Here is a 132446-nt window from a genome sequence, read left to right as displayed (position 1 = left end):
TAGGGAGCCTTAGCGCACATGAAGGCACTCTGAGGGTTCACGTAGTTTCCCCTTGGGTCCTCTCTTCAGAGACCAGCCGCTTCCTCCGCGATTGACGACTTTTAAAAGGATTAGCCTCGTCGAAGGTCGCGGCGAGTGATCGACACAAAGGACGGTTCGCCGCGGGGGGCTGACGGTGAGTGTAGCAGCGGAGGGGGACAGGTTTCGTTGACTTCCGCGTATCCCTCAGACACGGTGTCATTTTAGTTGCCGTAACCCCGACAGGCGGCTGCAAATCCGCAAATAATTCTTTTTTTTTTTTTTTTTTTTGCTTTCAGATTACGCAGCAGAATAGCAGTTTTTCGGGAAAAGGTGGCGCTTTTTTGGTCGCTTGGGCTTGTCTAAACAATATTTAAGAAAAAAATGCAAACTGCCAATTCTTTCAACATTAAAATCATTGCAATTTGCACTGCCCCTTTAAAAGCATGCTCCAAAGGCTCCGATAGTGCGGTACGCTGAACGTCACTCAAAAAGCGGTATTTCCAACGGATCGTCCTATTTTTTTGTAAAAGACGAACGCGCTCGCACAAGTCCGAAAGGACCCGTGACCAGTGGCGTCACGAGGGTCAGCGGCACCCGGGGCGGTAGCCTGCCGCGACAACCCCCCTCCGCTCTCGCGTAACCCGCCGCGACCCCCCCCCCTCCCCCCCCCCCCCCCCCCCCCCCCCCCCCCGCCCTCCGCTCTCGTGGCCACCCTTGTGACACCACTGCGCGTCACCTCGCGATTCTCATTTCCTTCTCTTTTAGCTTTGACTCCGCGAGGGTGCAGAGAGGAAAGTGAGTGAGGCCGTTTCTCCTCCTTCTCACCTCTTCTGCGATAAGATGACGTCAACATTCTCCCTCATTCGCTCCTTTATTTTCCAGAAATACGGCCATCCGCTCGAGATATGGCTATAGGAAGTATTCACTGGACGCCATATTTGTGGGTGCTGTTTAGAGCGCATGCTCAGAACGAGCTCACATCAATAGGCTGCTAAGACCGGCACTCTTGATGGTGCGGAATGCACGTTGCAAAAGAACTCTGGAAGCTCGCCATCGGCACGCGCTCAGCATTCGTGCACACAGCTATTGCCGCCAGTGAATACTCCCTTTCGAGCCCCACCCCTGCCCGTTTCGATCTGGATGAGCATCGTACCGGCGTGCGGTCGTGTATCACTACTGCGTGGTGCACGTTAAAGACCCCAGACTAGCGGTTGTACCGCGCTGGCTAAATTGCTCATCTACAGCTGGGAGACTCGTCGCCCCTGTGAGGCAGTCCAAGTTCTAGGCTGTATAAACACACACACAACCCAATTTTTTTTTTTTTTTTTTTTTTTAATACTCCCTATATGAGTGATGTTTCGTCGTTTATGGCGCCCTGTTGAACACTTCATGAAGCTTATTTTGTGCAATCGGAATTTCGGTTCAGCATCCCTTTAAAAACCTCTAAAAAAACTCTTTTTTTTTTGTTTGGTTGGAACACGCAATGTAAATAATAAATTTTACGCGAAGAAAAATTTGTTGACAACAATATTGACGGTAAGGAATTTATTTGAAATTCCGCGCGGAAAAAGTCCATGACGTCACGGAATTCGCTCTTTCCACCAACGTGAAGGCGAAGTTGATCCACCCCTCCTCCCCTCCTTCAAAACAAGAGTGTGAACGGGCCTTTAGATCGTTTCTGCTGTCCCGCAACACTCTCCGTAACCCGCTACGATACCCTGAACTCTACAGTCAAGGCCATATCAGCTCGCAGGCGCAATAGCGGCTTATCCGTTGCGGTGGGCTTAGCGGAGGGGAAAACGCGGTGGATGGATGGATGGATGAATACGGCTGAGCCCTTTGGATCGGGCGGTAGCTTACGCCACCTAGCCATTTTGTTTTACCATTTAAGCTTAGAATATTTAAATGGGAAATCTATATTCACTCCGCAGTGCAAAGAAAGTGAGGCTATGAAACCCCCTTGCCATCAGTGAATAAGAAAATACCTAGTTTTCTCTCGATTTCTGCCACCATTCACTTAATCTTTGCTTGGTAATCTCTACAGTCTTGAAATCCACTCTCCCTTCGCTGTCTCTAAAACCCAATGACTTTATTAAATCTATGTTGTCTTCGGTAGGCATAGGGTGAAGCCCTTTACAGTAGAGTATCAAGTGCTCAGCCGTCTCGTCCTCCTCTCCACAAGCAGTGCACACTGTATCCATTTTCTGGTACTTCACTCTGTATGTTCTGGAGCGCAGAACACCCGTTCTTGCCTCAAACAGCAATGAGCTTCCCCTAGAATTGTCATAAATGCTTTCTTTGGCAATAACTCTTTTGTTTAATCTATAGCTTTCCAGAGGCGTCTTTGTCTGCATTCCCTCTAGCCACCGATCTCTTTCTGTGGCCTTAACTTTCTTCTTAACTGAGACTTGCTCTTCCGTATCTTCGCTATAGCCCAAAAACTTTCCTCTTAATTTCCTAGTGCGCTGTCTCCACTTTGTGTCTACACTCCTCATGTATAAATAGCTGAAAACCTTTCGTGCCCATTGCTCCCCGTCCATTTGCCTCAACCTATCCTCAAATTCTACCTTGCTCACCGCTTCCCTGCTCTCAAATGATGCCCATCCCATGTCTCCTTGTACTCCCTGGTTTGGCGTTTTGCAATGTGCCCCCAAAGCCAGTCTACCTACTCCGCGCTGTTTTATTTCTAGTCTCGCATGTACTTCGGATTTCATGCATAGCACTGCGTTTCCAAAAGTCAAGCCAGGCACCATGACCCCTTTCCAAATCTCTCTCACCACCTCATACCTGTGGTAATTCCAAAGTGCTCTATTTTTCATTACAGCTACATTTCTGTTGCCCTTACCTACTATATACTTTTCATGGTCTCTGAGATATTCTGCACCATCACATATCCATACTCCTAGATACTTGTATTTACTAGCTCTCTCAACTGTAATATTCTGTATCTTCAGCCTCTCAACTTCATCCTCGTTAAAAATCATGACTGCCGATTTTTCGCTACTGAATTCTAAACCTAATTCCTCTCCTTCCCTACCACAGATGCTCATTAATTCCTGCAACTCTGTCCTGTTGTTAGCCATTAGTACAATATCATCCGCATACATCAATCCCGGTAAGGATTGCTGAATTTTTTGGCCTAGCTTACTGTAAGAAAGGTTGAACCCAAGCCCACTCTTCTCTAGTCTATCCTCCAATCCTCTCAGATACAACATAAACAGCAAAGGCGATAACGGGCACCCCTGCCTAAGGCCTCGTCTTATCTCTATTTTCCCTGTCGCCTTTCCTTCCCATGTTATAATCACCTTGTTATCTTTGTAAATGTTCCTTAATAGTGCTGTTAGTCCTTCATCTAGGTTTAAGTTCTCCATTATGTCCCACAGGTTTCTTTGGTTCACATTGTCATAGGCACCCTTGATATCCAGAAATGCCAGCCAGAGCTGTCTGTTTTCTTTTTGCGCTATTTCTATACACTGTGTTAGAGAAAATAAATTGTCCTCCAACCTTCTTTGTTTTCGAAACCCGTTCTGTAACTCGCCCAGTATGCCCTCGCAATCTACCCATTCCTCCAGTCTGTTCTTTATAATCTGCATTACCAACCTGTAAATAACCGGTGTCACGGTTATAGGACGATAATTCCTAATATCAGACTTATCTCCCTTTCCCTTATATATCATACTCATCCTACTAAGCCTCCATTCATCTGGAATATTTCCTTTTGTTATCATGGTACTCACTACCTCCCTTAGTTTTGCCTTAGATTTAGGACCCAAATTCTTCACCAGCTTGATAGGGATACCATCTGTGCCTGTCGATGTGCCACTAGGGACTCTTCGTTCCGCCTTTTCCCATTCTCTTTGTCCAAAATCCGCGATGTCACAAACTGGACTGCTACTTCCTTCGGTTCTCCTATCTTCCACATGTAACCGTTCCCGAAATTTCTCCTCCATCACTGCTCCTATATATTGTATCGCATCATCTCCCTCTAATTGATCTCCTTGATGCGAGAGTATGAACCTCTGTCTAGCTTGCGTTGTTTCACCGAGTGAGTTCAGGTGCTCCCAAAACTTCTTGGCAGCGTTTCTATCTTTCTTACTTACATTACTCATCCATTCCTCACCCTTTCTCTGAATTTTCGCATTGATCAAACTGGATGCCTCTCGGCGACATGTTATAAAATTGTCCCATTTTCTTTTTACTTCCGTTTCGGACTCCCCACTACGCTTGGAATACCTGTGTTCTCTAGAGGCTTCCTGACGTTTTTGTATCACTTGCTTCACTTCTTTGTCCCACCAACTTTTTATTCTATGTCCTTGCTTCCCCTTTCGTTTACTCTTAACTTTGTCTAGTTCTAGAGCAAAAAGCCTAGTTAGGCTCTCATAGGTCCAATCTGTATGCCGTTGCCCTGAAACTGCTGCCTCTATTCTTTCAACAACTATTTCCAACTCTTTGTCGCTGCAGAAAGTTTGCTTTGAATTATGTTGTCTAGTTTCAGCATTTACTTCTCTGGCAAAATTGAGCTTAATACGTTTGTGATCACTACCAAGACTTTTGGAACCTTCTTCATCTATTTTCATTACTTGTAACTTACCATATATTTTGTGTGACATGAGTACGTAATCTATAGTTGAATGCAGATTGCCAGTTTAACAAGTTATGTGCCCGTCACACTTCTGACTGGTATTACATAAAACTAAGTCATGTTTTTCCACTAGTTCTAGTAATATGCTTCCAGTTGAGTCCGTATGCCCATCCAGACCCTCAATATGGGCATTCATGTCTCCCATAATAATTATTTCGGAGCCTTCCCCTAGTTCACTAATGTCTCTTGATATGCAATCAATCATTTTTCTGTTTTCCTCTTTAGCACCTGTCCCTGTCCATAAGTAAACCACTCCAAGGACTGTCGATTCCCCAGCGACTTTACCTTTCAGCCACAAATGTTCGGCGCACTCCTTTCTGATCCTTTGAAAGTTCATATTCTTCTTAATAAATGCTCCAATTCCACCTCCCTTCCTCGTTCCCTCCATTCTGTTGCATTCTTCCCACACATAGTCAGGGTTGCAAGGTGGCTGCTCCATGTCTCTGAGATGTGTTTCCACAAACCCATACACCATTAAATCCTCCTTTCTTAGTTGCTCCTCTACCTCTTCCCATTTTAACCTATTTCTACCACCCTGCATGTTAATATATCCAATGTCTGATTGTGCTGTTTTTTTATACCTGTTCTTACGTTTTCTCCTCTTTTTAACCCTGGGTGCCTCTCCTGACTTCGTTGGGTTTTCAGTTACTTCAGTGCCCCCAGGGTCCTCGGTCCCCCCAAAAAAGCAGTCACCGTGCGGCCCATCCTATCCCCCACCCTGTAACCCGTGGCCTCACTGTAGTGAATGCCATCTGCAAAAGGGCGGGAGCCAGCCTCGTACACTTCTCTGTTTACTTCCATTACGTCGTACCGAAGCTGTCGACTCATACCCTTAATTACTCCGTTGGCTTCGACAACCCTCCTCTCCGTTAACCCGGACTGCCCCCGAACTTCTGGAATGGTGCACACAACCACATGCACATTCTCAGACACGTCCCTCAGCTTACGTATTCCCACGTTTAGCTGCTTTCCGAGGTTCTGGCTCCTACCCTTCAGCACATCATTAAGCCCCGCATGAACTATTACTAGGTTCCTTCCCTCCCGGTTATCCCACACCCCCTCACGTGCTGCGGTCATAGCATCCACCATACACTTCCCTGGCTGGACCTCTACGGTTACCCCGTAGAGGTCCAGCCAGACCCATGCTGCGGTCTACGAAAACCGGAGCGCCCCTAGCGGACGCCACCGGCGCCGCGCATGCGCGGTGGATGGTGGGCAAGAAGCCCACCCAGCCCACCATCCACCGCGCATGGGCGACGGTGGGCAAGAAGCCCGCCGTCGCACATAAACAAACCATTGAATTGCGTTGTTGTCGGCGTCGGTGGGAGTCCCCGTGCTCTTTTTCACGTTGGAATTGTTGATGCTACACTTGAGCGGCTTCAGCAAAACTAACGAGGCAAAACTTTCCGTGAATAATGTGACGTGCGGCGATTCATTTCACGTGGACGCCGCAGAATGGGCGCTAAAGCCTAACTCCCACGATGAGATTCTGCTCGCTGTTTTCAGACGCGACGTTGCTCGGACTGCAAAAGCGTGGACCGTAGCTGAGATGGTGGACGTCGATACTGAAAACCGCAAGTAGAATCGGGCATTACAAGTGGGTGATGGCCACTGGTAACAATAATGATAAACATCTTGTATCTGTTCACATTTAGCCTACTTACCCCAACCAACCTTCAAAAGTGCTTTGAGGCCTGCACTTAGTTCTTATCGCAATTACCGGGTCAACCTTTGGTTTACGGGCCGCTGTCGTTTGAACGAGCTGACGACAAAAAGCAACCAAGTTTGAAAGAGCAGACGACAGTTCGAACGCATGCGTAATGGGGTACGGGTAAGAAGCACCGCGTCCCGCGTCAACAAACCACTCGAATGGCACGTTGTCGGCGTCTGTGTGAGTCTGCATCAGGGTGTAAGATAGACAGCTGGGGAAACGGCCCATAAAAGCCTACCGCAACGCTGTGACCGGATTTTGTACTCGTCTGCTTCCGGGTACCCCCGACTTGCGACAGATGGCGCTGCGGTGAGAGGAAAAAAATTTGGAATCGAATTTGCATGGAACTCTATGGGAGAGCGCGCAAAATAAACCGAGAGCACGACATTCCTCCATTGAAAATCCACGAGAAACCATCTCTGTTAGTTTAGCCGGTCGCCACCGATCGCCCATCCGGAGTGAGAGTTCGCGGTGCTCCACATAGATGGCGCCACAGAAAAAGAGAAAACCGAGGGGGACACAATCCGGTTACTCGTTTGGCTCTCGTTTCCCCACCTGTCTAGCTTACACCCTGGTCTGCATACTCTTTGTTCTACGTCATCATCGCAATGTCCTACCACTTTAATCGCCTAAGCGAAATTATGAAGGCTCGTTACGCCGCTAAACTTTCCGTAAATAATTTGACGTGCGGCGATTCATTCGCATGAACGCCGCAGAATGGACGCCAAAACCATGATGAGATTCTTCCGGCTATTTTCGGTAGCGACGTCGCTCGTGTTGCAAAAGTGTAGAAGGTAGCGGCGATGATCGACGTCGATACGGAAAATCGGAAGCCGGAACAGACCAAGCGTAACAAGTCGGTGATGGCCACCGTTATCAATGATCAACATCTTGCATCTACTGTTTACACCAAGCCTACTTAAGTCTCTTGAGGCCTGCAATTACTTATTGCAATCACCGGGTCAAAGTTTGGTCTACGGGCCGCTTTCGTTTGAAAGAGCAGACGAAAGTTCGAACGATCAGGTGGCCCTGTGAATTTGAAGACGTACTGAACCCGTGGGTGGTTCGGACAACTTGGCGGTTTTCTCTCGTTTATGTTGGAACAAAGCAAATACATCTGGCGACCACAAAGTGTTGCCCGCGCACGCAATCGTAGTTCGACAGCGTCTGGTTTGCCCTTTTCACGGCTACTGTCCACGTTCTCGGACGAACGGAGGGGGCAAAAACACATGAAAACTGATCTTCAAACCTTTCCAGACTCTCTTGGTACAACCCCCGTCGCACGTTTGTATTTTGACCCTGATGGCTGTATTTTTCGTTGTAAACGACCCACTCTGGCAAGCGCTCGGAGAGTAGTCAGCGGAAAGCACGTGACATCCCCGCAATCGTGACGTAGTTCGTCTCGGGACGAGCAAAGCTGCGGCGAGGCTGACGTCGAGGGGATGTCCTAGTCGCTCCAGCCACCGAAGCGGTTGCTTTTGTATTAATTTTGAGTGACGGTGTAATCTTCTATAATCTTGTAGAGGGACAATAGCGGGGTGTCGAACCGGAACCGAACCGAAAACCGGAACAGAACCGTTATTTTAGCCGAACCGGAACTGAACCGAACCGAAATCTTCGCCGCCATCTTGGAACTAAATTGGAACCGAACCGAAAAAAATATAACGGTAACCGGTTCAAAACGGTCAAAGGTAATATTTATTTTTAATTGTTTTGTTAGTATCACAAAAGCAACATCTGGGAATAAAAAAATTGGCGGCTGTATTTCTATCTATTCATCAAATCCTCATATTCAGAATTGCAATGTATGATAAATTGCGGGTTTTCGTGGCACCTTTGTATAGGCACTATGATTAACCAAGTGTCACGTTGTCACGTGACGTCATGGTGTCAATACCTGTTGTCAAGTAATGTCACGTGGCCTTGTGATGTGACGTGACTCACTGCGTCAACTCGATTGAATTTGAGGAAGTCAATAGATGAATTAATCTTGTTGACAGCATGACGTAACATGGCATCACGATTTCGCCTTGAGAGTCACGTGACATCATGACGTAAGCGATTTTCATAACCCCTAGTAAGTGCTCGGGTTTATGACAATCAGCATCGCCAGACATTCGGGTAACGGCTCATATACGTCAATTAAATATGATAAGTAATAGCCCAACTCTAACAATATCTGAAGCTCAGCCCAAGCCTTTGCTTTCCAAACCCTAGCCGCCTAGGGCATGACTGTGATGAACACTGGCGGTATATAATTAGCGTCAGATCGTTTGGCCGCTTGTTCAAATTGCAAGTTGAGGAGATATGGACAGCTGTCTCTGTCCTTTATTTTTTCTGCATCTGTTATTAGGGGAAAACTAATGGATGTTTCCGCAAGCTATCAACGTGAGGGGTTATTTTTAAACGCTATTTATTGAAAGTACAAAAAAGATGTTGCACGACAAATTTTACATTATTGGGGCACCGAAAAATGTTTTCGTTGTTGCTGAACTGCGTCCAAAAGATGCCCTCAGAATAGAAGTCCTGAAATGACTAAATGCGACTTATTAATGTGACGTTACATAGAACTACACGTGTGTGGGGAAGGAATAACTAAAAAAAAAAAAAAGAAGATATTTGAGTGATCTCAGAGGAACAGCCGAACATTGGCAGTCGCTGTAAGTCTCACACGAGCGTCGTTCTCAAGTTATTGCCCAAGATTCGACCCCCTCTGTACTTTGCTTCTGTACTTTGCTTAAAGGGGCCCTGCAATGACTTTTTGACTGGTTTTTAATTTGCACTGAACCTGGGCGTACTGAACGTAGTAACTTAATCCAACTTTTCTTTTCTCAAATTTCGCTTTATTTTAAAAGTTATAGGCAAATTAGAATTACAAAAACAAGCAAAAAATAACCTCCTTCATGACGTCGTAGGTCCTGGCTTGAGTGGCCTTGAACTAGAGGAGGAGTAGCGAGCTCATTGAGCGCACACGGCTGCCGCACTCCGTGTCGACGGCTCGAGAGGGCGCCACTAAAGCACGTGTTGGATAGGCTGTATGAAGCGGGCGGCCAGGGCAGCTCGCATTGCATTTGCAGCGCGACTAAACACTAATTCGGCATAACATTTCATTGGCCACAAACGACAGCTAACACAGGGTAAAGATCAGTTCAGAACAGGAGCCACTTCGCGCTGACGCACCGCCAAATGGCCAAATCGCCAGCAGGGCCCGCGCCGAAGGCCTTCGGAACGCTCGCAACCAGTCGGATTCTTGAGCCGGTATACGACCACAGCGCCGCCGCGTACATCCGGGACCTTTCTACGCTCCTCGTTTGTCGTAGCCTCATCCTACTAGCCTTTTCTAGTATGCGCCGTTTTTTTCCGCCGCTTGGTGGCGGGTATGTCGACGGGTCATTTCTCGTTTCCGTACCTTCTAAACTGCATTTGTTTCTTTTCTGATCTAAAATACTGAACAAAAACTACTTTCATACATAATTGAAACGGTTCGCGACACTTATATTTTGTATCTCGACTAAAAAAAAGCTCTTAGCGGCTTTGACCAGTGGCAAGCCCAGGACCAAAGACGTCACATTTTGCACGCTTTCGGTACCGCGGGTCGCCCTCGTCGGTGGAGGAGGTCTCCGCGTCGTCCGGTTAAAATATGACGCACTGATATTTAGCTACTCTCTCCGTGCCCGCTGGCTTGCCCCAACCCGAAGAGACGTGGAAACCGCAAAAAAGGTAGATGCTTAAATATGATTGCAGGGCCCATTTCTATACATTACTAAATACTACTCAGGATCACTCCCTAACGTTAATAACTGATTGAACTTGGCTTTGCTTTTTTTTTTCTTTCTAGGAGGCAATGGCAGTCGCCAAAAAAATTAGAGAAATATGAGCATCGTTCATTCCCTCAACTCGGAGCCAGGAAAAAATCATTTGTATGAGAAATTTCTCGTGTCCAATAAACACATATGAATCATACAAGATATATAAGAACATATAAGAAGAATATAAGAACTATATAAGAATTATATCAGATATATGAGAACCATATAGGAAACGTATAAGAAACTTCTCTCAAGTTTCTTATATGGCGCTTGGATGTTCTTATATATCTTATATAGTTCTGATATAGTTCTTATATGGTTCTTATATGTTCTTATATATCTTGTATGATTCATATGTGTTTATTGGACACAGAAATTTCTCATACAATTGAGAATTTTCAATAAGGTGCGTCTGTATGTGTGTGTGTGTGTTGGGGGGGGGGGGGGAGGGGGAGTTTTAAACACATACCGTGTTGTAAAGGTTCCTCTACCCTGCATCTTTGGCGCAGACCAAAAAGCGTTACCTTGGAAACTACTTTGTTTGCAAAAACACTCTTCCCAAAAAGCACGTTTTTGTCGTGCCATACGCACCGTTCCTCACGACGATGCAATAAGAATAATAATACGTGCCTTTCAAATACGTGGCTTTCACTGAGCTTGGACCTCCAGCAGCGTGCTTTTTGCACCGTCGAATTCGATTTTCGTAGCAAGAAGAAATAAGAATGACCACCAGCCTATGGTGTGATGACGTCACGTGCATACCATGCTAAATAGTTCAGCTTTCTGGTGAAATGAGATGTTCGCAACACTAGCAATAGGTGTCCTAATATTAGAGTTGTGCAGTATTAGAGAGTTTTAGTATATCGTTCCGATACCTCCGATAGCCCCGATAACGATACTATGCATGCTCAAGGGAGGCGGTGGCGGAGTATCGGGTATCGTTATCGGAGTCATGGGAACGATCTACTAAAACTCTTTATTTATAGCAGTCTCCCGATAAGATATGGCTACCTAGAGAAATGTTAGAGCGCATGACTATTCTAGCATAGTGTTGAAAAGTGAGGGCCCAAAACAAGTGCGGGTAAAACCAAATAAAACATTAGTTTCCCGAGGCAATATTTTGCGAAGTTTCGAGCTCATGCAAGCTGATGAAATGCAATTTATACTAAGATTTTAAGAATCTGTGTCAGTCCTTCGCGCTATTAATGAAAAATTATGAATTTCATTGCGTGCATCTTTACGCATCTCTTTTTGCAGTGAGGCATTCTGCAAGGGATTATTTAGAAAGATAACATTAATTATCTCTCTCTTTTTGAACATTTCGTGTATTGGACTTGCAATCCATCATGTGAGCACAGAGTCCTTTTAAGCGTACCCTGCAACCCGATGTTTCACACTGCCAATCAACGAACAAAAAAAAACACTTTTACGCAGACTCCACAGCTCGCGTAGTTTCGAGTATCGTCCTTCCGCGTCGGTCTCAAGCGGTTATGTGAACTTTATAATGTGAAATTTATTGATCAATATAACATATATTTAATTACTAACTGAATATTGGACAACATAAATAAAGGGCCGACCACCCTAAAGCAATGCCCCCCAAGTTATTTGAAAGGTGTTCTGCCAATTTTTTCCGGCGTTTTTATCCTCGAAAGGCACGTACGTTGTAAGTGATATGGGGCGGCTTTACATACATTTCTGATTTTGAAGGTAATTTAAACAACTATGTGTTGTGTTTCTCACACATACAACTTCTCAAACATATAGAAGTCTGTTATTGCCTCTTTTATGTGGTGAACATTACTTTTATGTGTCTGAGGACTGGACAAAAACAAAATGAACAGGGACGTGCAGCGGAACTATGACGATTATGGACGCAAATCGTCAGAAGGTGTCCTATTAAGTAGCTGTAATGTCGAGTAGAACGTGAAATACTACTTCGTTTTACTTAACAAAAAAGAATCTTGAAGGACGCTTAAGCTTCGCCTTTAAAAGTGAAACGCGATAGCGTCAACGGGCCTCGTTTGCATCGCAATCTCATTTGCCGCGCGAGCGTGCCTCGCGTGGCCTAGTGAAAAGCGTCTGACTCGCAACTAAAGGGTCGTGGGTTCGAATCCCGCATAACTTTTTTGATTTTTTTTCTTTAAGACAAAGGAATTACTTTCAAAGGTGAAATCCTATGAAACAAACGGCGACCTTTAATTTTCATTAAATGTCATGTTTTAATCACTCTCATTTCACGCGTGATGTCACCTTTCACGTAAGCATTGTGGGTTGTTTAAAACTCTTGCGCGAGGGTATGTAGCTCTGACGTCATGAACCTATCGACCAATCAGGATTTTTCAGTCACGCCACCGACATCGGCTTTTCTGAGACATGAGCTCCTTAAAGGGACACTGACAGGGTATTTATGCTCGCCGAGGTTTTTCAGTTGTACGTGACATATGAGAGCTCAACTACCCAGAACAGAATTTGCGGCTCGAAATTCGGTTTCTTTCCACCCGAAAACCGCCGATCAAGAACTGGCCGGTTCGAGTCTCGCTCACTCTCTTTTTCGCGGTCACGGGCCGTTTTCTAAGGTATCGATGCGACCACCAAATTTAATCAAAGTCGTGGGTCACTGAAGGCACACACTCAATATTAAAAATAGAAAAGAATATGAACCCCATTTTTTGTGGCTTCTTAAAAGCTGCAAATACGTTGATTGAAAAAGGAAAAAGTTCCACAGACAACCGGAAGCATTCTGTGCGTTCGTCGTTTCGCGTATCGTGGGACTCGCGGAGACGGCGATGGCAGCGGACGACGGGCGTGGGACCTCTATTTCAGAACTGTCGTTCGCGGTACCGGCGAATTCTGTCGACCGTTAAAAGAGAAATTTGGGACTGATCAAAAGAATTGGCATTCATCCCGTACGACACGGCCGGCCACCAAGCCGATTTGCACGAAGACGACGCCGAGCCGTCGCTCCCTTCTCGTGGCTGAAGACATCGCTCGCGCAAACGTCAAGCACGACGTGTCTACTTCGAGTTGAATATGCACGCGTACGATTTCTTCACTAGGTGCGAATGTCCCCAATGCGTGGTGCTTCCCGACTTCAACCCGGGAGTGCTTTTTCTAGAGAAAAATCGACAGCAAGCTTTCCAACTTAGTTACCGGCTGAATTATTACTAAGGAAAGAGATCCACCAGTGAAGAAATGCTGCAGTAGCTCAGTGGGAAAGACGTCCGGTTCACACGCGGTAGGACCGGGTTCGATCCCCCGTGGAACTTTTTTTCTTTTTTTCAAACATTTTCTGATGTTTACATATCTTTTTCTTTTTTACAATCATCACTGAAGAAACAAACAAAAAAAGTAACAAACAAATGTTGTGGGCGATACTTCGCTGAAATAAATGGTATGGGATTTCCGTTTTGACACCTCCGAACTCCATGTAATCACTTTCCACAAAATGCAAGGAGCATATAAATCGGGTAGCGTCCGCTTTCCGAGGTGCCCGTAACTGTTTTGCAGGAATTGCAGCCAGCCATTGGTCCCGATCCCGTTGATCTTTCGGAAACTCTGTCGCACAATGCCACTTTTTTTCGGATGCAGGACATATGAGCCAGCTCTTCACGCAACATCTTGGGCGTATTCTTTTCGGAGCCGATCATGGAAATTCACCAAGGGCACTCACTACTCATCTCCAACTCCTCAATGTACAAAACAACTCATCTTGGAGTACAGAACAACGTGCGGAACAAACATAACTGCAAGTAATCGCACGGCGAGCAGTTCCCGCACGCCGCATCGCACGCCGCATGTCGTGTCGTCTGCTACGGAAAAGAGAAATAAAAAAAACGCACGGTCGGGTGTAGCCACGTGACTTCCGCCACTCGCTCTCTTCTCTCCACTTCTCCGACCTCTGTCGGGTTTCGGTTTCGGTTTCGAGCAATTGCGTCCTTTGGCTTTATTAAAAAAATACGCTACTCTGTTGCAAAATATTAATTGGGCAGTCCTCCGACACCATAATAAAGCGCCTGGCAAAAAATAAAAATTTTTTTTTGGGGGGTGTCAGTGTCCCTTTAACGCTATCGTGTTAAAATCGTCAATTAGCAAGGGTTATGCTCATTTTCAAATTAAATTGTCCGCCATCTTGTCAAGAACAAACCTCAACAGCCAGGCAATGCCAGCTTATTCTGTATAAGAAAATGTTCGCTTGGGCAAGCGCTATTTGGGTCAGATTCGGTCTGAGTGCGAAAGTGCATATAGATCAGAGTGAACAATTCCGATTACTTCTTACTGCATGATTAGTCGCATGCATGCAGTGGTGAGTGCAAAAAATGTTTGGTTAGAACAACAGGCATTTGGACTGCCGCTCGGTGTTTCTATAAAAAATAGACTGAAAGGAATTATCCTAAAACTTTTGTTACATTTTGAAAATGTCATTGCTCAGTTGGGTCATCATCCTATGCATATATATTGTGAAGTGAATTTCGTAAACATTATTTTATGATATATATGGGGGACCACGAGGTGCTCATTTCATAATTTTATGTGATGTAATTAATTCCTTAGTTCAAGGACACGATTTAACTTTTAATACTGCGACACAATGTTGTACCAATCACGGGTATTTTAGACGACCTACCACACTTCGCGACATTTTATACCGTGTAAATAGATCAGGTTGAACTTCAACATTTTACTTAAACACGAAGAAAGGACAAGAAAATACAGTATAGCTCTAAATTAGAAGCTCATCTATTTACAGGTATATACCGACAAGCTCAACTCTTTACTCTCGTACTTAAACATTTTAATTCAGGTAAAATAAGTGTGACTGGTAAACAAAGGTATCTTCAGTCGTATGAACACGACGTTATGTATGTCAATGTAGATTTTCTCCTGCTCTCGCGTCGAAATTAAATAACTGAATTTAATATTTTTGGTACCTAAAAACAAAAGTAAATTGCACAGACGATAAAAGAAACTGTATAGTTAATCGTTTCACGGCGTAAATAGTGCATATTGCCAGAACAACGCGGAAAATATATTGTTAATTTAGCGGTTCAAACCGGTTCGAACCGGTTTGAACCGTTATTTTTTGCTCCCCGGATCTGAACCGGAACCGAACCGAAAGCCGTGAACCCGAACCGAAACCGAACCGATAAAAATTTCGGTTCGACACCCTGGACAATGGCGACTTCTGGGACAAGAGGGGTGTTCCTCCTTCCTCTCTTCTCTCGTGGTGGCCGGAGGCGAGACAGTTATCGTCCGTACCTGTTAAGATTCCTAGACGGGCATTACAAATGAGGCGTTAGCGACAACCACCAGATGCTCTTTGCTAATCGTTTAATTCGTTTTAAACTTTCTTTTCGTATCTTTTTTTCAACAAGAGATTGGTGTGTCTGATACTGCTCACCTGAACATGAATAGAACGAGAAATAAGCGCAAAAAATTCGTTGTAGTATCCTTTAAGCGCGCGCATGCTTCAAAGGCTCTCGAAAGGCGCGAATACTGAGCTCGTGCTGATGTTGAGCTTACACCGTTATTTTACAACGTGCTCTCTACACCATCAAGATTGCCGGTCTTAGAACCCTATTAATGTGAGCTCGTTTTGAGCGTGCGCTCTAAACCACTCTCTCAAATATGGCGTCCAGTGAATACCTCCTATTAGTATCCAGATCAGAATGGGCCAATATATTGAACCCAGGATCCCTAGGCATATCCTGGGTTCGGCAGCTGGAGCTCTTGCTCCATTCGAGTTGACACGACCAGAAGACATGTACGCATTTCTTGAAGTTTCATCAGGTCTTGAAAATTAACCGAAATAAAAGAAGAGGAGGGGATCGAGCTTGATGGGTCGCGACCATGAAGACTCCAGCTGTTCTGCTGGCGGTCCTAGCCTTCCACGTTGAACCCGCGATCTACGGATCGCCACGTGATAGGCCAACACCTCTCCTGGACCTGCAGAACAAGATGGTCGTGCTACCCATGAGCAAGGGTGACCAAGCCGGAACCCTCAAGATAAACGGTACTCAAATCGCGGTCCAGGACAGCCGGTTGCCTTCAGTCCTACTCAGCCTCTACCAGAACATCTCTAAGGAAATCTACGCAGTGCCGAATCCCAAGCTGAGGTCTGCATTCCGTGATTCTCTGGAAGTGACGTTGCTGAAGAGTATCGAGGACCTCGTAGTACCTGGCTTGGACGACAAGCGGAAGGCGAAGATCAGAAATCTCAAATTCGGGGCTAATTCGGACGGGTTTAACAAGATCGAGCGTGGCGTCTTGGTCACCATAATTGTGGTGGTGCTGGTGGTAGCGCTCGTGGTGTTTGTCTACTGGTTCGTGACGACCGTGCTACAGGCGGTCTTGACCGATAGGCGATCGGAAATTGGGCTGACGGAGTTGGAAGATTTGGACGTCTATTCAACGGATGTTGACGACGAAGTTGTTTCGTTGACGCGCCATCGGAATGATAAGAGAGCTGAGTCGTGCCTCTGTGGGAAGCCAGTGAGAAAATACGAGAAGTTGCGTTGAACGCCGAGAACAGTTAGTTTAAAATCTTATGCTGGTGATTTCCAAGCCCTCATGTGACTGGTGGAAATGCCCGCAGTGTGTTTGACCAAGTATTGTGAGATTGCCCGGTTTATTATTTTATAATGAACTATGAACAGCTGTTAATCTAGCCTGTGTGCCGTTGTTCAAATCTAAAGATGCGTTATTTTCCTAAGAAAAATGACACCGAAACAAAACCAAACAAACACAAATAGTTTGATCAGTGCATAAATTTCCAAGGCTATGTTTTATAAGATGGTTTGATCGATTGATTGTGGTTGATTTGTATTTAATTAATTAGGTATTAAGTTTAGTTTAACTTTATACACCAAGGCTGTGTTCCAAATCTTACCCTAATGGATCCGAGTAACTCCGGCGGATCGTGTCACGTGACAGCACAGATTCAAAAACGCTGGAACGCCAAGGGTGCAAAACTCTTAGCGTGGAGTATGATCGAGTACATTTTGGAACACGGCGCAAAGGTCGACGTACAATTTGTAGCAACTTTCTGGTGTTCCAATATGGCAGCTACCATTCAGCAACAAAAATACCATTGTGACCAATACCTTTATAAGGTACAGTATAGCGCAACATGGCGACGGATTCTCATACGAGGTGAATTCGGGTAATTCGGGTGAATCGAAGTAAGGAGGTTTTGTGAATTTGGGACCAGATTTCTCTATACTCTCTCCATTTGTGTCCGAAAAAGGATACGTCCGACATCTGACTCGTCAGGTAAGCACTCCCATCGCTTCTGTCTGCCTGTTCGTAGCCCTGGCGACCGCAGAAAGGCCCAAAGCACGGAAGCTTCGAGAACGTAGGGATTACCTTCATCTATGAAATCGTGGTTCCGGTAAATTAGGATATCACACACTTTGATAATGGACAATATGAACGCATTAATACAAAGCTTAATTTTGTATCTACAACTTAACGAAATGGAGAGCCCTCTGCGTTGTCGCCACTGCAGTTTCAGTGGTCGTATTTTCTCTTCGTAGCAATCGCTTTACAGTTCATCGCCAAGATGGTTTGCATACCCTGCATTATCGCGCCTGTGCTGCTCTACATCTGGTACCGATTCATTCAACCCATCGTTCTTAAATTCTGGAATCCCTGGGAGAAGAAAGAAATCCGCATGGACGCAGCAGGGGACGCCCGACAAGACTCAACAAAACTGGCGAGTTTTTCTTTTTCTTTTTCGTTCAGATTTCACGGTCATCGCCACTGGTCATCGCTATGCGCTGTAATATAGGTGCCTCTATGTTGGAAGTTTCGTCAAAGGTAATGATCGTTCTACCTTGTCAAGTTTCAGGGCATTATTTTCAGTAAAAAAGGTTTAACGAAACATCTAGGAGTATCTTAACACTGGTAGGTGACCCACCCACGTCGACTGCTACAATCGAGGGGTGCCGCCACATGTCGTCCATATGATCTAGTGGACCGTCTTCAAAGGTGTTAAGTAGAGCGCTTGCTGAATCACTTTGATTTGCCATCTAACCGATTCGGTTTTCCATTCTCCAGTGGAGCCCTTACTGGAGAACGTAATCCCCTTTTAGCAATGCCGCACCATCTAGGGGTGGCGATTCCAAACTATGCGCACTCGCTGGCAGCAGAGCCGTATTCGCGACTCCAGCGACCTATAGGGGGCGCCACCACCAAACAAACATGGCGGCTGAGTCCAGGTCGCGGCGGCTCGGCCGGGCCGCCTGAACAGGTGGCGCGTTCAATTTAACAGATTTTCTTTTGTTTAATGCCCAATTATATAGGTATTTGAACTGAGACGGTTAAGTGTAGCCGGTGCAGATAAACTTGCAAAGCATAGTTTTGTTTTGCCGGTGTTTTTTTGTTCTTTTCGTATCAAACTTTCGTTTAGATTTCGTTCAAAACCGAAACTATGGGCTCCGGAGAGACGGTAATATGCTAATCAGTTTTGATCATCTAAGGAAAGCGGCGATGACTATAGAATTGTTCCACAGAGAGTAACTTTTCAGCTAACTCGCATGCCTCGACCATGCGACTTATCTGTCCACGAAATCGAGATTTTGTGCGTATCCGCGTTTTCGAAACAGCTCCAGTCGTCTGCTCGGCCAACAACACAGGCTGCAGGAAAATTACGAAAATTAAGCAACCGCTTCTTGAGCCAAGGAGCATGTTAACCCGCCGGCGCCCCACTAAGCAGCTGATACTCGTATTTCGATTCAGGTTTTAGTAGCAACCGAGAAGTCATTTTGACGAGCGGGTTATGCATTATATTATGTACTATGTCCCACTAAAGCGATATTAGTATATTTTTCGGGTTGAAACATGAGCTTAGTTGACTAGCTATTAGGTGAGATGCTGAATAAAAGTATATTTGACAGACGGAGACATACTACTTAAACTTAGCCAAATCGTTCTATAGCCGGCAGCACGGAGACAAACTGAAGAGAGTCTTCACTGAAGATCCACGCAGAACCTCTCTGCATTGAACTATGCTTCGAATCCTGAACGGAGAAAATTAGTATTTTTTTGTGGCCGGTCAACCTGACCAATGTAGACGTATAGTGCTGCTGGCTTCGACGTCCTCGTAATATAAATATTGGAGGCGCGATAGGTCAAAATGCCGTGACAGCATCTAACGTTGCGAGACTTGTCTCCCACCTTTTGAAAACAGATAATTTCCCTCATTCATCATTTGCAGCGAGCAAGTTTTCCTGAATCAAGTAATTGCGAAATCAGCCCAACTCCTTCAGTGTGGTCCAGAGGTTTTTTCGGCGAAAAGCAGCCAAAATGAATAGCCAACGCACCGACCGGCGTGGGTGCCTCAAACTTGAAGCTAACCGAACACAACCAAACTGAAGAAAAGCAGCTATCGAATTTTCCCATTCACTTGACTGCAACATTGATGTTCCCTCCAGTATCAGTTACCAAGCAGCCGTCACTTGGAATGTGATTCGAGACAGACAAGAAATCAAAAAGTTTTTCCGTGATTCCTCCCCATCCAAGAAATCGAAAGCACGCGACCGTGTGCTGCGGAGTAAACGGGCTTTAAAACACGTAATAGAAGAAAACAATCTACTGAGGCTTCACCACACTAATGATCACCCAGGCAAACTTAAGAAATATTAGGACCTTCGTCAAATTACATTGTTCGCCACCGCGCCGAACAAACGTCTCCGCGAAAGCCACCAGAGACGCCGAGGGGCGCGGCGCGACCTGGACCGGCTGGTTCCCGGTTTTCCCGCTTGGCGGCGTCCGTTTTGCTGGAGTCGCGAATATGGGGAGAGTTTGGTCAGTCTATGATCTCGCCGCCGTAACGCTCTCCTCCCCAGTGAGCCAATCAGCACGCGGCGTAGAGCGAGAGGCATGAGTGCATGCGCGTGAACTCCCCGCTGCTCCCACCTGAGTAGGGAGGGCTGCCATCTTCGATCATTCTCCCGGCGGAATGCGTGGAATCGGCATCTAAATCTCGATTATTGCCTTTTATATCGCTGGCTCTGGCAAGAGAAGGATATACTGTTATTCTTCAGTGGGTTAAAAAGCTAATAAATGAAGATTTTTCGGCGTTGGCCACAAACTTTTATTTATTCAGGCGAAAAAGAAGTCGGCCCGTTGCAGACGACGCATAGCCTCAGCAGTGCTCTTCTCCAACCAGTCTCCGACAGTGTTGCTAAAAAATGGCGGTCGTCTCCTCTCTGCTCCCTTCTTTCTCTCTCGCTCCTTCGGCACTCTCCTCCCTTTCATTTACTTTTCTCCTCTCCGGCGCCTTCGTCGCCACACCCACTGGCCAAACTCTCCCAATATACGGCTCTGGCTGGCAGTGGTCACGTGCGCCGCTCTGGCGGGACCACGGCCGACATTACGGGGTATGCGGTTGCAGTGGGTAGTACTCTGTAGTGCCCACATAGTGCCTTTCCAAATGAGTTTTTATTTCTGTGCAGCACTGTGCAAGCAGAAAGGCGTGAAGGATAACCTCCCAAAATAGGATGAGATTAACTGTTTCTCTGCAAAATACAGCTGCCAACAAAGAATGCTATGCATCTATATAAACCACAGTCCTTTAAGTTTGCACTCCCTACGCTCAAAATGAATTTTCGGGATATGTGCACGTGCACGAGGATTCATTGTGACAGCTTGTGCAGCAAAGAGATTTATCATAGCATGGAGCACACATACATGGCTCTTTCCAAGGATACTTTATTCGGACATGGCGTTTGAGCCATTCTGATATTTGGGTACTGTCTTCTTCCAGGTGTCCCATAGTTTTCCTTCCCGGGTGATCTATTGTTTGAAGCAACCGAGAAATCGTTAAGGGGCAACTCCGCTTCATTTTTGGTTTTGAAGAAACAATGCAGTCCTCTTCAGTATCGCCTAGGAAGACCACACGTCAAATATTACAACGCAGTTCTGTCGAAATGTTTCTTAAATGGTTCGGCAAACTTTGCAACTCACCAAGTTGCCGAAATCGGCCGACTCGAGTGGGCGAATTCAGGCGCAACCAACAGCGCAGTCAAGGCTACGGCATGGGCGGAGCCAACATTGAGCTAAACATCATCATCATGGCCCCCTTTTGCTTGTTTTTACATCTCCGGGCGAGCGTAGCGCATGACGTGGGCAACGTTGCCTCTCGGTGCTCAGCGGTGTTCACGTGATTGGCGTAACGCGCCTGCGCAGTGCCCTTCTTGGGAGCTGTCCGGCCAGCCGCCGTCGTCCCGCCGTTATTGCCGTCTTCAGCGTCACAACCACCGTCGTCGTCTCACCGTTTGTGATTATTGTCTCGGAGTTTCGTCCACACTACGAACACCACGTGTGCAGACTTATGCCACAGTTGTGCAGACGTCGTCGAATGCCGTAGACACCAAAACGTGGCAAAGAGTGCGGTGCAGACGACACTCGCGCCTTACACAAGCCCGCCTCAATCCCGCCCGTCGTTGGGTCGAGGATCACGTGACATTTTGTATCAGTGATGGCCATGGTCTTGGCGGCCCGAGACCAATGTTGCCGGACGAAGCCGAAGTTTCGGTTTCCGCTCGTGTTTAAGATTAGATTTAAAAATATATATCCCAGTTTTCGCAAAGCTAGGTATGTAGTGTTTTTTACTAGGGCTTTTTAGTTCGAAATCACTCATTATCTCGAAATCTTCGGAATTGAGCGGAGTTGCTCTTTAAAAAAAACGTCAGGGGAGAAAACGTAACACGAAATATACAAGGCTATAGGCTGAAACTGTTCAGTCAAGCTGGCTAGCTCTCGAACGTTGCTGGTAGCCGCCGCTTCTTGATGGGACAAGTTGTTCCAAGTACACTGTAAACGACTTCATTTTTGCGAGGGCTTATTTTTTTGTGAATAAGCAAGGGCTTATTTTTTGTGGACTTACGAAATATTGCGAAAAATAAATCATGCAAATAAATTACCCTACTGTAAGGAATTCTAAGCATACCCCTCCACATCGCAAAATATTGTTTTCCAAATATTCCTGAGACCCACACTTCGTAAAATTTGCGAAATATCGAGGCCGCGAAAAAAAAGTTAACAGTATATGCTTTCAACATTGCCGAAAGGCGTAAGAGGAGAGTATGTCGTGTCGAAGACTGCCACTGCTGCCGAAGTTGAAGATGCTATAAGGGACACGATCGTGCAAACGTCGGCAGCAATGGTGTGACAAGCAACTGAATCGTCGATGTAAACCGCATCGCTAATGAAGACGCAACAAGCAACTCCACCACCGATGTAGACAGCGTTGACAAACAAAAATGCAACAGCCTACTCAATCGCCGTTTTAAGAACGAAGTTGTAAAAATAAAGTCGCCATTGGTGCGAAGGTGCCTCCAGATAACTTTCAGTCGCATACTTGAGCTGCGCCTTTGGTTTTGGTTGCTCTTCTTGTGGGCGACATGGTAGTCATTTACTTTATCCGTAGTGTACCAATTTGGAATGTCAAGCAAACTCCTTGTCCACGATAGCGAGTCGGGACCAGCGACGGTGATGCTTGCGATTACGCGCGGGTACCCCATAATGGGGGGGCAGTGCCTTGCCAAATCGTAGTGGCCAGCCGCACTTTCGAGCTCCGTCAAGGCAGCGGCTTATTGTTGCCAAGAGCAATTTCTGAAAGGGTCTATAGACCCCTTTAAAAAATGACATTTACAAATCTAATGCGAAATGAAAGCACAGCTGTTGAGGAGGAGAAGGGGAGGGTATGCCCCTCCTCCTCCTCCTCTTTCCTTCCTCCTCCAATTCAGGAAAAAAAACTTGGTGTCACTTGGTGTCACGTCACCTAAGAGCAAATTCAGTTTCTGCACTAGATTTAGCGGGAAAATAGATGTCACGTGACCTCAACACCAATTCGATTCTCCACTAAAATTAGTGGGTAATCACATTGGTGTTGAGGTCACCTAACGGGGAATTGAATTGGTATTGAGGTCGCGTGACGTCAATTTTCTTGCTAAATCTAGCAGAGAAACTGAATTTCTCTGCTAAATCTAGCGGAGAAACTGAATTTGCCCGCTAAATTTAGTGGGGAATAAAATTGGTGTTGAGGTCACGTGACGTCAATTTTCCCGCTAAATTTAGCACGGTTACGCCTATGCCGCAAAACACGGAAACGGGCGCCTAAAAGCTGCGCTCTAAAAAACCTGGCAGCAGCAAAAATCCGCTGAACGAGTCCAACAACACTGGACGGCCGACACCATGGTGAAGGACTCCGTTGCGGCTGGTACTGTTATTTTTGCCGTGGCGTTCTTGTGTTTCCTCGATCCCTTCGCCTCTGTATGGCTGCAGGTAGCGTTTTCCCTATCACGGGTTGGGTAAATGAGACATTTTCCAACTCCCAGCCTATAAAGATGACGAAGTACATTGCTTCTACAAGAGCCGATCGAGTCAGAGCGCTCCTTTGACAGAAGCTGCAACTGCCTTGTTGAGGGGTGGCTATCCATTTTTTGTAGCTCTGCGTGCTTTTTGGGAACCTATGGAATGAAACAGACAAATACATAATGAAGTGTTTGTTATTAAAATGCAATTACTACTCTGGCTGAGCTGGGCAATTTGAGCGGGATTTCACAACTTTTACGTTTTCACGAGAAATTCGTTCCCCGCACCCCTCGGCCCTCTCACATTTTTACTTTGCACATTGCTTCTTCATGTTCAGATACATAGACCCATTTGAGCCTTTGTTAGTACACGGCCATCATGGGTTTCATGTACGACAAAGATTGTGTACAATAAAAATTACAAAAGCAAATAAAACCTTACGTTGCTTTACAGGGTGCTTCAAAATAAAGTTTAGACTCTAAAATCACCTGCAAAAATCAGGGACTCGATGTATCAAGTAGAAACTTACCTTGAATACATATTTAATGATCGGATTTACGCATTAAAGTTTTAGATAAAAATTTCAAATAAAAAAGCCAATGCTTTTAAATGGGACAGCTTTTTTTTTTTTTTTCATACTTGAAGTAGACTTGAAATTTTAATATGTCAATGGGACTAGTAAATACGTATTCAAGGTATGTTGTGTAAATGGGACGAGTAAAATATGTATTTGAGGTAAGTTGCAACTTGATATGTGAGCCACTTATTTTTGAGTGTCTCAAAACAAGTTGCAAGCTACAATAATGGCCCGTAAAAAATCAGCAACTGAGCGCATCAAGTTGAAACTTGCCTCCGATACGTATTTTACGTTCCCATTTACACAATAAAAATTCAAGTCTCTATTTTAAGTACAAAAAAAAAATTAAAATAAAAAACATATTTTTTTGGCAATTTTGTATTTTATTTTCTGATTTGTTGATTTGGAATTAAGACTTAAAATATTCATGAAGAAAATAATTCCTAGAGAAGGGGAACAAGAGGAACAAAGGACAAACATGAATCTCTTAACACAGCTTGGTGACTGGTGCGCGACCAGAAATATTGGCTTGGTCCGGGTATCGAACCCGGGACCTCTCATTTCCAGTGGACCGCTCTACCAACTGGGCTAACCAGGGGTTAGACGTCAGTAGAGCAAACAGGTTTTGTCAGCTGCCACCAGTCTAACACCAACAAGGGTGAAAGGCCTGCATTTTAAGGTTATGATTCTAATGCAATTTGAATGCAAAGATGCAAGCGAGAACTTGTTTCCCTTCTCCAGGGACTGTTTTCATCATTCTTGTCCAGCTTGCTTGCACCGTTGCATTTAATTGCATTACAAATATTAATGCACAAATTGAACCAGTAAAAGACACATTCAAAGTTAGTTTCTACTTGATGCGTCGAGTCTCTGATTTTTCCGGGCAATTTTATAGTCGAAACTTCATTTTGAAAAGCCCTGTGGTCGTAGAGCAGCGGGTTTGTAGCAAAGCAGAAGCTGCGAGCGCGCGCACGTTGCTATGCATAAAGCATGCGGTGCGCTACAGGCAGGTTAAAGCGAGAGGTTGTATGGCTTCGTGCATACTTAACACATAATTTACACGTGCAAGTTGGAAGCACCGCGAGCTGCCGCATGTGTGAAGCTACGTGCTTGCGAAGCTGTCATGTCCACAAGCGGTACCACGAGCAACATTACATTTGTGCTTGATGCTTTGATTTGAGCTAAAACTTAAAAACTCTACCTCCAAACGCTACTAAGTGAGAATAAAAACATTGGACTCAAACTCCCAAGGAGCATTGGGTGGGAACGGCTCGTGTTCAGTTCTTGCACTTGAGCAGGCGAACGTCTGCGCAGCTACGCCGTTGAATATCCCCACCCGACCGGCACCTGTCAACCGACAACGAGTACATTTACGAATACATACCCATTCTGCTTACAGAGGGGTATGCAGCAGTACGTTTGCAGCGTGGATCGTGGAACTGACGTGGTCGGACTAGTGTCTATGGCCTATGCAGCGTATGCCACGACGCACCCTTCGGCTGGTGCTGGTTGCTGTTGCGTACAACAGACGGCGCTTTTTTCTTTGAGGGGTTTATTGCATTTTATGGCGTAACCGCCTTCACGATAGCGCGAAATGGAGTTATTGTCTCTCGCCACTTAAACCACTTGCTTGCAAATGGTGTTGGTCCCTTTCATGTCTGATCCATTTCGATTGTACAATTAGTAGGCATGAGCTCCGCACTTGTCTGCTGCATGTGCTTGTCATGAGATGACATCAGCATACGTGATTACAGGCTCACAAAAAAAAAAGCTTTTGCTTTGATTTTTGAAATCAAACTAACTGACATGTTTTCACACCAGGCACCTGATGGCACTGCTGACACCACCACCCAGCATCAACAAGAGGCCAGTACAGAAGACAAGAAATCAAATTAGGATGTCATCGTAGCTTTGTTCCAAGTGTCAAGTGGACTCCCAACTCTTCCCCTCCCTGGATGTTTGTGGCGGTTTTAACCCAACGGTATTATCGATGGTCGAAGCTCTTCTAGTCTCGCAACTGAAGATGGTGGTACTGACCAAGCAAAGCACGTAAAATAGTCTGCTAAGCGCGGCTGGCTGTCCGCAGCTCGAAACCGACCGTGTACGCAACCCGTTCAAAAAGTGCACTTTTTTTTTCTGCTTTCGTCTGTGTGCGTATTGCGCGAGTTCTGCTTTGAGGTGGAACCGCGTTTTCAGGAGGCGTAAGCTGTTAAGTTTCGAGATTGTGTCGCAGATATTGGTGCTGCTTTGTTCAAGTGACATATCATGTATACAGACGTGCAAGCGACAGGTGGCAGCATTTTGCATGCCAGCTCGCTCTTGTTAACATCTCGGGATAAAAAGGTTTTAGATATTGGTTTGTCTTAACAAAACTAATGCTTCTGGTTCTTCTGTCTGATCGTTATGTCACGGTTTTTGTTGGCCGTCTTTTGAGTCGGCGCATATTTTAAGCCAGTTTGCGGGCACTTTTTATCGTCGTGGCTGGTTTCTCGACATTTATAGGGCTGTAATGGGTTATTTTTCTGTTTCTATTAAACAGTTTTGTTTTCCAGTTCTACGTAACATTTGTCTAAGCTGTTGGCCTTGAGTATGAGGTTCAGTGGTGTGGATTACAGTGTGTTTAGTGCCCATCTGTCAGAAGTGGTTCCGAAGTGGCAAGAAATGGTGTCACAGGGGCTGGCCCGTCATGCCGTTGAGTGTCACGATCCTGTGCGGTTGGTAGTAGAAGCTCCGGCAAAAAGTATGAGTGAGCATGAGCGTCGGCATTGTCACGGTGTTCCAACTCCTGGCTATTGAAGCTTCCGTGGACTGTCAAACTGGAGGGCGACCTTCAGTCGGGTGTCTGCCGCTGTCAGGGTCGTAGTAGGCAACTGCATGGAACTTTTACAACGTCATCGGGCGGAAATCTAAAGACCACATTTGAGGACGCTGTACACGCATCAGTAGGGTGCCATGTGTGAAAACTCGGTTTTTGCTTAGCCGTGTGCACATTCAGCAACGGTTCCAGAAAGGAGGAGTCTGCAAACCTTTTCTACATGGATAGAAGAAGAGATAAACCCGACTTCCGGTGCAAGTAATTCTCGCGCTTCGGGCAGGACCTACTTTGGAGTTCGTCGAGACAAAATGGCAGGAGAATGGTCGTTTGACGTCAGTCTGCTTTTCATCTATGAAAAGTGCTTCAAGTGAGATCGGCAACATTTTCCGATTCTTACCAGCTTGTGCACCTTTCTCGGTGTCTTGCAGATTTTGTTTTTAATGCGCTAGAAGCCTCGACAAACACTCTTTTGAGAGGCATTACACAGGAGGTCTGATATGATAGATTAATGTTGCCTTATGGTAAAAGGAGCACCACAGCCCCAGAAAATGTTTTTAACTACCCGAATAGGACACCTGTGTAACAGAACATACTCTCTGCCCCCTCCCCCCCTTAAAAAAGATCAAAAAGAAAACAGCACAATATCTGTGTTGCAATTTCACAGAGCACGAGAGTCTGTCCTCGCCACTTCATGCCCTTTCGCAGCAAGCAGAGAATGGTGGTACGAACATCGGCGAGAGTCGTTACAAAGCCTCGCGGTTCCCGACTAAAAAATAGTCAGTCATCCCTGCATAAATTTCTTATTTAATTTTTTTTTTTAACACATACCAAATAACTATTTTGTCTTAGACAAACTTGCACCTTACAAAATAAAAAATTAAAGCAGAGTCGACTCACCAGTTTTAACATTTAATTCGCACATACTTAGGATTACTCGGTGGTTGAATAATCTTCGCAGCAAGACGATATCACTCAACTTGGAACAGGCACCGACACCTCTCGTGAGGTATTTATTCAAAGCAAGATGAGAAGGCAATTAAGATGAGTCATCGATCTATTTCCCCTTCTTTCCCTTGGTGACCGGGACGGCCGTGGCGGCGCCCGCACCAGACCCGTGAACCTTGATGGATATCCTCGAGACGTAGTACAGTGCCACAATGGAAAAGATGAGACTGAAAGAAAAAAAGGACAGAATACTTCACTACCACTGTTTAGAACTATGGTTATTAAGATGGGAACGGCGGGGCATCTCTTTCGAACGCCCGGTCTCCTGCACACACTTGCCTTCCACCATGCTTTGGTGGCGTGTGCGCACCTGATGGTCGGGAGATGCCGAAGCACCATCGAAGGTAGGTAGCTCGCGCTAAAGGTGGGTCAACTGAAACCCCTTCCTGCCATTCTAATTCCCTTGGTGACTATAACAGTGAAGGTCATTGGACATGATAATCTCGTGACACGAGAAAGAAATACGCTCAGTTACGAAATCTCGGGTGATTCCCAAAAGGATTAACAAATGGTCCTGTAGTGTTAGTCCCACAAGTGTATTTGGTGCATTCTTGCTTCAAGGGGACGCTGAAGAAAGCTGGCTAAGCCTGTTCATGCACAGATGTTTGTGCTACGAGACGAATCCTTATTATTGCCGTGTTACACCGTCCGTGCACTCTTCAAGAGCAGCTGTCGTGTACCGCTATGGAAGAAGGCAAGTGATAACTGTTACTTCTTCAACTGGCAGCATGACCGGTACATGTAGTGATGAGTGCCACTCGAATACCAACAGAAAAGAGATGCCATTCAAAAGACTGCTCACCAAGTTGTAATGCAGACACGATGCACCATGCCTGAAGCTGCCATGGCTATCACCAGTGCAATCACCACTGATCAAAAATATAAATAAAACGAAAGCAGTTAGGTGTGTTCCTCAAACAATATCGACCGGCATCCCACTATTGTTTAGAAATATGTAACCAAGTACTTTGACAAGAACCAAGTGCAAGCACATTTGCAATAAACATTGCAGAGTGCCGAAGCTTGCTCATCAGAGCCAAGCTTTTTGGACTAGTCTCGGGGAGTATTGTTACTTCCTAAAGAAACCTTGGTAGTCGTGCTCAAACGAAGTAAAACTTCAACAAAGCAATGCAATCTAAGCAGGCAGACTCTGACTGGATGGATACAAAATAAAAATGAAGCCATAAAGAACTAAGAGAAAACTCTGCATTACCTTCAGGAATCAGTTTTGTCTGGAAATTCCTCCCAAAGAAATGTGTCTCGAAGTTGGAAATGGCCTTAGTATGGGTTAAGGAGGACAGCTGTCGACCACCCTTGCAAGGGTATGATATTTTAACCCTTTTGAATGCCGCTCGCCATTTATGCTGAAAAAAATGTTCTTGACACACTTTGTTGTGAAGAAAATTTTCACAAACTTTGGCTGCCTGACAAAGTATAGAATTCTGCTAGAATTGTTAATATAACTCAATATGCAATATATTCCTGAAAAAACAAACATAAACAACAAGGGTTTTAGATGTGCACGTTTGTGTACGTGGCATTTGAAAGGGTCAATAACTATTGAGACAGTACAGTATACCTCAACATTAATGGTTTTTGGTTAGGCTTTTATGGCTCACAAAAAACAACAGAAATTATACATTTCGTCTGGGTCGTGCATGACAAAATGCCATGCACGACCCAAAAACACACGGTGTGCATTCTGCAGAAGGAACTTCTCATTCTAGTTTGTCCCCATCTGCGGTATCAGTTACTAAATCAAAGGAGAACTCCTTCAAATCCGAAATCGGCTGAGTTCCACAGGGGTACATGAACCATCGAGCAGCTGATCTTGTGTCACTCTGGGAGGCTAAGATCCTTCTCTTCCGTGTGCGCCCCCTATTCAGAAGGGGTACATGGGCAAGCAGACAGCAACGTTAACTCTGTCGTTCTTCCCTGAACAGCTGACGTGTCTTTAACATTCTTCTTGCAAGCAAGAAGTATGACATGCTCTGATCTCCATTTTTTCAAACACCAACAATCAGATAGATTTTCGAAGCTCACATGGTTACAACTATGTTACATCCATGACCCTTGAAGATCACTTCAGTGTCTTTATGAAGTATGTGCCCCCTTTGCTTGTGTTACATACTGTCGAAGCACTAAAGCTTGGACTAGAGAGAACTGATAGACAGCAACAAAGGATACGGTCAGGATCAGAATGAACAGCACAGATCCCAGGAATCCACCCACGATGGTCATCGGTTGGCTGGACGTTAGCTGGCTCTTGTAGATTTGCATGGTCGCAAACAGGAGCATGAACAGGCATGTTGCCAGCATTCCAGATGTCCCAGAAGACACAGCTGCAAAAAATATTGTTGAAAACTTGAATGGGACAGTGAGGAACACAGCATGCTGAAGAAGAGTATAGTCGCTGCAGGGCATGGTGAGTTTCGAACATTTCAATATCGCTTTATGTCGAATGAGCGAATCGGAAGAAAAGGGTTTCCGTACTTCAGAAATGAACAGGCTGCAACAGAGCAAAACAGAACGGGGTGTGACATGCCACCATGGTGCAGTCGGATGACCTATTCGTAGTGCTGAATGAAGACTTTCATAATAGAACAAGTTTGAGGCAAAACGTCGGCCTTATCTGCGGGAGCAATATAGCGGATAATGTTAACCCGGTATGACAGTAGCATTGTTGTGCAGGTCCATAAGTGGAATTAGTTATCGTGGCACTTTGGGGAGTACCCCCGAACGTTTGTCAATCGGCCTATGAAATCGCGATTAAACGTCAATCAAACGGACGAAAACCGGCCCTGGTCTCATAAAAATCCAATATGCGCTTTGAAAGTTTCATGGAATTGAGCAAAGCACATACACCTTCAAAGGACATTTCAGCCCACGAAGTCTGCGACAATTTTTCACGTTGACTCTGCGGCCTAAGGATTGAGTGGGGCACGATAAGAAGCGATACTTTGCCTCGTATACTCTATGATACATGCTGTTTACCATGATAAAAGAAATCCGACTCGCACGGTGAGCCTCTCTGACTCGAGTAACGTTTTGTCATGGTGGATCCCTAGTCGCGCCCTCAGTTTCCTCGCAAGTCAGCGTATCTCCCTAATATGTCTGGCGCGCTTTTATCCTCCTCTGCCCTACATAGTGATAGTTCCAACGAAGCAGATACTTAAAAATAGTGAAAATGTCGACTAGCAAGAAAGTGGGGACAAGCTCGGAGATAGGCCGATCAACTTCGAATAACGACCCTAAATTTTTGACAGATTCAAACGCGACAACTTGTACATTTGGCTTACCCATCTCTTTGGTCTTGGCGGGCTTCTTTTTAGAGAATTTAGGGGTTCAATACAAAGAAATAATCTCTGATCAAAATATGCCCCCACCACCAACACAATCACCGCGTCCACCGGCACACGTTACACAACAAAGTTGCTCGGGGAACTGCGATTCTGCGCTAAAAGTAGCGTAGAAGTGATAACAAAACAACCCTTGTAAAACTGATAAATATTATACCAACAACGAATATGTCATATAATGATATCTTACTGAGAACTTTATGGAACATTAGTATTAATAAAACTATAACTTGATGATTGCTGCAAAATTGTTCGGCTTAATTCTACAACGTAGAAAGATCCAAGTCAATCCAATTGCCTGATTTACCTGGCGCTTCGTTTAAACCTTCACACCTGTTTGTTTAGTGATTGAATGGATTCAACCAAGAGCGGAACGATGTAGCTTCCAGACACTGCAACACCGAAACGTTTTGGGTTTCACACATCGCTGAAATGACTTTCTAGTGCTTAATCATTATGTAAGGACTTGGAGTCACTCATACGGGCGATCAGCGTTTCAGCACGTCGTTTGCCATTTAGGACCAAGACACATTTTTCTTGTGCAATTTTAATTGTTTATCATATTTTTTCATATTATTTAAAGCATACTGCAGGCTTTTTCGTTGGGTCCCTGCGATTGGGGGCACAAATAGTAGACAATCATCAAACGAGGCAGCTACCGCCCATTACGATAGCGGGTAGACCCAGCGCGTACCAACTTGTTTTTCAGTGTGTGTGTGTGTGTGGGGGGGGGGGGGGGGGGGCAGGCAAACCAGAACCCCCCCCCCCCCCCCCCCCCGGGCCGGGGGGGCGGTGCCCTTGTAATCCCTTGGGCGCCGCCGGCCAGTGTTTGCCGTGCCTATCTGGCGGCTGTTTTAGGGGGGGGGGGGGGGGCAAAACACATGCCTTGCCCCCCTCTCTGAGAACTGGGGGGGGGGGGGGGGGGGCAAGGGCCCCCCTTGCCTCCCTCTCCCTCCCCCGGTTGGTACGCCCATAGGTAGACCCAGCGTCGTCAGTGCGGGGGGGGGGGGGGGGGGGGGGGTGTTGTGGCGACCAACGAGCGGAGCGGGAGGTGTCGTGGCGGGCCATCGCTCCAGGTGCCGGTGGCCCTAGTAAAGGGGTGTCCAAACAGGGCACTACAAAACGCATGACTCCGACAAATCGTGAAAATTGAATCGGACGCGCCCGCTTCAATTTTCACGATTTGTCGGAGTCGTGCGTTTTGTAGTGTCCTGTTTGGACACCCCTTAACATCACTGGGTCCTCCCAAAGCTCGGCGTTTTGACGTCACCGCTTCTGCGCAAGAAGCAGACGAACTTGCGCTCCGCATAAGTTTCATCACGCTGATATCTAAAGGCATATTTTGAGTTTTATCGCGCCTAGAGATCTTTCAGAGTTCTACTGTTGTCATGAAAACTTCACATTTTTCGTGACTGAGGTGGAAGAAGACATTTGGGGTGTGCCGCACTTCCATTGAAAACCAAGACATTCATAAACCTCAAAAAAAAAAAAAAAAAAGGGGGGGGGGGGTTATGCTTTTTTTTGGGGTTTACTACGGTTGATAGAATGCCATTTCGTCGAAGCACGTTTTAGAGAACGGGCACGTTTTATCGAAGCACAGTTTAGAGAAAGCAGAGCCTCAGTTTAGAGAAATGCCGTTTATCGAAAAGAGGACGCTATTGAAAAAAGGGTTTTCTACTTCGCGCGTGTATCACTGGTGCGCGTGTTAACCCAAGCCCCCCGCTGCGCTCCCGCCGCTTCGCGGCGACAGTCTGCGGCGGCTCATTACAAAAATGTTAACTCACCAGACTTATCCGCACACGCCGCTTCGCGGCGACCGAATTCGCTAAAAGGAGGCTCATCGCCATTTTCTCTAAACTTGGTTTCTCTATAAAGACATTCGATGAACTGGGGTCGGTAAAACGACGTTCGCTAAAACGAGCTTCTCTAAACCGCATGACTCCGCTTTTTTTTGTGTGTGTGCTGAGAACCGGGGCACTGAACAGGAGTGTAATGAGTAGGGTTGTGGGAATATTCGAAATTTCGAATACTAGTTTCGAATAATACATTATTTGATATTCGCTTCGAGGAGAATCGCACTATTCGCGTTTTTCGGAGTGTTGATTGCGGCGGGTTAGCCTTGTTGAGTGCGCTCCTTACCGAGCCCCGGTGCACTGCGGAGAAGCAATACCCGCGGAAGCGAGCTCCGCGGGTGTTGCTTCTTTGCATAACATCCGTGCTCTGTAAGAAGCGCACTTCACGGGGTAACCCGCCGCGATAAGCACTCGGAAAAGTACGAGGGAACAAAATCATACATTCAAAGCGGGATGGTGCACGCGTTGCGGCTGTATTTGAAAATAAATGGAATTATTGTAACTTCTACCTTCTAGTAAAAGTTGCAAAAGTAAGTTGACTGTTATGCAAGAGTAGAGAGATGCCCTTGTAACCTGCGTTCAGTGGCGTACCAAGTTGTTTTTGAGTGGGGAAAGACCCCACTCAGAGATTAGACGATTGATAGATACAGGCATTTGATGTTTGTTTATTTTGGGGGGGAAGAGAAAAGGGAGAGCCAGGAAGACAGACACACAACAAAAGAATAATTAGAGCTGTGTACAAACGTCGCAAGATAGGTGGCGCGACTTACCGCCCAATACACTGTCAATAGATCCACTCATATTAATGGCGATGCTGCACACAACGGAGGCCTTTGCTCATGGTTTGCTCCCGTTGCCCTTGTTGTGATGCTGCTCCCGCAGCAACAGCAAGAAAGTGAAACGGTCAAAAATTCCGTCTTCGCTAACTCAGTCCGCTTTACCGCTAACCTCGCAGGCGTCGCTTCAACTTGCGCGTGCGTCTGGAATCGCGCACTTGGGCAAGCAAACTGCTCACCATGCAAGCTTCTAAGATGACTGTCTTTAGGCTTCTCCACTGCACTGTACGAGGAGTACCGTGCAGCCCTGCGCGGTACTGGTTTTGTTGCTCGTTTCTCGATTGAGCCCAGGGATTGGCAGGATCGTCGTTTGAGTGCGCGTTGCGTAAACTCTTTTTCCAAGAGGACGAAAGAGCCGCAGACCATCCCGAAAACCGTGCCACCCTGTGTATGCCAGCGAACATCAACAAATGGACTTGAAGTGCAACGTTCGTACTGGCTCTGGTAAGGCATTTGTGCAACAAGAACTTTGCGTAGCCAGGCTCTACCGGCTTCTAAGCGTTCTTCATTTTCGATCCGAGATGCTGCGGAAAGCGAGGTAAGATCTCTCATTTCTCCTGTATATATTGCAATCGTTGTGTTGCCGAACGCGGCCTTGCGTAAGGAGGTATATTGAACGCTTATTTAACGGGGCTTTGCTGTATCTTAACTGTTCACAGTACTTTAATTACAGTTGCACTTGCATAACGTTGTAGAAACGCTCGTAAAAGCTCAGATGCCAGCCTACCTACGCTTGACACCACAGGAGCATCAGGTAGTGGTTAAACCTTTGTTGTTTTTACAAATTAACTCAAACTGCGATAGGTTTTTATAGCGCTGTTAGGGGTGCAGAAGTTTTGCCCTCTGTTACTCGTATTTCTTATAGGAATCTTTCACATCATCTCTCATTCTTATCCTCAGTAATGCTGTAACGTCATTTACATGATGTACATCTACATTGTAGCATCGTCGACATGTCGCATTTTCTATCTGTGAACAAAGCGGTTCTTTGCTTACAAACAAATTAATGTCATTCCTTGCATGCAGGGTGCCATGAACCCAGAACTTGCGATAGCACCCGCGTGCCACCGCTGCTTTCTAGCGAAGTCTTCCAAAGACCACGTGGTGGTGGTGCCATCTGGTGCAGCCAGCCAAGACTACCACCGGCTCATTCCATCTCTCTTCCGAGACGTTTCCGCCGTCTCCACCAGATCCTTGCTCAAGGTGGGACGTCGTCATTTCGTGCATTTTTTTTCTTCTTGCAAGGCTCCCGAACAGTTTATAGTCTGTAACTGACTTAAACCTCTGATTTCACCTTTAAGGCAGACGAGCAGTCAGAAAGGAGGAAACTCTTCCTTAATTCCTTCGGGCATTATTTTCTTCCGATGCTCCCGAGCAGCTTTTCCCTAGATTCCTTTCCGCTTGAAATAGAAAAAACATTCCCCTTCTCTGCGGCGAGTAGCTCAAAGACCAGCTCTTGCGAAGAGAGGAGGAGAGAAGAGTGCGAGAGGAAATGGAAAGAGGGAAACTGAATACTGGCTTTCTGCCTGGCAAAAGACGATTCTGTGGGTTGGCCTTTAAGGCTGGTTTACACACTTGCCACTCCCCACGACCAGAGGGGCTAGAAACCGTTTTTTAAGCCTCTTGCAACTGCTTACGACCGCTCGCAGACGGACGTAAGGAGTCACAAGAGCCTTAAAACTGGTTTTAACTTCTCCGGTTGTAAGCAGTCGTGAGTGTGTGAACCAACCTTCACGAGTGAGACTGGTGGCAACTCTTAGCATTCGTTTGCTCTACTGACGTCTAGCTCCTGGCTAGCTCGGTTGGGAGAGCGCATTGCTAGTCTTAGAGCGGTCTTGAAATCAATCCCCGAGAGAAGGCAGACTTTTTTCAGCAGCCGCCTAGAGTGTGCGAGTTGCACTCCATATCAGGGGGAATTCAATTTATTCTGGAGAAAAGTTTTAGGTCTGAGAAAACAAAAAAAAAACACTACCAGACATCTTTAGATCAATGTGACCAAAAGCTCAAAGGAGACGTTCAATTTGTGTTTAGTGTTCAAAACTCTTGTCCATTCTTTTAGCTTTGTTCTTATCCGACATCCTTGTTTCCTCTTGGCTGGTCTCTGCCCGCACGGGATGTACAGCTTGCCCAAGAGCTGTCGAGCATGTTGACGGAGCACTCCCTGCTCATGCGCTTGCTGGGCACACCCAAGGACGGCCTGCTCCACCGGAGCCGCATGGGCTGCCTCCAGGGACGCTGCAGCCAGATGGCCCACTGCATGAAGGCTCATTTTGTGGACGCCTTCAGGGGGTCAGTGGTCTGCCTCTTGTCTTTCTCCCCATCCGGTTCTGTACTCAATCTCACCTTACGATAGATTGCAACGGATGCTACGAGCCCCTAGGACCAATCCAAAGCTCGGAAATTGTGCTCCGCTAAACTGGTTCATTCAACGAGGCAACGCTGGAGGTGCGAAGGCACATGACATGCTTGGAGCTATGGATTGGAATATTGCCGTGATCAGCAATACTCTGAATGGACTGGGATGACCGGAGCGTTGCTGATCAGTGATCATTGATTGATCTTCGTCCATTTCTAAACATGTCGGCCCACCTATATAGAGTGACCATATTCCTGTAGGTAGAAAACGGGACATCCCAGCAGCAGCGGCGGTGGCGGAGGGGGCGTAGTTTTAAAGATTGAGATTGGGAGAAAAGCTTTAATGAAATAACAGCTCCCACTTCAAAACATTACCATATTGCACTAAGCCCTAGGGCCTAGGGAACAGTCCCACTCATGGTTCAGTTGCATGCACTCATTTGGAAGCTCCTGCTTCGAGTCCTTCGTTGGTGTGGGCGTATTTTGCCGACGACTGAAGTTTCCTAAGCGGGACTTTATCCTGCAAGACTTGGCTGTAAAAGTCTGTGCACATATATAGAAAAGAAAAAGATTCATGTCCTGAAAACGGGACATGAATCTTTATTGGGACAAAAAGATTGTACGGCAGAAGCAGACCTCAAAAACGGGACTGTCCCGGCCAAAACGGGACGTCTGGTCACCCTACACCTATAGGTTCTTCCGCACTATTTCAGGCACCTCTATACTGTTGTAGCATTTTAGAGCAGTAGGTGTTAGTGCCCTTTCCTAGCAAAAATTGCTCACGTATAAATGCAAAACCCAACTCTACAGCAGAGGCACTGCCCTCCCTATCTCCGTTGTTCCTCACTCACTGCAGACCAGGGTGTCTAGCGACCGGAAAAACCGGGAATTGTCAGGGAATTTTTAATTACCGGGAATTGTCAGGGATATTGTCAAAAAACGACCCCAGTCAGGGAAAATGAGCCAGAAATGCCATAGAGTGCCCTGAGCAAAGACTTGAGGACTTGGGGGCTGAAAAATAGGCAATAAATTCTGCTTAGAGCAGAGCGCGATCTCTGCTCATTTGATGTAGGGTGTGCTACCCGATGCAACGGGAGCAGTCGACAAATCCAGTCCAAGCCTTGGATTGAGGGCACGAGACTAGGCTAGATCCAGTTAGAGCTACTAGATTTAGTAAAGGACAAGGACGACGTTCACATCCATCGTTCCAAGTTTATTTAGGCAATAAATTCTGCTCAGAGTGGAGCGCAGGCTCTGCTGACTTGATATAGGGTGTGCTAATGAATGCAAAAGAAACAGCCGACAAATCCAGTGCAAGCCCTGGATTGGCTTGGATTGAGGGCATGAGACTAGGCTAGATCCAGTTAGAGCTACTAGATTTAGTAAAGGACAAGGACGACGTTCACATCCATCGTTCCAAGTTTATTTAGGCAATAAATTCTGCTCAGAGTGGAGCGCAGGCTCTGCTGACTTGATATAGGGTGTGCTAATGAATGCAAAAGAAACAGCCGACAAATCCAGTGCAAGCCCTGGATTGGCTTGGATTGAGGGCATGAGACTAGGCTAGATCCAGTTAGAGCTACTAGATTTAGTAAAGGACAAGGACGACGTTCACATCCATCGTTCCAAGTTTATTTAGGCAATAAATTCTGCTCAGAGTGGAGCGCAGGCTCTGCTGACTTGATATAGGGTGTGCTAATGAATGCAAAAGAAACAGCCGACAAATCCAGTGCAAGCCCTGGATTGGCTTGGATTGAGGGCACGAGACTAGGCTAGATCCAGTTAGAGCTACTAGATTTAGTAAAGGACAAGGACGACGTTCACATCCATCGTTCCAAGTTTATTTAGGCAATAAATTCTGCTCAGAGTGGAGCGCAGGCTCTGCTGACTTGATATAGGGTGTGCTAATGAATGCAAAAGAAACAGCCGACAAATCCAGTGCAAGCCCTGGATTGGCTTGGATTGAGGGCATGAGACTAGGCTAGATCCAGTTAGAGCTACTAGATTTAGTAAAGGACAAGGACGACGTTCACATCCATCGTTCCAAGTTTATTTAGGCAATAAATTCTGCTCAGAGTGGAGCGCAGGCTCTGCTGACTTGATATAGGGTGTGCTAATGAATGCAAAAGAAACAGCCGACAAATCCAGTGCAAGCCCTGGATTGGCTTGGATTGAGGGCATGAGACTAGGCTAGATCCAGTTAGAGCTACTAGATTTAGTAAAGGACAAGGACGACGTTCACATCCATCGTTCCAAGTTTATTTAGGCAATAAATTCTGCTCAGAGTGGAGCGCAGGCTCTGCTGACTTGATATAGGGTGTGCTAATGAATGCAAAAGAAACAGCCGACAAATCCAGTGCAAGCCCTGGATTGGCTTGGATTGAGGGCACGAGACTAGGCTAGATCCAGTTAGAGCTACTAGATTTAGTAAAGGACAAGGACGACGTTCACATCCATCGTTCCAAGTTTATTTAGGCAATAAATTCTGCTCAGAGTGGAGCGCAGGCTCTGCTGACTTGATATAGGGTGTGCTAATGAATGCAAAAGAAACAGCCGACAAATCCAGTGCAAGCCCTGGATTGGCTTGGATTGAGGGCACGAGACTAGGCTAGATCCAGTTAGAGCTACTAGATTTAGTAAAGGACAAGGACGACGTTCACATCCATCGTTCCAAGTTTATTTAGGCAATAAATTCTGCTCAGAGTGGAGCGCAGGCTCTGCTGACTTGATATAGGGTGTGCTAATGAATGCAAAAGAAACAGCCGACAAATCCAGTGCAAGCCCTGGATTGGCTTGGATTGAGGGCACGAGACTAGGCTAGATCCAGTTAGAGCTACTAGATTTAGTAAAGGACAAGGACGACGTTCACATCCATCGTTCCAAGTTTATTTAGGCAATAAATTCTGCTCAGAGTGGAGCGCAGGCTCTGCTGACTTGATATAGGGTGTGCTAATGAATGCAAAAGAAACAGCCGACAAATCCAGTGCAAGCCCTGGATTGGCTTGGATTGAGGGCATGAGACTAGGCTAGATCCAGTTAGAGCTACTAGATTTAGTAAAGGACAAGGACGACGTTCACATCCATCGTTCCAAGTTTATTTAGGCAATAAATTCTGCTCAGAGTGGAGCGCAGGCTCTGCTGACTTGATATAGGGTGTGCTAATGAATGCAAAAGAAACAGCCGACAAATCCAGTGCAAGCCCTGGATTGGCTTGGATTGAGGGCACGAGACTAGGCTAGATCCAGTTAGAGCTACTAGATTTAGTAAAGGACAAGGACGACGTTCACATCCATCGTTCCAAGTTTATTTAGGCAATAAATTCTGCTCAGAGTGGAGCGCAGGCTCTGCTGACTTGATATAGGGTGTGCTAATGAATGCAAAAGAAACAGCCGACAAATCCAGTGCAAGCCCTGGATTGGCTTGGATTGAGGGCATGAGACTAGGCTAGATCCAGTTAGAGCTACTAGATTTAGTAAAGGACAAGGACGACGTTCACATCCATCGTTCCAAGTTTATTTAGGCAATAAATTCTGCTCAGAGTGGAGCGCAGGCTCTGCTGACTTGATATAGGGTGTGCTAATGAATGCAAAAGAAACAGCCGACAAATCCAGTGCAAGCCCTGGATTGGCTTGGATTGAGGGCACGAGACTAGGCTAGATCCAGTTAGAGCTACTAGATTTAGTAAAGGACAAGGACGACGTTCACATCCATCGTTCCAAGTTTATTTAGGCAATAAATTCTGCTCAGAGTGGAGCGCAGGCTCTGCTGACTTGATATAGGGTGTGCTAATGAATGCAAAAGAAACAGCCGACAAATCCAGTGCAAGCCCTGGATTGGCTTGGATTGAGGGCATGAGACTAGGCTAGATCCAGTTAGAGCTACTAGATTTAGTAAAGGACAAGGACGACGTTCACATCCATCGTTCCAAGTTTATTTAGGCAATAAATTCTGCTCAGAGTGGAGCGCAGGCTCTGCTGACTTGATATAGGGTGTGCTAATGAATGCAAAAGAAACAGCCGACAAATCCAGTGCAAGCCCTGGATTGGCTTGGATTGAGGGCATGAGACTAGGCTAGATCCAGTTAGAGCTACTAGATTTAGTAAAGGACAAGGACGACGTTCACATCCATCGTTCCAAGTTTATTTAGGCAATAAATTCTGCTCAGAGTGGAGCGCAGGCTCTGCTGACTTGATATAGGGTGTGCTAATGAATGCAAAAGAAACAGCCGACAAATCCAGTGCAAGCCCTGGATTGGCTTGGATTGAGGGCACGAGACTAGGCTAGATCCAGTTAGAGCTACTAGATTTAGTAAAGGACAAGGACGACGTTCACATCCATCGTTCCAAGTTTATTTAGGCAATAAATTCTGCTCAGAGTGGAGCGCAGGCTCTGCTGACTTGATATAGGGTGTGCTAATGAATGCAAAAGAAACAGCCGACAAATCCAGTGCAAGCCCTGGATTGGCTTGGATTGAGGGCATGAGACTAGGCTAGATCCAGTTAGAGCTACTAGATTTAGTAAAGGACAAGGACGACGTTCACATCCATCGTTCCAAGTTTATTTAGGCAATAAATTCTGCTCAGAGTGGAGCGCAGGCTCTGCTGACTTGATATAGGGTGTGCTAATGAATGCAAAAGAAACAGCCGACAAATCCAGTGCAAGCCCTGGATTGGCTTGGATTGAGGGCACGAGACTAGGCTAGATCCAGTTAGAGCTACTAGATTTAGTAAAGGACAAGGACGACGTTCACATCCATCCTTCCAAGTTTATTTAGGCAATAAATTCTGCTCAGAGTGGAGCGCAGGCTCTGCTGACTTGATATAGGGTGTGCTAATGAGTGCAAAAGAAACAGCCGACAAATCCAGTGCAAGCCCTGGATTGGCTTGGATTGAGGGCACGAGACTAGGCTAGATCCAGTTAGAGCTACTAGATTTAGTAAAGGACAAGGACGACGTTCACATCCATCGTTCCAAGTTTATTTAGGCAATAAATTCTGCTCAGAGTGGAGCGCAGGCTCTGCTGACTTGATATAGGGTGTGCTAATGAATGCAAAAGAAACAGCCGACAAATCCAGTGCAAGCCCTGGATTGGCTTGGATTGAGGGCATGAGACTAGGCTAGATCCAGTTAGAGCTACTAGATTTAGTAAAGGACAAGGACGACGTTCACATCCATCGTTCCAAGTTTATTTAGGCAATAAATTCTGCTCAGAGTGGAGCGCAGGCTCTGCTGACTTGATATAGGGTGTGCTAATGAATGCAAAAGAAACAGCCGACAAATCCAGTGCAAGCCCTGGATTGGCTTGGATTGAGGGCACGAGACTAGGCTAGATCCAGTTAGAGCTACTAGATTTAGTAAAGGACAAGGACGACGTTCACATCCATCGTTCCAAGTTTATTTAGGCAATAAATTCTGCTCAGAGTGGAGCGCAGGCTCTGCTGACTTGATATAGGGTGTGCTAATGAATGCAAAAGAAACAGCCGACAAATCCAGTGCAAGCCCTGGATTGGCTTGGATTGAGGGCACGAGACTAGGCTAGATCCAGTTAGAGCTACTAGATTTAGTAAAGGACAAGGACGACGTTCACATCCATCGTTCCAAGTTTATTTAGGCAATAAATTCTGCTCAGAGTGGAGCGCAGGCTCTGCTGACTTGATATAGGGTGTGCTAATGAATGCAAAAGAAACAGCCGACAAATCCAGTGCAAGCCCTGGATTGGCTTGGATTGAGGGCACGAGACTAGGCTAGATCCAGTTAGAGCTACTAGATTTAGTAAAGGACAAGGACGACGTTCACATCCATCGTTCCAAGTTTATTTAGGCAATAAATTCTGCTCAGAGTGGAGCGCAGGCTCTGCTGACTTGATATAGGGTGTGCTAATGAATGCAAAAGAAACAGCCGACAAATCCAGTGCAAGCCCTGGATTGGCTTGGATTGAGGGCACGAGACTAGGCTAGATCCAGTTAGAGCTACTAGATTTAGTAAAGGACAAGGACGACGTTCACATCCATCGTTCCAAGTTTATTTAGGCAATAAATTCTGCTCAGAGTGGAGCGCAGGCTCTGCTGACTTGATATAGGGTGTGCTAATGAGTGCAAAAGAAACAGCCGACAAATCCAGTGCAAGCCCTGGATTGGCTTGGATTGAGGGCATGAGACTAGGCTAGATCCAGTTAGAGCTACTAGATTTAGTAAAGGACAAGGACGACGTTCACATCCATCGTTCCAAGTTTATTTAGGCAATAAATTCTGCTCAGAGTGGAGCGCAGGCTCTGCTGACTTGATATAGGGTGTGCTAATGAATGCAAAAGAAACAGCCGACAAATCCAGTGCAAGCCCTGGATTGGCTTGGATTGAGGGCATGAGACTAGGCTAGATCGAGTTAGAGCTACTAGATTTAGTAAAGGACAAGGACGACGTTCACATCCATCGTTCCAAGTTTATTTAGGCAATAAATTCTGCTCAGAGTGGAGCGCAGGCTCTGCTGACTTGATATAGGGTGTGCTAATGAATGCAAAAGAAACAGCCGACAAATCCAGTGCAAGCCCTGGATTGGCTTGGATTGAGGGCACGAGACTAGGCTAGATCCAGTTAGAGCTACTAGATTTAGTAAAGGACAAGGACGACGTTCACATCCATCGTTCCAAGTTTATTTAGGCAATAAATTCTGCTCAGAGTGGAGCGCAGGCTCTGCTGACTTGATATAGGGTGTGCTAATGAATGCAAAAGAAACAGCCGACAAATCCAGTGCAAGCCCTGGATTGGCTTGGATTGAGGGCATGAGACTAGGCTAGATCCAGTTAGAGCTACTAGATTTAGTAAAGGACAAGGACGACGTTCACATCCATCGTTCCAAGTTTATTTAGGCAATAAATTCTGCTCAGAGTGGAGCGCAGGCTCTGCTGACTTGATATAGGGTGTGCTAATGAATGCAAAAGAAACAGCCGACAAATCCAGTGCAAGCCCTGGATTGGCTTGGATTGAGGGCACGAGACTAGGCTAGATCCAGTTAGAGCTACTAGATTTAGTAAAGGACAAGGACGACGTTCACATCCATCGTTCCAAGTTTATTTAGGCAATAAATTCTGCTCAGAGTGGAGCGCAGGCTCTGCTGACTTGATATAGGGTGTGCTAATGAATGCAAAAGAAACAGCCGACAAATCCAGTGCAAGCCCTGGATTGGCTTGGATTGAGGGCACGAGACTAGGCTAGATCCAGTTAGAGCTACTAGATTTAGTAAAGGACAAGGACGACGTTCACATCCATCGTTCCAAGTTTATTTAGGCAATAAATTCTGCTCAGAGTGGAGCGCAGGCTCTGCTGACTTGATATAGGGTGTGCTAATGAATGCAAAAGAAACAGCCGACAAATCCAGTGCAAGCCCTGGATTGGCTTGGATTGAGGGCATGAGACTAGGCTAGATCCAGTTAGAGCTACTAGATTTAGTAAAGGACAAGGACGACGTTCACATCCATCGTTCCAAGTTTATTTAGGCAATAAATTCTGCTCAGAGTGGAGCGCAGGCTCTGCTGACTTGATATAGGGTGTGCTAATGAATGCAAAAGAAACAGCCGACAAATCCAGTGCAAGCCCTGGATTGGCTTGGATTGAGGGCACGAGACTAGGCTAGATCCAGTTAGAGCTACTAGATTTAGTAAAGGACAAGGACGACGTTCACATCCATCGTTCCAAGTTTATTTAGGCAATAAATTCTGCTCAGAGTGGAGCGCAGGCTCTGCTGACTTGATATAGGGTGTGCTAATGAATGCAAAAGAAACAGCCGACAAATCCAGTGCAAGCCCTGGATTGGCTTGGATTGAGGGCATGAGACTAGGCTAGATCCAGTTAGAGCTACTAGATTTAGTAAAGGACAAGGACGACGTTCACATCCATCGTTCCAAGTTTATTTAGGCAATAAATTCTGCTCAGAGTGGAGCGCAGGCTCTGCTGACTTGATATAGGGTGTGCTAATGAATGCAAAAGAAACAGCCGACAAATCCAGTGCAAGCCCTGGATTGGCTTGGATTGAGGGCACGAGACTAGGCTAGATCCAGTTAGAGCTACTAGATTTAGTAAAGGACAAGGACGACGTTCACATCCATCGTTCCAAGTTTATTTAGGCAATAAATTCTGCTCAGAGTGGAGCGCAGGCTCTGCTGACTTGATATAGGGTGTGCTAATGAATGCAAAAGAAACAGCCGACAAATCCAGTGCAAGCCCTGGATTGGCTTGGATTGAGGGCACGAGACTAGGCTAGATCCAGTTAGAGCTACTAGATTTAGTAAAGGACAAGGACGACGTTCACATCCATCGTTCCAAGTTTATTTAGGCAATAAATTCTGCTCAGAGTGGAGCGCAGGCTCTGCTGACTTGATATAGGGTGTGCTAATGAATGCAAAAGAAACAGCCGACAAATCCAGTGCAAGCCCTGGATTGGCTTGGATTGAGGGCACGAGACTAGGCTAGATCCAGTTAGAGCTACTAGATTTAGTAAAGGACAAGGACGACGTTCACATCCATCGTTCCAAGTTTATTTAGGCAATAAATTCTGCTCAGAGTGGAGCGCAGGCTCTGCTGACTTGATATAGGGTGTGCTAATGAATGCAAAAGAAACAGCCGACAAATCCAGTGCAAGCCCTGGATTGGCTTGGATTGAGGGCATGAGACTAGGCTAGATCCAGTTAGAGCTACTAGATTTAGTAAAGGACAAGGACGACGTTCACATCCATCGTTCCAAGTTTATTTAGGCAATAAATTCTGCTCAGAGTGGAGCGCAGGCTCTGCTGACTTGATATAGGGTGTGCTAATGAATGCAAAAGAAACAGCCGACAAATCCAGTGCAAGCCCTGGATTGGCTTGGATTGAGGGCACGAGACTAGGCTAGATCCAGTTAGAGCTACTAGATTTAGTAAAGGACAAGGACGACGTTCACATCCATCGTTCCAAGTTTATTTAGGCAATAAATTCTGCTCAGAGTGGAGCGCAGGCTCTGCTGACTTGATATAGGGTGTGCTAATGAATGCAAAAGAAACAGCCGACAAATCCAGTGCAAGCCCTGGATTGGCTTGGATTGAGGGCACGAGACTAGGCTAGATCCAGTTAGAGCTACTAGATTTAGTAAAGGACAAGGACGACGTTCACATCCATCGTTCCAAGTTTATTTAGGCAATAAATTCTGCTCAGAGTGGAGCGCAGGCTCTGCTGACTTGATATAGGGTGTGCTAATGAATGCAAAAGAAACAGCCGACAAATCCAGTGCAAGCCCTGGATTGGCTTGGATTGAGGGCACGAGACTAGGCTAGATCCAGTTAGAGCTACTAGATTTAGTAAAGGACAAGGACGACGTTCACATCCATCGTTCCAAGTTTATTTAGGCAATAAATTCTGCTCAGAGTGGAGCGCAGGCTCTGCTGACTTGATATAGGGTGTGCTAATGAATGCAAAAGAAACAGCCGACAAATCCAGTGCAAGCCCTGGATTGGCTTGGATTGAGGGCACGAGACTAGGCTAGATCCAGTTAGAGCTACTAGATTTAGTAAAGGACAAGGACGACGTTCACATCCATCGTTCCAAGTTTATTTAGGCAATAAATTCTGCTCAGAGTGGAGCGCAGGCTCTGCTGACTTGATATAGGGTGTGCTAATGAATGCAAAAGAAACAGCCGACAAATCCAGTGCAAGCCCTGGATTGGCTTGGATTGAGGGCACGAGACTAGGCTAGATCCAGTTAGAGCTACTAGATTTAGTAAAGGACAAGGACGACGTTCACATCCATCGTTCCAAGTTTATTTAGGCAATAAATTCTGCTCAGAGTGGAGCGCAGGCTCTGCTGACTTGATATAGGGTGTGCTAATGAATGCAAAAGAAACAGCCGACAAATCCAGTGCAAGCCCTGGATTGGCTTGGATTGAGGGCACGAGACTAGGCTAGATCCAGTTAGAGCTACTAGATTTAGTAAAGGACAAGGACGACGTTCACATCCATCGTTCCAAGTTTATTTAGGCAATAAATTCTGCTCAGAGTGGAGCGAAGGCTCTGCTGACTTGATATAGGGTGTGCTAATGAATGCAAAAGAAACAGCCGACAAATCCAGTGCAAGCCCTGGATTGGCTTGGATTGAGGGCACGAGACTAGGCTAGATCCAGTTAGAGCTACTAGATTTAGTAAAGGACAAGGACGACGTTCACATCCATCGTTCCAAGTTTATTTAGGCAATAAATTCTGCTCAGAGTGGAGCGCAGGCTCTGCTGACTTGATATAGGGTGTGCTAATGAATGCAAAAGAAACAGCCGACAAATCCAGTGCAAGCCCTGGATTGGCTTGGATTGAGGGCACGAGACTAGGCTAGATCCAGTTAGAGCTACTAGATTTAGTAAAGGACAAGGACGACGTTCACATCCATCGTTCCAAGTTTATTTAGGCAATAAATTCTGCTCAGAGTGGAGCGCAGGCTCTGCTGACTTGATATAGGGTGTGCTAATGAATGCAAAAGAAACAGCCGACAAATCCAGTGCAAGCCCTGGATTGGCTTGGATTGAGGGCACGAGACTAGGCTAGATCCAGTTAGAGCTACTAGATTTAGTAAAGGACAAGGACGACGTTCACATCCATCGTTCCAAGTTTATTTAGGCAATAAATTCTGCTCAGAGTGGAGCGAAGGCTCTGCTGACTTGATATAGGGTGTGCTAATGAATGCAAAAGAAACAGCCGACAAATCCAGTGCAAGCCCTGGATTGGCTTGGATTGAGGGCACGAGACTAGGCTAGATCCAGTTAGAGCTACTAGATTTAGTAAAGGACAAGGACGACGTTCACATCCATCGTTCCAAGTTTATTTAGGCAATAAATTCTGCTCAGAGTGGAGCGAAGGCTCTGCTGACTTGATATAGGGTGTGCTAATGAATGCAAAAGAAACAGCCGACAAATCCAGTGCAAGCCCTGGATTGGCTTGGATTGAGGGCACGAGACTAGGCTAGATCCAGTTAGAGCTACTAGATTTAGTAAAGGACAAGGACGACGTTCACATCCATCGTTCCAAGTTTATTTAGGCAATAAATTCTGCTCAGAGTGGAGCGAAGGCTCTGCTGACTTGATATAGGGTGTGCTAATGAATGCAAAGGAAACAGCCGACAAATCCAGTGCAAGCCCTGGATTGGCTTGGATTGAGGGCACAAGACTAGGCTAGATCCAGTTAGAGCTACTAGATTTAGTAAAGGACAAGGACGACGTTCACATCCATCGTTCCAAGTTTATTTAGGCAATAAATTCTGCTCAGAGTGGAGCGAAGGCTCTGCTGACTTGATATAGGGTGTGCTAATGAATGCAAAGGAAACAGCCGACAAATCCAGTGCAAGCCCTGGATTGGCTTGGATTGAGGGCACGAGACTAGGCTAGATCCAGTTAGAGCTACTAGATTTAGTAAAGGACAAGGACGACGTTCACATCCATCGTTCCAAGTTTATTTAGGCAATAAATTCTGCTCAGAGTGGAGCGAAGGCTCTGCTGACTTGATATAGGGTGTGCTAATGAATGCAAAAGAAACAGCCGACAAATCCAGTGCAAGCCCTGGATTGGCTTGGATTGAGGGCACGAGACTAGGCTAGATCCAGTTAGAGCTACTAGATTTAGTAAAGGACAAGGACGACGTTCACATCCATCGTTCCAAGTTTATTTAGGCAATAAATTCTGCTCAGAGTGGAGCGCAGGCTCTGCTGACTTGATATAGGGTGTGCTAATGAATGCAAAAGAAACAGCCGACAAATCCAGTGCAAGCCCTGGATTGGCTTGGATTGAGGGCACGAGACTAGGCTAGATCCAGTTAGAGCTACTAGATTTAGTAAAGGACAAGGACGACGTTCACATCCATCGTTCCAAGTTTATTTAGGCAATAAATTCTGCTCAGAGTGGAGCGAAGGCTCTGCTGACTTGATATAGGGTGTGCTAATGAATGCAAAAGAAACAGCCGACAAATCCAGTGCAAGCCCTGGATTGGCTTGGATTGAGGGCACGAGACTAGGCTAGATCCAGTTAGAGCTACTAGATTTAGTAAAGGACAAGGACGACGTTCACATCCATCGTTCCAAGTTTATTTAGGCAATAAATTCTGCTCAGAGTGGAGCGAAGGCTCTGCTGACTTGATATAGGGTGTGCTAATGAATGCAAAAGAAACAGCCGACAAATCCAGTGCAAGCCCTGGATTGGCTTGGATTGAGGGCACGAGACTAGGCTAGATCCAGTTAGAGCTACTAGATTTAGTAAAGGACAAGGACGACGTTCACATCCATCGTTCCAAGTTTATTTAGGCAATAAATTCTGCTCAGAGTGGAGCGAAGGCTCTGCTGACTTGATATAGGGTGTGCTAATGAATGCAAAAGAAACAGCCGACAAATCCAGTGCAAGCCCTGGATTGGCTTGGATTGAGGGCATGAGACTAGGCTAGATCCAGTTAGAGCTACTAGATTTAGTAAAGGACAAGGACGACGTTCACATCCATCGTTCCAAGTTTATTTAGGCAATAAATTCTGCTCAGAGTGGAGCGAAGGCTCTGCTCACTTGGTATAGGGTGTGCTAATGAATGCAAAGGAAACAGCCGACAAATCCAGTGCAAGCCCTGGATTGGCTTGGATTGAGGGCACAAGACTAGGCTAGATCCAGTTAGAGCTACTAGATTTAGTAAAGGACAAAGACGACGTTCACATCCATCATTCTAAGTTTATATAGATTTAATAACTAATGGGAAAGCTGCAGACACCAATCCAATTTAAACCTTAAGCCGAAAGTATCTGAAAGTGTGCATCTGGCAGCCATGCTGCCGTTCGGTTATTGACGTGTGTGGTTGAGTGCTGTGTTTTCATCGTGTTTGCAGAAGTTTCCTCTTCACTGATGATGTCGGCGGCAAGAAAGTGCTCGTTTAATTCGGACTGGACGAACCCGAATTTTTCAGAATATGCAGGTTGGATTAAACCCGTGCAAAATGATCCTCACAGTGCTCAATGCTTTGTGTTGTAATGGTCTTGTATATTTATTCACCTCTACAGTGGTCGGGGAATTTCACCTGAAATTGTCAGGGAAAATCTGGAAAAGTCACGGAATTTGAAGCTAATAATTTTCTAGACACCCTGAAGGCTCTTTCTCTCTCCTTTCCCCTTTCCCTCCTCTAGGCTGCCACTGTTCCAAAAACCCACATGATCATGAGAAAAACGCTCTCCCTTCGCCCCCCTCTCCTGCTGCTGCTTTCACGAAAAACCCACATGGTCGTGCTGTTAGGACACGCTCCTTTGCTTTCCCAGTGCCACTGCCCAGCTTCCATTCTCATGTGCTCTGTGCACCTCTACAGAACTCGTGTACATACTTTCGCTTCTTCCGTCGCAGGCACGGTCACGGGCGCTCCCAATCTGTAAGAGCTTTTCAGCCAAGGAAAAAGCACCTCGTGCAACATTTTGCACAATCGTCTTACCAAAGCACACGTTTCCTCACACACGTCTCCTACATCGAATCCACTAAAAGCGAAGAACCCATTGAAAACATTGTACACCACACTGGCTGAAGAAAAATCTCCTTCAACGTGCCTTTTCACAATGCAGCAGCTTCCACCGTCAATCGCAGCAAACATTGTGTCGTTGTTTCCAGTTTTTTTTAAAAATATCATGAGGTATCAGATTTTTTTATCCCAAAATCCCAATGACTGCACGCTGCTGCTCAAGAGCGCAAACAGCTTAGAGTGCATTAAACAGGCCAAACCACCCATTGGGCAATGTCAACACTTTCTCCAATAACGCACCTTTCCTGTGCCGGAATTTAAAATGCCTGCAGTGGTTCTTTTTTGTGAAATACTATCGATTTGCTGTTATTTTTCTACACATCCTCATAGTTTTTTATATTAGTGAGTGACGCACTCCTGCTAAAATAGCGCATATAAACCCTGTTTTAAGTATAAGGAACGGTCGAGAAACTTTTGGAGCTTGAAAAACCCATGAGGGTACCTCTGGGGAAGCCCTGAGCTTTTGTACAGCTCTATTGCATCATCTGCAGACTTTTGTACTGCTTGATTACATCATCTGTAGGCTTTTGTACTGCTTTACAACATCATCTGTAGGCTTTTGAACTGCTCAGTGACATCATTTGTATTCTTTTGTATTGCTTTATTGCATCATCTGTAGGCTTTTTCACTGCTTTATTGTGTCACCACCGAAACCGGGAGGGGCTCCTCGACTATCAATCTCGGCAGACGGAAGTTTCTTGAGGACAAAAAGTTTGGGAACCCGTGCCATAGACTGTTCACTCTGTTACGATCGCCGGTTATGACTCCGTCTTGGTTTTAGCATGGAGCTGCTGTCGCAGCCGGACGTGGTGGAGCTGGGGAAGTCCTTTCGGATCTACTTGGCCTGCCTGCACTCCCTGGTCACAGACCTGCTCCAGACGTCCCACCTGTTCCAGCTCTTCCCCCTCCATCCCAGCCAGGGTGAGGCGGCTGTTGAGGCCTCGTAAAGTAGCTGAAGCTTGAGTTCATTCGATCATTCATTCACTTTCTCATTTATTCATTAAATATTTTTCATTCATTTACTCATTCATTCAATGCACCCTTAAAAAAAAAAAAAAAAATCGATTTTTTTTTTTTTTTAAATGTTTGGGTAGGAAGCATATTTACAAAATACTTGCCCCCCACCCCCAAGAACAAAAAGGTAATTAGTGCAATATTGTATGTTGTGAGACATGTTTTGAGTTTGAACTGCTTCTGAAACATACTTACATTGCGGGAGGCTTACCCGGAAATGTAATCATGTTTCGGAATGGCTCAAAAGAGCCTCGTCTCACAAGCATTGCACTAAAAATTTTGTTTCTTTCGGGGAAGGTTGGTTTTGTGACACACGTGTCCCATCCAGGCACATAAAACATAAAAAAGTACATTATTTTGGGGGAGTTCACTGTCGGTCTAAAGGCCCCGTTCAGGGGCATTGTGTTAGGGGGAGGTGTATGTCAGAGTTACAACGAAAAGAAGTGGCATAGGAGACGGGTAGTTCACAGTGATTGGCACCTCACAAAAGCAGGAAAACGGAAACAAGTGCAAAAACATGCCTGTGTGAATGTGAGGCTGTTTCATTGAATTTTTATTAGTACATAAATTATGCACTGGGAAACAAGATGGACATGTCTTGAGGGCGGGAAAATATAAAAAGACAGAAAAAGAAGGGTCCCCTAGTCTGCTCCTGCCTTGAAGGCACCGCAGACCTAAAGACAAGACTAAAATGAATGAATAGGATCCCAGGATCAAGTGGAGTTTCATAAAAAGCCAGTAGGTAATGGGAATGAAGAAAAATTGGAGCCGCAGCCAACAGAACGGTTCAGGGGAAGCTAATGGGAAGAGAGGACACCGCAGGGCCCTACATCAGCCCAACCCTGTGAGGGTGCACAGGAGGGCGACACTTGTGGGTCGACGATGGTCGCAGGGCAACAAGCGAGCCAAACAACCAACGTCGCAGTGATGTTTGATTTCTCCCCCTCTCCACGGGGGGAAAATGAGATGGATGGTTGAACTTAATTGTGGAAGTCCACAAAGCCAGGCCCACAGGTGCTCATGGGGATTGTCTTTCCCATAGAATCTGCCCAACACCGCAATGTTGTTGGTGCAATGTTGTGCCAACAATTTAGGAGCAACCTTGGGCAACCATTCGTTTCTCCAATTTTGCAACTCTTTCTTGTACAAGCGTAAAAATAAAGTTCTGGACAATGCTTGAACGGACAGTCGGTCCATGGAACAGCGTAGATGAAATGTATGAGAGGCTTTTTAAAGGGACGCTGACAGGGTATTTTTGCTTGCCAAGGTTTTTATTTGTACATGACATATGAGAGCCCAACTACCCAGAAAACAATTTACGGCTCGAAATTCGTTTTCTTTCCACCCGAAAACCGCCGATTGAGAACTGGCCGGTTTGAGTCGCGCTCACTCTCTTCTCCGTAGTTACCTGCCGTTTTCTCTGGTTTAGACAAAACCACCAAATGTAGTCAAAGTCGTGGGTCATCAAAGGCACACACTCAATATTAAAAATAGAAAAGAAATATGATATCCATTTTTTGTGGCTTCTAAAATGCTGCAAATACGTTGATTGAAATAAAAAAAAAAGTTGCACAGCCACGTGACTTCCGCCAACTCTCTCCTCCTCTATACTTCTTCTTCCTCCCCAGTCCAGTTTCAGTTTTGAGCAGTTTTGTCCGCCAAAAAATAAAAAAAAATAATTTGGGGGGGGGGGGGGGGGGTGTCAGTGTTTTTTTAAACCGACCACATAATTTGAGTTAGCAAGGTCAACTTTCTGGGTCATGGTTATGCTCATTCAACCATTCCAAAGGGCCCTTTTTGGTAATGCTTTCTTGGTAATGAACGTTTTGATAATGCCTTTTGGTATACCTTGTACATAATGCTTCTTTGGTTGTTGCCTCTTTGGTCATGCCTTTTTGGTAATGACTTCTTGGTAATTACCTAAAGCCTTTTGGTAATGCTTTTTTGGTAATTGCATTTTTGATAATGCCTTTCTGGCAATTACCTTCTGGTAATGCTTTTTTTTAGTTACCTGTTTGGTAATGCCATTTGGGTAATTACTTCTGATGATGCCTCTCTGGTAATTATGTTTTTGGTGATTTCTTCTTTTTTTGCTAGTGCGTTTTTGGTAACTGCCTTTACGGTCATGCCTTTTTTTAAGGCCTTTTTGTAATGCCTTTTAAGTCATCTGTGACGATTTTTGTGCAGATGGCTCGATAAAGCCCCAGTTCGTGCACACGGGAACAACGGGCGGCATGGAGCAAATGTTCAGCGCCGTCTGCGAGTCACTGCTGCTCTCCACAGCGGAACAGTTTCGACAGGAACGCGAGAGCTGGAAGCAGTTAGAGAAGTGAGTGACAGGCACTGATCCTCACAACGTTAGCTCGCAACAGTAGTAGTTTGCTTACCTATAGACCTTTCCAGCGGCAGTCTTAAATTGAAGCGATTTCCAGCGCGCGTCCCTGGTTTTGAGAGTGTACGTCAGTGTTGCCCGACTGCGCTGAGCTGTGGGTTTTCTCGTCAGTCGGCTGTGGAAGCCTGCGTAGGAGCAATTTCGAACGCTGGTGGCAGCAAATTCGCCTCGCTTTATTTTTTGTTTAGGGTTTTATGGCGAAGAGAATTTCTCGGAAGTTTTTAAGAAAGCGTTGAACTATTTTTGGGAACAGAAAGAAACAAATGAAAGCTATTTTCGGCGAGTCCGTGCGCAACAGAACAAATGCAGCTGGGATGTTTGTTTCATTTTATGCGGATCTTTTTAACGGCACCTTACACTCAGCCATGTCAAACTACAAAGATCTTAACTACCTAATATATTTGACCACATCAGAGGATAGCCAAACTGCATGGGTATTGCCCCCTCACTATATGAAATTCAACGAGTCTCATCAATCGAACAACATATATTGTACGTACCCTACGGTGCCGTGTTATCCGAACAGGATTTAAAAAGGTCTCAAATAACACAGCATATCCAATATACAGTGTCGACGATAGTCACTTCACGACGATTGGACGGAATCCGGCTTGTCTTGGGGTACGTTTTGAAGAGTGATGTTTTTTTACACAGCACTAAAGCAAATGAATGAATGTGTCGATTCAGTTCCCATACCCCGGACCCTATCAGCCACTTTTCGCCAAGGGAACGTAGCCGGGAAGGCTTTTCGGAGATTATCTCAACGGAAATAATCCTCGAAGAACGTCGAACGGCCCGCGTTGCGGGCTGCTTGACGTTCGCTCTCTTCGTTTCCTGCGAAGGTCGAGCAGGCTACAAGCCCTGGTATTCCTTGGTTCTCACAGTGGAAGATTACAAAAACACTCAAGCATCCTGAACAGGCAAATGGAGTAAACACTTTCAAGGAAAGCCGGCGAACTTCGAACACACAATGCAGGTGGGGAGTCGCACTGACCGGGTTTCCACAGCTCAGGCGGGTTGCAGAAATTTTTGGCTGATAGGAGTTGCTCGAGTCGCAAAATGGCGGCGGCCAGCGAGCTGTTTTTGCAAAGGTCTATACTACCCGAAGCAGGGGCGCACATTTGAGATTGAGTGCTTGAATGTGTTGCACTCTCTTGTAAACGCTTGCGATGGGAGAACAAACTGCCACACTGGCAGCATCTGTCAGGAAGCCCTGGTACACTTTCAATTACATGCCGAGCATCTTTGCGTTCTAGCTTAAATTGACCAGTCTGAGACAATTTTAAGAGATTACCGGCAGGTAAATCACTGCAGAATGGGCAGGCAAGCTCAGGCCCCATTGTCGCGGCAACAACCTTGCATAATGTTGCTTTGGAACAGACGTGGTGTTTCTTTTCCGCAGGCTCACGATGGACACGACAGTGTTCATCAACTCGCTCCACACGGACTCCGTTCTGGGATCCATAGTCGACTACGTCATCCTAAACCAAGGTGTGCTCTTTTCCTGTGCTTTCTTACTGTGGTAGCGTTCCGAAATCATTCGGTCATGGTAGTCTACATTGGCCGTAGTTGCTGACAGGATAAGAATTACAGGCAGGTCCTTCAGGTGTCCCACCTACAGTGCAAGTCTTCGATAGCGCTTCAACATCTCGTGGGCCTTTAGTGTGCACGCGCAGCTAAAGCACGGCGGAAGGCAATCTGCACGTGCTGGGGACCGGGCATCGAGAAGAGACACCTTGCCATTCTTAAAGGGGTTATGACATGCCAAAAATAAAATATGAGATAACTATACTGCTAGAAACCATTTTATATTCTTATAATCCTGCTAAATTTGTAATGAAAATGGCGCGATAGTTTTGTGGATAAATCAATTTGTATGCGGGCCCCTCGGAGGGGCGGGTCCGAGCGGAGCTAGAGGCTTGCTACGTAGGCAGCCTCCAGCGCGGTGTCTCGTTGCACGCACTCACAGACTTGGCTCTCTTGGTGTCTCGAGCCTCAGCTTCCTCGTTTACCTTCCACGTTTCGAGCATGCGGTCCGTTACGATTACGTCTACGGCATCGCTCGCCTTGTCAAAGGGTTCGACATCGATCGCAGCAGCGATGAGAGTGATTGCTAAGAGCTGTTGGAAGCTGTGCATTTTGACTGCGAACCGCTGGCGACCAGCTCCAGTGACGACGAGTTACGGACGAACACGCCGTGGTCACTGTCGTCCGGGAATATTTCACAGGCGCATGCAGGGTGGAAGGTCAACGGGCAGGGGGCGAGAGCGAGAATAACGCTTGGGTTGCCGAGTTGCGTGAGCGGTTTTGATCGTACCGCGGCGAGGAGAGCTTGGGCGATCATGGGGGCGCCTAGAATGAAAGAGCGTTCATGGTCACGTGGTTTATGGACGCCATGGTGTGACTAACTTGGGCAGTGTTGCCTGGTCGGCAGATGAAAACGATAAAAATTTGTAAATTGAATATTGCAATTACCAGAGCTCCAAAAATCGCGTAACTTAGTGTATATACTAAGTAGCCAATGAGCATTCCATTTCAAGAATAATCCATATGGTTAATTTTCATGTCATAACCCCTTTAACCAGTCGGTGACTTTAAATGTGTTGTCACAAACGAACCAGCTGTATTTCTGTGCATCATTCAATCTGTACTTCTCTTGCTCTGCTGCATCATGCAAAACTGGTAAACATTTTTGTGCAAAGCGCTAGGTCGCGGTGTCTACACACTACTCGATTCGGGTTTCCCTACGGGGTCGTATGTTTTCTGGGAAAACGGAGGTCAAACCGAAACGAAGGGCAGGTGCGTTGGAACGTGACTTCGGAGACTTTGGAAATCGCACGGTTTGTTTTGCAGTCTACAAAAATGAAATAAATATCCGTTTTAATTGTTTTCGGTGTTTCGCCTCATAAAAACTGTTTGATTCTATTATTTTTATTATTGAAGATCTGCCTCAGATGGCTTGGTACTTCTCAATCACTTCAAGCTCTGTAGCTTCGTTCCAATGAACACACTAGATGAGGGTGGGAAAAGCTCTGGGCAGTTTTGATGGTTAGGGTTTAATATGAACGTTGATAATGTAGCACGATGTAAGCGTCGTGTTTATAGCACTGAGTTAGCCCTGTGGGGTATGTGTGGACAAGCACTCTCCTCTACATTAGAGTCCAGTTAATGTGTTGCAAAACTGGGGCATTTAGCGTTTGTCTGACGAAGCCGCCAATGCTTGCAGACGAGACGAGGTTGGCCAACGACAGCCCCCGTCCCACAACAGAGGTGGCACCACCTAGCAATCTGAGGCTCCTCAATCCCATTTCTACTGTCAACTCGGAGGAGAGCGTGGTGAGTTGGCAGAGAGTAAGATTTCAGGGACCTATGGAATTTCGACAAGAAAATTGCCTTATTTCTCGGCGTATATTCATTTCTTTTAGCAATTTTTCTGTCAGTATTGAAACTGGCTCCAGTTTACGCATGTATTGCAATCACAAGTCGCATATGCGGGCTTATCGATGCAGTTACACCGTGCTGATTGTACAAATATTATATAAGTGCAACTTATACAAAGGTTCTAAAAACTTTGTTGTGAAAACGGTCATTTATAGAGGGTGAGATTTATATGCCAGAAAATACGATACTTTGTCTATTGGGCCTTTTCCGGGGTTGCCTATGCGCTTGCATAGCGGTAGCAGACATGGCTGTCTGCTGTTTTTGGGGGCACTTACAGGACGGTATCGGCTGACAGAAAGAGCTTGGAGACGTCGAGATTCGCAGGTTTGAAGACGCTGCATCCTACTACCATTAGGGTGCTAGATTTGCCTCTGGAGAGTGGATATAATGACTTGTAAAGGGGTGTATTACTTGTCTACCGTAAAGTTCCAAAAGAACATCCACCCAAAATGAAGAGAAAAATGGTGAAAAACATGGAGTGGGCTATCTTTGGGAACGCCACAGCAAAACTTTATCAAAAACCGGCTATAAACCACGTGACGCGGTAACTGATACCGCAAATCGCGAACACCGGAAATTCGCGTTTTACGATGCGATAAACACGCGGAAATTTGCTACGAACTCCTGTGTCAGGACCTGCGGAAATCCGCCGAGAACTCGCATCTCACGGGAATGAATGCCGGAAATCGCGGACGCAGCAGATGCAAGTTTTATGGTGCTATAAACACGCGGGAACCCGCTACAAACTTGCTGTCACGGGAACCGATATTCTGCGCGCAGATAGCGGACAAAAAGGCGGGAACAATTGCCGCAGATCGCGAACGCAGCAGAATTGTATTTCACGATGCAATATACACGCGGGACCAACTCGCGTAGAATGGAGATCGCACACGCAGATTGCGGACAAAAACGCGGGAATCTTCTAAAAACTTTATTTTACGGGAACGGATACCCCAGATTGTGGACGCAGCAGATTCGCATCTCACAGTGCAACATACACGTGGGAACATCTCGCATGTTACGGGAGCCGATACCGATTGTGCAGATCGCGGACAAAAACGCGGGAACCCGCTATAAACTCGCTTGTCAGACGTGCCGGTACAGCAAATTGCGCAGTTGATGCGATTCCCGTCGGACATTGCGTGACATCCGACGGATATCGGGGAATGGGTGATGTTTCGGGATTTTTATGTTACAGATATTTAGCCAGAAAAAAGGGGTTGGGCGATCTCTTGGGGGCGGGCCTTCTCTCGGAACTTTACGGTAGTTATTTTTTTCCAGCTCACCTAACCCTCCCAGTTAACCCAGGTCCCTTTCTCTATCTGTCCTTTCTCAGGCGGGGAAACAAAAGCCGACGTGTCGTCTGGGCTGTCTGGTCTTCGCCATTTTCGTGATAGTCTGCATCGGGATCGGTGTCATGATGGCCGTCTGCTTCCTTGTCTTCTCATAGCCTCATGAGAGTGCCGAGGAGGAGGTGATGTGCGTTAGGTCCCTCTTCCTCGATTTTCGTCTTCTCCTGGTGTGATTTTTAAACTCTGCTCAAAAGATGAACTCGGTGTAATAGGTTCTAGTCAAGGTTCCTGTTTGCTCTGTGGGTGGATGCATTTTCATTTGTAATGTCCGCTTGGTTGAGCAAAATTCATTCAGATGCAAGGAGACGAGAACAGGTCATGCGTGAGAAGCGGCTGTCATTTTTATTTGTTATACTCCTATTTTTAGGGTCTTGGTGTCGACCCCTACTTTGGGCGCCAGTGATATGGGGTTTTCGCTGCCTGGTTCCCATGAGGCTATGTTGACTTTCTTTGAGCAGTCATATTTTAGGTCGCATTGAAGTCATGCGCTTAGCATGTTTTCGTCCTTGCATTTGTGTGGACTGATCCTCATAGTCATTGTGACAGGAAAAGGTCTTTACAACCCTTGTTTTACTACATTCATTTTATTGTGATATCTATTTTTGTGTCATTATTTATTTTCATTGTGATGTCGTGACGCAGCGGAAAAGGCAGCTCTGAATAAGAACTGGCATAATGTTTACGAGGAGCAATCATTTAATTATGTTTCTTTTTTTTTAATGGAGGTATGGGTTTAGTAGTGATACTTCATCATTTACATTGTTGCTTTGGCAAGATATCTCTTTGCATCGATTTGAAGTATATCATGCGATCACAGGGAAAATGCTCGGGGTTTCTTTTGGATCTTGTCCGATTTTGATTTGGTTATGAGGTTTGTGGTGAAGTCCTTCCGAAATGCTGCTTGGTCCTTAGGGAGAGACATAGCTGCACCTAGTGGTAGCTCAAAGACGCAGGCCACGTTCGTTCCAGCCCACGAGAACGTTCGCTCACTTTACCATTCCATTATACTTTGAACAACTTTCACTATGTGATCAATTTGAAGAGATGTGTTCAGACGGTTTCCTCTTTTTTGCAGCGGGACGCAGAAAGACTCGCCCTATTTTTTATCTCGACGTAGTGTTGTTTTTCGGTGCTCTCCGCGAGGGAGATTGTGTAGTTGTGTTTCTTGTGATAACCTGCGGCCGCAAAGTATTTTTAATTGTGTTCTTCGCGCAGTTTGTGCTCGTCGTGACGGGTTTGTCGAGGCATTGACTAGTCTCAGTGTGTTTTAGGGCGTAGCTGTGTTGACCCGTTTTCCCGAGGAGCATCTTCCGCGACTGCCTCAGCGGGGTAAATCTTCACGGCACAAATTAGGCAATGCCAGGTGTCGTAGGCCCAACAGAGACTGTTTTCAACTTGTGACGACATCCATACGAGTGGGAAACCAATAGGTGTTTTTTTGTTTTTTACCTTTTTTCGTCGCAAGTTTTTTGGCCACTTTGTAGACGGAGTGTCAACATAGCAAAGCAAAGTTGTGGGTTGATAGAGGCACAAGATGCTTCCACACTACGCATAAAGGCCTAGTAAAGACTTCTTTCTCTTTTATAAATTGACTTCGCAGTGGCAAGGTTCGGCAACGCTAAAGGCTGGTTTGCACATCTGTGTTTGACTGTGCTCGAGTGCATTGCATTCTTTCGTAACCGCTCGACACGATGGCGCCCTGACGCTGTCTATTAATTAGGTAGCCATGGAAAACGTCTAACCTGCGCGTATATTATTATAATCGAGTTACACGCAGATCAAAAAGTTTTCAGGGCTGTGTGATAGGTGGCGCAGCGCTCCGGTTTTGTTTTCTACCATAATATCTGTGGAAATGCCCCACCCCCAAAAGATAACCCATCCCTATTTTTGGCATGATTTGCTATCTTTTCAATAAGACTGAAAGATAGCCCACTTCTAGTAATTGCAGGGCCCTGGCCAATGGTAACCTCGGTAGATATGGTGTAACTTAGTCACGGCGGGAGATGAGCGAACATTGCCAACTAGGAAGTGTGGTTGTCTTCAGTTCATCGCCCCTCGCCGCTACCTCAAGTTTCGCAGGTCGCAAAATCTAAAACTAGCATTTTTTAACTTTTTTTTTTGACCGCACACTGAAAGTTAGCTCACTCCTTATTTTCGCTAGATTTGCTTTCAATTTTATGTGGGCCATTTCTCGGGATCTTGCGGTAGTCTTAAGTGGCTGGAAGGTGTTTGAGCACAGTCAAACGTAAAAGTGTGAACCATCCCTAAGCTGCAAAATCGCTGTCTGGCTATCTCCTTGGGTCAACGTTTGTTCCTGCGCCACTTTCTTTTTTACCTATACTTCGGTTCGCCTTCAAAGTGCGGAAAGGGGTTTGTTGCAGCTTTGTGATTCCTTTTGCTCTACCTCTTTTCACGAGAGCTTGCTTTCGACGCCGTCTTGTTTGCGACTGAGTATCGTTTTCCCCGGTCCGTGTACATAGGGGCGAGTGTACAGTAGACTTTGCTAGTGTTAACTTGCATATAGGAGACAGTCTTCCCTTACAGCTAGAACCTGTACTACACTTCCACGGAGCACTTCTCGTTTCAGGGGCAGGACTAACGTTTCAAAGTACTAGTACTAGTGCACCTCCTTTCGTGATCGCAGGGAGACATTAATTTTATTGAGGTGATATCGTTTGTTCTGGCGTAGGAAGGTTGTGCTGACAACGGAAGGCTGATAAACTGCACCCCATTCATATTTCGTGATTTAGGCACCTTTGAGGCTGAAAAGTTTGAAGACCAATCCTCTTGTAAGAAACCAGCACTGGTATTAGTAGTGCTAACTTGGGTGGTGTTACCAGAAAAATTTGCTGTAACTGGTTTTGAAAGTAGGTTCTAAAAAGGCTTCTATGATGCCATGTGCTCGTCTGCTGGTAAAGGCTCCTGGACATTTCATTGAACACCGTTTCATCTAACGCGTTTCATTAAGTTATGGCTGTTTAAAAAAAGAAAAAAAGCCTGATTATTGTTTTAAGTTCTAGTGTTGTTTGTATGGCACATTAGCTCATACCTATCAAATTTTGAATATAGTCAGTGAAGGTGGCCTTCTAAATCTTCTCCAGACTCGAAGGTTATTTTTGTTGGCTTTGGCCTGGACTGCCAGAACTAAATGCAGCAAAGGGTACCTTTGGCCTCAGATACACTTAGTAGGGGCACACTATGCTAACTCAGTTCTTTGATTACATTTTTTGGTATTATACTTCTCTAATATAAATAAGCAAGCTTTGTAATCAGCAGGTATTGAAAATGTCACATGTGACCATTGTTATGTAGATAAAGCTGGTTTGTGGCTATTACAGCTGCTAAGTGTCTGTTTTCTAGAAAATTGTAATGTAATTAACTTTTTTAGTTTGAGATTCAGGTATTCAAAACAGGGATACAATATTTCGGTTGTGTTGGGTTTTCTCTTTCGAGTAAGCCACTTAACTCGAGTGATGGCCATGTAACAATGATGAGCAATTGCCCCCAGAAAACCTTGCACAGCCTTTTTTTGTCAGTTTTCATGCAGAAGGCAGATATTACAGTGGGCAATGTGTCAGTAGCATTTTAGAGGCATTAGATAAAGTAATGTTAAATAAAACAATGTTTGAAAAATGGTATTGCATGAAACGTCGTTTGATGAGAGCGTTGATGAAACGGCATTCAGTGAAACTGCTCTGACCAAATGGTGTTTGACGAAATGTTTGGTCTCTGCTGGGAACACGGATAGCATCATGTTTTGTTCCACAAAAGGCTTTGTTCTACAAAAGGCTTTGCTCTACAAAAGGCTTTGTAGCAATGCCAGAAAAATAAGGCACTGCAGTCTTACCTGTGGTCCAAGTGGGCTGCAGAGAACGAAAATGGCGGCCATCTAATCTGAAAAGTGCAACCCTCCTATGCTGTTATCCAATGCCCGCCGTTGCTCAACACCGGAGGGCGTTAGGTCGCAATCTGTGATATCATTTCGAGCGTTCTTTCCACTTTGAGTCCGGTTTGAACTTGAATGCGCTCAATATTTGTTTGTTCATCTGTTGCATGGCCCGTCTCATTGTTGTCTGGAATGCTTCTGGCATGGGCATATCGATCGAATGGTGGAGATGGAAGCTCCCACGTCACATAGTAGTTCTCAGCATCTGCGCACATGCACTAAGGACACGAATTGCACAACATTATGCGAATTTGCCCCAGATGTGAAAGTAACTGAGCTGGCTCACACAGAAGTGTAGCGATTCTGTCGCCCGTTTCTTGGGCGTTTGGTAGATCTTATTGAGGGGACTATTGCAAAGCATCTATAATGGTTGTAGGTGGTAGTTCAAAGGTGTCACTAGTCTCTTACAGTACCTATTCTCAATATCGAGGCAGTTAAAGTTTGTACAGGTTGATCTGCATGAATAAGGTTAGTACTCGCACAAACTTGTTTGACAAGGAGAGTGGTGTCGATGGCACAGCTTTTTCGTACCACGAGGCTTGAAGAGCTCAGACGTCCTGGAATTTGTGAAGTCGGGGAATTCTAACTTTGGACCTTCGAATCTTTTTAACTGACTGATTCAACGAATTTCGAACTTGGGAAGCCCAAAAGTTCAACAAACTTTGAACCTTGTTTAAGGTTTAAAGACATTTCAAATGCTTTGTTGGCTCTTAGTGTCATGCAATCTAAGGAGTGTGCATCAGTTTACCAATTGAACTCTAAACGTTTTTGTTTAACACATGGAAAATAACGTATTGAACAGTACAGTTGCTTTGTGTGCTGAGCTTCATCGAGCATTAGATCTGACTTTCATCTTGTTGTAGTCTGGGTTTGAACGAGCCGTGAAACGATTTTCGGACTGCGTTGCAATACCATTTTTGCTTACCTGCACTGGTTTTTATTTTACAAACGAAACGCATTGTTATGGCATCTAGTGCGAACTGTATGACTTGCAGTAGCAATGTCTTTTAATAGCATGCATCATTTGGGATCACTAATGGTTCCGTACGGTAGTGTTCGTTTCACGAGTTGAGGTTGACTTTGCATGGAGGATTCATGTTAAATTTTTGCTGACAGACGGGAAATGTATAGTATCTTCTTTTTTATACTGGTGGCTGGATCTCACGGGGTTCGACTAACAACCCCACATCGACTTGTAGAGCAGTTACTGTAGTTTCGGTAGGTATTGTGAACTGTCCCCATTATGCATGCTGGCGATAAGCTCCTTCGAGGTTGAAGTTTTTGCATCTTGAATGTCTCGCCATTACGGCATGCTTTTTGCGTGAATGCGTCGCGCTACTTTTTCTCTCTTTCTCAAAGTGAGTCTGTAATAGCATGCTGTCACAAAAGTTGTTGTCCGTGTTTTTCGAAGAAAATGAAATCTAGGAAGTCTGTGCCTTAAGATTTTAATCGTTTCGAGTGACGGAAAAAATTTTGTTCAGCGTACCTGCGGGCATTTAGTGTGCCGGTGCTGATGCCCGTCAAAACTGGCAGTTCCAGGCTGCCAAATCTTGTGAATGATCTGATCGTTGGCTCTTTTCTCTTTTGTTATTGTTGCTTTTCAAAGAGAGAACTTGATTTGTCAAAAATCGCACATTGCTTACGTAAAACGTTTCGCCAAAGCTCCTAGAGACTTCCAGTGCAGAAAATTGCAAGAATAAGGCAGAAAAATTGCCTTTTGATGTCACAGTATCTGGCATCCTGTTTTAGAAAATGGTTATGATATCAAAAATCTTCCTCTATGGCTGAATGGTACTTCTGATGCTGCTTTGCCCAGCAGTCTGTAAGCATTTGCATGGTGATCGCACAGTCAAAATCTGAAGATGTGTTGTGACATCATAACTGTTATTGCTGTGTTAGCAGGCAATTTTTGTGCCTTATTAATAAAATCCTGTGGTCATATTTTCTGGACGCTACTGCGAAATGGTTCAGAATCAGATTATTCAATTATAAAAAAAAGAAAGTTTTTTGCGTACATTTTCAGATCAATCTCGGAGTGTAAAAGAAAGAACACAAAACCTTCCTTAGGTGTTGGTAGGCGTTCTCATACATGTCTGTTTTATTAAGGGCACTTTTTACATGGTCGAGCAATGAGGCAAGAGAATGAAGCATATTTATTTATTACAGAGAAAGTTCCAAAGCCCTTTAGTATAGTTTTTGTAAACTTGTTTTCGTTTAGATTATACTCAAGGAAAAGTTGATTGTTGTGTATCTTTGTGATCTCAAGCAACCTAATAACAGTGGGACGTTTCACTTTTGCAAATGGGGAAAGCAGGCTTATGTGCATAACTTACAAATGGGAATTCGCTTAACAAGTGGATCGAGGGCCGTGTTGGTACAGATTATATATTACTTGGCTTTTGGAGGTTCCTAAGTAAGGTAATGTAATGAAACTTGTTAGTCCAGATTTGGAGCCAGATTTGTAATTGGCAGAAAGTTTCAACAGCAAAGGCTAGGGAACATCAGCCTACAGTATATGTAGTAAGAAATTTCAGTGAATAGTGTAAAGCTATGAATAGTACAACATATAAGGAATGTTATAGTTGTGTCACTAGTTAGAATTTAAAGAGGATCATAAAGACTTCCGAAACCACGGTTCTATGTGAAAGTCTGTGGAAGGTATACAAGTTTTTCCCTCAAAAACTGCAAGTAAAGAAGTTGGCATCCTTACATGGTGGTTGTCACTAATTTCTTCCTTTTTGTGGCGGATTGAGATATTCGTATGTAGGTACATTTAAGACCAGTTATTTCTTGTTTTTGCACATTTCAAAATGCAAGAAACATGACTTTCTTTCTCTGACATTTGAATCTTGTAAAAGCGTAGCTACTTCGTGCGGTGTATGAGCTATGCATCAAACTTACTTTTTGCTTGAGATGAAGTGTGTTGAGGCAGAAGCCTGTGTCGATGTGAAAAGGTCCTGATTGTGATACATAGTGTAAAACGAGTTTCCACGCCCCACTGTTGTTAGGCATCCGGCAGCTCTGATAAAGAGTTTGAATGGTCACATTGCTCATGTTTTGAGAGAACCTGCACTTGTTTGTCGATTCGTCGAAACACTCTTTTATCAGACTTTTACGGTCAGGCCTCTCAGTGGAGTCGCGATGACCTCTCAGACGTTTATTACTGTTAAAGCTTTGCATTTCAAAGGGAAACCAGACTGTACTTTTCCTTCTGGAGATTATATGGGCACACTGGCTTGCCCGGTGGTCTTGGGTAGTCTTGGACTTGTGCGGTCACTCTGTTCATACGCGGGTTTTCGGTATTCAAGTATGTCTCGACGTGCCTTCTCTTCTCTTGACTGCTGTGGTTGGGTGACACTCTTATGTCGCATGCAAAAAGTTCTGCGGGAAGTTTGTGTGTCCCCACGGGCTTTCCGTCAAAGTTTGTTTTCGCTTCTGGAGTGTTGCTCGGGGATATTCCGTCACCTGATTACAGTGTTCATGCAGTTGACAGACTATTCTTCTCTAGTGTGTCTTTGTTTTCTTTCTGTTGAATGGTAATTCTCAAAGGCTTACCTTGCTCCAATGATCACGAGCAAATTTTTTGGACCTGTAATTCGGGACTTCGGGTTACTTTTGATGCAGATTATGCCTCGATGGCTTCCCAATACAGGAATTCTTATTACCTCGTTTTACGTACGACAGTCTGGCACGCTTCAGTTGAGAAGCATCGACATAAGGTTGCATTCACTCTGTTGATCTGTGGGCGAGGGCCCAAACGTTTTCCGCCCTCAGAGGGGTGTTTTACCCGAAAGGCTTGAATGCTTAAAAGTATTGTTTGAATTGCTTGATTTGAAGTGCCATCTGTGACACTTACTATGGGTGTCTGTCAAACTGTTGTAATCCTCTCATAAAACATGTAGTATTTGTCAGCCTTCGTACAGACAATGTTCTTCAAAAGCAGAATGATGCAAATAGAAATTTCATCGATTTGTTGTTACTGGACATATTTTTTATTCTGGTTTTAAATCCATTCTTTGACCCAAGCCTTTATAAAGAACCCCAACAAATATATTTCTCTTTAAACTCGCCAAAGCACATGTCCAGTAGGGAGAAAACCTTGGCTAAGTTTTTAGATCCGTTGCACCTTAGTCACTCCAAGAGGGGCAACTAAAGTCTAACAGAAAAAGATTCAAAGAGCTAAGCCCATTCTTTGCACCTTTTTTTGCCGGGCTGTTGGAGTTCCTGTTTGCCATCTCTTCGCATCATTTTAATTACGTGGGTCTTCAAACTCGAAAGATGATGGCATGTTTGACTCTGCGCGGCCCGTATGCTGCAAACCTTCAATGAGAAGCAAGACGGAACTAGCATGCACGCTTATGTCGCTTTTTTACGACACACGGTTAAAACATTCACACCTTTTAATTGTAAATCCTTGTCCGGAAGCCAGTACTATTCCCAGTGTTTAATTTTAATAAATAAAACATGTTCACTTTTCACGGTGAAATAAAAAGGGTGATTTGGTTGTAGTTTACGTGAGGTCGAGCCACAATATCGGGGGGGTCGTAAGAGTATGCACAGAAAAGCTAGACATCAATTTTTGAGTCAACAATTTGATTGATTAGCGCTGATCGGCCTAACTGTTGGCCCAGGTGCCGACGTCGTAACCTTTCCATGTGCAGTTTTACAACCCCCTTAAGTGAGTGTGCATCCGCCATAATTTAGTAATACTGCATGTCTTGGGTACCATATCTTGAAGGTTTGCAGCCTTGGATCTTCCTGGCACTTTTGAAAGAGAGCAGTAAAAACTAATATTGTTGACATGACTGATTAGATCCCTCTTTTTTACTTCGCAAACACTCTTTAATAAATGACTGTTGGTAAAGGTGCACTGAATGTGATTCTGACTCCCTTTGAATTGAACAGAAACTTGATGTGCAGAGTTTGAAAGAAGCTAGCTGGTAGAAACTGTTGATCTGCATACCCTTTTTTATGTAGAAAATGCAATCCCAAAATAGACACGGTCTCTTTCTTGATAGGCATGGACTGACACAAACAAAGAGCAAAAAACTGTTGAGCGAGGTGCGAGAAGGAAGTATTTTTTTTTTTTTTTGCACGCATTTTCAAAGCAGAGGTTAAGCAAGTCCACCTAAGATATTAATTTTGGATTGCATGCCTTCTCTGTAGGCAGTTGATATGCACACAGAAATTTTTTTTGTAGATTGGGCCGTTTCATTTCCCTGTCTCATGGGCATTTTAGATGGCTTTTATAGTGGATGCCTGTGGAGAACCACCAAGCCAGCGCATGCTGAGTGGCATTCGCCGAGTCAGGCACGGCGAGCTGATTTGCTGCTTGCCCAAAATCCTTCCACATAAATGTCATTTAAAATGCCTGTGAAACCATTTAAATTTCATCCCACGAGCTGAGTGCGGCGCTATCAGGCGAAACACACCTACAGTGAAGTGTAGACTGAGGTTTTTGCTGTTTCTACAAAACTGAATCTGTTTAATGCACCTTTACCTTATAAATCCGAAAAGAAGTACCCTTAGGGGTTCCTCTCATCTGCAACATCTGTAAAACGAAGGGACCAAGAAGTCTGCATGCTCACGATCGTACTAGCAACCTGTAACCCTTAGGGCAGCCAGTCTGTCTGTGTACTCGAACGTTGCAATTGGTCACCTTGGCGGCAGGGATGTTGTGCAAAGTTTGGCCCGCGGAACACAGGGAATGACCGATTGAAGAAAGCACTCCTGTACGACTTCCCCGGGGAACCTCAGCTAACACTGTACCATAACCACATGTCTATTTAGAAGAGACGGGACGCACAATTTCGTCAGAAGCAAGTGTAAGGTATATCTTAAGTTGTTTTGTTGTTTAACATTTGTTTTTATGGTTGCGGATAAATAAAGAAGATTCACTCTCGAAATTCTCTGCATGCTCCTTTCATAGTTGCTTTGGTGCGGAGCAGCTCTAGTCCCTCGCACTAGGGTGCCCAGTGTTCTGAAATGGCTACTCTGTTACACCAAGCGATTACAGGTAAAAGTGCCAACACTGACACAAAGAGGCACTGTACCGCCAGATGAAGCTAAGGGCTCGAAATGGAGGGCACTCTTTCTCGTGCTGTTGGTCCCACATCGTTCTGTCAGACCACCTCCTTTTTTGTTCGGACCATAACCTCAATGTAAGGCGCCCAAAGGCAAAAACCTTTACTTTTTTTTTTTTTTATTTTGATAGGAACTGTCTTCCTTAGAACATTGTAGGTACCCTTGACTCAACAAAATTGAGATACTATGACATGATATTGCATTGGAGTTATTTTTGTTTGTGTATACTTACCCTCTTGATTTTTTTTTTTTTTTTTTACGTGCGTACTTGCTTTTGTGACGTACCTTTTCTTTGCTGTTGGCTTGATGCGAAGACTGCCTGTACACCTCGAAGAAATACTGAACTGGGATTTGGAGCACGCAAAAGGCTGGAGCGATAGGCGGGACGCTGCAAAATCCAAAAAAACATCACTCGTACAGCGATATATCTAACGGATGACCGTATTTTCGGAATAAAAGTACACGATTGAACACGGCAGATGAGGCCGACGAGACATGTGACGTCACAATTCTCATTCCCTCTCCTCTTTACTTCGTCCCCTCGAGCAGGTGAACCGAAGCGAGCAAGAGAGAAGCAAGGCCGTTTCCCCTCATTCTCAACTAATCCAGGAGAATTGTGACATCACATTCCTCGCTTGATCGCGCCCTTCTTTTCCTGAAATATGGCCGTTCGTTTGAGATATCGATGTATGAGTGATGTGTGGAGTTTGTAGCGTCCCATTCAATGCTTCTGCGGCCTTATTTTGCGAAATCCAAATTTTGGCTCAGCATCCTTTAAGGCACCCACCTTGGACACTTTCGAATTGTTTTCTAATGTAGACCCCTCAGATTTGGATGCGTTCCAAAGTAGGGCAGCATGGACACAGCAAACCCAATTAGGTGATCTACTGCGCCAAAGTGCTTACCCTGCTACATCCTGCCAAATTTCACCGAATTGTTTGTGGTCTGTTTGAGCGGGTTAGTTGTGCTCGGTGACAACTTTTTTTTGGCATTTCCGGGGAGAGGAGGAGAGCCCGCGCACAGCTTTATTCGGCGCTCAAAAAAGGAGAGGGAACGCGTGCCTGTACTTTCCCCTGCATTGCCAAGAAAAGTTGTTGCGGAGTATAGCTCCGTAGAGTGCGCTTCTCACCGTGCACCGGTGCCCTGCGGAGAAGCGGCACCCGTGGACTGGAACTTTGATCCTGCGTACCTCGTTTCGCCTCAATGCGAGCTCCGTTCAGTGCGCTTCTCAGCGCCCACTGGTACACTATAGAGAAGCGACACATGAAGTCTGGAGTTCCGATCCTGGGTATCCCGCTTCGTCGCAGTGCAATCGCAAGCTTAGGGGAAAAAAGCATCCCTCCAGAGCGGGATGGTGCACATGCTCACGTCTGGCATTCAAAAAGAAAGAACTTGGTGAATGCTGATGTGAAAACTCCGTGGTTAGGTGTTGCTGGGCAGCACTATAGGAATATTGTTTAATGTCAAGTCTTGCTTAGTTATGCACCTCTATCTGTTCAAAGGCACAATGAAAAAAGTTGAATTAAAACTGATTGAGGTTTAGCAGTGAGCTAACCTTAATGAGTTCATTTAAATTTTTCTAAAAAGGTATTATTCTCGCCTAAATGATAATTTCATGTCATAAAAATCTACATTAAGAAAAAAATTGTTAAACAAAAAATGACAAGTTATTTTTTTTGACTGAATCAAAATTGCACGAATTGTAACCTTCAAAACTTTAAGAAGGTATCACATTTTCTGCTCTAAAGTATTCTATTCTAAGTTTTTTAGTAGAATACTCTGGTTTACCTTTACTTTTGACTCCAAGTTTGTGGACTGGATTCTAACGTCATCTTCCTCAATCGAGCGCTGGGCACAAATCGGACACTAGCACTGCGTCTGCTTTCGGCTGGGGCTTCTCTTCAATCGATGCTTCACTGTGGTTGAACACGAGCCCCAGCTGCACGCTGACGCAGCGTTTGGCTACGTCGACAGTTTTATGTCAAAAAACACAAATAATTGATGTTGTCCCCACGGGTTAGTTCTAAACTTATCCTAGAGGGGTGCAGTGGTAGGATGTCCTCCGCCACCTTTTTTGGCTAGGTGGCGATAGACGCCACCCGATCGAAAGGGGCTCAGTCGTATTCATCCATCCATCCATGCATCCATCATTATCACTACATATTCTGCGTAAAAACGGTTCAAAAGTGATAACAGCATATCAAAAAACAATTTGTCGAAAAAAGACAAAAAAAAAAAAAATAAATAAAAGAAACGACGAGGCAGTGGTCTTTCAAAGAAAGTTTTAATAAGAAAATGACTCACCAAAAACCTCAGTGGTGGTATACAGCCTATATGTAACCCAAGGAAGCAGACAAGTTGCAGTACAACTCCGTATTTCGCTAACAGGGGGCGCAACGAATCGTCCTCCACATTATAAGAATTTCCTTTTTTTTTGTTCTTTTTTTTTTTTTTTTTGCGCATTGAACATGGTAATTTCGTGCGTCTAAAAATTGCTACACTTTGCCCTCGTCCCCTGGAATTTTAAGAGTTTCGACCAGAAGCCAAACGCACACTCGCGTAATCAATACCATACATTTCTAGAAGAGCGTGTGTAGAAATCAGCCTTTCTTAGACTACAAAAATAAGGTATATTTCAAGCTGCACGTTTTTCAGTTTTTTTATTTTGCAGTGACCTTGTTTTTTTTTTTCTTCGTCTTAGTATTACAATGATGGCCCAGTGTGACTAAACATGCTGTTGTATCTTTGATTTTCCTACATCATGGTTTTGCTATAACGTAGATTACTTAGTCTTTTTTTTTTGCATATTGCTATCGGTTACTATTTACAACGTCCCCAACTGGTGGGTTCAAGCGTTTCTTGTCCAACGCTTTTGCAGTAACACCAACGCTGAACCAGCCTCCATCACAGTACCCAGGTATTGACCCGGGAGACATATACTTGTCCATGTACGAAAAAAAAAAAAAGGAAACGCCAGTAGGTAGTTTTTTTTTTTTTCTCACATGCCTCAACATTGACTTTCGTGCGAACACGGATGTCGGGTAACACATTCCAACACCAAACTAGAATTCAAACTTTGGTCCAGAGCACGGTGCCTGTCAAAACCGTATCAACGTCGCACTGCCGTTTGGACGTTGACAGAATCGACTTGCACCCTTAACTTGATATTCGTTAACGTGTCTCAACATCAACTCGCATCCAAAACATGTCGTCTTTTTCAATATTGTATACATCTCGTCATCAACTTGAACTTGAACTTCGCCGAACAACGTGTATTTTCCCGACCTTGTATAACGAGGACCTCCGTTTGCGTGAACATCGCGACGGAACCCTTTGCATCTTCCTTCTTTCAAAAACACCCGAGTTTTTGTTTTGTTTCACGAGCTTTACGAGGCTAACGAGAAAATACTTTTGCAAAAGCAAGCTCTATATGACCCGACCTTGCAGCTATAGGTTCGAGAACACAGACATTGGGTTTTCGGATCGAGGTAAAATTGATCCTCTTGGAGTGGTAACACAGCGGAGGCTTTAGAATTTGACACCAAATTATCTTCCTCTTTTTTTTTTTTTTGTCGGATTGTTTTATAGGCTTACACTCCGCGTTTTCCGACACCAAGTGTGGGCACTGCGCATGCGCAGAAACCAGATTCGCGATGCCGAAACTCAAATAAGTGTAGGTCCTCGAGCTTACACTAGTGGAAGGCTATTTTCTAAAATGTTTTTTTGGAAGTTATCTCGACGATTTTCGCCGTAGCTGCCTGAGAAAGCTGGCTTTTTTCCCGTGGTGTGTTACGCTTAGTTCCGTTGCGTGTTACGCTTAGCCTTCTCGCCGTCGGCTTGTAGCGGTGTTTGTAGCAGTGGCGGAGGCCCAGAAAGCGAAGACCGTTGCCATACAACCGTCCAAAATTGATACCGCGATTGCTGCCTGCTTTGGATTGCGCGAAGGGCCCCTGTGACCTCTTCATCTATCTCCGTAGAGGGGTCCTTTTTATCCTCCTAATGCTAGTGTCCGTTTTTTTTTTTTTTTGTGATTGGACGACGATGATTTGTGATGTGCTCTGATATCTAGTCAAGTGTGTTACCTATTTTTTGTTTTGTTTTGACAGTGCGGTACCCAACGGTTCTAAGTAATTCCAACTTTTCGAAGAAAGAAAACACGTTATGCTTCTTTTTAGAGTAGTCATTTTTTTTCCAATTATTTTCGCGTTTTAGTCACACCATAGATGTAGTGCTTTTAGCTCCAACCATTTTGGGTGGAAGTCAAGACAGTGATGAGGGTAGACATCAGTATGACGCAGGTGTTTCCTGTGGTCGGATATTCGGCGAACCTACTTTGATGCAAACTTTAGTATCTTCATAAGCTTTGAGGTTTCGTTTACCCTTGGGAACTGTTTCGAAATCGGGTAACGGGAGAATAATAACGATATTCAGTTTGCATAGAACGGGCAGCTTGTTTTACGTGGATATTTCTTGAAACCGTTGGCTACTTTAGCAGTGCTCGATTGATTTTGGTGTTTGTGCAAGTCCGTCTTTCCTACCTGGAATGTTCATTCAGAATGCTGTTTTTTTTTTTTCTTGGCGATTTTCGTATTCCGAATAGAGGAAATGCTGAATGCGCGACTCAGTTTATCACATGGCCGATTGAAAAGAAGAGGGGCCTGTATACAAGTGTTTTAGAGGTCTGGTTTTGGGAATCAACGAAGCGTGTAGCCTTCATTTACTAAGGTACACATCGGTAATTGTGATTTGTTTTTCTTCCGGCTATGGCATGCAGTCTGGTTTTCTTCGAGAGCCCGCATGACAAAGATTAATACGATTTCTATACCCGTGTTCGCTTTAAAGGTTGCGGTGCCTATTTAGCTGACATGTTTCTGACCTTGAAACAGCAGGCCTGGGAACATTCAGGTTGTCGTGCGGTAGTGTTTCAGTGACGATGTAGCGATGCAGAGAATCAATTTAGACTTCAAAATAAATTTAGACTTCAACCTTAAGCATTCCACATCCGAGCATAGACTTTCCACGAAAGCTGTATTCCCATATGTTCTGTGTCGCAAGGTGCAAAGAGAACTTCCATTTTAAATCCGCTCTACGCCAAGAGAGAGATAGAGGTAGATGTTTGGACCAACTGCAGTGTGTTGTGGGAAGGGAAAGTTTAGCCAATAGCATCACTCGAGGAACAACCAACTATTTCTAAACAAACTTCGAGACCTCTGTCTCGCCTTTATACTGTGCCCAAGTGCCAACTTTATTTAGAAATCTGTCCGGCAACATTGATAACGGTGCCTGCGCAAGAACTATATTGTGCCAGCTGCAAAATGTTCACAACTTGATGTCCAATGTACCATTGCTCATGCGCAATATCGTACATGCCAGATATCTGGATTAGAGCTGTGTCTGTCTCGCTACACTTTACGCCTACTCTCGACGCGAATATAATCCTAAGTTCTACCCAAAGATAACGTTAGAAAGGCTACAACAGTGCGTCTTGAAAAAGGTTAAAAGTGCGTAGCGAAAGGCAATTTGTTATCCTCTATCAGGGTTGGGGGTGTGTGTGTGTGTTTTCTGTATATTTTTTTTTATTTGTCAATAAATTTTCACATAAAGGAAGGTATCCACCAAACAAAGCTAAGGCTTGTATCACCACTAACGCCTGGGTCCGGGAAGTATCGGCGACGTACAACAACGAATAAGCGCGCTTGTATATACAGATATGTACAAAACATACTTGGAGAAAGCAGGAATGCTTGCACCTTTTTGTTTTTGGAAGCTGCATGCAATAACTGAGAAGAACTGCGTTACCTCGTCAGGTACACGGCTAAAATATGCAAATGTACCCCGGCGTCTGTCCCTGTTGTACTTTACCGTAATATTGCTCTCCCTGGAGTTGCGACTCGGGCATCTACCCTGCGTTTAATTTCTTCTGCGCTGTGCTGTGTCATGAATGGCTTTGTAAGCTGGGGTGGTGAAGCGGCCATCCCCAGCCCAATATCTGCCTAGAATACTTCCACGATTTTTTGGTAATGGGCGAAGATATGTATGCGACAAGTTTTTTTTTTTCGGAATTATTGTTGAATACACAAAGCAATCTTTAAAATTCAATCGTCGTTTTGTGATGGGAGCAAAGTTTAACACACAGAATGAGTTTCTCTTCGCATGAGGTATCTTCTGAATTTGAAAATGAATGAATTTATCAATCACTTCTTTTATTGCGCCTCCCAACAGCAAGCAGGCGTTATCAGGGTCTGCTAGCTGTACATAAGGTGAAAAAAAAAAGTTTAACGAGTAATCATTAGTTAACACTTTTCTTAATCATTCCGAAGTTAGTGAAGAATACCGCGTCAGAGACTTTTTTACGTGAAAGTTTTTAAGTTGCGTGCGTGTTCATGGAGGACCAGATTTTAAGCCACAAGGGTAAGAAAGTATAATCTACATCCAAGAGAATAGTAGCATAGAACGTTGTCGTGAACATGCCTTCACTCATTCGAGAGAAAAATGGTTTTCGTCCAAAAGGGTATGGTGGAACCGAGAATTTACGAGAATAACCTGCAAGTGTGGACAAATGTCTCCGATAAACGGCTTTATCCGACAGCTTATTTGATGACGTATGGTCGGAATTCATTTTAATTAGTTTCTTAAAGAGCTTTGCCTAAAAGTAAACAAAGTCCAGGAAAACCTATCGTTCGTTCGAATATCCATCTCTTAACATCACTAATTGCAATATTACTATTTCCAATATAATTAATTCCAGTATTACTATTTACAATAAGAGTTTATTTAGTGTTTAAAATTATTTTCACGGAAAATAGCAGACAAGGTTTTATTGATTGTTTTGGTCTTCGGTGAAATATTTATATGATTAAAATGGCAGAACCAAGGGTAATACTTTAGTCTTAAATAGTATATTTGCATAATTGCATAATTTTATTCATATAATATTGGTCAACATAGAGCTCTCACTGACGGAGCGTACGTTGGCCCGACACCTTTATGGTGTAGTGCTACTTGTGGTTCTTACTTGCACCATTTTCAAGACTCAAATCAGCCTGCTCTTGAAAGACGTCATGAGCATTGACACATACATATATCCAGTCCTACATTTGACGCCAGCACAGCGTTGAAGCTAGTTGTTGACTATAGTAAGTTACAGCTCAAGAACGTAGGGCGAGGGAAAGGAAGGTTGCTGAGGAGGAAGCAGACGCAACGCTGGAGAAGAGAAGGGGAAACCTCCTCCTCTCTTTAGCACTCCATCTGCTTCCTCCTCCCCGGTCTTCTTTTTTCTCGTCCTACCTTCTTGATTTGCAACGCACTAGAGTCAAAGTCAGTTGTGTGGGTATTTGAGTCTACTGAAGCAACCATATCTAAATTTTATTCAGCGCTCATTGAATATCTAGCTCTTGTTTGGAACCTGTGTCAGATTCTTTTTGGTGTGTTGTTATATGTACATTTCTCACACTCCTTGAGACGCGATTTTGTTCATTGCAACGAAATTGAGAAAATTTAGATTAGAGTTTCAAGTGATTGTCGCAATCCTTTCTGCGTGGATGTGGACTTTTCTCCTGTAGGCTTGCTGAACTGCGATTTCATACCCCCCGGAATGAGACATGGAAGAGCAGCAGTGTTCGCGACGCTGATGGCGAAATAACACATGCGAGGTAGGGTATGGGGTATGGAAGCATTGTAGAGGAATACGAAAATGATATTTCTTTCCTAGTTCATCCTGTTTTTAGTGTTCTTTGATTCTTACCTTGATGTCCTTTTCGACAGCTATTTGAAATGTAGAAGTATCCTTACGGACCGTATTCTCAAACAGTTATTATTTGAAATTTTATCGTTATCTACACCGAGTTGATGAGTTTATGCACCCGTGTTATCCTAACTTAACAAACGTTTAGAAACGGGTTGGGTAGCGTCCTCTCGAAGAGTACCTCAACAGTTTAACACATCCCTCACACTGCGTGACATAAACGTTTTCTAATATGTAACCTCTGCACAGTTTACTGAAATTTCTATGATTCACGTATTCCGTCATTAAAAAATATCCTACACAAACCCCAAGTAGCTCGCGCAGACCTGCTACTTTGAGCCTTTTAAATTTCCAAATAGTTTTCTTGATGTTATGCATTTGTTCGTTATACAAGTATTCGTTATACAGCGTGACAAAATGTTAAATGGATTGCATCAAACATGTTCATACCTCGGTGCAAGTTTGCTGAAAGCTTTAGAGATTTATCGTCATCCGTGTACATTGAGGTACGCCAGCACGCTGTTTCGGACCGCAAAGCGAAAGCTGTAGGTGTAAAACTGAATAATTACTCTCCCATTATAAAGTTGCGTCATGATGACGCCATCTTACGTCCTGGTAATGCATCCAATGACACAGGAGGCCATTAACTGCAGGCTACCTTGTTTCTTATTTTGCTATTCTGGGCCTTTATGGTAGCCAATAACAAAACAAATGTAACCCTCGCCAATGCGAATTTTTTCTGCTCGAGACGAATACACGTTTTTGTACCATGAACACGGCGGGATTTCTCTGATGAATAAGTAGCCAAAGTAAGTAATAATAATAAATTTACCATTCTATGGTCCCTTTTGGCCTCTCGGACACCGGTAACTAAGGGTGCAATGTACAACCAAAGCCATTTTTTTATTACCTTTTACTTTGATTCTATTATTGCGAGTGTTGCTTATAGTTTAACCGTGAACCTCACGCTCTAGTAGTCTCAAACAGTTGGCCAACTCTTCTCGCAGACACGACGAAAACCAAATGTCTGACGACTCCGCCACGTCATTTGACAACTCGTTTCGACGAACATGTTCGTCCTTGTCGCTTGTTAGTGGCGGCGAAGTGCCATACCAACAAATCGTTTTTCCCCACTTCTGTGGAAAATTTTGGCCGACTGTTTTCTTACTGGGAACAGATCCTTGGAAATGTACCGTTGTTTTTCCAGTATTCTGTTTTGTTGTCGTTTTTTCTTCTTAAGAGCGATGCAACGAATGACGTGTCTTGTTATAGTTTTGGGCGAGGGAAGCTATTGTGCGCGGTTGTTATAATGGTCGCGAAGGTCAACCTTTACTCGCGATTTTCGAACATTTCTCACTATCTTTACTTCCTTCTTTTCTCTTTCTTAACATTAAACTTAATGACGATGGCGATGCATGATGGTTAGTGTGGCTGTGTGCCGAAGGGCTGTTGGGTGTCGTTCTCGTGTAACGAGCGTGCAAAAGGGTACAGAATGCGACAGTCATGCTCCTAGTCAAAAAGTTGCGTGCAGTTTTCGATGTTCTCAATGACAAGGAAGGGAAATTGTATTAGTCTAGAATCCGGCGTTTATCGGTGAAATGAGGGCAGTGCCTTCCATCTAATCAAACGATAAGATCCTAACACGTCATTTGTGTGTTCGTTCGCTCTGGAAAGGAACATGGAGACATTACACGCGTTATTCTTAGGCCGTAGACTTCGCGATTTTTATTTATCAGGGAAATCGGTTTGTATTTATTTTTAAGATATTGCGATGTATTTCGGTGATCTGTTTTGGGCGGATGCTAAAAACGGCTATTGTCCGTGAAAACAACTCACGAAAAGCGAATAATTCTAGTCTAAGAGGGGAGGGTTCTGACAAAAACATTCCTAGCTAGGGCCAAACATCTAAAGAAATCGGCAACGAAGTGAGGGCGCAGGTGAGTTGGTGTAGGTTTACCATTTTGTTAAACCACCTGAGACTGAGTGAGAAGGTAGAAGAGACATGAAAAGAAGACGTCGTTTGACTGATTTCTTTCCCTGTTTCTTCTACTTTTGGTTGTTTCAAGGTTTTCTCACCCAGCCTCAGGTGTTTGAACAAAATGGTAACCGATTTCGTATTTTTGACACCGACGCGTGTTTGTCGGCGTTTTTCGGTTAAAACCGGGAAGTTTACGGCTTAGCTGTAGCCACTTTTTAGGCTTCACCTGTTATGGCAGTATCCAGTGTTAACATACTCGACATGAGTTCCAAATTAAGCATCGCGAACCGAAAGTGTCATTTAGTATCATCAGAGTTTGTGAGACGCACGAAACCACAGCCCTTTTTTCACCGTTGCCGACGATTAGTTTCACTTTATAAATTCCAGCCGTAGCGAGTCATGCCGAGTCTTTTTTTTTTTCCTTTGTCAATTTTTTCTTTTTGAAGATATACAAACACAAATAGCGAAAACCACCGAACAGAGCGCGTTTCGCGGGTTACGCTTTTAGGGATCAGGTTACGAAGCCACTCCAGATGAAGGATGCCGTACGGTACTTAATTTCTCTGCCGTTACTTCAGTGTCATCCAGGATTGCGTTTAACCCTGTTTAATGGCTTCAGCTTAAACACAAAAGGAACGAAAATTTCTTTTTTCGAATGCTTTTGACTAAATGCGTTGTATAAATGCTCGCGAAACAAAATTTAGTTACGGTACGGGTAGAGTATTACCACCATTACCGTATCCTAAACGTTGTTATACTGTTGTGTTACGGTAAGGGTACGGTTTAGGAAGACTGCGGTAAAAATACGGAGGTGATAAGAACTCCAATATGGCCGTGTTATCAGTTAAACAGATACACAATCTCTAGCATCAAATCTTCCCCGACAAAAAAAACAAAACAAAACAAAAAAAAAAAAAAACACTTTGTTTAAAGAGCGAACCATTTGACGTTATCTGTAGGATTTTTAGGAACATTTGCTGGTTGAGGATTGGATTGCACTGGGTAGTGGCGGCTTCATATGGTCTGGCCAAGGCGTTTGGCAGGAAATCAAAACGCAGAGCTGCAACGGATCGTCGTCTGGAATGGCTTCTACGAAGGTGTCCGCGATGGACTCACGGCATCACCTCCGCCGACCGCTCAGCAACTGATTGGTCGGAACCTCGAAGGAGGGCGGGGACTGCGGACACAAATGACGGGCGCTGATTGGATCATCGGTTGATTGATTGCTTCGACCTCGGCTGGGCATCGGGAGGAGACGGTTCGAGATCGTCCTGCAGTCAACTTTAGGAAGGGAACATGACAGTGTGCAGACGAACAAGGGTGACACCGCGTTGCAATCGGAGCGCGTGGGGCACACCCCAAAACACCCAAAGCGTCTACTTTCCCGCAGAGCACTTGAGAGGGCCAGTCGCGGCGGTCATTCGCCAGACTTTCTCCGTATAGATTCCAGCCATTGGCTGTACCAGGTGCTGTGCGGCAAGGTCGACGTTCCAGATTTCTTAGAGTGCATGTTGCATGAGCAAGACAGTGTCTTCGAGTGATCGAGTTCACGGGTTGGTCGTGCGTGGAGAGAGATATGTGGTGTCTGGTTCCGTCCGCGGCGGCGCATACTTAAGGCCACTTTGCTCCCAGGGCGTGGGGACGGGCGTCGTTCATTGGTTCCGGGGGAGAGCCGAGGTCCGTCCTGAGTGAACGAATCGTTTTTCCGCGATGCGTCATCCGTAGCTTCAGTGTTTGTACGACGACAGGTGAAGTGTTCTTTCCTGGTATCCACATCTGCTTCGAATGACGCGGCAGAATTTAAGTTAAGAGTAACTGACGCATGATTTCAAGAATTTCATGGCAACTGATAGAGTCATCATTAAAACAAATCTGTTTCGCGTGTTTCTAATTTATTTTTTCTTCCTAAGTTTCCTTCCTTTTTTTTTGTTGGGGAGTCAAGATTGCGAACGAGGTCACGTTACACTATCAACAATAAAAGTTTAACAATTATTTTATAATACTGTGGTTGATTTCGCAGCATGAGTCGCTATGAGACAGGAAATATTTTGTTTCGGTTCAACCCTTCCTTGATCAGATTAAATCCTTTGTCTCAGCTCTTCCCCTTGTTCCACCAAGATCATCGTGAAAATCTTCAAGATAACCTCGGTTTAATATAGAGCCACTGGATTCTTTCGGAACACCGGATGATATATTTTTGTGCTCTCAACTTAGTGACAAATCGACGTGGGATTCCTGGTATGATAATTATGGGATATTATCCTAATATTTTAAGATAGCGATGCCGATCACTGATCACCGATATCTAATGTGTGTGACCGACCTAACTGTAGACATACAACCTAACCCATCGTTGACGGCGATGTAGAACGACGTTGACGTAAACAACCGCCTCGTATTGACCTCCGGAACGCTAGTCGTGTCCAATGGCGCGGCTAGCGTTCCAGCAGCAAATCCGTACATGGCTTGCACATGATATTATCGTATCCTGATGGTGTTAATTTCTACTTGTTGCAAGAGAAGCAATTTCGATAGTGCGAAATGATTGCTTTAGAAAGTACGCACTTGGGATCATGACAATCACAATGGCCGCTGACGTGACGCCAGTGCAAGCTGTGAATGGTACCCATACAGAGGCTTAGGTCCCCAGCGGTCTTATAATACCTTACACCCAGTACTGTCTTCTTGAAAACATCGCCGGTAGCCGCGCACCTTACTAGCTGGATTCAGAATGGCGGTTTTAAAATGATAGATTCAGAATAAAGTGTCCAAAATGTCATATTTGACATGGGGGATCGAAAATGGCTGATCCCCCGAAGGCCCCGAATCCCTGGGGGTGAAGACTGGAGTAGAACGCGGCCAATCCTGGGCGCTGACATCGGCGGTCCCGAGAGAAAGAAGGAAAAAGAGAGCGACGCAAGAGCGGAGAAGAAAAGCAGACGAAAGGTTAGGCGTGTTTGTTTTGTTTTGCCGGGATAAGTTAGCTCGAGCGCTTGTCAACTTTATTTAGTTTTATCAAATACGTGATTCTGGTTGTTTTTTTGTTTTGTTTTTGCAAAGTAAGCTGGCAAAGAACAAATGCAGACCTTACAGGTGATGTTTTGCTGCTTCTTTGTGCATATTAAGGCGTCGCCAGCAATATAGGCCTATCTGCACCGCCATATCTGGGACCGCCGATGTCTGCGTTCATACCCCGCCGTTCCCAAGCGGCCCCAATGCGTGGAACCTTTCCCTCTAGATTATTATATTAACTCTATGCCGAATCCAGTGTCTCTCTATTCGAACCGCAGAAACGACGCCGCGTATCCCGTGATGGCCCTAGTCCTCTTGCAGGTTGCCCTGCGAACCCATACCCCCGGTGAGGCTCTCGTAGAAAGTGCCCGAGCGCGGCAGCGCCGTCTGCGCCGCCGCCCCGCTGGCCATGTCGAACATGCGGTGGAAGCAGCTCTCGGACTTGGGCCTCGGGATGGCACCCCGATGGCCGACGCCCAAGAGGTGACTGTACTTCCGCCGGTCGCCGCCCCTCACCCGTCCGTCCTTGCCGACGTCTTCGTCGTCGTCTTCTTCGTCGTGCGCGGACTGGGCGGACTGGAGGAGGGCGGTGACGGTGTTCAGGTCGACTCGCAGGTCCTCTCGCTGGCACACGATGTCCGGGTTCTTGCCGATCTTGTTGAGCCGCTCGGCAGCGATGGACTCCATGGTGCGCCGCATCACCGGGTACACGTCGAGCACGGCGTTGAAGTGCTCCACGGACAGGGAGAAGAGGTTGCAGTAGGTCTCGGCGCGCACGCTGGCCACACGCCGGGCGTTGGTCAGCAGGCAGATCTCTGCACAGAGGAGGAAAAAACAATGGCTCGTCACATAGATTCGGGGCTATACCAGTGTTGACAAAGTACACAATGTATGAAGCTGGTAGAGACAGCTTGGAAGGAGCTTTCTGGAAGCCCTTGAGGCATTCCTTAGAAGCTATCTCATAGCGCAGCGTCTTCTGCCACTCTGATCCTTGTAAGAGGCTCCTTTTAAGATTAGACGTGTTGGCCAACAACAACTACAAACACACACAAACGGGAGGCTTTTGCTAAGCCTTATGGAGAGACGGTAGACCTTACGGCTCGAACATCGTGACGGGCAAGACATCGCCACGGGCAAGACCAAGACATCACAACAGCTGACGAGCAACACCAACCTTTACTCTTTCCAAAGCATTCAATCTATACACATGTTTGGAGGGCACCACTTGCTGGCCAGTTGCGGTCACACAGCCGGTGACGTCGAATGTCACCGAAACGTAAGTGAACCTTTAATCATTCATGGCGACACGTCTCTGGTTTGTCATGCACTGCGACACTATGTCGGATAGCGCAGACATTACCCAAGAAACGGTTCGAGTAGTATTAGCATCCTTATCTCAAACCCCGCGTTTCACGAGAGCCACAGACCTAGTCCGTTGCACCATAAAAACAGCGGGAATGGCTCCGCACCCGAAACAAAACGATGCCACTCGGTGCGAACGCACCGACTTTCTGACGTCACGGAAAGGACCCTATGTCTAGTTCTTAAGTTGCGACAGGCTATAAAAAATAATAGCAGGCTCACCTCCAAAATAGGACCCGTCCGAAAGACTGGTAGCTACGTCTCCGTTGCTCATCACAATATCCACGATGCCTTCCTGGATGAAGTACATCTTGGTCCCAAGCGTCCCCTCCTTGATGATGACGTCGCCTGGCTGGAAGACCTCGTACTTTAGCTTGGTTACAACGTCGTTGACGAAGTTGGGGTCCGCGTTGGCGAAGAACGGCACCGACGCCACCAGGGATCGGCAGTTGTAGTTGATTACGTCCTACAAAACATTGTTTACCAGATCATTATGCTGAAGGGTGGCTATATTTAAGTAGGAGAAAGGTAAAGGACACGGCAACGTTGGAACAAAGTAAGTTGCCTCCAACGTACAACGGGAACGTTTCCGGTGTTTACATTCAACTGCTAGCAGTTCATCTGTTGCGTACCTAGCAACCAAGCTGTCGCCCACACAAACCGGGCAGCGCGAGCCATGCTCTCGAGCAAGGGCAAGCGCGAGGCAGCGAGCACTAGGAACTGATCTGGGCGCCATACCGGTCCTGCCCGTTCCGTAGCAATAAAGAACGTGATGAATATAACAATTGGCGACGAGGAAACGGCACGAACTCTACGACGGTAAAGCCAGGGAAGCATGGCGACTCACGGCTCCGTGGAGGAATTCTCCGGCAAGGGATGGTCGTCTTGGGCAGAGCGACTGGATTTCTACTTCCAAGCTAACGGTATCGCCGACGGCGGCAAGAAGCGCGCTATCTTGCTGACGCTATGTGGACCGAACACATTCGAAACCGTCAAGGCATTAGTGGCACCGGGGACACCGAGCGACCACTCATTCGAAGAAATCGTCAGTCTGCTGCGTGCCCACTACGATCCCCGCCCGTCGGAGCTGTTCAGTCGCTGCAAGTTTCAGCGCCGGGACCAACTGCCGCACGAAACAGTAGCCGCCTACGTAGCAGCGTTAAAAGCTCTCGCGGCAGATTGCAACTTCGGCACGTTACCGGCCCAGCCTCCTAGGGTTCCAGCGTCGGAATCCACAGGGGTGAGTGCGACTGCAACTCCTACCGTTCGGCCCGATCTGAGATCAACGATGCTACCCATCGACGTAATGCTACGTGATCGTTTTGTCTGCGGACTGCAAGACGACAATCTGCAACAAAGATTGTTTGCCGAACAAGACCTCACGTTCATCAAGGCATTCGATATCGCTGTGCGGGCGGAAAACGCGAAAGACTATCAAAAGAAAATCAAAGCTGACTTCAGCGAAGTCAACAAGACCGCGCGCGCACAAACAGCTCCACCAGGGCAGCGCACACCCTGTTACCGCTGCGAAGAACTCCACAATCCCGAAACGTGCGAGTCACGCACCTCGAGGTGCAGGTTTTGCAAGAAAGTCGGTCACGTTGAAAAAGCCTGCTTCAAGAAGAAAAACAGCAACAGCTTATCAAAGGCAACTAGACGATTGCACGTTTTTGACTCCTCAGAAGAGCCACGCGATGTCGCGATTACGGAAGACAGCATTTTGCATGACCTAAATGCAATGACAGGGGTGAGGAGAGCACCCCAGAAACATATGGTATTGTTGGACGTACAAGGCGTGCCACTGCTATTCGAGGTGGATTCAGGGGCAGCCTATTCTATCATCAATGAAGACACGTATCGGGAATCATGGCCCCGTGATCTGCCACCGCTTCACCCCGCCAGCATCGCGCTGCGAACATGGTCAGGAGAAGGGTTGCAGCCGCTGGGGACAATTAATGTCAGCGTGCGCTTCAAGCAGCGCAGTGAAAAACTTCCTCTATTGATAATGAGCGGCCCAGGATGCAACCTCCTTGGTCGTAATTGGTTCGCCCCGCTAGGCATTAGCCTCAGCGGCATTCACCAAGTACTTCACGAACAGAGCCTGGTAGTCATACTTGAACGTCACTCAGCAGTGTTTGATGGCAACCTAAATGGCTTCAAGGGACCAGCGGTTACACTAGAGTTGCACGAAGGAGCACAACCTAAGTTCCTAAAATCACGAACGGTGCCATTCGCACTCCGGCCAGCCGTTGAAGCTGAACTACAACGTCTAACGGACCAGGAGGTGATTGAGCCCGCTCAACATTCGGAATGGGCCACTCCGGTCGTCGTCGTGCGCAAAAAAGACGGTAGTATTCGACTCTGTGGCGATTACCGCAGCACTGTGAACGCTGTAGCCCAAGCAGCATCTTACCCGTTGCCGACTGTCACAGAGGTCTTGGCGAAACTACGCGGCGGAAGAATTTTTTCAACAATAGACCTGACACAAGCATATCAACAGCTCAAGGTCACTGACGATACAGCCAAGACTCTGACTATTAACACAGTCAAGGGGCTTTATCGTGTCAACCGACTGCCTTTCGGTGTTTCCGCCGCTCCAGCAATATTCCAAAGGTGCATGGACACGACCCTTGCGGGGATATCAGGTATCAGTGCATACCTGGATGATATCATCGTCGCTGGGTCCACACAGGAGGAGCACAATCATCGACTAGGCATCGTTCTCTCAAGACTTGAAAATATTGGTCTTCGTGCCAACAGAAAAAAATGTTTCTTTGGAGTCCCGGAAGTAACTTTCCTCGGTTTCAAGATCAACTCAGCAGGCATCCATCCAACGGATGACAAGTTGAAGGCGATTCGTGATCTGCCAGAACCGACTTCAAAGACGACGCTACAGTCTTTTCTCGGGATGCTCGCCTTCTATGACAGGTTTCTGGAAAACCGAGCAACAGTAGCGAAAGACCTGTATACCCTTCTAGAGAAGAACAGGCCGTGGAGCTGGGAGGCTCCTCACAAGAGAGCATTCAGAAAGCTCAAGGAACTCATCTTGCAGCGGACCACCTTGGTCCATTATGATGAGTCTAGACCTCTTCTACTCTCCTGTGATGCCTCACCGTACGGTGTTGGTGCCGTTTTGGCACAGCTTGACAGCGCAGGGCGAGAAGCTCCAATAGCGTTTGCTTCAAGGACTTTGGGAGACGCTGAGAGGAACTACTCGCAGCTGGATAAGGAGGGCCTCGCCATTATATACTGGGCAATCCATTTTCATCAGTACATTGCCGGACGACACACAATCATCGCCACGGATCATCAACCACTCCTCGGCATCCTGGGACCACAGAAGCCAGTACCTCAAGTGCTGTCTCCACGCATGATGCGATGGTGTGTCAAGCTGGCTGCCTACGACTATGAGCTAGTGTATCGGCCGGGAAGGAGACACCAGAACGCCGACGCGTTAAGTCGCCTTCCCTTACATGATAGGGAGGACGAACCCTGCCCGCCCGGAGACGTGCTGATGATCGAGGCGCTGCCGGTTTCGCCGCTCACGGCGAAAAGAATCGCAAAAATGACACTTCAAGACCCCACCTTGTCTCATATCTTCAAGGCGTTGCAACAAGGAACGCTTGACCGCCTCAGGGGTGAAGAGTTTGCTCCCTACAAGAAGAAAGTGACAGAGCTGTCCACTCAACGAGGATGCGTTATTTGGGGCTCGAGGGTGGTCATTCCCACACAGGCACGTACCGAAGCAATGGATTTGCTTCATGCTGGACACAAGGGCATCGTTTCGATGAAGACGTCAGCCAGGAGCTACTTATGGTGGCCAGCTATCGATAAGGACATTGAACATGCAGTCGAAGCATGCCGAATCTGCCAGGAATCCAGGCGTATTCCGATGAGAGCCGCTCTGCCAAACTGGGAACATGCATCTCAACCATGGCACACCATACACCTTGATTTTGCCGGCCCGATGGAAGGACACATGTTCCTCGTAGTTGTGGACTCATACACAAAATGGCTGGAGGTGAGAGCGATGACCTCAGCCACGTCCACAGCTGTTATTAGAGAACTGCGTGCTATCTTCGCGACATTCGGATTGCCACGGAAGGTGGTGTCGGACAATGGGAGCGTGTTTGTGTCAAGGGAGGTACTCGATTTCTACCAACGAAACAGTGTGGAGCCTGTGACAAGCGCACCATATCATCCGGCTACCAACGGCCAGGCGGAGCGGATGGTCTTTGAATTGAAGCAAGCACTTCAAAAAGACAAAGTCGGCAGCTTGTTAGTGAGACTGGCAAGATTCCTCTACAAGCAGCACACCACTGTCACATCCTCCACCGGGAAAACACCCGCGTTGCTAATGTTCGGCCGTGAACTGGCATCAAACATAAGCCGAGTTACACCAGAACCAGAAACATGCAACAAAGGAGAAAGCGAGAAAGGAAGAGAGGTGACGACCCCTTCACGCCGCTTTGTTGAAGGGCAACCTGTGTTTGCTATCAATTTTCGCGGAAAACCGAGGTGGCTAGAAGGAACACTACTCAAGCAGCTCGGTCTTCGATCTTGGCTTCTCCAAACGCCGTTTGGAGAAATCCGCAGACACGTCGACCACATTCGAAGACGACTATCTGGAGTTACGCCTCCAACATCTGGGCCCCATAGTCTCTTGGCAAGAGGCTTATGCGAAACGATGCCGCCAGCACCGTGGTTCACAGCAGCAGCAGCTGAGGCCAGTCCTGCCACTCCGACTGTTGCTGCTGAGGAGCCGCCTGCAAGACTACCGGCACAGCATCCAACCGTTGCTGCTGAAGAGCTTCCTCCGCTTCTACCAGTACAGTCTCCAGAAGGAGCTGCACCGGATGTTCCCGTCCAAGTTGATCGGCGCACCAGCTCTCGGGCTAGGCGCCCACCTTCAAGATATGGACACTCCATCTAAGGGGGAAGATGTGTTGCGTACCTAGCAACCAAGCTGTCGCCCACACAAACCGGGCAGCGCGAGCCATGCTCTCGAGCAAGGGCAAGCGCGAGGCAGCGAGCACTAGGAACTGATCTGGGCGCCATACCGGTCCTGCCCGTTCCGTAGCAATAAAGAACGTGATGAATATAACATCATCCTAGATAGACAAACAGCTCGGAAGTCAAATGTCAACGGTGGGACGTCGTAGACTAACGCTTACTGCAGGTGGCTCTTCAATTTGTGCTGGTTATTGAACGCCAACAGAACCCAAATATTCTTCCATCTGTCGTGAACGATCAACTGTACAAAGTTATGGTGACTTCAAGATACACTTAAACATATATGGCAAAAACGACGCCGGTTCTGCAGTGGGAATAATACTGCAGGATGACTGAGTATGCCATCGTTTTTTTGAAGGGAACGGTTTGGTGAACGTTGGTTATCGATTGGTCTTGTGTCTTGACTTTAGTTGGTTTGATTTTATTTAAATAGAAAAACCATGACGCTATGACTACCGAGCCTTGAACGTCACACTCTGCCTCTTCATACATACTAGTGCTAGAAATAGCCTCCTTAAGGCTGAGGTCCAACGGCGGCCATCTTGAAAAAGCTTAAAATTTGACCCTTAGGCGGCGACACCGGTCCGTGTGGCCGAGAAACTGTGGTGTGGCTTGTGGCACCGATGTTTCGGCTAGTAAATCGCGTTCAATCAAATCTAACCTTGTGCACGTTCACCGCGTGCTCTCACCCGCGTCACGCAGTGCCAGCGCTGCCTAGTTTGCTCGGCTGCCAAGAAAAACAAGCTAGCCTAGCCAGCGAAACAAAAATAACATTTTTGAAATCGTAGAGGCGCACAATACCGGTAAGGTTGCTGTATTTTAGTCAAATGAGCACATATTTCACACGATTGTAGCTCAAATAGAGGACATACAACCAAAATATTATATTTCTGGATTGTTTTTTTTTGTAGTCGACTATAATCTCTAAAACAAAAATAAAAATAAAAATTTACAAAATTGGGGTTTTTGGTCAAATCGATTTTAAACTTTCAACATTTGTTATTTCTCACAACCTTTACGTAAAGGGGGTGGAGAGGCTAGTCAACAGATCATAACGCTATTATCATATATATAATGGGCTTGCTTTGGACTTTATATAGAGCTAAACAAAGGAAATGTACGTTATATACAGACAAAGTAAGGACCTGTTAAAGTTGACCAGCAATCGACCTGAACGACGAGTTTAACTTTTTTTGTTAGAAAAAATAAAGTTCCTAAAAATATTTGAATACATCAAGGTATCTTTATAATACCTACGAAATGAGGATAAAAAGTTAAGATGATGGAAAAAGAACAGTGGCGTCAGCAGTTGGTGTCAAACGCGCGACCTGCGACTGCATGCCGCGGCAGAAACATACTAGTTTCTGCCGTGGCATTTTTGCGCCCTTCATTTGAGAAATGTGCCCGAAACATACATATATATATTTTTGTCAAAATTAAAACTTAGATTTTTTAGCCTGATATAGATTTTAAAGCTAGAACCTTAAAAAAAAAAAAAGTTTACTTTTTATCTTGGAGCGGAGGAAAAGCAATTTCCCTTCGTCGTCGCTATCATATAGTATAGTTCAATATTTGTACCTTTCGTGGTGTCGGAACACGGCAGACGGCATTGAATAGCTTATTTATAGACGCTTTTAGGTAGCTAGCTGTGCATGGGCGCCGCCGTCACCGACATTCAGTTTTCGTTTCCTCTTAATGCGTTCGCTTCACTTCATTATTGCCACGGCAGGAGAGGTCATTGCCATTTTAGGTGCTATTGTGTCCTTCTCCTCAGCATAGGCCGTTGTGGAAGCTCGCCAACGCCCGCTTCAGTGACTCGGCATCTTGGTAAAACAAGAGAAGGTCGGCAATGGCGGCTCAATCTGGCGCGTGTGCGAATCGTCTATTTGCACTAGGTGTTTTCGAGAACTTGGTCGCGACCCTTGTGACGCGGTTCTCGATTTTTGTTTTCCGCAAGACTAACTGCGACTTACTGCAAGAACGAGGAAGTAGCGCGAGGAAATGTATGAGACGATAATCCTCTGCGTCAGGGACGGAATCAACGCCCACTTTCCTTGAACTTCTCAACCTCTAATTTCAGCCACCTTTCAAAAGATGGCGGAAGTGCGCGTCGTCTGCTTCAACATAGGTCCTTTTTAATATTGAGGACAATTAGTACGCTTTCAACAATTAAAATCGTGGAAAGTAATTTTACTTAGAACGATAAAAGCTCTAATTAAAGCATCATTTACGCAACTGTCCTCTTCTCTGAAACCGGCTTCTTGCGTACAGAGTCGAGCTTCAAAATAGTCTCACGATTTAAAATTATTTTAAACAAATCTGAATATGAACACAACCAAAACAGCCTTATGGAGAACCAGCCCAGTTCCTCTAGCATACAATTAAAAAAAAAAAAGAAAAGAATGAAATCAGGTGTCGGGACGCTATTCCAGAAAATTGAGAACGCGTGAAAGAAATTCTTTGAAATTTTACCAAATCAAATAATGTTTACAAAAAAAAAAAAAAAAAAATGCTGCTGGCGGGTTATTTCTAATATATTTTGTATGCTGTGTTCCTATGTTCACCAGGAGCATGCCCTTAAATGTCATTACTGCGTTATGATGTGAAACTATAAGTACGACACTTCAAAATCGCATAAAAAAGCCACCTTTCTAATAAATATTTAAAAACAAAATGTTAATGTACTATTTAAGAAAGAAACGTAAGTACAGAACCGCGCCCGAGTCCTTCATCTATTCATTAAAAAAATAGGAACGCGACTTAAATGCATTACAAGTCTAGAAACTTGGAATGCGTGGAGGTATGTCTTTGAAAGTATCAAAACTTGCAATTTTTGTTTTCTTATTATGCGTTAAGTTTTGAAAAATGCATGTGACATGCTGCACTAAGATAGTGCTGATGAATTGGCCAGTTATTTGTGCAAGGACGAACTACGTGGCTCGCGCACAGACGCGACGTTTGCACCACAAACCGGAGCGTTAGCACAGCTGCCACCGGTATTATGGTTGGGGCCGTGGGACCGCCGCCTTAAATAACTTTTTTTTTAAACTTTTGTTACTAAATTACAGAGACAACACTGTAGCGTTTAGCATATCATATTTTGTCTTTGACTGCTCTAAATTTGAGTTAAATGAAAAGAATTAAGCGTCCCTACCGAAAAATCCGGTATAACTTTTCACTATCCGGATTATGGAACCGGAAATTTGTTTCTGGAAACCCGAAATCCAGATTGCAGACAAAGGAATGATTTCTGAAAACTTAAATTCTAGATAGAATCCGGATAGAATCCAGATAGATTTCCGGTTCCATAATCCGGATAGCGAAAAGTTAAACCGGATTTTTCGGTAGGGTTGCCATCGATATGGTGCGAGATGAGCCTCGTATACTTGTTGAAGATTTGCTTACCTCTCGTAGCCTCTCGGAGAGCTCCCCGAGAATGGCCTCCTCGTCGAAGAATTTTCCCTGGTAGCGGTGCTCGAAGTAGTCTGTTATCCCTTGGCGAAGACCGCGGGGAAGCTTGCGGTACGCCATATACTCTTCGACTTGCTTTAGCTGGGGGCGGGAACGAAAGATTCAGCGACGGGGCCGGCACTGCCACGGGTATCTCCCCAAATTGTAATTCTTTCGAGGCTTCTTTATATATGGTGTCTCTCACTAGTAGCATGAGGGCCACAGAGTTACCTATTGTGCGTCTTACCCATTCATGCAGTTAGCAACCGGCGTATCAGCCTCCGGTTTTGACCGAGTTGACCAAGGGACGTTTTTCTAAGAAACTTGGTCTATAGTGCTTTGGGAATTAGCTGTCTTTTAGCAAAACCTCGACATCCAATTTGAGGCTTGGGTTTTCCAAAGCTCTGTTTAGGTTATGTCTATAAGCCGAACGTCTAATTACACTTTGTGACATCTCCAAGGTCTTCCTACTTGCTTTTACCACATTAGTGTTTTGTCTGGACTTCCTACAGGTTAGCAGCTCAATCGTGGAGGTGACGAAGAAGCTCTGATTACCTTTTCCCTGTACTGCCTCCTCGAGGAGTCTAATGACTGTATGAGGTTTGTGGTGTGGCCCAGGAAGAGGGCGTAGCAGGTGGCGCCGCTGATCATGCTCAGCAGAGTGAGCCACATATCCGTGAGGCTTTGGGGTGGGAACCGGCCGTAGCCTATGCACAGCATGTGGGACATAGCCTTGAACAGGGCCCACGAGTACTGCTCGAACCAGTACTTGGTCTGGAAAAAAGAAGACCATCTTTGTTGTTGGTTTCGGGAGGGGAGGAAGAGGCGCTGGGAGCGAGACGACGTGCTGAACACTAATGGCGGTTCATTCGTTCTGCCTTTCGGGCGCAGCTTTCCGCACCGGACCAACAAAGAGGTATGTTGCTCTGTCTGACGACTGCCTCAAATGCAAAACAGGATTTAGACGACGGAAGGTAGGAAATGCAGTAGTTTCTTGTTGGCTTCACTACGCCACAGTTAGGGGGAATGGTAAACGAAAGCTTGGCAAGAGAACGGAAACATAGCTGGGGTGACCTCATCTTTGCTGTTGCAAGGTTGCCAATTAGGGCTCTTTCTAATGTTTGTCAATTTTGAATGATGGGTAGCTTCGTGTGAACATAAATACTTGTGAAACACGTGATTCGCCAGTTTGAGCCATTGCTATCTTTCATGGGACGGAAACTTCGTCGAGCTGGCTTGTGGCAATGCTACGCAAGAACGAACAACCAATACTGCTCTTGAACAGTATAAAACGAAGTTTTTCGGCAACCATTTACTCATTTTCCACGGTCGCTAATTTTCACAAACACGTTTTTTTTGTGATCAGATAGCGAGACTTATAAGCGTAAACAAAGGCTGCCAAGACGTGTACCTAAAATGTTTCTGAGCAGCGTTTGTCGTTTGTTCCGCTGTAGTGGGTACAGGGGCTCGGCAGTGAACTGTGCACTCACCTCGAGTTCGTTGATGGCGACCCAGGAATTGGAAGGAAACCCCTGCAGCATGGGGACGAGAAACTGAAGGCACCCGCTCCAGTGACCAATAAGAAGCATCATGCAGATCAGGTTGAAGATTTTCATGAACACGCTCGCCATGTTGAGGAACTGCGATGGAGGGAGCGGAAAAGGAGGGACAAAAAGGCGATGACGTCAGAGATTGGGATAAACATGATGGTAGTGTTGGGAACCCCGTTGAACGGTGTGTAAAAGGAATAGAGTTAATAAGGTGGAGTTTTATTTTTTCCGAGAAATGCGCTTGGGCTGTCTTAAGATCGTCTTCTATCAAGAGGTGCCAGTATTGAGTAGGTGCCTTCCACCAGGCAGCGCCTCGAGCGATTTATTTCTTGTGCCTTATTCAACAACCCGAGCCAATATAAAGATTAAACTAAAATTTCATTAACATAAATATATTTTGTTTGTCGCATACAAACACGGGCTGTTCTGCAATATGTAGCAAATTCCAAGGTGTACGTCATATTTTTTTTTGTTAATCAGCGTTTGAACGCATGGACGTGCAAATTCATGCCAGCCCGTGATTCAGGTGTCAGTGTTGCCAAGCCGGAATTTTCGTACCAGTAACTGTTTTCAACAATAAAGACTAGTGAAAAATGGGAGAGAGAGGGAAAACCTATTTATTTATCTTTAGTTTGACATCAGGTGTTTTTGAAATTTTAGTTTGATAAATGTACCACCTCTAAATGCAGCCGCCTGATAAGCTATTCGTTTATTCGTCACACCGCAGATGCATAGGCCATCCACAGGTAATTTTCAAGAAAAGCGAAGTTATACTCCGGCTCACCAAAACCGCGCAGTACATCCAAAGCTACAGGGGAGAGAGTGTATCCCGTCCTGTTCAAGAGGAGGTAAAGAAGGAACGGGGAAATCCCAGCCCTTCTCTCGCGTTCCTCCTTTCCCTCTTCTTGAACAGGTTGACATGCGCTTTCTCCCCTGTAGATTTGGCTGCACTGCACGGTTTTAGTGAGATTAAACTGTGCTTGAACTTAAACTTTAGTTTAAGTGTAAGCGAAAGCGTAAATTTCGCTTGAAGGTAAAACGTTTGGAACATCATAAAGTTTCAAACCTATTTGTATGCACGCGCAGTAGCGTGATGAACGCATTTTCTGAAGGTACGCTCTAGGGCATGTGCTTGTGGCGGCTGCACAGTTCTCGTTACTGCTAGACGGAGCAGTGAAATCAGATAATGCGAGTCGAAGGCAATAGAAATGACCTAAAGGACAATCGTTCAAAATGCTAACCAACGCCCTTGGCTGTTTCAGGAGGTAAACGATATGAAAAATTTATTTGAGCGCATCTGCGTACTTATTACTAAAGAAAGAAAAGCAAAACACAAAAAGGAGACAAAGATGAACGTAAGCGGTGTGACATTGTTACCGCGAACACGATTTCGGAGCTTTTTCCAATTTTACAATGAAAGTGTTTTGGCCGACACCAGATTTCGCCGCCCAAGCGTCTTCCACATGTCCTGTCGTGTGTGTATCATCCTTGTTCCCGTTTTGTTCACACTTTTATCTTTTTATTCAGTATGAACCAACGGGCTCCTTCCTTTTTCATCGTCTAAAACAGGATCTTGCCATCACGTGCACCAACCTATTTGCCATTATAGCGTGTCAGTCCCCGACCATTTCTTTTTGCCTGAAGGGGAAGATTGTGCCAAGGGCAGTGCAGGGTCTTTTCGGAGTCTTGGAACCATCCTGGCGACACATTAGAAGGCTGTGCGAGATCCTTAAATCGGAATACTGGAGAGAGGTCAGAGTATTTGGACTGGCTCTCTGTTATGGTACTACGAGAACAGGAGGATTACCATGCCAAGTGCCATTTTGAAGACTACAAAAGATTGACGTCGCTAACAACGGAATTCATCTGGCAAGAGACGCGAATGCATCACCCTCCAAAGAAGAAAAATGCTGCCGGTCCCATGGACAATGTTACCGTCTTGGGGGGAGTCACTCTTCCAGCGGAGCTCAAGGTTGTTCTGAACAAAGGACCAAAGTACAGCCTCGAACCGTCAACATCTTGACCAGAACTGCTATATATGGTGCGAAGGGTGGCGAACAGTGCTGGTGAGCAGAACAGCTAGCGTACTATTGGTGATGGTGTGGACTGTCTCAAAGAAACTGTGAGTCGATGCCCTAAGGCAAAACCTCCTTTTAAGAGGTTTTGGATTTGTTCAAAATAAGCGAACTTTCCCTGGTCCAGGTCAATAAGGAAGGCAGGATTCGTTATATTATCAAAAGGCCAGTTACAGCACAGAGCGTTGACAGCGATAGAGAAGAACTTCAGAGTTTTGACCAAACGTTCAAAAACCTGCAGCTATTGAATTTCTCAAAGATTTGAACCTCGACAGTCTGAGGAAGGCTGTGGACAAAACAGAAAGTGGGATTTAAAAAAAAATATATTTCACAGGAAAAACGTACAAATTTGAGTCCTTTCTGAGCTATTCTGTCTGAGAAGAAGCTTGGCAGGTTCAGGTCAGCCGGTTTTTACAACGCCATTTGAAATCTCTTGTACTAAAAGGTCCCTTTTTGGTGCAGAGCTCGCTTGAAGTTGTCAAGGAACTTAGAGAAGGCTTTCAGAATGCTATCGCTGCAACATCTGTGGATATTGAGAACTTATGCTATTCCATTCCTCACAACGGACTTCTCAATGCTGTTCGAGATAAGATAGACCAGTCCGCAGAAGTAAGGTTTTAAAGTGTGCGGGCGTTAACAGCGATCATTTTTTGGAGCTGCTTGTCTTTTGTCTACAGTCGACTGCTGTCAGTTTTGACGAGCGATGTTTCATACAGAAGTCTGGTGTGTGTATTGGGTCGACAGTTGCCTCTGTTTTATGTGATATTAGCATCGTTGGACAGGCAACTTTCGGTAGCCTTGCAGATTTGCTAGTGGTAAAGACGTATAGATACGTAGACGACAATACATTTTAGATACTGATTCGGAATCGGAGAGTGCGGTCGAAAAGATTGTCGAGGTGTTTAAAGAGCTGTCAGGTGGACTTAATTTTATTTGGGAATTGCCTGTGAATAACAGCATTCAGTTTATGGACATTTTGATCATGTTTTCTGACGAACATGTGTGTTGGCGGTATTTTCCGCGTACTAAGACAATCCTTGTTTCGTTTGAAAGTGCTAATTCCAAACTCGTAAAGAGGGGGATAGCCTTAACAAGTCTTAATTAATGCAGTTTAGGAAAAAAAAACGTTTCAAACATCAGATGGCACTCAGTTTTGAACGGCATGTAAAAGGGTAAGAGACATATAGGTAACCCCCTAACCTGGTTTCTAGTTGTTGTGAGGGCCTTGTTCAAAAGTTAAAAAGGACTAAAAGAGGCAGCGAAGCGAGGAAAGAACGAAAATTCGTACAAGTCATTCCTCACATTCATACTGTATCCCATAATCTAAAAAAGGTAGCAGGCAGATACGATATTAACGTGGTCTTTTCTGCCATGTGTACGCTTGCTAGAATCTGTCCTATGTCGATAAGGCAGAAAAAAAGCACCGTGTTCCAAGAAACACGCGGTGCAATATGTATGTGTGCGACAACGCGGGGAGACATCTTGCTGACCACTGTAGGCGATGTGGGTGCAAACCTGACCTGAATTCCAAGCAGTTTTTAAGAAGGGCAAAATATAAAACGGAAAGAGAGATTATAGAGGCGTTCTACATAAAAGAAAAAGAGAAAGCAATTGCGTCAGCGCTCCGCCTCTCTATCTGCTTCAAAGTGAAAGGGCGTTTTCGGATGGCTGCCTTTCAGTGTGCGATAAGGAATGATGCGGGTTGGGCAATAATATGTGTATATATATGTGACGATGCTGCTATTAAATACCAGTTGAGAGTAAAGAACCTGTCCTGTCACGTGTGTATATTCCTTGTCCCCGTTTTGTTCGCGCTTTTAACCTTTTATTCCACGTGAACACTTTCCACCACAGCAGTCATTTTACCTATGCCCTCCTAATTAAAACAATAAAATAAAACGGAGGTTGTTTGCTTGTATTGACTGTCGCGATATGTTACATATCCGTCCTGGTTTCATTTTTGTTTTTGTCTTTCGTTTTGTTGAAGCACCTGGCTCAGATATGCGGTATTTCCGGGAAGTGAAGACAGTGGGCACGCAGGAGGACGGTCAACTTCAGGACAATTGTTTGTTTTGATACTTTCAAAAGAGAATGCATTTTACTAGAATGGTAAATGTTATATAACGGAAACGCCCGGATATGCACAAACTACACGCGTATTAGAAGTTTTTTTGTTTGTTTTTAAGCTGTAATGTAAACGAAGACATATACTGTTTTTGCTCTCAAGTTCGTCGCTCCTCTGCCCAGGCCCTGTCTACTTTTCCGGCTTCCCGCCGATCGACACGGGGTCGCTGACCCACCAGGGTTTAAGAAAAATCGAGGCTACTTGGTTGTGTGATTATAGAAATTACGTCAATTCACTTTTCTATCTTTTTTTTTTTTTTTTTTTACGAGGCGACGAGGGACGGTTAATGTTTTACCCAAGGCGATGAAAATAAGGGTTGAAAGGGAAACTTATTAATTCACGCGTTTCTCTTGGTACAACGATGATGTGTCTTGATTCGTTTATTTATATACTAAGTTATTTATTTGAGAAAGCTCATTCGGGACTTTACATATCTAGTTTAAAGTCTTAACAACCGGGTATTTCTTTAAATAGGTAAAAAAAAAAGAAAGAACCAAGAACATTAATAAGTGAACTTCAGAAAACCGTATCAGTATGCAAGTAATTTCTTTATGCGTTAATTTTGTTTTGTTTTACGAGGTTTGTCTTGGACATCCTGTCAAACATCAGACGTTAGAAAAACTAGAAAAATTACGTATGCATAGAAAGAGCGGAAATATGACTCCCAAACCCGCCTCGTCTTGTTTTTTTTTTTTTTTTTTTTTTTCTAGTTGAGGACGTATGGATTTTATCTAGTTGCATCAAGGTATTTTGTCACTGTTCTGAAGTGATTCTTTTTCTCAAAAGTAATTTGGGGGAAAAAGTAAGTTTATCTTTATGAAGAAATAAGGATAGAAAGTGCAAGCGCTAAGCCTTGTTAGTCGCTAAGCTTATTGGTTACAATGTTGATTAGTTTTTCTGAGTTTATTGGTTTTTCTTCATGTCCGTTTACGCCATTATCATTTCTGCGGAATGGCGTTTCAAATTCTTATTTTATTTTGGTCAATATCCGGAACGCTTTAAGAAAATTGGACTCTGTTTATGTTACAAGAGGCTGAGATTACAACATAACACTGTACATTCAACATCACTGTAAGCTTGTATGCAGTTCAGGATTTTTGATTGAAGTGATCGGCAACGTTGCGACTAACCTAGAAAAAAAAACAACACTGAATTATGAGGGTGTTATCTGGCACTTTTGTTTGTTTACATGCTTAGAAAACCAACTAAATAAAACAAGCAACACGAAAGCAGTTTTTCGATGAACCAGGCAGGCGAAAGAACATAACAAAAAATAAATAAATAAAAAGCATGGAAGGACGGAAAACACCAAGCGGTTATCCAGTAAGAGCTAACACGAGAAAACAGTGCGTCTTAAATTGTTAAAAATAAATTAGCTTCAATGATCGAATAATATAGCGGAATGACCGCTCTACTCCCCATGGTTAGCACCGATCGTGAGCAGCGTATTCCTTGTAATATGTAGTAAAAAAAAAAAAAATACCGAAGGGATGTGTAGTTAAACCTATATTTTTTACCGTAATGGTGTTGCTTATTCCATGCATTGCTTTATTGTTTCATGGACATGATCTTCTCTTTTCCCTAACACCGTTCGGTAAAAAAATCATATAGTCGCGAAAGCGGAAATTAGTTGCCAGTAAGATCGGTGCTGAGGACTCCGGGCAATAATACACGACATCATCGCTGATCAGATAGAACAGTTTATAGCGTCCCAATATTTTTTTTCTCACTTTTTCTTGCCAAATTTTTCGTGGTGAAGATCTCATTCAGGTAATAACGATACCCCATTAAGATATATTCGAAAACTGTTTGCTGATATAAAAATCTACATTTACCCCAAAATAAAACGAACAACCTAGGAAGCTAGGAAAGTTATGACTTGTAGAGCAATCTTATACAAACGAACAAAACAAAAACAAATAGCCTTATATTTTGTATTCGTGGAACGAGCGCCGCCAATGCCATCTGGAACAAAGACAATCTCTCGTGGTGACCCGTGACTTTCAGGAAACGACAGAAATGTAGTAGCAATATTGCCCGCCATCCTCTGGAAAATGTCTCGCAACCATGTAAAAAAACAAACACGAAGACATGCACAAGGAAAGCCGACATGCTGCCCTCCGTTACCAGCCACATCAGCAGCGATGCAAGAACGCGGCGAGAGGGAGTCATCTACGTCAGCTTGCAGCAGCAGCGGCAGACATTATGGAGTCTTCTCGGTTCCTGCGAGTGACACGGAGTCGCAGCATTCCTTGAGCGTAGCACAGAGAAGATGCAGAGCACGGCACGTCGTTGCTTCGCAGTGCTTGTTGCTCCTGCTCCGGCGGGTTATGGGCTCGGTGATATCCTCGGGATAGATGTTTTAGCGAACGATTTGCTCCTTTTTTTTTTTATCCATAACGTGCTTTTTGACGAATTGGCTTGAGTCCCGCATGATTCATTGCATAACTTGTGTCTACCGCCTAACTCGCAGATGGCACGGAGGGTCTTTCAACATTTGATAGGAAGGGTGAAACTCCGACCTAACAGATAAAAAAAAAATTACAAGTTAAGGTCTAAAACGCAAAACTTGGGTCCTTGATTACATCATCGACAAAGCGAAGGACATGTAGTCACATCATGTTGAAAAAGGCAAATAAGCCCTAAACAAGACGAGAAACACGAGGAACAAAGTGCGTGTGCGCTTTGTTCCTAGTATCTTTTGTCTATTTTGGCACTGTTATTTTAATCGCGTACCGACGAGACCAACTTCATGCACTGCTGTAGTTACAATCAAGAGTACTAAAACTAGACCTTGGGTCCATGCCCCATAAATTAAGCGACTGTGTCTCGACGAAGTGGCGTCAGTTTTGATTTTGAACTATTCGGTGCTGCTTAGTTTTTTCTTCTTCTTCATGAACTGCTTCTGAGACAAGCCGGACATACAAGACACTGGCATAAAAGTCGAGGTTTACAACCTGGCGTACAATTCATAATGTTAAAGGATTGACTCACATCTTGTTCTAATACATTATTGCGCGTGACTTTCTTATTAACCAGGTGAATAAAGAAAAACAGTCATCTAACATTACTAACTTCCCCTCTCTCAATGGTTATTCAAAAGAAGATTCCAGTTTCTAGAGTCGAGACATAAACCTAGTGTAATCCTACTTGAAAAGGAATCGCCTGGAAACCTCGGAACGACAGCTGAGGTTTAAGATATATAGCTAAGTCTCTTAGCAAAACTTCAGATGCCACTTAGAAGCTATTTTTTTTAGGTAATTCTTACCAGGTTCGACCATGCATGTATTTTTTGTCGGACTTATGTCCAAAGTGCGAAATGCCCCTGGTGAGTCTCCTTCGCTTTTTAAGGCTATGTTTGTGAACGAAACATGGGCTCTTACTCTGAAGCTTTTAAAACGTTCGAAGGACATCCTACCAAAAGTCCTATACACGTCCAGAGGTCACCTATGGAATATTAGGACGTCCTGAAGACATCCGCAAAACCGTCTGTGTTGTCAGCGGTTCTTTCGTGCGGCTTCGACCACCTTAGAGTGTCGCTTGGACAGATGTAGTCCTAATTTAGCCTCAGACGTACATACGTTGGTAGGATATCCTATGCACGTTCAGAAGTCATCCATGGAACTTTAGAACATCCTGAGAACGTTGGTTGGGGCAGTCATCTGTGTTGCCAGGAATTGTTGGGATCAACAGTCTTCGACCATTTTAGTGTGTTGTTTAGACAAATCTAATCCAAATCGAGCCTAAGACGTAGCTGGGACATCCTGCCAGATGCCAATGCACTTCCAAAGGCTCTTTATGGAACACTAAAACATACTGAGGATGTTCGCGGAACCAGATGTGCTGTAGGGGTTCTTCGAACCACGATGCATAGACCATCTTAGTGTGGTCGTTAGACAAATATAATCATTATCTAGCCTGACATGTAGGTAAGACATACTACCAGAAGTTTTATGGACGTCCTCAGATCATCTACGGAACTTTAGAACCCCTGGAAGCACATCTGTGCTGCTAGCGACTCTTCGTACCGAGAGCCTATGACCACCTTAATGTGTGGCTTAAACAAGTCTAACCCTAATATCGCCTTAGAGCATCTGTTTTTCTAGAGAACAAAATGGCGGAATGAAAGCGCAGATGACTGACATTCATGACATGCCGTGTTTATAAACGTCGCCAGGCGAAGGAGTCGTTCACTAAAACATCGTTCTCCAGGGTAAGCACGGAGCCCAAGCGTTGTGAGTGCTGCGGCGACGGGTAAGCCCGAGCTACTGGCCATTCACCACCAGTCCGAAGGCAGGCAGAAAGTCTTTCGCCAACTGACCTGGGCCATACAGGTTTCCCCGCAATTTGCGATCATACATCTCGAGAGCCCAGAAACGTTCGATAGCTTTCCCAAGCTATGCATCTGCAAGGGTCAACAGAGCAACCGTCGGGTGAGGACGAAGTCAATCACGTGGTTTCTTTGTTTTTTTCCTTTTTTGGGAGGCGGGGGGGAGGGGGGGGAGCAGTTTATGAAGACTGGTTTCTTTGTGAAATCGCAGTCTATCTACCCGTACTATGATGATCGTATTTTCGAGTGATTCAACTGTAAGAAACCGTTTTAATTCCCCTTGGCTTTTTTTCCCACTTGTTTTATACCCATCACCCCCACTGTTTATGCTTTTAATTTCACTTTCTTTTCGGGTGACTGTCTCTATACACAGCCGCCTCTTTAATTTTATTTCGGCGATCCGCTATCACTCTTGTCGCTCATCGTTCTTTTCTGTTGTAGGAACTTTGGGGGAAAGGGTAAGGTACAAGCTCAGCGGGGGGATCGGTGACTGAGGGCGTCAGTGCACGGCAGCTCGGAGCACTTGGACCCAAAACTCGCACTACAGAACCGAGGGACCTTGGGTTCAATCCCCACCCCTGCCCGTATCGACCTGTGTGAACATCGTACCGGCGGAGTATTGCCGTTTGCTCACGGAGTAAAACCATAGAGCAAATCCAGGGCCTTGATTGGCCTATTTGAACGTCCAGCTCTTTTGCAAGCAGGAGGCGACTGTAACCCTTTCGCGCTTGTTGTTCGAAATAAAAAGACGACTCTCACCAAGGACGGCGGCGTGTTGCCCTTTTCGGAGGTGCAGTGACGAACGGCGGGGTATTGTATCACAGAAAGCGCATAATAACTCTACCCGCCCCCCCCCCCCCCTTCACGCCGCTTCACGGCGACAGTCTGCTGCGGCACATTACACCAAGCAGCACGGATTTTGGCTAAGCACTGGCCAATGACTGGTGATGGTCTTTTGGCCAATGGCCAAAGAGTGGCCATTCATTGACCAATGTTTGGCCAATGGCCAGAGAAAGGCCAGTCATGGGCCAATGGCTTGCCACTGGCCAAAGCACCATTGCCAGCGATTGGCCAATCATTCCTTGAGAGGCGACACATTGGCGCGTGTTACCCCACTCGACCCCCCTCGTTCACGACGCGTTTCGCGGTGACAGTGTGCTGCGGCACGTTGTATTGTATTGTATTGTATTGCACTTTTCTTTCACAGTGCCGCTGGGTGTGCAGGTGTTCAGGGAAAGGCATTGCGGCCAGGCGCGTTTCGTGCGCCTGACACCGACCGGGCGGCGCATAGGTTGAGACTAGGAAAATAAAATAAAAAGTAGAAGAATACGGTAGAGATGGGAGCACACGCAGACAGGCACGAATGGGCGCAGCTGACGGTTAATATTTGGAGGTAAACAAAAGGAGGCTTCCTTTGGTGGTGAATATAAACCCCCAGGAGCGCCTGGTGGAGAGCTAAAAGCGTCTAAATCTCTCGAGACGGCATCTCTATATCCGAGGTGGCATCTGTGTACGCGCGAAACTACTGGCGCCGCGCGTTTTAACCCGCCGGCGGCGCGCGCATTTGTGACGTGCTTCAAAGAAGGCCATTCAGGCTCCCCGGATTCGCCCCCATGGTTTTACTCCGGAAGGAAACGGTTTATATACGCGTACCGGCGTGGCGGTCGCGTATAACTACTGCGTGGTGCACGTTGAAGACCCCCAAGGCTAGCGGCGGATACTGCACTCGCCACATGTTTCGTCGCAGCAGATACACCAGAGGCCATTTTGGGGGCTGACTAATTTTCCGCTCCCTAAACATGCACACGGCGTAGTTAAAAGCTCGGAAATGGCGTTGTGGTGTCTGCTTTTAATCGTGTCTTCGTCTCAAAATTAAATGGTTACAGAGATATTTTCCCTTTTTTTAGTATTAAATGGGGAGATTTGTGGACGATTCCAATTCACAAAACGCCTTACAGCGTGACCTTGTACACCTCCTTATGAAAGCGAGATACTTTCTGGCGAGAAATTGGCACGAGGAGGTTTTAAGGTTTTCTTCGGAGGAACGGTGCATCGAATGATATCAAATATGCACCGTCGGCACTTCGTAGACCTGTAATTATAATTATTTCCATTACTGCAACCTAAGTTACAGAATGTCGTAAGCCCAAGGCTGAGAATCGTTCCACTTTAAATCACAGCGCAAGCAAGGCTACGACCCGATCGGGCCAATCAAGCAGCACCAAAAGTGCATCGTCACGACGCTCGACGTCTTTGTCCGTTTCCTATGTGGGCTCTGCTTGATCGCTTCCATCGTATCGCGGTGTTGGCAGCGGGGTGCAAGTTCGTCTGCTTCTTTTGCGGGGGGGGGGGGGGGGGGGGGGGGGTTGTGGTGACGTCAGAAAAACGCCGAGCTCCGATTGGCTCTGGTTCAAGAATAGAGGGTAGACCTCAAGGCAGCTTGCTTTGAGCTCTACCCACTATTCTTCAATCAGAGCCAATCATAGCTCAGCGTTTTGACCTCACCATAATTCCTGCAAAAAGAAGCAGACGGACTTTCGCTCCGCATACTACTGAAATAGGGAGCCACTCAGTGTGCACATAATGTCTACGCGAACGTAATAAAAGTCAGCAACACAACAGTGAACATATGAACAGATATGAAAATAAACGAGCGAGTCGCCAACAAAAAAAAATGAAAACAAAAACCTAAACAATGCATAGTTTGTGCAATGAAGATGAAAGTTTATTACAAATGGGAGGCTAACCACTGGTGATGCGTCTGCCATGCAGTTATTCGCTGGTTAATTACTCTTATTGTGGACTAGTTTTGTTATCCCGCAGTTTAGGTGGGGGGTGGAAGATTTGCTGTTTGGACTATATATTTAGTGATCTGGAAAAGAAGGGCTAGCGTTGTTTCAGATCAGATACTTGGAGGTTGAACGCGAATGTCCGCAATAGTTGGCTAGGTGCATGCAACGTGATTGAAGAAAAATCACGAGGGCACATAACGAGGACGTGTTACGGTATTTTACATGCACTCTGTAGACTGATGTGGTGGTCCGTCCCGAAAGCTCTATTTACTCGCTTATTCGAAGAACTGTTGCCGTGGTGATAGCTTAATCTGATGATGGTCTACAAGAACGAATTGAAATATCTCGGCTTGGGCGATTAATTAAAAATAAAAAGCTACGCAGTGGCTTTTAGGTAATTATTTCGTATAATAATATGTCACACGCCCCTCGTGACCGATACAGTCATTCCGAACGAATACGTCCTTTATAACATGTTTCGTTGAACAATATTTTCAGTAGAAAAAAACGCTCGGTCGAAAATATAACGGATACAAGAGAGTTTTACCGTAACGCTATCGACACATCGTTACCGTTACCTCCCTATTGTAACTGCCGGGATCGTATCGCAAAAGAAGCTTTTAGCAGAGTTTTAACAAATCGTTCTCACAGGTCCCATGTCGTAACGGACATGAGCATCAAAGCATACTTCGAAGGGTCAGTGAGTGCCTCCGATGCCAGTATCGTTCTATACGGAAACACAAGTTTCTAAAACTTCCCATTAACACCAATTGTCGAATATCTGTGAGTTGTTTACATAGTTGTCCTTCAGACGCAACAATACAGGTTACGGATATGGGCCGATGTCATGAACGCGAACGTGCTAACTGAGACCAACATATACCGCCAAAAGTTGGGGCGATCAGGAAATATAATCCGAGAGGGAAGTTAAAGCAACAGAAATAAACGTAAGGGAAACAGGTGTGCAAATGATGATGCCAGACTTGGAGGTAAAGAGATTGTTCAGCTGCATTCCTATTGCCTTTACCAGTCTGATATCTTCAGTGTTCACTAATGTACTCTGTAACTTAGTTAATGCATACTCATTTGAACTTCCCTCAAGCTGCGAACTCCTGTACTTTAAGCGCTCCACCCTCGAAATAGATCAAAAATCGGGAATTTCTGAAGAGCTTCATTCGACTTCGCCTCTGGGTAGGAGTGTGCGCCCTGGAGCGAATATGCGGCCAAGAACGGACGAACTTCGCCCGGCGGCGCGTTCGCTTTTGCGCGTGGCGCAACAGCCACCGGCTACGCGGAGAGCGAACGCCGCCGGGCGAAATTCGTCGTTTTTTTCGCTCAGTGGAGTCCAGCCTTAAATGCATGTATACGGCGTGAGCGTCGAAGACCGTCTGCGCCGGGGTTCAACTTTTAGATTTCCAATAGTTTCGTTCCTGTTTTTGTTTACCGAAACGGAGCAATACCCTATAACTGCCGCGGCTAGACCGACCGTCCTTCTCCAACTTGGACAAAGGTTGCCACGTGATACCTGGAGATGCCGTTGTGTCGGGCTCGTATTACGGCGTATCGAAATATCAATGACACTGTTCCATCCCACGTCCGGGTGATTTGAGGCAAGGCCGTCGTATGATGGGCCCACGGTTGAATGGACCGACGGCCTTATCTACTCACCTGAAGACTGACGCTATTGTCTGTTTCTGGGCTGATACGTTTTGCACGAATGTGAAGAGTCTTTGACACTCCGTTCTAAACGAGCTAGACAATGCCAGTCTTTAGGAACCAAGCGTTGATTCGATAGGTCAGAATGTCGGTCTTCTTCGGTATCGTACAATAGATCTTGTATCCAATAAACTGTGGTACTGTGCAAACATTTTTTCTTTCTCTGTGCTTCGGTTTATATTAAGTGCGGGTATATAAACGCCGACAAAACAAACTAGAGCACAAGTGTAAATTTCGCGCAGCCTGATAGCTCTGTGCGGGATCTGTTAGTTAAGGATGTATCCAAGAGACGTCTTCGAGAAACACTCCTATGGTCACCGCCCTGTAGTATCAACAAGCGAAGGCTATGCGTTGGCATGCATTTTAACTGCTCTTGTCCAGAACTGTATCCAAAAGATGTCAGAGAAAGCTTAAGGACCTCAAAACCTTGTTAACAATGTCAGAATCTTTTTTTTTTTTTTTGTCGTGCGAGTTTATTGTTATTTGTGCTAACTTTGTTGTCCTTTTAGGTACCATATACTTTCTTCCTCTCCCGTCAGAGGATGATGTGACCTCAACCAACACCTCCTTTATAGCAAGGCCGTGAGGGTGTATTTTCTACGTCACTTTCCAAAGGCCGGCGCGAGATACAGATTGAGCGCGAGGGCTGCCTTTGGCTGGTACTCGCGTTCAGTCTGTGAGGGCACAATTTCCTGCCGAACGCTTATGAGGCTCTCGAGTTCAATATAAGTGACACCCGCTGGCCCTCAGTATGTGACGTAAAACATTCAGCACTGCGGCCTTGTCATCAAGGAGGTGTCCTCAACGACGGGTTCGTGAGAATAGTGTAATCGCTGATCGGACCGCTATCTCATTTTCTGACGGCTTCGTATATAGACCATTCCAAAAACGCCTTCTTCGCGCTGCCATCTTTGTCAACTGGACTGTGCAGCGCGTACTGGGCATGCGCAGTAGCTCTCTTCTGCAGAAGATCAGACGCCGCGCATGCGTCCACAAGCCAGTGATTCAGCATTTTTCGCCCGGCTGATAAGCGCTGGGAAGGGCGTACGGGGCAAGGGCCGCAGCGGTAGAAAGGAGAAAGGTACTCACGTAGACCTCCTCCCATTGGCTGACGTATCGAACGAGCCTCGACAGCCTGAGTAGCCTTAGGAGGCTGAGCATCTTAGCGAAGCGCAGGATGCGCAATGCGCGGCCCGCGTGGAGCAGCTGGAAACTGTCGCTGTAGTCCTGGATGAAGATGAGAAAGATGTAGTCGAGCGGAATGGAGCTGATCAGGTCCAGGAAGAACCAGGTGCGGATGTAGTGGTGGGCGATCATCCGCGGGTCCAGGATCACTTGCTCCGAGTTGTCCTGGTGCATGATTCCTGCGGTGTCAAAGGAGAAGAGGAGATGACGCCTACTAATTTTAAACATATTATCATCCTCGTCATTCGGCGAGTTGCCTCCGTAGATCGCAGCGATTGGCTGTTCCAAGTGATTTACGGGAAAGTAGGCGCTTCATATTGCTTAGAGCGTAGGGACTCCGTGGAGAGAGTATGCGACGAAGAACCGACGGACCTCGCCCGACGGCACGTCGCTCACACGGCTTATGCATTGTACAAAACACAGTCTGCATACACTGCCTGAGCTGTGTTTGTTCCTTGTACGATGCCACAAAAACTGTATGCAGACAAGATGGAGGCACACATACGTATTTATGATGTCAAAATGCTTCATACATGGTTGAGGCGTGTCCGCGGATACTTTTGTTGTCATGTCCGCGGAGAAACTCCGTGTTTCTTGTGTGATGTACGACCAGAGTGACTGCGGTTTTAGGAGAGACACTTTAAGCACCCCGAGCAGCCTGGGGCGGCGCACTGCGCATGCGTAGAACTTGTGCGCGTGCGCAGTGCGGCGCCTCCTGCTGCTCGGGGAACCTGAAGCCTTGGGGTCCATCCCTATTCTAAAACTCTCTATGCGAAGAGCAAGTCGTCTGCCTCTTGCACAGGGGTTGCGGTGACTTTGATTCTAGGATAAGGAATATACCTCAAAACAATCTGCCTTGAGGTTTACCCACTCTCCTTCAATAAGAGGCCATCAGAGCGCGGCACTCTGACTTCACCACAACCCCTGCAAAAGACGCAGACGAACTTGCGTTCCGCATTGGCTCCGTGGAGTTGAGCCTCCACGGGGTGGGTCTGTGACCGCTCACCCGTTCGGAAGTTGACGACGATGTCCAACAGGAAGATTGTGTCTGAGAGACAGTTGAAGGCGATCCACCGGATGGACAGGTCATCGTTGAAGAACGAGATGGCCACGGGCAGAACGATGAGGTTCGCCACGAGAAGCAGCAGCATGCACAGGTCCCAGTAGAACCTGCGCGGAAGGACTCCAGGCTTTGAGGCTGGCCTTCACTTCCAGGGCAGAGCGGTAAGCCGCAGTTCAAAACAAATATTCTAGCACAAAAAAAAAAAAAGTTCTGACAGGGAAAGTACATTAGGAAGGAAAGGAACGCCACAAGATACCTGGGCAGTGTGAATTACGACACTCAATCTGTCCTTTTGCTACGCCTATAATGTCTCCACTATAGTGACTGGTAGATTAAGAACCGCAGGGTGTGGCTAGTCCATTGAAGCCAATAAGAACACCGAAAAACGAATAATCAACTGAAATGCGTGAATATGATTGGCTATACCCCGCGTTCCTTAAGTGGTCAACGACTTTAGCAAAATATACCTGTCGATGTGCCTCCATCTCCCGCCAGCACGGCAAATAAAGGAAGTCTGCTATCTTTTGGAATGCGAAACTTGGACTTTGAAATTGCTCAGCTGCCGCTAGCGAACGAGATTATCTAGGATTCCGTGTTTTCGGAGTTTTATTCCTCGCAAAATTCGGATGGTGTTTTTTTTTTTTTTTTAATTTTTTCTCTAAGTTTATTTTTCGCTGAAAATTTGGGGTTCATCGGAGCCTGGTTTAGTTAGATCATCAATTCTCCGAAATTCGGAGTTAGTTTTAGTGTGTTCCCAGTTTCATAAAAATTCAAAAACGAAATATATAAAGTCTGGGTACCGTTACCCGTTGTCCGGCAGGAGCCCCGACGAGCTAAGTGGCAAACCCCTTTCGTCACGTAAATGGTTGAGCGTGTTGGTTTCTAATTTATAATAACGAAAGAGGGACATCGAAGGCAAACAACTACACGTAGTTCGAGATTCCGAAGGAAACCGAAGCGGACTTTCTTCAGGACCACTGACCCTGTGCTCTTATAAAGTGTATTTGTAAAATACCGGTTTTCTTTTGTCGTTGTGACCGTAATATTTTATGTTTTTCGGGTAAATTCGAATTTACGGAAAATTCACCGGCCAGTGTTTTTCGGATATTTTTTTCTTCTCCAGACTCATCCGAAAACACTGAACTCTAGTTATATGGTCCGAAATTATCATGTTGGCTCGGTGACAGTTTCCTGTAGAACACGGGGACAGCCAATCAAGAACCTTTCCGACTCGAAAATTATGATTTGTTCTGGGTTAGCAAGCGTGACGTTTTCGCATCATTTTTTTTACAGGCCTAATCATACTCCAAATTTCGTCATTAGCTGGGATTCTTCTACTGTTCGCGTTGATGGGCTAAATTTCTTGTTTCTTTTTTTCTTTTTTTTAAAGGGCAGGGAATGTGTGGTGAAAGTTAACTTGAAATCCGAACGTAACGAATAATGACCTGCACCCCCCCCCCCCCCCCTCTCTGCCGTCACCACACGGTAGTAAGTTGTACTTTTCAATTATGCATGAAAGTACCACATTCCCAGAATTGGGACTCTGCAATCGACTGAACGGGGAGCGAAGATTTGATAGTTTCGCCGTCGCCTTCGACAACCTTCGCGCCTCTAACGCATTCGAAATATTAAACCGTTTTTGTCCTTTTGTTTTTCGTGTTTGGCTCCACGGCGCAATATCTTAGTTTTTTTTTTTTTTCGTTCGCATAAATAGGAGGGTATAGGTTTCAATCTGAAGCAGAATGAACCTGTTTTACATATCTAATTTTATTTCCACTATAAACGCTCAGCCAGTTCAGAAAGGAACACTAAAAGCCGCCGCGCATCAAAGGCAAAATTGGTTTCCATTTCTTTCTTTACGGCGCGTTCGTGTTTTTTTTTTTTCCTACTTTATTTTCAGCCACTTTATAAAAGATGGCGTGGCTAGACTGCAGGGAGCGCTAAAGTGGTGCTTTAAAGACGATGGCAATTTTCGGGTCGTAAATTTAAGGGCGTCGCCTTCGAGCACCATCCTTTTTTATGATTATTTTTGTTTGTTCTCTTTGTTTACACTTTTTTTATTACATCGGGGGCTTGCATATTGAAAGGGAATTTATATGCTTTCTTTTTTATATTTATTTATTTATTTTTATGCGTAGGAGAGGCGACAAATATGGCCGGTGCAATCGCGCATCGTCCTCGGGGTTCAGAAACGTTGTTGCTTCATCAGAGCTACACAATGAGTGGCGACTCTCTAACGACCTGATTTACAGCAGAACATCCGTTCAGTAGAAAATCGGGTATAGTCTCAGTGATACAATACGGTAAAATCTGGTAAAAGTCGTAAAACGATAGCCGATCTAAAATAAGATCAAAAGTCGGTGTACGACGCACATGTCACAATAAATTAAACAAAGTACTCCTTATATTATGAGCTATACAAACCAAGTTATAAATTAAAAAAAAAATATTACAATTGCCTTTGGTGGCTAAGTAATTGTCACAAGAGTCTCATGTAGCCGAATGTAACTGACTTCAGGCCTAACCCATTCCGCTCGCCCAATGCGTTTCATTGAAATTACTTCTCGATTTCATCAATTTTAATCATAAAATAATTTTATTTAGATATTAGACTAATTACTGTAATCGGTGCTTCAGTAATTCACGACGAAACTGATTTAGTTTACATTTGATTTGACCTTTTTCCTGATACTAATTTGTCGTGTACAATAGAATGCCGAGGAATCCAGTTCGTTCGTAGTATCTCCCAGTGGCAGAGCTTGGCTCTGAGGAGATGCTATTTTAGCGAAATTATCCCGGTATTCTTGATTTCCAGTAGCTATTTAACCGCGATGTCTTAGCCGAGGCAGAGTAATTCTGTGACGTCATTGAAACGACAACTGCAATTTAGTCTATGCGCACGCGGAAAAAAACAGCGCCGCAACCGCGTAAACAAAATTACCACCCCCCCCCCCCCCCCCCCCCAAACAAGAAAAGAAAAAAAAAAAGAGAGAAAACTGCTTATTGTAAGGTGTGTCCTCTCGTCATATTATTCATCGGCCATTCTCATCAATGGCCCTTCTTAGTCCCCTTTTTCGTATCTGTGTCACTACGTATGTTCAAATTCCTACGCGTTCTTGTGTATATTGCTCGGAATGCACTGTGTCGTATCTATCATATATATTGCCATAATTTAAAAAAATTTAAAAATTTTGGCTTGTTGAAACATGCCAAAGTTTCTATGCCCTTCGATTAATGGCTCATGAGTTTCCTGGGTCCCAATGATTGTGCAGTGTTGTAGTTAGCTAAATATTGGATTTATAAATAAAGGAGACGTATTCGTCTACCTAAAACAATCTATAAAATGTTTTTTTTTTGTGCGGTTATTTATTTAGACTTGCCTCATTTATATCTACTTATCTATTTTTTGATCCTGGAGACAGCGACATATATCCCTCGATCCGGCCCCTTAGACAAAACGATTGGAGACCTCTGGTCTATATGAACAGGGTTTGCATTTTACATGGGTGCGACTGTTGCTCATCGAATCGAGATTTTACTATTACGATTGGTGGCACATGGTTAGAAGAGCAAGAAGAAGGAAGATGGGTTGCGTGTGATTGGTCCCTGCTTGATCCGATGCGCTACGATTGCATTCACGTAAATGTAGCTCAAGATCGCTCGAAAAATCTCAATGAAAAACGGTTTATGTATAAAAAGTAAAACAGCACAAGGACACGGACAAGAACAAGAAGGTAGACGAACAAGGCGCTGTTTTAATTTTTAATCATGAAATACCTACTAGCCCAAACTTCTACGTTAGTCGGTTTATGTGCAACGAGTTTAACCGTTGTGGAAAGGATCACGAAGCTGGAATATTGCGTTCAGAAATTTTTAGGCGGGTGACTTTCACGCCTAAAAAAAAGTTGCTTTCTTTGTCGTTTTCACCGCTCGCTGAATTGTCAGCAACAATACTCACTTGATATACCACCTTAACAAGCCCGTAGTGCCTACGCATGAAGATGTGCCATTCATCATGAGGTTTCACCATGTCCAGCAACGCAGCCCAGTTTTTCTTAGGTCATATGTTCAGTCTATACTTGTTTTCACCTGAAGAACTGCGGTAAAAAAAGGGTCCAACTCTTTGGAGAGCATTACTAATTTCCCCATTTATGTAGAGTACTAAGATATAAGTAGGTGCAATTTAGACGAGATATATGTTATCAAGACGTGCACGGTTCAAATGCCAAAAGCGTCGCTTCCTCCTCCGACAAAGCGCAAAACTTGTGTTTTCTTTTTTGGGGTGCAAACGAGTAGACTTATTCGCCGAGCTTCCTCCCTTAGATTGCAGCGACTGTCTTCCTCGAGTGCTTTGCAGGAAAGATAGACGCCCCAAATTTCTTGGAGGGTACGTATTGTTGCCAGCCGTGCTATTGAAGCAGAGTTCCTCCACCCATAAATATAAAATGTAAAAAAAAGAAGAAAGAAATGGACAGCGATCTTTATTTTTAAAGTCCTACAATACACATAATGCACTCCGATATATTTAGGAATTTCTTCGCTAAATATAATGGGAAAACTGGCTTGGTACAAAGGTCTGTCAATTTTCCCGCTAAATTTAGCGGGAAACTATATTGGTGTAATCCGTCACGGGGCGTCAGGTCGCGTGACATCAATTTTACCGCTAAATTTACCGGAAATATTAAATTTTTGTTTTTGTAGGCCTTGTGACATCAGGTCGCGAGAAATGAATTTCCCCGCCAAATTTAAAGGGAAAACTTAGTACTTGGTGTATAGGTTACGTGACATTAATTTTTTTTCTGCTAAATTTAGCGGGGAAATTGGTTTGTATATCTTGTGACGTCAATTTTCCCGGTGATTTAAGTGGGCAAACTGAATTCTTGAATAGGTCACGTGAAGTTGCGTTAAATTTATCGGGAAATGCACGTACGGATGGACGGACAGAGAAAATTTTGCCAATTTATTCCACCGTGGTTTAAAAAACTCAAGTTTGATGATTTCTTGCTGCTAAGCCGTTACTATTCATTGCTAGTTGTGTCCATAATGTATGGTTAGATGGATGAATGCGGAGCCATACTGAACGGATGAATTTATAGGGTGGTCCAAGTCACCAGGCTCGATCTATAATGGACCGTACAAATCATAGAGTTATTATAATAAACGCTAGAGGCTCAGCTGGCGCTAGTGTCTACGGGACTTCCGATTGCAAATTGAAGCAGACAGCATGCAGTCTACTTTTCCAGTTTTCCTGTGTATTCCTATGGGAAAACGCGCGTGAATTGTGTCTCGTCGCCGGAAAATAATATCAATGACTTTTGTTATATCGGTTGTACTGGATAGTATGTACCTTTATTAATATTGTGAAAGTGTAATAGCTTTAGTTACAACATTTTTCCTTTACTTCTGAACGATGTTAAACTTCGCCAGATTTCAGGCCCAAACCTTTGTTCCATGGCAGGTATGTAGAAACGCGACGATTCTAAGCAAAATAACGATCGAAAGGAATGTGGAGTGTGTTCAAAGTTCGCCAGCATTTCGTTGGTGCTTATATATTGTAGTATGCCTGTCCTCTCACTGTATGAAAATGACCGCGTCGTGCACCTTTACGAGTGATTAAAAAAACGTTAGACACGTAAAGAATAAAGTACGTGGGCTAACAAAGGTGTGTTTCCTTATTATTTCCTATGTTGGGAAGTTTTTATCGCGCACCTGTTCTTTGGCTTCCCCCTATTTTCAAAGATTTGGAGCGTGCGGGTGATGATTTGAACACAGAACAAGCATCTTCGCACATATTCATGAGCAGAAAGAATAAAGCAGTACTTATTTATTGCAAATCGGACTATATTACGTGACTTTCAATTTATTTTGATCGTCTGCAAGCACAAGCAGTTACTTATTCAGTGTTACTGCATAGTTCTTGCCGTCTCACTTGGTTTTCCACATGTACTTCGTTCGTTTGGCACGTAAATCCCCAATGCTGGAAAGCGCCGACGCCGTGTTCGCGCTAACAGTGTCCGGCAGTGCGCATACATACATGTACGAAGAAGTTTTAGCAACGTTTTGCATGCCACGATTTTAAAATAAAAACGCCGTAACTGACCAGTTATTCATCTGCGTGACTGGGAAATGTTCCAATATGCCTACTAGGTACGAATTATTCGTGATATTTGCTCTTATAATCGAGCGCAGAGAGGAAATGCACTCGCTTTTTTCCGTAGAAATGCATTACCGGAAGTCAATTTCGGACTGCTTGCTGTCTGCTTCAATTTGCAACAGCACACTAGCGCCAGTTGAACCTCTAGCGTACATTATAATAACTCTATGGTAAAAATCGACGCCTGCACTACAGTAGCCTGCACGTAGAAATCTAAACTTTTCTTCAAAAGTGTAATTCACAGGTCCGTTTTTTCTTGTAAAATTACAAAGCGTAGCTCTCTTTCTGTAAAAAACAAGGCCAAGAAACTTGCCAAAATCTACGGCGGGCAGCAACGCAGACGACAGGGGTCCAGTAGCGGGGTGTGTTTGGCGTTCGTATAGGACCGAAGCGCTCAAGTTTCGCCGCCGACTACAGCGCCATTCCAGCCCCTGGCGGGACGCCCGAGTCCGAGTGGCTCGTTGTTTTTCGCCTCGCTTCTCCGTCGTAGGCGGTCGGATATAACATTCATTGCGATAGAGACGATATAAAAGCCCGGCTAGCACGAACATCTCGTTGTTGATCGCAGCAACAATCTCCGATGTTGTTGTAGTCGATCCTTAAAATTCTACCGCTTCCCTGAAAAGCCGTGCGAGACTCGAACGGCGCCAAGCCTGGACCACGTCGGTGCTCCGACAAAAGTAAGTTTCTCGTTCGTTGGAAGATCAGTTTTGCTAAATACGCGGGAAAAACTAAATAGAATTGGTGTCAAAATAGAAACAGAATCACTACCGAACGCGGGAAAGTCAGTTGGCAGTGCCTGCGTGACGGAATATCTGATTTTTGTGCGCGTCTGTCGCTTCCCTCGAGGTGTTTGACGGGGCTTCGGTCGCGATGTTGGATCCCTTTGGCACGAATATTTCAACTACAATCACTGGCAGGGTGAGAACGGCAGGGAGAAGCTTCAGTTCCTCCAGCACTAGCTTCGAACCGTCGACAGGGTTTCTATCTCGCGACCATCGAGCGTTCACGTGCAGCCACATCGCAACGAAGGGCAACGAAGACGTGCTGGAGATCGGCCGTTCACAAGAGACGCCCTGCCTGCCGTTCTGACTTTGTCAGAACACTTCTAGCTAGGGGAGGGGCTTTTGAAAGGGTGCGATTGCAGCTTTCTTCTGCCGTGTGTGTTTCTTAATCGCTGTTCCCGTTTTCTTTAGCTGTTTATAGCCATCATGTACGACGCTATAATATACACATGCATCCCCCCCCCCTCCCAAACAACACACACAAGGAATGCACTTCCAAACAGCCTCAACCAGCCTGCCCCCCCCCCCCCCCCCTCCTTTTTAAAATAAAAAGAAAGCCTGATTATGTTTTTACTTGCAAGGGACAATAACAGTTTCTATTATTTCGTGTCGATTTTCTGCTGATCACACCAGAGATCTTATATTATTGACTTATTTTTCAGTGGGGGCGGTTCAGTTTTGATTCCGCCAACGTCAGCGAGGATCTGCAACGTGCACTTCGTGAACACCTGCAAGGACAACGCTGAGGCTCATCCTGCAACAAGTCACTAGACGAGATGCCAGCTGAGGTGTTTAATAAAGACTAATTGCAGGAAACCTACCAACCCTGTAATTGCTCGTGAAAGATTCTTAGTTAATTTAAATTAATTTTCACTCCCTCGCTCGAAGATGCAGGTGACCTTTCCTCATCTATGTTGCATTATCTATGTGTGCCCGGTTCTTAGCCAGTTAAAAGTATCGTTAGTTCATTGGCAACTTCTGTAGTCTCTTTCGTCTTCGAGTTGCACGTTTTGGTTTAGTCTGTACCCCAAGATTCAATATAGCTTGGCTAAAGATGGATAAGCTTAGGTGACGACTGCTTTCTCACGAACTGGGAGACATCTTTCGTGCGATCTGGAATATCTTGAACAGCTGATCTGCCATGCAAGATCTCTGAAATAGTCGGGGTTCTTGGCCCTACAATTTCTTGGACAGTCCTTGCTTCTCGAGATGTGTACATCATCTGCAAGTGTCCTGCCAGCCATACTTCGAGTCTACGCCAATGTCACCGTGTTAAGAGCACGAGAAGAATTTTCATATTGTCACAAGGTTGTGTGTTTACCTACCCGTGGTTGTGACAAAACTCAATAAAAATCGTTTTCACTGTCAACAAAACATTTCTGAAAGCGATGCATTATGCTGCTGTACCATATTTTCCAGACTATAGTCCACAGGGGCAAATTTGGGGTAAAAAATAGATTTTGCTTACATTGTACACATACAGAGCATCGTCTGCACCTGGTGCTTAGTTGTCACGAATATCCTCTCATAGACAGCACACCTTGAGAAATGTCTGCTTTCTTAGCGCAAAAAGAAGCTGGTATTATACATAAATTATCATTAACATACCCTTTCATTCACAAAATCCGTCTCGTCATAATCAACGATATTGAAAAACAAAAATCCCGCATAGTCCGCACAGCCTAAAATTTTCATTTTTAAAAGCATAGCCCGGAAAATACGGTACATTCCTGGAAACGCTTGAAAACATGCCAACATGCCACGAAAGAAACTTTATTCAGTGAAGCAGCAATGAAACACTGACAGGCATGGATTATTTTTCCAGAAAATAAAAATTGTTCTACTAATGACAACCTATCATGTGTCACTGGTGTTTTCTTTGCTACACAACATTTTCCTCCTAAAATGTCCCACACAGTAAAGTATGAATCAAGCCCCCACCCAATATTTGAAAATCTTGCATGTGGACTGGACAACTTGAACCTGAAAGAGAAATTAAGTTTTTTTTATAAATCCATCCAACTGAACATTGTCATGAAAATTCGACTAAAATTATGTGCAGTCATATGCATAGCAGACATTTATGCTGGAGATTTAGTCTAGGCTAGCCTCTTTTCGTTTTCAACTGTTTCGCCCTTCTTTCTGACAGAATCTCGCAGCACATTATTGTTCAAACTCGCAGAAAAAGTACCATTAATCAGCAGGAGCAGGTCCCCAGTAACTGCAACCTACTGCCTCAGTGAAGTCGGACAAAAAAACCTGGTAATAAATCTACGAGGCCTTTGTTCAGGTCGTGCCCTGGCGTTTTAGTTCCCTACTGCTGAGGCAGGCTGATGAGGACGCGTGTTCAACAATACTAATAACATTACGAGCGTCGGCACAATGCTCGCACCGATCCGCGACTCCAGCCCAGCGAGGACCTGCAGTCTCAACTGTACGCGGGGGACTTATCTCTTCCCGGAATTATCACCCTATGCCCGCACGATCCCCGACACGTTAATATTTCTTCGACGTGGGCGAGCCCGAAAAGCTATCCCACTCGTAGCCTCTAGTGCGAGAACGTAGTCTGCCGGTGGTTCAGCGACCGAAAAATAGTATCCCGACGTCGTCTAACAGGACTCACGAGAACAGTGGTTCATTGTGATCAGTAATCTTTAAGGCACAATGTTTTACAGCGCAAAATTTAAACAAGTGCCGCTCACCTGTAAAGTTATCTCGTAGACGCCGCACGGCCGGCACGGTCGTACTTGCGAGGCGGACCCGACTCGTTGGCGGGGAAATCAACCGCTTTCTCGGTGGAAGATGCGTGTTATTGAAGCTTCTCTATCGTTTCTTGACTCACCATGAGAAATATTTCTCGCACGCTTTCTATCCTTCTCTAAATCTTCACCGTACGCTCGAAATACCTGCGACGCCAATGCAACGCTACGAGCACGACCGGCGCGACACGACCATGTGTTGTACTGCGGTGGCGCTACCATCGCAATTTCGAAGCGCCCCCTGGTTGGGCGAATCGATTCTATTGATAGATGGCGCTACCTCCTTATCGCGAGGGCTCGCGACCACCTTGGTTTATTAAAATGAATATAATCTTTTTGAAATCTACCTTCGGTTAAAAAATAAATGCGAACAATAAAAGCAAAACTTAAAGTAAAAAAACGCGTCTGCATAACGGTGGCACTTTTGCTGCCAACGGATTTCGTCTGCGTGTCGTCTGCTATTAGCCCCGAGAGCGAACACAAGCGTCGCTGCGGTCGCCGCGCCCTGATTGGGTGAGGCGTACTGTGACGTCAGGGCGATGACTCCGCTCCGCGATCTCGCATCGGCTCGCTTCCCAGCACCGGTTTCCTGGTTTGGCGTTGTGTGCCGCAAACACTTCGAGGAGCTGGACTTCATTTACCCGATGTACAAGACGTTGAGTTAGGCCGATATTGACCAGCTTCCGTACATTTTATAAGCCTGCTCGTTCCTTTTCCCTTTAAAATTGGGTTACAAATCCCGAAAGCTATCGGCGGAGGCAATTCCGCCGATGAGCCTCCCCGTCCGTCCACACGACACAAGGCAATTTCGCGAGGGATCGGTGAAGCGGTGGCGCAAGTGTTTCAGACGCTGGAATTCTGTTCCTTGCATGTTCATGATTTAGGACGGTTATACATCCCGCTTTCAAGGCATTTGAAGTGGCATTTATATCATGTGCCTTTGAATGGTCGGCAAATTAGCTCGCGACCCCGACTTTGCGCTGCCACTCTGCATGAACTGGTTCATAGATGTTTTAAAGGCCCTGTGTCTGATTATCTCTGAAGTGCTCGTGGAACAGGATCGTTTTACATAAATCTAGCTTCTTCGTGAATTAATTATATAGTTTATACACGTATGCAGGCATATTTCTTAGAAGATGCACAATTACTGGAAATTAGTTTGTATGGTAGCAGCAAAGACGGCCGAATTGCCCCCAGTTGCCTGTATGATATGTATTGAACTGCCCAAAATATGCACAGCAATAGTGCCGTAATTTGGAATGTTTATACTCTTTCCTGACATTTTTATTCCATCCTTGGGTATTCAGAAAATACACCGTTTAGTCTGAATTGTCATTTCCAATTAAAAGAGACACTGCTGCAGGTCTCCAAAAGCTTCCTCAGCCTCAAAATTCCCTACAGCTGGACTCTCTGACAACAGAGGAAAACAGGACTAAAAGCAAGCATTCGAACATCTGTCCAGTGGTAGATGCAGCACTAGTAGCAGAGAATGTGGAACCTGTAAGGGCGACAGTCTGCGTGAGAAAAGCTTCTGGTATTTTAGCTTCAGGACGATTCGATTCAAGTAAAATCTCAATTTTAGGGCTTAGCTTGGGACTAATAATGAGCTAGACACATTCGTTTACGTTTGTTATGCATTACTTGAGGGTTGATATAAACAAGTCCACAAATACACGTCTAGTCCTTTAAAATACTATCCGAATCCAGCAAAGGTCAAATGCGAGCAATGTATATAACAAATGTTCCTTGTTTTTTTGTTTTTTGTTTTACTTTGCCCCTGCACTTGGGCTGTCTTACTTGCGATTCTCTCCCCATGGCCCAGACTGTATTTAGCATGTTGCTCGAGCAGCATGCAACTTTTCTGCTTCGGCGATCTTGTTTAAAAACGGAAATACAAAAAAAAAAAAAAAATAGTATACGTAACCTGCCAATTCATTCAGACCATCAGTGGCATTTATAGTGCGAGATGTAAATCTATAGTGATGCTCCTGCAATTGTGGCCATATTTCTTTATTTCCATATACCAGCTGCGATTCATCCGTTGCCTGCCCTGTCAACCATGCATGTTGGTTGAAGTTTGCCTGTGGCTACAGGCCATACCTCAATAAAGGAACATATAAACATTTATACTTCCTACGAAAAACACGCCAGAAAAAAATTAAATAGAAACGAGCGCGCCGACAGCTAGCATCGTCACAGCCTCCACAGGGCGAGTCGGGGAAAAATTCTCTCCTCGCCGTGACGTCACCCCCGTTTGCCGTAAGGGGGCGCCACGCAAACTTCGCGGGGCTAATATTTCGCTGGTCTGCTGCACCTTCAGACGCTGCTCCCGACGCCATCTATCAATACGAACCCCAAATACACCTTGCTACTCGACTTGGTCGTCTGGGTCGCCGCCCGCCGTAGACCCTGGCAAGTTTCTTGGCCCTATTTTTTACTAAAAGAGAACTACGCTTTGTAATTTTACAAGAAAAAACCGACCTGTGAAATACACCTTTGACGAAAAGTTTAGATGGCTACGTGCAGGCGTCGATTTTTACGGTTCATTTTAGATCGAGTCTGGTGACTTGAAACACACTATATATTCCAAGCCCCGAAAAAAGCTAGATTGTAGTATTTTTTTTTATGATAGCTTTCTTGCGCGTAATCTTGGAAGTTTGGTCAGTATTCATGAGCAGAACGTAAGAGCGTAAGTGAGCCGGTGTATACCAAACATTTTAGTGAAAAACCCGAGACTGAGGTATTGACAGACGACGGTGAGGAAGAGGAAACGCAGACGTTTCCCGCGTAACTACTCCTTCTCTTCCTCGTCGTCGTCTGTCAATACCTCAGTCTCGGGTTTTTCACTAAAATGTCAGTATTCCGTGTTTTCCGTTTGCATGCGGTGAGTGTATTGACGCAGACGTTTCCCGCGTAACTACTTTTAAAAACGTCGCTACGCGGGCAAATCCTATCAAACGCTGTGCTCAAGTGTCCTGTTAAGGATAGTGTAGGGCCGATGCACGCGGAAATGGAAACGAGTGAAAACAACATAACAAAAGGAAAAAGGGAATATACGAGTACAAGAAACGTTATGAAGTAAAGTAGAAATAAGATGTGTACAGGAATATTCCGGATTGGATCAGTGAACTGCGGAGACGGGGAGAAAGAAATAACAGCAATCAAAAAAGAAAACGGGAGAACAAAAAGAAGAGAGACGAAAACGGGAACTGGGAAATTGTGAAGAAAAAGGGGGAAAGAGGGCAAACGACGGGCATTCCCGAAATCGTATCAAGCGGGAAACCAAAGATGCAAGGCGAGGCCGAACGAACGGGTGGGGATCGCTCGCATCATTTTTCATTCCGCTTCGTTTACTTTGTTTCTTACGGGATTCTCGGATGCATAGGGCAGCGCTGATGGGCTTCCAGAGTTTGTTTCTATGTGTGTACATATATATGTGTGTGTGTGTTTGTATATGTGTCTGTAGAAAAAGGGGGCAACTTTCCTTTTCTCTCTAAACGTTTGTTGCTGCATCTCGTTTCTGACCGCTTCGTCTTGGGTTGAGATTACGGAAACGTTCGTGCGGACGCAATAAAATGGCGCTGCATCAAAAAAGAGGAAAAAGTTTGTAAACAAAAGTACCGATTATTCCTCTGTCAGAAACAGTCGGGACCGACTGTGCTGCACCACGGTCGCTGTATCGCTGCTGGCGCTTCGATCGCTACAGTCCGTTTCAGCTTACGATGGACCGGGGAAAACGCTATGACCCGTCGAAGCCAGTCCAAGGTCGTGTGAGTGTCACTCTTGAGTCCTTCAAGAGAGGCGCTGTAGGTTACGTTGCGCGCAGTCGCGTGTCACGTTCAAAGCGCTGGATAGTCCGTATTCCGCGTCCGCTGAAATTCATTGGAAGGTGCGTATAATACGCCCTGGCCCAATAGATCTTTCGTGAGGAGCGAGCTTCAGCCCGCTTGCCACTTGGGACGCGTCGGGGATCCACCTACGATGACCTCATGCATGGTCCTTGTCTTCTAGGTTGTATGCGGAGCGGAAGTTCGTCTGCTTCTTTTGCGTGTGTTGTGGTGAAGTGAGAACACCTAGCTCTGATTGGCTCTGACTGAATGACAGTGGGTACACTTCAAGCTTGCCTTCAGGTTTATCCACTATCTTTCAGTCAGAGCCAACCAGAGCTCGGCGTTCTGACGTCACCACAACATCTGCAAGAGAAGCAGACGAACTTGAACTTCGTATTGCCTTTTGTTTGACCTTCTGTCCGTTTCCTTTTTTTTGTCCTTGTTTTTGTTACGCTGTTTCTGGATACTATTTAATTACCAGGTCGCCCAAGCTTCCCTCTTAACAAGCACTTAGATGTTCGTCTCTCGTCTCCTCTCCCCAGTTTCTACCCGCATAGTCACTTATATAGCTCAAAAACGCAGGGTGTAGCCTATTGTGTTCGCGTTTCTTGCATCTTCATGGGTTCTTTGGCGTTTGTATTCGATTATGCCGTAATCTGATTGGCTGCGGGCTCGGGACTCGCCACGCCCCGCGTTCCTTAAGCTGTCGGTGGCTGTAGCAGGGTGGAGACACCCTTTGTGACACCAAGTTCCGCCGTCACGTGCCGAAGTAATTGTATAAATGTTTTCTGGGCGGCAATATGCCTTTAAGCTTCTGTTTTTTTTTTTTTTTTTGTGCTCTGGAGCGGGCCGGGGATCCGCTAATGATGACGTCGTGCCTTGTTTTCTGACGTAATGCGAATGCATCGTTTTCTATTTGTTGTTGCAACGTCAGATTTGCAAAAGATGTCCCGTTTCCAGTGCGTGCTCTTTGTCCTTCGCCTGTGCCAAAGTGCCATCAAAAGTCGGGTACAACTTTCTGTAGCATATCAGAAGTGAAGGCTGCGCTTGGTGCCTATAACTTTGATCGTGCTCAAGGTGCGGGAGCGCATGGGATTTCTCAGCTTCGACTTCATTGCCATATAAAGTTGTCTCAAAGTGTAGACGCTTTAAACACGCGCTTGACTACAGCGACCATTGCTGACCTTCTCTTGTCATACCGCGATGCCGAGCCACTGAAACGAACGTTTGCGAGCCTCGACAAAATCATTGCTGGGGAGGACACGGTAGAATATACAGGGTGAATCAAGGGAAAGCCAGGCTCTTTAAATCGACCGCAAAATTCGGTTTCTTAACCTATCGCGCTTCGACTTTGCGCAGCGTTGCCATCAGATGGTGCATTTTTTGCGTAAAATTTGCAAAGACCGAACTTACCTGAGGAAAAAGTAAAGAAAGAAAAAGGCTTAGCTCCTGTGGAAATGCAGCGACGCACCGGTCTTCAAACAACACGGACACATGCTTAAATATGTCTGCAGACAGTTTTTTTTTTTGTATGACCAACGTTTCAGGACTGTTATATATTCGTCGTGTATTCGCATTGTGACCTGCGGATTTAGAGGGCAGATTTAAATGAGGTCGATGAACTCATGCGTAACTACCTGGAGCTCGAGCGTCAAGGCGAACTTATCAGCGCTTGCCAGAGGAGCAGAAAGGGACTCACCTGAAGTTACTGCATGGGTGGATGATCCAATGTCCGGCGGCCTTTTGCCGTATGCGCTCCTTCATGAGCGCCTTCTTGGAGCCGAACAGCTTCATGGCCAGCTTGTTGTCGGACGGCTGGAACAGGGCCTCTAGCTGGTTGCGCATGAAGGACGCCTTGGCCTCGGACAGGCCCCCGGGCCCGGGCCCCAGCTCTTCCTTGGGGGTGCCGTACAGGGACACGTCGTCGCCCTCCTTGCCCTTGGACACGTCACCGACGCCCGCCGGGACGCGCGGCTGCTGCTGCTGGGACGCCTGCTGTTGCTGGGGGTCTTCTCTGCAAGTAGCAGAGGCAATCGTCAACTATGTACCAGCAGACACTGACTCAACTTTTATGCTTCTATGTCCACTCCGACAATGAATATCTGATGTAATGAATCTATCTTGACACCCGATGTTACTTCGTTATAACGAGAGACTGACTCAAGGGCTGTACTTTCGTATCTACTCTTAAAACGAAGATTGGTTATAACAAACTATCTTGACACCAGATGCTACTTCCTTATAACGAGACGCTGACTCAAGAGTGCACTTCTTTATCTACTCCTTCAACGAATATAGGATAGGACGAACTATCTTGACACCCGATGTTACTTCGTTATAACGAGACATTGATTAAAGGGTTGTACCTCTGTCTACTCCTACAACAAATATCGGATGTGGCGAACTCATCTTTACTAAACGCAAAATCTGCTGCAATGTGTCGATTCAATGTAGTACAATATATTGACGCACTACAAAATAATGTTTCAGCAGACACTGACTCGAGGGCGGTGCTTGTGTTTGCTCCTACTACAAATGTAGGGTATAACGAACTCGTTTGGACTTAATGTACATTGTACTATAATATATTATCTCAATTTACACTTTATTGGCACAGCAATGTATCGACAAACAATGAGTCGGGGGCTGTGCATCTGTGTTTAGTCCTACAACGAATATCAGATATAACGAACTCATCTTCGCCCCCGATGTTTTACCTCGTTATAACGAGATTCGTCTACTGCGTAAGATGGAAGTCATATATTAAGCTACTGCCAGTCTGCTCGCCGCGTGGTGTTTTACAATAATAGTGAAAGTACCTATCGATTCCTTTTATATCTCGCCAAGATGTGTTGATTACTGATTCGCTCAATCAGTCATTTTTTTATTTAATTTTTAAATATATCTCGTTTATCTGTTTAACCAAACGTAGAACACATCAAGAAGTGCGAGGTCCGAGTTTTGGAAGGCGCATCGGCTGCACGAAATCACGTGTAGTGGAAGCTGCCACCAAAGCCATCTGTTCTGGCTTTGTAACCCTTGCTGGGGTTCATGTTAAAGTTAGACAGCCCCAGTAAGGCACCATACAAAAGTAATCCGTCACTAGAAGAAAAACATCACCGAAGTATTAAGCAAGTAAATCAAGAAGAAAAATCAACGTATTCAATAGACAGTCTGCGAAAGACCTAGGGATGATGGGAATTATCGACCGGATGTCGTCGCTGCTCACCTTAACCTTTGTCGAACCTGCTTGGCGCGTTGACATCCCGATCACACGAGCCCTTCGTCTGGTAGCTTGGTGTGAATTTGCGCCCTGACTAGCCTGGCGTTTTGTATGCTTCTTTCGGGTCGATTAGTTAGTACTGGTTTGTATTACATTTCCAACCAACAAGGCACTTATAATAGGCCTAAGCAAACGACTAACTGAGAAACTACAAAGTGCAAGCAGAAATAAGCTAACATTCTAATGGTTAGTGTAACCATAAAGCCAACGCCTAAGTTAGTTCTGACAAAAATCAAAGAGATAATAAAAACACTTAGGGGCAAGAACAGACAGTACAATTCTTTCAACTAGCCTTATTTGTTAGCTGAAAGAACTCTGCCGCCTGTCCTTGTCCCTAAGTATTTTTACTTTTTTCTTTGATTTTTATATTTTCACCAACCCGCTCTTTGTTCTTTGTTTTCAGTTCTGAAGTCGACAAACAACGGAGCACGGATGAACGCCCTCTGCCATCTGTCAACACACTAGCTAGGTGGCGCAAGCTGCCGCCCGAGAGTAGGGTTCAACCGTACGCGTGCATCCATCCATCTGACCAGTTTATCTCAATCAGTACTGAAATATAAGAATCAGTAGTGTAGAAACAGATGCTTTTGTTCACCTACGGTTTTACATGATCTGGCAGCGATACTCCCGCCCCCACGCAGCAGGCGAAAATCAGCATTCGTCTCACTTTAACGTGGACTACACCAAAGGCAACAAGCCCGAGCTTCTTGCATCATCATCGGCCTTGGCTGCACTATAGAGCCTATAGAACAGGTTTCCAGCTGGTGTGTGTACCACGACCTCTAATTTGGTTCCTTGATTTTCGTCTGATGACGTCATAGAACTGTCATGCTGCTGCGTGCCGCGATCCTGGCGGTGGCAGAGCAGCGGAAGCGGATGCGGCAGGTGTCCGTTCTGTGGCAGATCGCTCAACTTGACAGTCCATGGAAGCTTTCAACATCCAGGAGCCGGGATGCTGCGACAACAGCGACACGTACCGGCGTTCGCTCGCACTTTTTTCTTGCCGGAACTTCTACGACCAACCGCCAGGATTGCAACATCCGACAGCACGAGACGCCGGCTCATGTGACGTCATATGTTGTCACTTTCGGACTACTTTCGATGCAAGCGGTGGTGTAGGACGCTAAACGCACCAATCGAAGACGCGTTTCATGCACCGTAACTGCACGAACGTCTGCGCGGCGGGTCCGCTAGTAAGATCTACTCGCTCAGGCTCATGCATTCGCCAATGCCTTGAAACGGATGCCCAAACAGACCCCCGTGTCGAATCCACGGCGCCTGTACATATACGGCGGAAGGATATGAAGTTTGCTAGCCGCTTCCGGCCGTTTCCAAAAGTTTTTTAGAGTCCTGGGTTTGGGAAAAGTCTGTGCTTGCTTTTGCAAACGGCTCTAACGAAAGCCGCTGAAATTTGGCCAGGTGATGAACGCTTTATAGCAGCTAAATGCGACCACCGAGTTAAGCCGGACGCTTTTAAAAAGCATCGTGTTCATCCGGCGTAAAAATTACGCATGGGCAGAGGGTCGGCTGTGCATCCACGTTCAGCGCGGATTTACCGTTTAATTGCTCACTTCGTACAGGAAGTAATGCTCTATCTATGGCGACCGCCCACGTTGCTTACGTTTTCAGTAAAGTTCTGTAAAGGCTGTGTTGAGACACCTACCATTCTTCCTTTTGAGTAAATTTTTATTTAAAGCAGTTTCTGCCATATTCCTTGTCTTCTCGGGTGACTATAAGATTCCAAATAGGTTCTATAGTTATTTTGGGGCCGTTATGGTGGCGTTGAGGGAGGGCCATCATTGTCAATTCAGAAAACATAGGAACATTCATGAGTCGAAAACGTTGAACGAGTTGAAGTCTTCACGGTGCAGAGAAAAAGGGTGGGTGGGGGGTATCTGGGAAAGATGTCAGCCTCCTCTGAGGTTCACGTTGCTACCAGGTAAGAAAATTCGTCCCAAGATTTGAAACGCCAGTTTGTCCACTGACGTTCTTGGAGCTTTGTCATTCCACTCGTACTTTATTAACTACTTTTCTTTTTTCGCCCCGCTCTTAACGCGGTCCTGGCTTCAACAATATTTACCTTCAGGCGCTCGTTCTCACCAGCTACACGTGTCATCACCAGCGGCGAGATGACACATGCTTCAGATCCACTGAAAGAACCCTTTTAGTGGCAGTGCCATTTTCCTCTACTTGTAACGAAGCGGCCATGGCGCGCGTAAAACGTCCTTTGCGTCATTTTTTGCGCGGATATTGCGCGTGTTCTTTTGTTCTTCTGGCCGCTTTTACCAGAAGCAGTAACAACAAACGAAAAGTATCCCGAAGCACCGCAAGAGGACCTTTGAAAAAGCGATCCGACACAAAGCATGCGTGCTCACCAGCCAGCATGTCGACAGACGAACACACAGACAAATAAAGCCGAGTTCTTCGACCAGCCCGTGCGACTCGCAGCCCGCCGCGGCCGCGGCGGTCGTCAATAAAGCTTTTCTTTTCCGGGTTGGAATCGACTGGCCAGCGACGTAAAAATAGCCTGAACCACGACTACGGCTTGCTTTTCGGGGAACCGCGAGTAGCGTTATATCGAAGAATCGTGTGGCTCCACGTGCGCGTTCGGCTCCTTAGCTATAGACCTGCAGCTTTGAAGTTTTGAGCAGCGCCCCTGGCGAGAAAAATCTGATGTTTGTTAGGATCGTTTCTGCTGTGCGTCGCGTTACGCTTTTTCAAACTCTCTGTCAATGACCGTGTACAGGCGCCGAGGAACGCGGACAGACGCTAGTTTGGGCCCGTGGATTGTCCACGAAGGGACGCTAGGACGCCGCTTCCCGTCAGCATTAAATGGTCGCATCTGGCGGACGCTATAGCGTAGGCGCCCCTTTTGTGGTCGGAGTCGTGCGCGCTACAGCGCCCCCTGGCCGACAGAAACGGGCCCAGGGGGCGCTAGAGCGTCCACGAGACGCTACAGCGCTTCCTGACCTAGGACAATGTAATTTACATCTTAAGCGTGTAAATGAGCTTGCCCTAGGGAAAACTCCCGAAGGCTGGCTCACCAACACCTTTAGGATTAAATGTTGCTAAAGTTGAAGCTTGGGCGAGTTGGTACGATATACTTAAGATATTAAAACAGCGCAAAAAGAAACGGCGGACTGGATGAAGGAGGACACAGACAGAACGCTGACTCGACCATAAATTTTATTGGACGCTTCCTTTTTCTGTTTCCAAATGTGCGTGTATATATTGCACTGTTGCGTCCAATAAAATTTAGTTGCGAGTCAGCGCTTTGTCTGTGTCCTCCTTCATCCAGTCCGTCGTTTTTTTGCGCTGTTTTAATCTTTTAACCTTTAAGATGCTGTTGGAACGTGTATGTATAAAAGTTAAAGTTCAGAAGCCTTCCAAGAAAAGTTCGAACACCGCCTTGTTGTTTTTTTGGAAAGTCGGAAACATCGGAGGCTCTTCTTCTAAACATGCATGCCGTGTTGTATCCTGTTTGGATAGTTCATGCTCTATTGTCCGCTTTTTCTGCTGTATTCACCCTTAAGCTGACAGTGCACGGGAGGCTGCATGTTCGCCGGGTCAATCCTGTCACTCAAGGCCGACAGTTTGAGTAGTTCAGCGAGCGTGCGGCTTCCGCCAGATTTAGCAGAATGTTTGGAGGCTTCGTTGTTAATTCGATTTCGCTTATCTTTTTTTTTTTTCGGAAAGTATAGAACGAACTTTCAAGGCTTACAAGATAAAGCTTTAAAAACCTCTGTGTTATCCTTATTCTTTTAGTTCCGTGGGCACTTTCGTACACCGGCCAAATGCTATAAAATAACTGGTCGCTATAGAGGTCATCAGGACTGAAAGAGGATGGGAGATGCTGGTTTGCGAACGATTTTTATACACTGTTAACCGAAGGACTGCGCAAAGCATCTACTGGGTATGTCGAAGAAGAGAGACCTGCAAAGCAAAGATCACGACTGACGTCTCTAAGCTTCGCGTTGTTAATAAAGTCACAAAAACGTTAAAACACAGTCATGCTCCAGACTCAACCGAGATAAGCTGTCTGAAACGTCGTTCAGAAATGAAGGCGAGCGCTGGTAAGAATGCATGAATATTCGTTAGTGTTTTTTGTCGTTAGAGTAAGTTTTATCAGATAGTCATCGTCTACCGCCTTTTTAGTTGGAGGACGCGGATGCCAGTGCAGCAGATTTTTTATAGGCGCGGCGGCAAAGATCACGAGAGCACTGCGTCACAGCTGTCCCCTACGCCAGTGCTTCGACGAACAGTCAGAAGGCAAAGGCAACGTACGACATTTGTCTGCGATATTCCTCCCAGCAGAGAAGACATTCATCTCCCACCTGAATACAAGGCACGTTTACCAAGATGAAAAAAAAAAAATGTTTGTGATCAGTTTCTTTATGCAGGTGAATTTGAAACAAGAGGCATTCCTACTGCACGATAGTGGCGATGGTGACGTCAACAGCATTATTTTCTTTGCTACGAAGCGGTACTTGGAGTGCTTAGAGGGTGCAGGTGCATGGTTCTGTGATGGGACGTCACTATTCTACCAGTTGTACACACCTCATGCTCTCAAGAACAAAATTGTCGTGCCCATGGTGTACGGTCTACTGGCCAACAAATCCGAGGAAACCTATCGGAGGTACGTCACTACAAACTGTTACCTTATTAACTGCTGTTGCAACCTATAGTGATTGGTTGTTCAAATCGTGATCACTGCGTGTTACCTTACCAGCTTCTTCTCAGTCGTCATCGACAACGTCGGGCCCTGCGCTGTTCGTGTGCTGTACACGGACTTCGAGATGGCTGGTATTAACGCTGCTCGTGACGTCATTTCGGACATCTCAATTCAAGGGTGTTTTTTTCACCTGAACCAGGTGTCTGTTCATCGTAAGCTATGTGCGCTGAGATTCCAAACACGTTATGGCAATTGCGAGGCATTTGCAGGTTGTTTTCTTCTATAATACAGCCGATGTAACAGTTGTTTTTATTTCCAGATGAAAATACTCCCAGACTTGGCTTTTATGCCTGTTGGTACTATCCCGGAGGCCTTTCAAGACTTGTTGGAAGTTTTTCCACAGGAGGCGATCGAACTCGCCGACTACTTTGAGGGCATGTACGTCGGTCAACTACGTCGGAACGACATCTGCTCGGCTCAATTTCCTCCGAAACTGTGGTCCGTGTACGAGGCGGCACTTGATGGCATTCCCCGTACAAATAACAGTGTGGAGGCGTGACACTATAGGCTGCAGGTAATTGCTCATAATTTTGTGTGCCTACTCAACTTATCGCGCATAGGCTCAATTAACAATTTTTATATCTTATTTCCTGCTCCTATTCTCGTTTTTCAGAGCAACGTAAGCTGCGCTTCACCAAGGCTCTGGGTGTTCCTCGACTCTCTGAAGAAAGAGTCGCGAAAGAGAAGCGATATGAAGCTCAGTCACGCGGCAAGCGGGATCGCTGCCACAAGGGTGTCGCGGAAGCAGCAAGACTTCAACGAGCGCCTTCAAAGAAATATTAGACGCTACGATGGAACAGACAACGTGGACCTCCTCGAGGCTTGCACCAGAATCATAACATTGTAAGCTGAGAGGTATATGCAGAGTTTCCGATGCATATAAAACCCCTTTCGTGATTTGACGCCTGTGTGGTCGCCCTATCAAAAAATTACTGAAACATATTTATAACTCGTCTGTGGCGTACACCCAGAGATGCAGATAGCGTCTTGCGAAAGTAGAGCATTTCAGCCAAATCTTAAACATGCTACAAAGCAAAATACCAAATGAGGGAGAACCTTCGTTCACAATTAATAATTTTGAAGCAATATATTCAATAAACTGTGAAAATTAAACGCATAAGAAGCCTTCAATAGGGTGACGAATCGCCCTATTACGAATTGCCCTACGACGAATGGCCCGATGCGACGAATCGCCCTTCTACGAGTTGCCATGCTACGAATTGTCTTTCGACGAATAGTCCTACTGCCGGGATCGGCTGTGGGACTATTCGTCGAAGGTCAGAAAGTCATTAGATTTATTTACAATTCCTACAGCTGGTCAGTCTCCAAGCCAGCTTCTAACAAATGCTAACCTTGAATGCCGAGAACGAAGACGCTGGAGGGACAGATTCAAAAAAGTTTAGCACATTATCGTTAATGATAGCCTTAAAGTCAACAAAACCAAGCATATTTTTTGTTTCAACTGCGGGCAACAAGGAGATCGCACCGATTGTTAATCAAAGATTTTTCATCTTATAACAATGCATTTTATTATTCTTTCTTTCCACGCACTATCTGCGAGTGGAATTGTTTACTGGCTTACTTGGTCGAGGGTGTTTCTTTATCACAGTTTTTATGGCGAATTGAATAGACGCTCTTATTCGCAACCTTGCTGTGTATTTTATTCATCGATCTTTTCCGCCTAGTGTAACATTGTCAGCCAACATGGTCGAGTGGGTGTCATTGTCACGGTTTTTTATTACGAACCAAGTAGATGATTTTTGTGAGAACCTTGTATGTTTGTCTTGTTCTTTCGAATCGTGCTACTTCGATCGTTATTTTGTATATTTTTTTTATAATGACTCCTTTGTTTCCCTTTTTTGTTTTGTGCACGTTTGTGTTTCTTTCGGTGGGAATGGACGTTTGTCTTTTGTGCTGCAGTGCAGTGGGGCACTGCCGACGCTGTTGGTATTTTTATGTATCTGAGCATGTATTTCGAGTTTATTTTGTACCACTCCTGCTAAAGCCTTGAGAAAGGCGAGCAGTATGAATAAATGAATAAATGACACTCGTGGCTGCTCAACATCCTTATATACTCGATAATTCAAAGACACTCATTCTCAAATGCACCGCCTCCACAATTACGAAGATTGCACGTACTGGGCTTTTTTCTCGTCAATAGTTTGCGTCATGCATAATATATCTCTATAAAACTATCGCTAAAACCACCTCGCTAAAGCGAGTGTCAGCGCAGCGAACACCCTTCAGAATGGGTGTTCGCCTCGCTTCATCTTTTTAGACACTCTTCTTACACCCTTTAAATAGGGACTGCGTTCAATGCAACATAACCCTATTTTATAATTGAAGAGGGTAATCGTGGGTGTAAGTCTCTGGAGCAGCGTTTTTACAGTGAGCACTGAAATCCATTGTTCGCCTTGATTGACTACTTTTGTATTCTGCAAAAAACAAACTCAGACCTCTTTTCTGTGCTAGGGTCTTTTGTGCTAGGGTTATGGTATCATACCGCTTTGTAACTGAAGGCTGCTTTCAGTTAGTTCGTCTTGACTACCCGAAATAGCACCTCCTAGCTTACGACTTGGCCGTCGCTTGTGCCTCTGATAAAATTAGAGGACCAACGACGGTTCTTTCTAAATTTAACTCTGTTTTACTCTGTAAAGAAGATGGACCGTCTCTTGGACGCATCCGTGGAAGTCCATGACATACGCCCCTAGCGGGAAAGAGCTTCGCGACGTCCGGTATTTTACAGAATTGAGAGCTACTGTGTGTGCTCAGAGCGCTTTTCACAACCCAGTAGACAAAAGACAGCAGCGCGCAGAGAGTGATTAGTCGAATGGTTCACCGTACGCACCCTGCGGGGAAGAACTGTGCGGTGTCTTGGTGTCCCGGCGTGGCAGAGCCCGGTTCCCCGGCGTCGATGCAGATCTTGACGTTGTGGGCATCGGAGGCCGCCTCTTTGTCTTCGGGGGTGCCGCTGGACACCCGTCCGTTAGCCATTCGCAGACCCACGGTGGCGCCCCCTTTGGGGGCTAGCGGGGAACCCACGCTAGGCGCTGGCGGATCCGCATCGAGGGCCTCCGAGCTCCTGCAAGGCAAGCAGCAGAGATCGTCTTTCGCAACCGGTCGCTTCGTTTCGACAGGACTTCCGAACTCGCTTATGTCCCACTTGTGAGGACGCTAAAATGCTAAAGAAGCCAAGAAGTTGGAGATTAGCAATGTCCTTCTGCTGGGGTATTCAAGATATACGAGGTGATGGGGAAAGGAAATCGGTGGCCGCGTGTGTTAACGCAGCAATGGAGAGAGGGGCCGTCTCTTGGACGCATCCGTGGAAGCCCATGACATATGCCCTCAGCGGGAAGGAGCGGCGCGATACCTGGTATTTCATAAAAGAGAGCTACTGTGTGCGCTCAGAACAGTTTCCACAACCCCGTAGACAAAAGACG

At 45.4% G+C, this 132446-nt stretch overlaps 4 protein-coding genes and 1 long non-coding RNA gene across 5 annotated transcripts; 3 read left to right on the top strand and 2 right to left on the bottom strand.

Moving 5' to 3' along the window:
* Positions 1-17726: 17726 nt before the first annotated feature.
* Positions 17727-26631, top strand: LOC121045770 (UPF0729 protein GD16342). Its single transcript, XM_040498993.1, has 2 exons — positions 17727-17897; positions 25902-26631. Exons 1-2 carry the CDS (start codon positions 17745-17747, stop codon positions 25974-25976), a joined length of 228 nt encoding a protein of 75 aa, XP_040354927.1. The 5' UTR covers positions 17727-17744; the 3' UTR covers positions 25977-26631.
* A 1157-nt stretch (positions 26632-27788) lies between these two features.
* On the bottom strand, positions 27789-31346 carry LOC8032416 (protein KRTCAP2 homolog). The gene is made up of 5 exons (XM_002409865.3): positions 31200-31346; positions 30088-30242; positions 29114-29177; positions 28703-28769; positions 27789-28067 (listed from the first exon to the last, which is right to left on the bottom strand). Exons 1-5 carry the CDS (start codon positions 31201-31203, stop codon positions 27950-27952), a joined length of 408 nt encoding a protein of 135 aa, XP_002409909.1. The 5' UTR covers positions 31204-31346; the 3' UTR covers positions 27789-27949.
* A 2555-nt stretch (positions 31347-33901) lies between these two features.
* On the top strand, positions 33902-67890 carry LOC8032417. The gene is made up of 8 exons (XM_002409866.4): positions 33902-34486; positions 34975-35151; positions 36071-36237; positions 50621-50760; positions 53041-53182; positions 54648-54736; positions 56472-56581; positions 58023-67890. Exons 2-8 carry the CDS (start codon positions 34981-34983, stop codon positions 58134-58136), a joined length of 933 nt encoding a protein of 310 aa, XP_002409910.1. The 5' UTR covers positions 33902-34486; positions 34975-34980; the 3' UTR covers positions 58137-67890.
* Positions 67891-70336: 2446 nt separating this feature from the next.
* On the bottom strand, positions 70337-132082 carry LOC8032418 (potassium/sodium hyperpolarization-activated cyclic nucleotide-gated channel 2). Its single transcript, XM_002409868.5, has 9 exons — positions 131855-132082; positions 122691-123005; positions 107407-107570; positions 106305-106579; positions 92118-92267; positions 91183-91401; positions 90583-90729; positions 82387-82630; positions 70337-81617 (listed from the first exon to the last, which is right to left on the bottom strand). Exons 1-9 carry the CDS (start codon positions 131998-132000, stop codon positions 81109-81111), a joined length of 2169 nt encoding a protein of 722 aa, XP_002409912.3. The 5' UTR covers positions 132001-132082; the 3' UTR covers positions 70337-81108.
* Positions 114008-115222, top strand: LOC121835018. The gene is made up of 2 exons (XR_006077445.1): positions 114008-114297; positions 115065-115222. It is a non-coding gene; the product is annotated as an uncharacterized LOC121835018 (long non-coding RNA).
* Positions 132083-132446: the final 364 nt, after the last annotated feature.

Source organism: Ixodes scapularis, unplaced genomic scaffold (genome assembly GCF_016920785.2).
Source record: "Ixodes scapularis isolate PalLabHiFi unplaced genomic scaffold, ASM1692078v2 PGA_scaffold11__112_contigs__length_91849675, whole genome shotgun sequence".
In the NCBI taxonomy this organism is placed as follows: Eukaryota; Metazoa; Arthropoda; class Arachnida; order Ixodida; family Ixodidae; genus Ixodes; species Ixodes scapularis.
Note: the sequence above shows the minus strand (reverse complement) of the source record. Positions and strands in the feature narration are given on the sequence as shown.

Excerpts from the sequence above, each read along its gene's own strand:
- LOC121045770 (XM_040498993.1), top strand. The coding sequence starts at position 17,745 with ATGGTTTGCATACCCTGCATTATCGCGCCTGTGCTGCTCTACATCTGG. Across the intron at positions 17,898-25,901 it reads GACAAGACTCAACAAAACTG|GCACCTGATGGCACTGCTGA; the intron begins GCGAGTTTTTCT and ends TTTTCACACCAG.
- LOC8032418 (XM_002409868.5), bottom strand. The coding sequence starts at position 132,000 with ATGGCTAACGGACGGGTGTCCAGCGGCACCCCCGAAGACAAAGAGGCG. Across the intron at positions 91,402-92,117 it reads TCGCCATCAACGAACTCGAG|ACCAAGTACTGGTTCGAGCA; the intron begins GTGAGTGCACAG and ends TCTTTTTTCCAG. Across the intron at positions 81,618-82,386 it reads GGACGGGTCCTATTTTGGAG|AGATCTGCCTGCTGACCAAC; the intron begins GTGAGCCTGCTA and ends TCCTCTGTGCAG.
- LOC8032416 (XM_002409865.3), bottom strand. Across the intron at positions 29,178-30,087 it reads TGTTCATTCTGATCCTGACC|GCCATTTCCAACTTCGAGAC; the intron begins GTATCCTTTGTT and ends ACCCATACTAAG. Across the intron at positions 28,068-28,702 it reads CGTGTCTGCATTACAACTTG|TCTCATCTTTTCCATTGTGG; the intron begins GTGAGCAGTCTT and ends TTTTTCTTTCAG.
- LOC8032417 (XM_002409866.4), top strand. The coding sequence starts at position 34,981 with ATGAACCCAGAACTTGCGATAGCACCCGCGTGCCACCGCTGCTTTCTA. Across the intron at positions 35,152-36,070 it reads CCACCAGATCCTTGCTCAAG|CTTGCCCAAGAGCTGTCGAG; the intron begins GTGGGACGTCGT and ends CGGGATGTACAG. Across the intron at positions 56,582-58,022 it reads TCAACTCGGAGGAGAGCGTG|GCGGGGAAACAAAAGCCGAC; the intron begins GTGAGTTGGCAG and ends GTCCTTTCTCAG.